Raw genomic sequence first — 144,179 nt, 5'->3', positions numbered from 1 at the left:
GGTGGCTTGCCATTGAAGTGTTGTTTAAAATCAGCTTCCCATTGAATGATTTCAGTGTCATCAATGGAGGGATAATTGATGTGAGGCAAATCAAATTCTAAATAATTTCCTTGTCTTAGGCTTTCTAAATGCAATGTAATGATTTTGAATAGCTGCCATATGCCCAAGGGGTGATTAAGATTCCTTTGCCTAGCCCGTAAATACAAGGAGAAGTCCCTAGCCTCATAAGGTCCAAAAAGTTTCATCCAAGTAAGACTTTGGTCTATGTAGTCTACAGATGTTTGGGCTTCAAAGGTTAAGTCCTCTAGTAGACCCACTTCCATAAGTTTCCCTTCCTTAGAAAAATCTTGAGAATTGATTACTATAGGATGCAATGGGGCATATAAAAGATCACTAGGGCTTTGTAGACTAATGTCTCCATGAAGAATGGCCATTACAAATGTAGGGGCATTTTGTCGGGACATCTTTTGAAAAACCCACTACACTACCTCACTTGTCAAAGGAACCTCAAAATCTATGTCTTTTACACTCATAGACAGTAAAAGGGTAGAGGTGAAAAATTGTTGGGTTTTTGCTGGAGTTCGGGGGAAACAACTAATGTAGCTAGAATAGAGGCATGGTTAGAGATAGTGGCAAGCAATGTACCTGCCCCTTTTTCTAGTGGAGAAAGCTCCTCCTCTTTGTGTTGATTCTACTGTTGGAGAGTAGAATCTAGTTCCCTGGCTTTGTCCATAGCTTCAGCATGATACTTTGAGCAATCTTCCCATGCCTTTTGCAGCTGTGCTGGAATAAGCTGTCCTTTTCTACCTTATGCTTGAGGTTGAGCCAAACTTCTTCTTCACTCTATTTTTGAAGCTGTTGTACCAAGATTTCCTTGGCTTCTTGTAGGTATGCTCCATGTCACTACATTGTTATGTTAGTTCTTTTACCTTGGCCATCTTCGCAACAACCATCTTACTCTGAGCTTGATTCTTGTCTGCTATGACTAAGGCAAATTCTTTGCTTGAAGTTTCCAGCTCTTTTAGAAGATTTTGCTTTTGTTTGTGTACCTTGTCTCATAATGTTTCCTTTGTTTACTAGTGTCTACAGCTCTTTTTAAAGACAACAATTTTTCCTCTTCTAGATTGGCCACCACCAACTCACTGATTTTATCTACCTGGTTGGATTTGGGTTTTGAGTTGTGTTATTTGAGTATGCTATTGGTCAATGACTTGTTGCTTATTAAGTGCATGTTGTTTGTAAAATCCTTCAACCTTCTAGTTGAGTACCTTTGTCAACTCTAAAGATGTAGCCTAGATTCCTCCTTTTCTTATTCTGTGTCTAGGCCAAACATCGTGACTACTTGTTGTTGTACTTGTTGCACTTTAGGGTTTAGGACTTCCTTTGCAATTCTTTGCTTCTTTGGCTGAAGGTCAGATTGTATTGACACTGCCTCAGGCATTATAAATGCATCAGAAATGTACTCAACTTCATTATAAATGCATCAGAAATGATCTTGAGTGGCTGGGGGAGCAGTGCCACAACAGTGTGAATTTTGAGCCTGCACCGCTGCTGCATAGCCTAAATTCGCACTGTTCTGGCATAGCTTCCCCAGTCCTCCAGGAGCAATTCTGATGCATTGGATGACAAACAATGTAATTTTACACATGATTAAAGCTATTTTATCTTATAAACTATTGTTTCTCACAATTAGTGTACTCAACTTTATTATAAATGCATCAGAAATGATCCTGAGTGGTTGGGGGAGCAGTGCCAAAACAGTGCGAATTTTGAGCCTGCACTGCCACGCTGCAGAGCCTAAATTCGCATTGTTATGGCATAGCTTCCCCAGTCCTCCAGGAGCAATTCTGATGCATTGGATGACAATTCTGATGCATTGGATGACAAACAATGTAATTTTACACATGATTAAAGCTATTTTTATCTTATAAACTATTGTTTCACACAATCAGTATACTTAACTTCATTATAAATGCATCAGAAATGATCCTGAGTGGCCGGGGAAGCAGTGCCAGAATAGTACGAATTTTGTGCCTGCACCCGCTGTTGTAGAGCCTAAATTCGCATTGTTCTGGCATAGCTTCCCCAGTCCTCCTCCAGGAGCAAATCTAATGCATTGGGATGATAAACACTATATTTTTACACATCATTAAAGGTGTATTTATCTTATAAACTACTATTTCTCACAATTAGTGTGCTCAACTTCATTATAAATGCATCAGAAATGATCCTGAGTGGTTGGGGGAGCAGTGCCAGAACAGTGCGAATTTCGAGCCTGTACCGTCGTTACAGAGGCTAAATTCACACTGTTCTGGCATAGCTTCCCCAGTCCTCCAGGAGCAATTCTGATGCATTGGATGATAAACACTATATTTTTACACATGATTAAAGGTGTTTTTATCTTATAAACTACTATTTCTCATAATTAGTGTGCTCAACTTCATTATAAATGCATCAGAAATAATCCTGAGTTGCTGGGGGAGCAGTGCCAGAACAGTGCGAATTTTGAGCGTGTACCGCCGCTGCAAAGGCTAAATTCACACTATTTTGGCATAGCTTCCCCAGTCCTCTAGGAGCAATTTTGATGTATTGGATGATAAACACTATATTTTTACACATGATTAAAGGTGTTTTTATCTTATAAACTACTATTTCTCACAATTAGTGTGCTCAACTTCATTATAAATGCATCAGAAATGATCCTGAGTGGCTGGGGAAGCAGTGCCAGAACACTGCAAATTTTGAGCCTGCACCGCCACTGCTGTAGAGTCTAAATTTGCATTGTTCTGGCATAGATTCCCCAGTCCTCCAAGAGCAATTCTGATGCATTGGATAATAAACACTATATTTTTACACATCGTTAAAGATGTTTTTATCTTATAAACTACTATTCTCACAATTAGTGTGCTCACCTTCATTATAAATGCATCAGAAATGATCCTGCGTGGCTAGGACAGAAGTGCCAGAATAGTGCGAATTTTGAGCCTACATCGCCGTTTGCAGAGGCCAAATTCGCACTGTTCTGGCACAGCTTCCTCAGTCCTCCAGGAGCATTTTTGATGCCTTGGGTGACAAACTGGCACATGATAGACACTTCATGTTAAACAAACATAATGACACCAAGACATTGTAAGAGACTTAAAATTTTAATCATCTCATAAGTGTAAGAAATTACGAAACAACAGAAGCCAAGATCTTTGTAGACAAGAGAAAACAAAAATATGGATCAAAAATTTACAATAGATAGCTACCGCTTCCCAGCCATGTGCTTCGGTGGTGGTGAAGAAGCTTTGATAGTAGCTGACTGGAAGAAGTGAGAGCGAAGGCTGTATGCAAAAAGCGTGGGTGAAGAGTGATTTTTAGTGAAAAGACCCTCTCGCTAAATAGAGCTTTGTGTGCATGATTTTTCATCATGCAATCATAAATGACCACCGAATCTATATTCCGCTTGGCCCGCAAGGTCCGCATGGAGTTTAGCATAAACGGCCCTTCGAGCCGGGGGACCCCTTGCAGAGAGGGGCTCACGCCCCCCTCCGCACCTTCCCCCAAGTAGGCTGGTGTGAAATTGCGTGCCGCAACAGACCCAAAATTTACAGCCCATATGCAGTAGGTGTATAATAACCCACCGCATATGCATGTAGCCTGGTTGGCAGTGTGCCAACCTTCTCCAGAATCGTCTCATGCTATTTGGCCACAATCGGCCACCATCCGGTGTTTAAACCGGGACCTACCAGGCAACCCGTGCTACTCATAAATGACTTCTACTCATATAGGGGGGCTCACAAAGTAGAGTTAGTCGTGCTTGCGTAGTTACCTAAGGGTGGAGCAGTGATATCCAATAAGAAGGTTACAAATGAAAAGCCAGATAGGCTTGTTACAAAGGGGGGTTTAAAACAAAAGAGTTGCTTCAAAAAAAAGGTTAACATCTAAGATCTCTAGATTGTGTCTCGCTCGCCTCGAATGCGTTGAGCTAGTTGCATGTCCTTCGTAGATATGGTAATCCTCTTTGCATGTATTGCAAGGAGGTTGGTGTCTTCACACAGCTTGCAAAGGCTCCATAGCTAAGTAGAGGAAGAAGCTCAAGCAGAGAGATCCTCATAGGGGGAGAGAGAGAGAGAGAGAGAGAGAGAGAGAGAGAGAGAGAGATTGTTAAAACTTTGCTGTTGCTGCAGGTTTAACACAAATCCGTTTTTCTAAGTAAAAAATCATATTTTTGATATACAAATATATTAACATGGAGTTCATCAATAAATTATATTTATGAGAAAAATTAAAAAATAATAATTTTTGGGGCCCCCACAATTTCGGGATCTCATGGATGTAGTGGTTCCTGACAGTTAGTTATGTTTATGGGGTTGTGGGGACCTGACAATTAGTTATGGATGTACTGGCTCCTGACAGGCTTCTAACGTGACCCTTGAATTACAAGCTTTTTGGAGAAAAAAAAATATTTTCATCATACATATTGGTTGGGTGGTGTTTTTTCCACCTCAAAAAAATAAAAAATAATTTTTTTAACTTTTTGGGGTCCACCTAAATACGAGAATGTTTTGCTGATATGGAAGGGAGATATGGTGGGAGTTAATGAGAAAGGAGATTTCAAACTGACAAGAAAGATTTAATTTGTAGAGAGTGAAGATAAAAATTTCAAAAAGTAAGAGAGAAAGTATGAGAAAAGTCAAAAAGTAAGAGAGAGAGAGTATGAGAATATTCCCTTTAAAAAGTGAAACTAGGGGGGTATGGCTGATGTGGCAAGGCAAAAATAGGGGTCATCATAGCCTTTGTCTCCCTTAAACCTAGTTTTTTAAGCTCTAATCCCTTAAAATTAGGAATCCTTAGGAGATCCTTTTTGGGTCCAAAAATTTCCTAATGATACCCATGCGGTCTCTAAGTTAAGAGTTAGTAACAAAATACAAGATTTTGTATATTGTGGAAAATTTTGGCAGTCTCATTTGTATTTTGGATAAATTTTCAATTTTGACTTGTCAAAGAAGCATCAATATGTAATAGATGACAGATAGGAAGAAAAAATTTACCCATTTGAAAAATAAAAAGACCACATACATACCAGAGGGTGAAGTTATATGATGAGTGGAAGCTCAGATTTTATCGATCGCTCAATTTTACCTGATTTAAAACCAATAATTTTTACCAGTCTCTGAAGCCTCGTGGACGCAAGTAGACCATCAGTAATCGAAACGAAGTTGACGAGTCTATAGTCATAGAGTTATCTACTGATACACCCTTGTCTTGGCCAAACTATAACTGTGACTGTTGAGCCTTAGTCTGTTTGATTGAGAATGCTTTGGTATGCATTGGCATCAAACTTTGAATATAAGTCAATAGGAGGTTGAGTACTATTGTCTATACCACCCGAAAGAGGCATGGACCTGGAGGGTAGGTTGCGGATCAGATCATTAATTATTTTTAGGTCATTAACTGATAACCCTTGATCCACTACTAGTTTACCCTTATCTTTCTGATTTTTTGGGCACATATTTTCCTCTTTATTCCATGTATTTGCACAGAGGGTACCTGTTGGCTCCCATCGTTGAATAGTGGTTTACTATTGATGGCTTTGGAACTTACTTCTATAGACTAGACCCATCCTTGACCTTGTGTGCTTCCACTATTTGCAAATCCGTAGCCGATGCTTTCCAAGTATAGGGCACAGGTTCCCTGTTTGGATCCACTTTGTAGACTTAGTAGCTCTAGATCAGCCACTAAAGTCTTTTAGCTGGACAGGGGTGGATTTTCTCTTCCTTCGAGATGGAGTTGGTTTGATAGCATGTGGACTCCACTCATCATTTGTAGAGAGCTTATGGATTTTAGACTTGGGTACCCAAAAGGAGTTCTTGGTGTGTGCCGAGAGGCTGGGCATTTCGGGTCTTTTTTGGCAACCCATTTGTATTTTTGAATAGCAGGTGAGGACACCAAGGTTGGAACTGAGGAATATTTGCTATGGTTAGGCCATTAATTGTTGCTTAAAATTTGCCTTGCCTCGGGCAATAAGACATCCTAGTCGGGTTCAAGGGTTGCTTCCTCATCTGAAGAGTAGTTGTCTGAAAACCTTGCCCATTCAATGGGTTCACACGTATGGTACATTTTGGCATTTTCCACCTCATTCACACGACAAATAGATAGTCCGATTGCTTGAGGGTAGGCAAGCCACAAATGTATGAGATATTCATTAAATATCCAAGACATATTTGGCCATCCAATTTCTGAATAGTATGACTTCCTCTTTCATTTCCCTGCATCCATGACATGAAAAATACCTTCCACAAGATCATTGTTGATATAATAAGACACATTTAACACGCCGAGGTACTTGGAAACATAACCATTGAACGAACTCAATGTTAGGCCTGAATCTTGAAGTGTTGGTTTACCCATTCTAGCCTGGGTTTCATAAAACATGAGGCTTAAATCAAGCTCCCATGTTCATGGCATGGAATCTTAGGTGTACGCATCCTAGTGTGATATAATCATCATTTTCCCAGTTGTGGCTAGCCACATTGCAGTTTTGAATAGATAGCATGTTAGATTATTGTTTTCTTTTCTCGGCGCACGAGCCCTAGCTTCCAGTCGAGCGAGCTCTTGTTTCTCTTTCTCCTCATGTTTCCTTAGTTTAGCTTCATGGATGGCTTTAAGCATGGTTTTCGTAAGTGGTTCATAAAGCCTACACAACTTGCTCCCATTTACATAGGAGTAAAAAGGTATGCCATGTAAGGTTTCTAATCTGGCCGAGCTAGAATTAGTGAGTTCATAAATTCTAAATGGACCCATGCCCAGCATCTTCGTTTGTTTCGTTTGACCACGTACATTAGTACTAAGTCACCTTCCCTGAAGTCTTTTTTTACTCAAGTGATTGTCAAACCATTTCTTTCTTCGAAGCTTTTCAACATATAATCCATAGGCTGGACGAAGTCTAGTCTCGTCAAGGCATTCTAATTGGAACAACCTCTCAGATATCTCATTTCCCTTAAGTTTTTCTGAAATTTCCACTCTTAAAGAGGGCACAATTTATTTCATAGACATAACTGCCTCTAACCCATTTACCATATGAAAGGGAGTCATTCCAGTAGTAGCCTTATAGGCCGTTCTATAGGCCCAAAGAGCAGCAGGAAGCTTTTGTTCCTAGTCATTTCTTTGTTCATTTACTATTTTGGCCAATATGGTGCATAAAGTCTTGTTAATACTTTCTGCTTGCCCATTGGCTTGAGGATACTATGGCAAAGATTTTCTATGAACCACCATAAGCTCAACTAGGAGAAAAGTGATCACCTCATTGATGAAATGAGTTCCTCTATACTTACAAGTTCTAGTGGACAGCCATATCGAGTTATGATATTTTCGTACAAGAATTTGGCAGTACTTCAAGCATCAACTTTCATAGTGGCACGTGCCTCTGCCCATTTGGAAAAATAGCATATTGCCACTATAATGTACCTTACCTGAGATGATTTTGCAGTAGGACTAATAGGTCCAACAAAGTCCATCCCCCACTTCTGGAAGACTTGTAGAGAGCAGCAGACTACTGTCAAGGGCATACGATCCTTGTTATGAGTTATAGCAAATCTATGGCATTCTTCATACCTCTTGAAAAATTTTTAGGCATTATGAAAGAGTGTTGGGGCCACATAGGCCTGATTGAAGAACTTTTTGTGCAATGGTTTCCGCGAAAAAATGTCCACTACCTAGTCTGTTATGAGCTTCTTCAAGGACAGCTACATAGTCCGACTCAAGCACGCATCTCCAAAGAACTTCGTCCTTACCTAACCGATATAATTGCCCCATAATTAGCTGATATACGGTACTGCCAACTTAATTAATTGTCGTGCATGTTCTTTAGACAATTTAGGGTACATAGGTAGTCCATTCGTTAAAAAGTGCACAATGTCAAAGCTCCATTCAGGAACTATGTCTATTTGAAATAGACGAGCATCAGGCAAGTCATCGTCAATGCCTACCGGAGGTTCACCATTGATTACTCTGGATAGATGATCTAGAAGCACATGTGATGATCCTTTCCTCATAATGATAAAGAAGTTAAATTCCATGAGGATCAATAGCCACCTAGTGATCCTTCCTGTATTACAAGGTTTGTTAACCAAATAGAGAAGGGCTTGATGGTCTATAAAGAACACAAATTTGTTTGCCAACAAATAGTGTCTAAACTTCTTGACAGCATAAACCATGCCTAAGCCTTCCCTTTCTATGGTTGTATAGTTCTATTCAACCTATTTTAATTGTCTACTTGCAAAGCTTATAGGGAAATCCATTTTGTGTTCACCTGGTTGGGCAAGTATACATCCTATTTCCCAACAAGGAGTGCAAAGAATTGGGGCTAATGCTAGCACCTTTTTCAATTTCTTGTAGGATTCTTGGTATTCTTCGGTCCAGACAAAAAATAGCAATAGTTTGTACAATGGTTGGGCTATATCAACTTACATGTATATAAATCGTCGGTAATAGCCAACAGGACCCATAAACCTTTGTACTCCCTTAGAATTTGTAGGAGGAGGTAATTCTACAATTACTTTGACCTTGCTGAGGTCAGTGGAGATCCCTCTCTTGGACACAATATGTCCTAGGATTACGCCATGTTTGACCATAAACTGACACTTTTCACGGTTGAGAGAGATTCTATAAAGTCTACACCTAAGGAAAACTTTACGTAAACAATTCAAATGTTCCTTCCAAGATGAGTGCACCCCATGGTCATCCATGAAGATTTTGAGAAATTCCTCTCCTTAAAAGCTATACACGTAAGTCTTTGGAAGTTGCCGGAGCATTGGTCAAACCAAAAGGCACAACTTTATAGGCATAAGTTCCCCATTGGGTGATAAATGATGTCTTATGATGTTGATCGGTAGGATCTATTTGCACACCTGATTATAGCCTAAGAAAGCATCCAAGAAGCTATAGAATTATTTTCTCGCCACTCGTTTTAAGACTTGTTCAGTAAATGGTAAAGGATAATGGTTCTTAACCGTTGCAGCATTGACCTTTTTCATGTCAACACACACTCGGAGTTTTCCATTATTTTTAGCTACAACCACAATAGGAAAAGCCCACTGAGTGTGTTCTATCTCATAAATAAAACCCGCATTGATCAATTTATCAATCTCCTATCTAACCAATTTGGCATAATTAGGATTCATAGGACGAGATCTTTGTCACATCGGCTTTGCAAATACATAATTTCTTTGTCGGAACTTATCCCCAGCAGGGTAGAAAGTAGTAGGGTCGCCACTTTACAAAGAAGCATTCAACATGTAAGGAGATATCTCCTCATTATTGGCATTCATGAATTTTGTTCCTATCAAGTTTGGAACTACGTCTATCGTAGCAAACAATTGCATCCAGTTCTCACAGTAAGTGGAGTCCTAGAATAGACACAATCTCTTTCTGTTATTCAGAAACTTTCGCTTCAACTTTTCTTAGACTAATATCTCATCAAGGAGCTTTTTCTTCTCAAATGAAGACCCTGCTTTCTAAGGTTGCAGCCTTATGCTTGCACACCATGCTTTCTAAGGTTGCAGCCTTATGCTTGCACACCATACAGACGATTCTTTCAGTAGACTTTTATGTATGAGATGTGGTATCTGAATCGAGCTCCCAATGAGTTCAACTCACTGGATGGGCTTTATGACTCACCAAATCTACCCTAATGAGATTTCTTCCAACACAGGGAGGTAAATATGGTTCATACCCCAGTCATGTATAATTTGTAATTGCCTCATAAATGGCCTTCCCAATATTATGTTGTGATTAGTAGGATGCTGGAAATCCATGATTACAAATGTATGAAAAAGTGCATACCATAGGTATCCATAGTCACGTGACTAATCTTACCAAGGGGCTTATCAATAGAGCCATCAGCCCTCTTGATTGATACACTTGTAGGTTCTAAAGGAGGTTCACCCCATCGCATACAACAGGCTTTAGTCGTGATACTAACACCAGCTCCACCATCAAGGATGGCAAATACTCGAATTTCTTTATAGGAAATAGGAATGGTTGCATTAGTATCCTCCCCTTCATAGTACTGATGCTGCCCGAGTTTGTTGATGGGGGTACCACATGAATACTCTGGTTGTTAGAATTATCATCCCTATCGATACCAAATTCTCCCTGAAACTCCATGTCCAAGGACTCAATTGGGAGTTTGGTTTTTAACCATTGTGTTATAGATTCCCACAAGGTAGGATTGTCCTGTAAAAATTTCCCAATAAGAGGGATTGCAACATATTTGATGTCCTAGGCTGCTTTGTGCTTCTCACTTTTCTAGCAAGCCTTGGGAACCTCATAGATCTCGCTGTTTTTACAGGAGGGAATCCTCTTTCTTTTCCACACTCATCCTCAAAGTTTAAATCACTCTCCAGGTAATTAGGAAGCGTGGGAATGGATCCTTTTATTGTCCCTTCGAGAGGTTCAGTGGCATTGATGATAGAGGAAACCCTAGATCTTGGAAGAGATCTATTTCTAAGATTCAACCAAAAATCATGAGACTTTAACTGATCTTGATGATCTTGAATAGGTTTTATAGGTTTTATCAAGTTTTCAACTTGTCCTCATGTCTTTCCCAATGGCATTTCCTCAACCTTGTCTTCATCGAGCAATTTAAAGAGGTTTAACTCCTCAGATTCAGGAACTATCAACGTTGCATAGTGCCCTCCTCCTTGTGTAAGACTTTACTTCCTGACTTAGGAATGACCAATAGTGGAGGTGGTGAAATCAGTTTTGGAGCCTTAATCGGTCCATAAACGCTTTCTAGCTCTTGTTGAGTCTTTTGAACCAAATCAATGGCTTCGGCAATTTGTTCCTTCTCCTTTAACAGGATTTGGGTATTGCCTAATATTCTTAGAAAGCTTTTGAGGGTGAGCCTCAAAGCTATTCTCTACTAATTTTTTCACAAATCGTAGGTCCTCATCCTCCAAAATCAGAGGACGAGACTTACTAGATGATGAACCTGCTCCATCCGTAATTTTTACTTTGTCCTTTCCATTGCCGACCGTCGTAGATTTCTTTTTCTTTGCCATTCTTCTCTTGGTACTCTTGGAGGTTGAAGCTTCCATATCCCCGTTTTAGCCTTTTGGGCTTGAGCCCTCGTAGTCATGGCATGGACATGAATTAGAAGGAAAAAATTGTTCAACGTCTCGATTTTGGAGCACGCACATCATATTCAATCCCTTGGTGTTCCCCCCACAGGATTACTAGTACCAGCAAATTGTTGTGTTTTGTAGGGGGGCAATCTTTTAGTAGGTGATCTACTCTGCACCTTAGACACCACCTCTCCAAAGGAGTAGGAGTAACAACCATAGGATCATCCTTATATCCTCTATTAGGGTATTCGGCTTTTAAATGTGGACCTTTACAAGTGTAGCAAGAGACTGGGGGGCTCTTCGAGTCAAGGAGTTTATGTCCTTGCTTTTATTGGCCGCAATCATATTTAACAAGGTGGTATACTCCTCAGAGTTAACCATGGTGTAGCCTGGAGGCGTGACTGGATATTTCTGATGCATTGGGGTCACCCTAGGAGGGACTAGTTGTGGTTGCAAGACTGGAGAATTGTAGTTGAGATCCATGGTAATGTTCTCCATGTCACTTTCAGGATCTGCCACCATTTGATGCATTGGGGTCACCCTAGGAGGGACTAGTTGTGGTTGCAAGACTGGAGAGGTGGTAAAAGGTTTGTACCTGCCCGTGCCTGTGGTGGACTCTGGGAGTGCACTTGTGGTGCAGGTAATGCCAATGGTCTTTGTGGAGCTGATAATAAAGAAGGAGCTCCAACTGCTTGATTCATCCTTAAAGTGGGATTGAGTCGGTAACACCTGTTGCTGTCATGGTTACCCATGCGCGCACATTATCCACACCACAAGTTAGGTCTTGGTTTGAGATGAGGGCATTCCGTAGTTGTATGATTTTCTTTATAGTATACACACCAAACCATATCCCTACGTAGATAGAGATGGGGATTGCTTGTTTCTTTCACAACTACTTTAAACTCATCCTTCAACTGCTTCATTAGTTGTTCCACCAACTATGTATCCTCCTTCTTTTCATTAGTTTTTTGAGATCCACTTTTAGAAGGAGTTTTGAATGATGTTTTAGAACCATTAATCTCCTTTGTAGGTCCCATTAGATTATCATCATAATTAATGGCATCTAAGGCACATTCATTGAACGTCCTATGTCTTCAAGCGAAGCTTCTCGCTCTCTGTAAACCTTCTAAGAATAGAGAGATCAACTATGTCTAGTTGGGACTTTCCTTAGGCTCACAATGATTATACAAGTATTTTGCTTGGTTGATGTATTCTCTTACAGATTCACTATCTTGCTTGGTTGATGTATTCTCTTACAGATTCACTATCTTTTTGTTTCAGAGTGTTTAATTGATTAATATGGAACTCCATTTGGCTCCAGTTTTTGCATAGGCTATAAGGAAAGATTGTTTCAAGTCCTCATATGTTGCCTTGCTTTCTGGTTCCAAGGTACGAAACCATTTAGCTACACCTATAAAAATTTAGCTATAGACATAATTGTATTGTCTCTTAGAGCCTTAGCTTCCACCCATTTAGTACAGAAATCAATGGCCACCAATATATATTTATTGTCAGTTCTCTAAGCTAGTGGTTGGAATGGACCCACAAAATCCAATCCCCACAAATGGTTCCAAAGGTAAGATTGGGTTGTGTGGCATTCTATCCACCCAGTGCAGCATCCTATCCACGCATCTTTCAACACTGTCGGCCACCATAATTCGACTTGGAATTTTTTTTCGGCCTGTGATTTCTTAGAGAAGTTCCCTCCACTGATGCCTCGATGGGCTTCTATGATTACTGTAATCTTCTCATGATCTAAAATGCACCGCCTCAAGATTTGATCCACACCCATCTTGGATAGTTGTCCTACCACAACTATAAATGTTCTGCTTCAAAGCGCCATCTTCTTTCAATGATCTCTACTCATACCTTCTAGAAATGGTCCATTTATCAAGAACAACAACATCTCATTGTACCATGTATTTGGTGGAATATCCAGAATAAACATGTTTGCATCCAAAAATTGATGTGGAACGCCATCCGTCTGTTCTCCGGATAGAAAATAAGCATGACTACATGCTCATTTCCAAGTCTATGTTCAATGGTGAACTTGAACTCCTGTAGGCATCCATCTTGCCAATTTGCTTGTTGCAAGGTTAGGCTTGCTCACCATATAAATTAGTGTGTGGTGAGATCAACATGAAAAACAAATCGATTATCCAAAAGATAATGCCTAAAATTGTTGACAGAATAAACCATGCCTAGAGCTTCTCTCTTTGTCATGGAGTAATTCTTCTTAGCCTATAGACAGCAATCTGATTGTTGACAGAATAAACCATGCCTAGAGCTTCTCTCTTTGTCATGGAGTAATTCTTCTTAGCTTGTAGACAACAATTTGATTGTTGACAGAATAAACCATGCCTAGAGCTTCTCTCTTTGTCATGGAGTAATTCTTCTTAGCCTGCAGACAGCAATCTGATTGGCATAGTAAATTAGAACGAAACCATCCGGCGCTGGTTTGTTACGTTAAGACACTACCAATGGAAACATCTAATGCATCCACAAAGACATGAAACAACATCTCCCAATCCGGAGGTTACATGATCAATGCTGCGCGGATAACATCATCTTTAAGTGCTGGAATGCTTGTTTACACTTCTCATTCCAGGTATACTGAGCATTTTTCTTTGTAAGCAGGTACAGTGGGCACGCCATGTGCCAGATATCTCAGAAAACTTGTATGCCATTTAATCTATCCCAAGAATCTTCTCAACCTTTACTATTGTGCGGAGCTTGAAATCGAACGATAGCCATCACCTTTTAGGGATCCACTGTTGACCCGTCTTGTGAAAAAATGTGGCCAAATAAAACTCCACTTCTGCACATTTTTCTAGATTGAGACTCAGTCTAGTTTCATGGCACCTTTGCAGACACAAAGTCAAGTGTTGGAGATATTGACACCTCCCAAAGACACTGAAATCATCCACAAAGACCCTCATGAATGTTGTGAGGTACTCATAAAAGATTTCTTGGACCATCCTTTGGAATGTGGCCGGTGCATTCTTGAACCCAAAATTCATTACATTGAAGGCAAACACCCCCTCTCCATGACAAAGTCTGCCTTTTCTTTATCCTTTGTATATGCTAAAAGAATGGATACATCTCATGGCCACCAATTGCATCTAGCAGTGAGTCTGTTAATGGTATCGGAAAAGGATATATGGCTATATTCAACTTTTAGGAACAATGACAATTGGAGACACCCAATTAGCTCTATTTAAGCAATTCGTCAATTTCTTCTTTCACTTGTCGGGTATAATTCAGATGCATCCAGTACCTCTGCTACCGAATGGGAACCGCATCTTCCTTGAGATTAATTTTATGCTAATAAAAGCTAAGATCAATGCCCTTCATATTTATATAAATCTATGCAAACACATCTTTGTATCCTGAAAGAAGTTCTTACAATTGTTGTCTCCATTTCTTTGTAAGTTTGGCACTTACCCATACCATTCGAGGATTTTGATCGTCGCCTAAGTTCATTTCGGACAATTCATCTTCTTGCACCCGATTACTCTTTTGCATGCTCCCGATTACTCTTCTTGTACCCGATTACTCTTTTGCATGTTCCCTCATGGGCTTCTTCGACACATATGAATACCTTGATTTCTTCAAGAACCTTATCCTTTTCTGCTCATGGACAGACTTCTTAGATTTTCTGCTCTAATTGGCCATGATCCCTTCCTCCATGGTTGTCCCTAGATTCATTGTAGTGCCATAACTTTCGGCTAATATTGTGACACTATCCGATCACAACATCCACCTCAAATATGGAAACTAAGTTTGGATTATCCTTTAAATCTTTCTCTTCCTCATCATCTTCCACTCCTTCTAGCCAGTTGGGTTCTTCTGGATAGAGTGGTCGGTCCAACGTGTCGACTTTTCCTTTAGAGAAAACGAACACCCGGATCTTCCACTCTCCTTCTAGCCAGTTGAGTCCTTTTGGATAGAGTGGTCGGTCCGACATGTCAACTTTTTGAGAATACGAACACCTGGATCTTTTTCTTTCCTTTTTGGCGGCGGATGGTCAACCAATCTGTCTCCCAATTGTGTCAGATCTTTCCATGATAGAGCCATGGTTAGCCAAGCAATATCGGGTATATTGTAGAGTTCTCCTTCATCCAAAGTATCACAAAGGATGCCTGAAATTTACAGTCAATGCCCGCAGGCATTACTCTCTGTTGTTCTTGCTGATGTTGTTCTACCATTTTGACAACAAAGCATGCCGGTTGGATTTCTGATACCTAAGCTATGGGGCATTTCTTCTAATAACACATTAACCTTGAATCCTCCATCAATGAGAACACCAGGTATTGTATGTCCTTTAAATGTCACTATAACTTTGAGAATTGCTTCATCATAGTCCAAAACTCGTTCTATACTGAGCCACATTGAATTATATTCATCTAAATGTTGTTGGATTGAATTTATACCAACGATTCCACAAGAATGATCTTTTTCAAAAGCTATTGCCTATAATTAGGCACTAAGCACAACAATTAATCCAATGTGATATTAAACTTCATCTTTTCAAATCCTCCCATAAATCATATTTTGCTAATCCATCAACTATTTGCACTTCAACATTTCTACCCCTTTCTCATGCACAAACCACTCCTAATTTTTCTACATCATTGAGTGGTTTTTCTCTTTCCTCTTTGATTCCCACAATGCTACATCCCTCTGGATTCCACCACTTGTGGTCTGTTACTACCATTTTACCAATTCCATGACTTGGTAATGATACTTCCATCTCTTTTTGAACTTGTTCTACACCTTTCTTAAATAGTTCTAGTGCCTCTAGCACTTTCTGGCTCTTCTATGCACCTTTTTCGTGTAATTTTGGTGCTTTCAGCGCTTTATGGCTCTTCTATGTACCTTTTCCTCTTGATTCTGGTGTTTTCGATACTTTCTAGCTCTTTTCTACACCATTACCGTTTGATTCTGGTGCTTCTGAAACTTTTTGGCTTTTCTCTATACCTTGTCTTCTTTGAATGGCCTTTGGACAATCTACTACCACCATGATTAGTTGTGGAGGTGGGTGCATGTTCCGGACCTCGCCTTGTTCTTTTTGTACTAACTTGGTGACTTGGTTTCAGACATGCTGCTGCTCCTCCCAATTTTGGGGTTTATCCTTTGTCCTTGGTCGATTTTGATGGTCCATATTAGCTATTGAGCATTGCGCCCTTGTGACTACCATTACAACTTATGGAGGTTTCACTTCCTCCAGAATTGATAAAATTTACCCAAAATTGATTGAGGCTGAGCTGAAGTGACCCCTCCGCTTGTGTTTTTTGGAGTTCTAGTAGCTGATGTCGTTGCTAGATTGGACACTTTGTCCTTTGATGACCTACGGGGCCCATATCACACATTGATAAGTGCATTCCAAGATAATGCATCCCAAGTCATTCATGTGAAGCAAGAGTTCTCACCATCCAGACCTGGAAGAAGCAAAGAGAAAATGTTGTGGGAGGAAGGAAGTAAGAAGAGGAAGAGGAGAAGAAGGATTGGGTTGGTAGATTTTACTCTTGGCTACGGGGTAGAACCATATAATTTGAAAGAGGATATAAGGAAGCAAGGACCGAATAGCAATTGGCCTCGGCTTTTTGCTATGTGTCCACAAGCAAGGAGAGAAATCGACAGAAGTATGAGCATCAAAATTACCAAAAGAAGGGGTGAGCAACCTACTCCCGTTGTTCTTATAGCACCATATATAAATGGCTAAGTATTTAGTATGTATATATATATCCCAATATTGTAGCATTCTCGCTATGTGCAAGAATGGTCACCCCAAGTTGCAGTCAAATGATGTGTGTTTGTATGAAAACCGCATGACTATGAGGGTGTGGACAAATTGAATCCCAAAGGTTATTGTGGCTTTTTTTTTGGAGGATTTTGATGGGTGTAGCAAGGTTAATATCCGCTAGTTTGATTAACTAGGGGGTGTTTTCCATGACTTTCCCCATTGTTTCCACCATTCTTCCATGATTAAGCTAACTCCAGTTCCACTGCATCGGATGTCAATCATTTGTTAAACTCAACGAGGAGTTAAACATTAGTGTCATCACACCTGAGAACCTTTTTTAACAGTGAAAAGATACACCTGGTGCACCTTCACGACCTCATCCATAAGGGTGAGCCTCTATTATGTCTATAGTGGACTAATTTACTGGTGCTATCTATTGAACTGAGACGGTAGACTGAATTTTCTCCGTCTACGTTGTTGTTTACGGACAATTGACTCTGTGCAAGCCTCCATGGTCTAGCATATAGCACAATAGGAAATAAGTGAACATTATTCCTTGGTATGACCTTGCTTGGAACACTTCGTACACCAGACATCGGATCACAACCCACATCCAACTCCTCCTGCACCTCCACCGTGAAGCTTAGCCCATGCTACCATAAGTCATTCCTCGATTTTCTCTAGCTTTTGGCTTTTCTTCTTCTAGTTCTTGTGCTTGGATTTTGAATCCAACTCCACATCCAAGTCATCATCCAAAGTGTCTTCTATTGCTCATCCTATAAAGAATCCACTTGAGGCTTGGTTGCCCCTTCTTTGAAGTGAAACTCTCCCCTAAACTGCACTTTGATCTTTGAGCAGCTTCCACCAACCCATCAAACCTATTGATTATAAGATCCACGGATGCCACATTAGGTTTTAACTTCTTTCGTAGACCCTAGACAAACCATTCTCCCATATGAGGGCCTCAGTTGGCCGACTGGTGGGATCCACCTGACTCACATAGTATGAAGTTTGATTCCATAATCTTGCATTGCCAAGTTCTTTTGTTCCAGATGGCGCAATTTCTCCAAGACCTATGAAGATTTCGGAACCAATGCAGAAAGGCATCACACAAGAGGACCACATAAGTTGGAAATGCATTAGGGCTGTAATGCACATGCCAATGTGTTGCTCGCCCATCGAATGTGCTACTACATGTGTTTCGCTTTTGAACAACATTGATTATTTATGAGTGGCATGCTATGGCTAACCAAGTATTTTCAAAATTTTCCACCTGTGTATGTGGATCCTCCTTTTTCTTACCATGGAACTTCACATAGTTAAGAGACATGTTGGAGCCATGATGGGATGCGGCGGAGGAAAAGTTGTACTGGCAAGACCAAATGGACGTGAAAAGATCCCCGTACCTGCTAGAGCCAAAGCTAGAGCTAGAGCCATAGGAGGACGTGTCGAGGGCGACTCCACACCTAATCCGGCAAGTAGAAATCTTGAAATCAGTAAATTCTAAGCTGTACAAGAGGTTACCCCCACTGGCAGTAAATTGAAGTCTTTTACGTGCTGGCTATCCTCCAAGTGAACATTGTTAATGTCTTATGAGCCTAATATTGTTGCCGTCATCTTCCTCCACAAATGGAGACATCATCGTTGTCAGCTTCCTCCCCTTGATGATCGAGTGTAGCTCGTTTATCGATGCCCCACACGAGCATCATAACACCATTCACAGTTCGTATCGGTGGATGATCCAATAGTTGGCAAGTGGCTAATAAAAGTCATTTCCCATACTCAGCTTCCAACAGAAGAAGATTTTCCACATCCAATTGAGCATGGACTGGGAATACTATCAGATAACCACTGAGGAGTGCTAAAATAGGCTTAAAGTTGAAAAATGGAAGATGTTCTAAAAGACTTAAGGATGAAGAGCCACGAAATGTGGTCACTTCCATGTGATCAACCATGCCATAAATAGGTTTAAAAAATACTTGTGTGGGGACTACGTGAAACCTCTACATCGACATGAAAAATTGAACAATGAACTCCATCCTGATCTAAATGAAAACAAAGACAGACAGAGGGAGGACATAACAAACAGCGAACAATGTGCCACTTAATCGGTGAGGGGAGAGAATCCACCCATGCCAACTCTATGCAGTAATGGCGTAATGCTTCGATCATAAAAACTAGAGCATGGGTAGGGAATCAATCGTAGTAGCAGGATCACCAAAAATGTTGGCAGATAAACTAACACGGTAAAGAAAGATTTAACATTAAACATGATGACATAATTAAGCAACTATTTTACAAGGATCATGCATACAAGTGGCACCTTTATGTATGCATTTAATGAACATGTTTCGATGCAACATAGTGGGCACAATTTTGATTGTGATGGCTTTGAGTGTGCCATGTGTTTCTTGCTTATAGATAGGACATTATCAATGATACTTACAAAAGGACATTGTAATTGTGTAATCATAACTACCCTATAATCCAAAAAGAAAAGACTTTATTAAGAACACAAACAATTTATTTTTCAGATGGTTAGATAGTATAGATATATATATATATAGATATATATATATATATATATATATATATATATATATATATATATATTACACACACACACACACACACACACATACATACATACATACATACATGTATATACGTAAAAATAAATGTAAATAAAAAAGCACACACATATATATATATTTTTTAATTTTAATTATATTTTATTAAAAATTACTTATATTCTCTCTCTCTCTCTCTCTCTCTCTCTCTCCCCAAGCTTGCCCCTATCTCACTCTCTCTCTTTCTCACAAACACACGCACACACATGAACATGTACCCTCTCTCTCTCTCTCTCTCTCTCTCTCTCTCTCTCTCTCTCTCTCTCTCTCACACACACACACACACACACTCTCTCTCTCTCTCTCTCTCTCTCTCTCTCTCTCTCTCACACACACACACACACACACACACACACACACACACACACTTGCACATGCACTAATGCAAACACACACTCTTCCCCCCCCCACACACACTCACACATAGAAATTATCTCTCTCTCTCTCTCTCTCTCTCTCACACACACACACACACATTCCCTCTCTCTTCTCACTCTCTCTCTCTCTCAGCTTGGCAGACTACTACTAGAGCTTCATAGTTTTCGAGAGAGACTCCTCTAGACACCCGCTCCCACTAGGGGTGGGAGACAGTCCCAGCTCACAGATTTCTTCCAGAGAGCTATGCCAGTGCCAGCTGATGTACCACACGTGGGGTGACCGCACAGAGAGCAGAGGAATTGAGAGCCAGGAGAGGAGACCTAGACAGACTAGACATAGAGCACCCCAACTCCGTCACCGAGAGATAGCAGCTATCCGAATGAGACACCAGATGATGGAGACACAGGAGAGGCTAGCTCGCTTTCATTTAGACTCATGGTACATGTTCACGCCATTCACAGCCTCATCATCGGCGATGTATGATATCTTATATCCCTCTTATGGCACTGAATGGAGTTAGACATAGATCTGCATAGCATGCTTGAACTACCCCTTCAGCATATAGAGATTCATCTTGCCTTCAGCATATAGAGATTCATCTTGCCTTAGCACTCCATCCACATCCCCACCCCCCTTATATTGTTTGTATATGGGATCCACCGATCCATGATGATTCACAGTTGTATCCAGACACATGCACACTTTTTCTTTTCTTTTTTTTCTTCCGAGATGACCGGAAGAACACAGTTGTATTATTTTTTGTCTCATAGTCCGACTTTGGCCTCTCGTAGACGTTAATATATCTTTCTTTCTTTCTCTCTCTCTCTCTCTCTCTCTCTCTCTCTCTCTCTCTCTCTCTCTCACACACACACACACACACACACACACACACACACACACACACACACACACACACACACACACATTCTCTCTCTCTTCTCACACATTCTCACGCTTTTTGTATTGTTCAATCTTCACCTCTCTTTAAGTAGCACAAGTAGTAGGAGTGGCTGCGGCATAAAGTTTTTGCTTGTATGCATATGTGATACATATGTATATGTGTACGCAAGTATGCACGTGTACGCATCTATGCATGTGTATGTGTGTGCAAGCATGTGTGAGTGTGTGTGCACCCCCCCCCCCTCTCTCTCCCTCCTTTGCCCCAACATGTGGTTCCTCCTCTCCACCATCACACCCTCTTCTCTCTTTTCCCTACCCCAACACTTGGCCCTCTTTGAAACATCACGTGTCTCCTTCCATCCCAAAAACTTGTGCATAATAGATAGTATAGATATAGATAGATATATATATATGTATGTATACACACATACACACACACACACACACACACATGTATGTATTTATTTATAAATGTAAATAAACACACACACATGTATATACACACATACATATATATTTTTTCATTTTTATTTACAACCACTTTTATTCTCTCTCTCTCTCTCTCTCTCTCTCTCTCTCTCTCTCTCTCTCTCTCTCTCTCTCTCTCTCTCTTACACACACACACACTCTCTCTCTCACTCTCACTCTCTCTCTCTCTCTCTCTCTCACACACACACATATATACACATGTATACACTCGTACACACACTAATGTAAACGCACACTCTTTCCCCCACACATTCTCTCACACATATAAATTCTATCTCTCTCTCTCTCTCTTTCTCACTTACACATACACACACACTCCCCCTCTTTGTGCTTTCCAACTATTTGTTGTGGTGTGAAGGCTTTCATCACTATTGATTTAGCTTAGAAAGAGAAAAATTACAAAATGTTGTGCTCAAGCTTTCTCTTAACTATCTACATAGATGGAGTTTCTCTAGGGATAATAGACATACAAGGAGTAGTGAGTAAAGATCCTTGAGTAGGTTCAATATAGCGACCCTAGCTCGAGTAATAGCATATACAAACACACACTATACATAAAAATATACATGCAAACACACTCACTCACACATGCTTACATACACATACACATACACATACACATGCATAAATGCATACACATATACATGCAAACACACTCACTCACACATGCTTACATACACATACACATACACATGCATAAATGCATACACATATACATATGTTTACACATGCATACAAGCAAAAACTTTATGCCGCAACACGTGAGTTCCCCCACTCCCTTTCTCTCTCCCCCTCCCTCTAAGGTTTATCTCTTTCTTCAGTTCTCTTACATGGTCATGGATGTTTTGCCCTGGTAGCCCTTCTACATGTCTTCCCTAGTCGCGAGATTAGTGTTGTTGCCGCTACCTACTTTCATGGGTGTGCTACTGTCATGTTCATGGGCCTCCTCTGTCCTTTATTGGATGGTTGATATCGAGGAGAGGGGGTGATCATGTAGGTTTAAATGATCCCCATATTTTCAGACATACGTTTAGTGGCCAATGAAGTGTAGAATTGTGAGAGGAGGAGGAGAATCTCAGATTGCAACTCTGCGATGGTTAATGTTAATTGTTCTCCACTTGAACTTTTGTCTCAAATTTTTTTTAAAAATGGAAGCAATACTTTTGAGAACTGCAGTCATTTCAGAGCTATGAATTTTTTGAGATGTTAGAGGGTTAGTGAGGCTATGAAAATGTTTTTTTCATTTCCATTAAATATATTCTGTGAGATTTTCAAGAATAAGAGTGTTTTTCTAAGGTTTCATTTTAGTATGTAATGATTAATGCTTGAAAAGGCCAATGAAATGATGACCACCGCATATCCTCTCTATTTATGGTAATAAAATGATGACCCCCCCATATTATTTCTATTTGCATACATTCACCCATATGCTTTCTATTTACATGCATTCACCCATATCCTTTCTATTTAAGGTCCACAATTCTCTATAAAAAGCCTCAAAGGGCTCACTCTCAGCGAATGCCCTCCATTCACCGTTTCTCAGCCTTGGTCGGATCGATTTACACGTGGGCGAGAAGCAAGCAGAGAATAACGGCCAGATAAAATCTACTGAAACTTGAAACATCATAGACGCCAACTTTTTGAACAAACTAACCTAGCCCTCCATTCACCGTTTCTCAACCTTGGTCGGATCGATTTGAATTTACTTAGAAGTCAGTTTCATTAATTAATTGATGTTATTTTTTAACTCATTGGAGGCCACTATTGGTGCCATATTTTGTACTACTTAAAGAAGGAATCGGGATGGAAGTCCTCAGGACTAAGTGCCACAGGGTCTTAAAGACCCTTGTTAGATGATATCAATGGATGGCATTGATCAAAATCGTGATGCCTTTTTTGGATCGTCGGATAAAGTAAACTAGGGTCAGTAAACTAGGGATGAAAAACATAGAATATAATGGCTTGAAACCATATGGTTTTGTTGCTTGAAGGTATAGTGTATAAGATGTTTCTAATGGTGTCTTGAGTTCAAATCCTCTTTTGTACATAACATTTTGCTCCAAATTTTTTGAAGTCCCAAACCCAAATTCACTCTCATTCCATGATGTAAGCTAGGAAGTAAACTATGCCCGCGCTTAGTAAACTAGAAAGTAAACTAGGAAGTAAACTAGAATAGCTTAGTAAACTAGAAAGTAAACTAGGAAGTAAACTATGCATGTTTAGTAAGCTAGGAAGTAAACTAGGATCACTTAGTAACCTAGTTTACTGGCCCTAGTTTACTAACCCTAGTTTACTTTATCCGACGACCCAAAAAAGCGTCGTGATTTTTGATCAATGCCATCTATTGATATCATCTGACAAGGGTCTTTAAGACCCCGTCGCACTTACTCCTGAGGGATGGAAGTGAACGGTCACAGTGTTTTAAATAAGGGGGGGAACGTCACACTCCTCGTGTGTGGGAGGAAGTGGGATGGAAGTGAACGGTCACACATGTTTTAAATAAGGGGGAAACGTCACACTCCTCATGTGTAGGAGGAAGAGGGTGATTTTGCCATGCAAGTGTGGATCTGTGGGGCTATGGCTTCGAGGCAGAAAGGGTGATTTTGCCATGCGAAAGGGCTATGCAGGGGATGTGGGGCAATTTGGGGAAGAAGGAATGAAGAGAGCTTTTGAGGAAGCTGAGGAGGGCCTAAAGGGGAAGAAGCCATGCTCCTGCCTACTAGTGTGGTATCAACGGGTAAAGTCCCATCCAGACACGAGCTCTCTTCCTGGCTCGAGAAGGAAATCCTACAAGCAAAAGTCATTCAGCAAATATTTTACATGGGTAAGGGCTTCTTCTAAATACTCTGCCTTGTTCATTGATTCTCCATGGGGTGCCTTGTTCACTGATTCTTCATGGGTGCCTAAGATACTGGCCCAATGTGATTGACATCAACAAAAGGTTTGATGAATGCCTGCCCAGTTTGGGTAGGGCTGGTTAACCTGCCTACTTGGTTATGGCATATGCCATTGGGGATCATGGGCTTTATGGAAATCAATCTGGTGTTTGGCTTATTTGATCCTGCTTTCAAAGTGGGAATTTTGGCCATTATGCAAGATCTTATGAGGTGGCTAAACAGGCTGTTAGGAAAGATGAGATAGAAAATTATAAGGTGATGGTGGAAGAGGTGCTTCTAAAGAGGCAAAGGATAAGGTCTTGGCAAGGGGAGAGGGTCATGCAAAGGAAGGGGGCCTGACAACTCTTGTCAATGGGAGTTGTAGGAACAATGGAGGGAGTGCTGAAGCAAAAGAAAGTGGGGACTTAGGACAAAGGATCTGAAGGGAGAAGTGGTATGGTTTCTGAGGTCCAGGACAAGTGGCAATAGATCTTTGGCAAGAAGGTAGCTAAACCCCCCCTTATCCCCTCCTATGTTTTCTAATAACTCTATCAGAGTTATTAGAAAATGTATAATGTGGCTTCCTCCCCCTTGTTCCCTCATGTGCTTTCTAATAACTCTATTAGAGTTTTGGGGGAGGAGAACAGTGACCCTTCTTCTATGCAAGTGTTTAATCAGCAAGTGGAAATTGTTGAGAGGGTGAGGTTTAAAGAGCTGGCTAAGAGCTCTAGAGTAGGGAGTAAGATGGATGATATGGTCCCAGAGACTCAGAAAGGGGAGGACAGGGGAGAGGGTCAATAGGTTCATCTCAATGAAAGGGTGTTCATGGAATGTAAAGGGACTCAAATCTAGGGATCAGTGGGATGCGTTTTTGAGATCTGTTAGCTTGAAGAAGTAGGATGTTTTGGGGTACAAGAACATATAGTGGGGTAATGACCATGATAAGCAAGAACCTGGATCTAGTGGTCGTGTGGCTAATCATCCCTCTGGCAGGATGCTAGTGCTGGAAGTGACTCTGGATGAGGAAAGAGTGTGGCTATTGAATGTCTATGCTCCTCATGGCTTCTCAACTCATGGCACCAAAACAGAGGACCAAACTATGGAAATGGGCCTCTCAACTTAGCAACCAGAAACCTTGGGTGCTATTTGGTGACTAAACATAAGGACAGAGTGGGGGTACTGAGAATGTAGTTGTAAGGGCTTAAAAGAAGGTTTGGGAGGAGCTGATGCTACTTTATAACTGCTTGACAGATAGTTGGGAGCTTGGGAGTTGGGTTATTGATCCTGGTCCAACATAATAGGGTGTACTTGGTAATAACTCATGTTGGTTACCTCATACTTTGAAGATTCAGGTTATTAGATCCACAATCCTTTCTGATCATTCAGAGTTAATAGGGTGTACTTTAGCAATTATTCATGTTGGTAACTTGGTTACCTCATACTTTGAAGATTCAGGTTGGTAGCTCCACAATCTTTTCTGATCATGTTCGGCTTTTGTGGAGCTGGGGATCTGGGTGTTGGGAGAACTCAGGAAAGTCCTTGGATTTCCCAAAGAAGAAGCTTAGGGTTCACAAATCCTTGGGTCAAAGGGGCAATTGCCAGACTCTCCAAAGGAGAGCCAGTAAAGATCCAAGGGTTTGGGACAAATTCGCTCAAGAAATGTAGAATGTGATAAGAAAGGTTGGTTAAGCTAAGGCTTTGGAGGAAAGAAGACAAACCAGACTCAACTTGGTGGGAAAGGATTAGACAATCGAACAAGGAATGATAAGGAACTTGAAAGGTACACTTGGTAAAGCAATGGGAATTGCTTGGGTTATAGAAGGCTGAAAATGTAACTTCCGGGGTGCCCTGGGGTTTCACAAAACACTTGACCATTAATGCAATTAAACACTGAAATCATTCATAGCCTTAACACATATCCATTATCACTTTGCATAAAACATAAAAGTTGGACAAAACATCCACAAATGCTAAAAGTGGAGCTTGCACATGTGACACTGCATAGAGGCTGGAATGGGCGACCCCCCCCCTCGGAGAGTATTTTCTTACCCAAAGAGAATAATATCATGTACAAGCTTTGAGGGCCTTACTCTCAGCAAGCCCACAAGTCTTGGCTGTCCCCACACCGAGCCACGAGACCCTTGTCTTCAGTATTTCTTTACGAGATGGAAGTCTCCAAAACAGTCCCCAACAGCCGATATTCTTCATGGGCAGCCTTCAAGAGAGAGAAAGAGGTAGCCATCATTAGGGCAGCGTGGAACGGTGGAAGGGACAAGTGTGCAACAAGAGAGCCTCCTTTAATGAAGAGAGAGGGCTCCAATTTATAGATTTGTTGCTCCCATGAGTTAAAATGGCAAGAGAAGGCTATAATGACAAGTGTGAGGCCACGTGTCTCACTTTGATCCACTTTCTTGCCACATGTCCCAATCTAAGAGATGGGTTCTCACATAATCTTTATCTCTAAAAAGATGTCAATTGGTGTTAAATGCCCGCAGGATCATCTCTAGAACGCTCCACGCAGCACAAGACTCGAAATCTGTAAAACAAACCAAGCAAACGTAAAGGGGGTGCATGCCTGACTCACCTCCCAATCTTGACAGCCGTGGGCAAGCCCACAAGTCTTGGCTGCCTCCATCGAGCCACGAGCTGTTGGGCTAACTAGCTTGATGATCCGACCAATCTCTACCTCGTGACGTCCCATACCGCCCACCACGAAGCTATTCTCACGGGCCTCGAGACTGCTGTTAGCCTTGGCTGCAGAAAGCAGGTCCACGCCTGCACTAGATCCAAGCTCCAGACCATAGAGATCTCACAAAGACACGCGAGACTCTATGAACTAATGACTAACCTTGGCCACCCTTTTATAGGCTCTTGGCCAGTCATCGGGCGTCCACACTTGGATGCCTGCCCGTCCATACTTGGGTGCACGCCCGTTAGCCCAACTGGTCAACCTGCCTGCCTAGCTCCAAGCTTCCCCAAGCCTCGAAGCTAGTCTTGTGTGCGTGTAGCACACGATAGATACACACTATGCACATGACATACTCCCCTTCCTCTAAGAGCTCACTCCTGAGCTGTGCAGGGCAGGGTTCCACACTCGGGGCCTTGCCCACGGATATTCAGATAGGTGACTAATTCCTCGATTCTTCCAAAAAGCCAGGGTAATCCCTCTGAAGGGTAGTCAATGTCTTCCATGTAGCGTCCTCCTCAACACGATCCTTCCACTTGATTTTGTATTCTGTGATAAGTGTATTACGCAATCTTCTTTCACGAAATCCAAGAATCTTTTTAGGTTCGTGTGGAACAAATGTCATATCCTCGACATCTATGATTTCTTGCGGAGTAACTAACTGGTCTGTTCCACCTAGTACTTCCTTAAGTCTACTGACATGAAATAAGGGATGAACTTTCACATGAGAAGGCAAATCCAGTTCATATGCAACTGAACCAATTCGTCGTAATACAAAATGGTCCACAGTATCCAGGATATAATTTCGGAGATCGACCTGTCCGTAAAGTCTCGAAATCTTTCGGAACTCGCAAATATACCATCGTTCCTTCAAAGAACTCTCTAGGTGAACGATGTCTATTAGAATAAAATCTCTCTGTGTCTTGAGCACTTATAATAGATTCCTTCGCGACTTGTAACATTTCTTGCATATCTTGCAAAAAATTACATGTTGCATCATGCTGAAGTCCTGAGAATCCCACTGTAACAGGTGATCTAGGTTGAAAACCATACATAAGCATGAAAGGATTGAAACCTGTACTCGTATGCTTAGTACTGTTATATGCAAATCTAACATAGGAAGATAATCCTCCCATGAACTCTGTCTTTTGGAGACATATGCTCGAAGCATATCCTCCAAAATCTGATTCACTCTTTTAGTCTGGCCATCACATTGAGGATGATCTGAGGAACTCAAATTCAAAGTTGTTTCCAACTTCTTAAAAACAAGTCTCCAAAAACCACTTGTAAACTTAGAGTCCCTATCACTGACTATGTCATGCGGTAACCCATACAGTCTAAACAATTGCTCAATGAACTGTCTTGGAAATTTCATAGCTGTAATGGTTTTTAGAGTCGGTAAAAATCTAGCCACAACCCAAATGTCCGGGATTTGTGGTACACAAATTTTGTCATTATGGAATAGTAAACCATTCTGAATCATCCACTGACCTCTTGCAGCCTGAATGGTAGGCTGCTCAGTCATCACTGAGTCTTGGTCAACCAATGAGCTTCCGTCCTGGATCTTTTGCCAATATGGACCAAAATAACTATCAGTCTTGCAAAGCACTCTCAATGACCGAAATAAGTCAGTAGAAATCTCGGTGAACGACAAAGTATTCATCTCTCTAATTCGACTAAGCGCATCTACGACACTATTCATGGACCCTTTTCGATAACGAATCTCAAAATCAAAATCTCGCATTGACTCAGCCCATCGAGCTTTCCTTCCTCTCAAATCATCTGCATCACACACATACTTGATTAACTTGTAACATGCGAAAGCTATGGGGGTCTTCTTTCAACCCTAAACACTACTGAGAACATGCTGATGCAAAAACGCAGACAGACGGGAGAGTAGAAAGAGAGATATGCTGGAAATTCAGTATATTTCATATAGTACGAAAAGGTACTTTTATACAGCCCTAGGTTGCCTTCATACAAAAGGTGATAAACACCAAACTCTAGTCCTACAATAAGGACCCTATCGACCCATTCCATAAAGGAATGAATCAATCTTGCATGCCCTTTTATAGGTGTGCTGGACAAATGAAACGCTGGCCGACCAACAGTCGACCAGCCGACTGGACAACCTCCTCAAGTACTAATGCGCCTACAGCCGATAGTTGGCAAATACTCCATAAACGCTGGTCGCTTGTTGTAGCAGCCGCCAAATCTGGTACAGCTGACTCCCTGATCATGTCTCCAAGTCCTCCAAGTCCAACCTACTGCACCTTGTGCTCTAACTTCTGGTTCTTATACTCTTTTTCTGGCTGCTCTTTTGGACTAGCATCTGTCCATGGCATTTTATGCACATGACATGACTGATGATCAGTCAATATGATAAACTTGGAGCCATATAAATAATGTCTCCAAACCTTGAGAGCGTGAATCACAGCATAAAGTTTCTTCTCAAGGGTTGGCCAATGAGATTGAGTGTCGTCTAGCTTTCTACTCTCGAAAGCAACATGTCTACCATCTTGGAATAGAGCAGCCCCGATAGCATAGTCACTGGCATCAGTTTTAAGAACATACGGCCTACTAGGATCGGGTAGTGCTAAGATAGGTGCTTCCTTGACTTTATCTTTAGGCCCCAATATTACTTCGGAGCAGTTTGGGGGCGAGCAAAAGCAGCGTACCAAAGAGATAGTGGACACTAGTCCATTTTTAGTTTCATCCATATGATGATGGCAAAAAGATATAGTTAGCAGCAGGTTTTCTCTCAGGCAAAGCTTTGCTTTGGTGGAAAGAACTCAAACCTAAACCAACGACTTGCGGACAGTTTGAAGAAGTCTTCAAGAAGAAATTCCTGAAGAAAGAGGATGATTATGATATTGTCGCCCAATTTGCTAGTTTGACCATGAATTCGCAGAACCTCACGTATGAGGTTTACCTCTAGAAATTCAGGGACTTGCAGATGAAAGCTACAAAGATGGATCCTACCACTCTTTTGGGTTTCGTCGTAGCTGGTTTACACGACTCGTACTGTTTGCAGATCAAAAACAACAAATGCAAAACTTTGGACGAGGCCATTCATTCTGCTTGTATCTATGATGATACAATGGTCTCTTCCAAGTCTAAACCCGTGACCGAACAAGGGAATAAGCACAAAAGGAAATTCTCCGCACCGATTGCTAGCACAACAGAAGGAAAGTCTTCGAACCAACCTTCGAAGAATTCTACTTCGACCCTAGCAAAGAAAGAACGTCTCCTTAGGGCTTTGAAGCTCAAGAAGGAGGGACGTTGTTTCATCTGCGAAGAAAAAGGACATATGCGTAATGAGTGCTCGAAGCAGAAGGGTACCAAGACCAATGCAAGACCCAAGCCAAAGACAGCCAACTAGTTGTCTTTGACAGGTACTTCAATTTACTGTACTTTATCACCCTAGTTCATGTTCTGATTGTTTGTTCAACTCTTAAGTTTTTGGCTTGCATGATCTTCTCCGAGTTTATGGAGAAGTGAATGGCCATAGAATCCACATTCTTTTGGACCCTGGTAGCTCGCACAACTTTGTTAATTACAAACTTGTGCAGAAATTGGATCTTGACACAACACCTAGCGATCATATCTATGAGGTACGCCTACCTGCTGGTCGGCAAGTGTGGGATCGAAAGGTGGAAAAGCTACTGATCCAGATTTAGGACTACAAAGATCTTCTGGAGTGCTATGTTATGCATCTAGAGAATGTAGACTTGTTATTATTCAAGACCCTTTAGGTCCAGATAGATTGGTCTAGTCATATTTTTTCCTTTGAACATAGGAACATCCAATATTGTATCTTAGGTGATTGTATACATCCCTCTCAGGGACCTCTTGTAAATACTGTTGATTTTAGAAATACAATGGATTCTTCTTTATATACTGCTTTCCATTGTGTCTTGATTCCACTTTCTTCATTTCTCATACCTTCTATGGATGCTAATGAATTAAGTGTGTTTGAAAGTAAAGAATTAAAGAAGATACTTGATTCGTTTCAAGATGTATTTCCTAAGGAACTGCCATCGAGCTTACCACCCGAAAGGGCTGTAGATCACCGTATTGACCTGGTCTCTGGTGCCCAACCTGTTAGTATTCCACCTTACAGAATGAACCAAGCTGAGGAAGATGAGTTGGCCAAACAACTCGAAGATTATTTGAGGATGGGCTAGATCCATCCAAGTAAATCACCTTGGGGTGCACCTGTGTGCTTAGGAGAAAGAAGGACAACACCTAGAGAATGTGTGTAGATTACAAGAGATTGAACAAGCTGACAATTAAGAACCGTTATCCTCTCCCTAGATCAGATGACCTAATTGACCGGTTAGCGCGAGCAAAGTATTTCACAAAGATGATTTGCGTACTGGCTCTATCACCAGATATGTATTCATGAAAGGCATGTCGAAAGAACCGCCTTTCGGACTAGGTATGGCCATTACAAGTTTCTCGTATTACATTTTGGGTTAACCAATGCTCTAGCCACTTTCCAGCAAATGATAAACGCTCTTTTTCGTGAACATTTGGGTAAATTTGTGGTGGTGTTCCTAGATGATATTTTGGTATATAGTTGTACTCTTGAGGATCACGTTAGACACCTCACGATTGTCTTAACTATTTTAAGACAGAATCAACTATATGCTAAATTAAGTAAATGTGAGTTTTTTATGATGATAGAAATCATGTACTTGGGACACAAGATCACTAGAGATGGGTTGAGCATTGACTATGACCGAGTTCAGAAGGTCTTGACTTGGCCTATATCGCAGACGGTGAGACAACTTCGTTTCTTTTCTCGGTTTTGTGGTTTTTTCTTCGAAAATATGTGCGGGCGTACTCTCAGCTCACACTATCGATGACCGACTTGTTGAAAGGTCGTGGACGTAAGTCGAATCAGCCTCACTTGGAATAACGTTTTGGATATGGCCTTCAGAAGCCAAAGTATCTATACCCGAAAGAGTAGATAGGGTAGTGGTCAACAAAGAGATGGAGTTCTGTAAAGCCTGCATCTGAGTGGCGACTTGTGCTTGACGTTCCGCAAAAGAAGCTTCAAGAGCAACTTTAAACTCTTGGAAATCTGATTTTGAAACAAAATTGTCGAAAGATCACCTTCGGTGGCTTTCGTAGCTGGCAGGTCTTCACGTTCGGGAAGAGGCTCCATCTTAGATTCTGGGGTTGACATCTTGAAGAGGGCAAGGTGAGAGAAAAGTTTTATCTTGGACAAATAAGAGTGCTAGAGAGCTTGAGAGCTTGAGAGATGTGTGGCAAGAAGCCCGCTTAAGGGGAATTTATAGGCTTCCCCAAAAGCTTACTTAGCTTTTGCTTTTGTGTGTAAAAAATATAATAAAAAATACATACATACATACATACATACATACATACATATATATATATATATATATATATATTTTGCTTTTGTTAAAAAAAACACTTATAAGCAAAGCATGGGTTTTTAAAACCCCTCTTTCTAAAGTGTGGGTTTAATAAAACCCTTAGGCGTAAAGGTGATCTTTTTAATACCGAAAGCAAAGGTGATCTTTAAAAAACAAAAAACAAAAGCAAAAAAGAACACCTGACTTTGCTTTCGCTATTTTTTGCACATCTTCACGCCACATGTCCGCTTGCCGATGCTGCCGCCTGCACGCAAAACTGACCGCCTGCACACGTACTTGCGTGCTTGCGCCTGTTTACACCCGGCGCACGTGCGCTGGCTTGCACGAACACGTGGCCGATTGTTTCTGCGCTTGCGCGTGTACCAGCCCATGTGTAAGACTCGCGTGCCCACGTGCGCCAACCTGTGCGTAGCAGCCCACATATGCAAGATGATTTGCCTGGCTACGTGTACAAGCTTCTTCGCACATAAGGGCTGCGCTACAACCACCCAGGCGCGACTGGCTTCTACTTTTTCTCTCTTAACTGTTCATATAGTTGAAACACCTACAACCCTTGTTCTTGCAAAGCAAACAACCCATACAAGACCACAACCCCATCATGGGTTCTTACAATGCAAAAGCAACATGCTGAATATGAAAGAACAGCACTATACACAGAAAAATAGCAATCTTCTCGAACTCGTACCTTTTCTTAGACCTCTTCTTCTTTACCTATACGACTTGCTCATTCTCGAGGCTTGCTCTGATACCACTGTCAAATCACCTCGTAGAACGCTCCAGGCACAAGACTCGAAATCTGCAAAACAAACCAAGCAAACATAAAGGGGGTGCAGGCCTGACTCACCTCCCAACCTTGACAGTCGTGGGCAACAAGCCCACAAGTCTTGGCTGTCCCCATCGAGCCACAAGCTGGGCTAACTAGCTTGACGATCCGACCAATCTCTACCTCGTGAGACGTCTCATACCACCACGAAGCTACCCTCGTGGGCCTTGAGACTGTTGCGGCCTTGGCTATAGAAAGAAGGTGCACGTCTACACTAGATCCAGGCTCCATACCATAGAGCTCTCACAAAGACACACGAGACTCTATGAACTAATGATTAACCTTGGCCACCCTTTTATAGGCTCTTGGGCCGGTCATCGAGTGTCCACACTTGGGCGCCCGCTCGTCTATACTTGGATGCCCGCCCGTTAGTCTATCCCTAGCCCACCAACTCGTCAATCAGCCTGCCTACCTCCAAGCTTCCCCAAGCCTCGAAGCTAGTCTTGTGTGCGTGTAGCACATGGTAGATACACACTGTGCACATGACAATTGGTAGCCCATTTGTCATAGGTACTTCAGCAACTCTTGGTATCTGCTCAATTCCATACGTAATGACGCGAATAGAATTTCCATTGAAGTCAAGCCAAAAATAGCAACTCTCCTAAATTTTAAGAGTGTGATCTTTTGTATTCCAAGATAATCCCCCATTCCCAAAGCTTGTACTTTCCAAATATATTGACGTCCTAGAGCCACTAGACTCCTTTCAGACTGGGAAATGTCCAGACTGGTGATAGAAATTGGTAGGGTTTTATCTAAGAAACACTTCTTCAAGAAATCCCAACCCCCTTCCAAGTAAATTTTCAAAGCCTTGAAGAAGATACTATTTAAAGGTGACTGATGTGAATGAAGTGAGCATCACTGACCCCCAAGAGATGGAAGTGGGTTAGCTTCTCAACTTGAAGGAAGATGATTCCTCTCAAAGGCAGTGGATTGGTTACTTGACCTGTTGCCTAGGAGTGTTTGTTGTGAACAAGCCAACTGGGTTTAGAGGGATATTCTGGAAAATGAATTTTTGGTGGACATGACAAAACTCCTGGTTGGGATGGCCTCACTAGAGTTTTTCTTGATGACATGGAACCATGTGTTGTAGGACTTCGTAGAAAAGCCTTCAAAAACATAAGGGGCTAGAGAGAAAGGTAAAGGAAGGGTTGATTAAGCTCATCCCTAAACAAATTGCTGGTGATCAAATGCCCCTTTGGAGAACCATTACGAAGCTCACTATACTATATAAGATTTTAGCTATATTGACTCGTGACTTACACTTTATTCATGTATAGAGACTTGAGCGTAACTTGTCTTTTGAGAGCCCTGACTATTCAATCCCTAAGTTATAAACATTATATACTCTTTTGTTGTATTTCAGCATTTGAAATACTATCATCTATTTTTTGGATTGTTAGAAAGTTATTATTTTGAAAGTTTAGAGTCTAAAGTATCAATCAGTATCTTTTAATTTGTTTCTTAGTCATCTCTATGTGAATTCATATTTAGTATTTTTATAACATTATTGATACTTTATTTTTTTTAACTAAAGAGCAAATCGTTTCCAGGAAAAACCTTGAAATCTCAAAAGAAACAAATGTTTCTCAACTATGGCTTATAATTTATTTAAAGTGTTTCCAAGCCAAAAACTCTTTTGCAAGAAGTGTCTAAATGGCAACCATGAAAACACATCATTTAAAAAAAAAATTAGTACTTGATATTTTTTGCAACTACTTGATTATTTCACTAGGGGAAACTTCGTTGAAACCTATGGTGAAGACAAGCTGGAGAAGCTTTGAAACAATACCCTTAGAGCAAAAGTCATAAAGAAAAAACAATCAAGTTTGTTAACCACTAGACACCCCCTCTTGGTCTCACAAGCTCCTCCTGTATGCTTTATTTTTTAAAAGTTACTACAAGTAGGCCCATTGACTACCTTTGAGCGAAGGACATACTACTATTTTTTTTTTGAAATTTCTTTCTTTTAAAGGGTAATTTTTTTCCCACCCTAGTTGAAATACTACAACCTTCAAATTCTAGCACTTCATGATGTTTTAACTCCTAAGTTGGTCAATGGTCAACCAAGACAAGCTTGACTGTCATCAAGGTGACACCCACGGGAGTGTAGTCCATGTAGCAAAATGAGTCCAATTTGTGAACCTACACCAAAATGAGTCTAATTTGTGGACTTGAATGAGCCTCTTGATCTCACAAGCTCCTCCTCTATCCTTACTACAAGTAGACCCATTGACTACCTTTGAGCACTTGTTACATTAACCAATTTCAACAATGGAACATCATATGATGTCAACCCTCAAATTTGAAGGGCAATCCCAAAGTTTCATTTGAAGGGCTCATGTTAAAACTCCATTTCAATGTGAAGAGACTAGAAGGGCATACTACAATCTTTCTAAAGGGCATACTACTAGACACCTTGTCTTGATTTCACAAGCTCACTCCTCTATGCTTTGTTTTTAAAAATTAAAACAAGTAGGCCCATTGAATATCGTTGAGCACTTGTTACATGAGCCGCTTTCAATAGTGGAACATCAAATGATGGCAACCCTCAAATTTGAAGGGCTCATGTTAAAACTCCATATTAATGTGAAGAGATTGGAAGGACATACTACTGTTTTTTTTCAAAACTTAAGTCTTTTCTTTTAAAGGGCAAATTTTTTTCCTACCCTACCTTAAAATTCTAGCATTGCATGAAGTTTTAACTCCTAAGTTGGTCAATGGTCAACCAAGACAAGCTTGACCATCCTCAAGATGACCCCCCTGGGGAGTCTAACTCATGCGTGGTCATGTACTAGAATGAATCTAATTTGTGGATAGAATGACTCTAATTTGTGGACCTAAATGAGCCTGTTGATCTCGCAAGTTCCTCCTCTATGGTTAAGTTACTACAAGTAGGCCCATTGACTACCTTTGAGCACTTGTTACACGCATGGATTTCAATGGTGGAAGATGTCATCCCTCAAATTTGAAGGGCAACCCCAAAATTTCATTTTAAGGGCTCATGTTAAAACTCCATTTCAATGTGAAGAGATTGGAAGGGCATACTACTTATTTTTGAGAAACTTAAGTCTTTCTTTTAAAGGGCAAATTTTTTTCCTACCCTTGTTGAGAATAAACCCCAATTGATTACCGCAACCTTCAAATTCTAACACTGCATGATGTTTTAACTCCTAATTCGGTCAATGGTCAACCAAGACAAGCTTGACATCATCAAGACGATTTGCCTAGGTACGTCTAACTTATGTATGATCCATGTATAGGAATGAGTTTAATTTCTGGGCCTATACGAGAATAAGTCTAATTTATGGACCCTTGCAACACATTAGATCTAACGAATGAGAACCTCTAAACCTTGAAGCTTTAGAATGAAGACCAAGTGCGCAAGTATAGTCATGCCTTTCAAGCTTTGCATGAGGACAAGAGGTGGGTTGAAGGGGGTTTGGTGGAGCCCTTGGTGTGATGGTAGTGTCAAACGGGTAAGCCTTGTACCAATGGAGGATTCAACAACACTACAAGGCATTCTCTCTCTTAGTTGTGCAACAATGTGGGTCAATCACACCCAGCGGTCATAATCTTTTGTCAAAATCCAATTTTATCAAACTGTTTGCATTTTCTATCCAAGTGTTTTGAAATTGTTGATGGAAATTATAGCTTGGCGATGGCAATGGCCATCGTAATGGTGACATGCTTGCTCTAATTTTATACTATGGTGAGTAACATGTGCTGTGGGGATCAGCACATCAACATTAAAGTGGCAAGGTGGCAACTATGTGTCGTGCATCTAAAATTGATATTACACTTACAGCTCACTCATCATAATTTCTTTTTGTGATGCATCACATCACAAAAACATCAACATTAAAAGAGCAAAAAAAGTAACATGATCCTCTAAAATAGTCACATTTGGATGCACCGTAAGTTTGCAACTTACTTGCTAAGTGGAAGATGGAAGCTTACATGTGTACTTCTAGCAAGTCAAAGCATTTAGAAGATATATAAGAGAAAAAAAACTTAAGCATTCACAGAGGATATAGAAGAGCAAAAGAACTTCAAGATTCTACTTTTTAGAATCTTAATACATTTGTTAATCCCTATGAATTGTTGGGACCATCGATCATGCTCACCTTCTGGTAGGTGGTTACTTTTGATATCAAATGCCAAGTGCAACCACACCGTAGTGAGGAGAAGAGGGAGAGGCGATAATGAACAAGAGAATCGGCACAAGATTATGGAGATTTGTGGGAGTACAAGATGTAGTGGAAAGCATGAATTCATTATACAAGTAGGTCCTTTTTACAGGAGGGACCTCATTACATATTCTAAGCATATGCTAGATGTGATGCCACCACATATGCTAAATAAGATTCCACCACATTCTAAGCATTATGCCAAATATGATGCCACCACATATGCCTTTTAAGAGTCTTCTCCTACACAAAAGACTTATACAAACTAGCGGTTGTTCACACATTGGAATTGCTTTTGGTTGGTGGTTACTTTTGATAACAAATGCCTAGTGCAACCACACCGTAGTGAGGAGAAGAGAGAGAGATGATAATGAACAAGAGAATCAACACAAGATTGTGGGGATTTGTGGGAGTACAGAATTCATTATACAAGTAGGTCCTTTTTATAGGAGAGACCTCATTACAAATTCTAAGCATATGCTAGAAGTGATGCCACCACATATGCTAAATAAGATTCCACCACATATTCTAAGCATGGGGCCACCATATGCCTTTTAAGAAGCTGCTCTTACACAAGAGAGTTATACAAACTAGCGGTTGTTCACACACATTGGAACCGCTTTATTTAAGGCTTACATTCAATGCTAGTTTATTCAACCACCTAGCACTTGTTTATTCCCACATTAATAACTATTAATATTTAACAACTTTGTATCAAGCTTTTTTACTCCAAAGTTGTGTGAATCGATCTCGACTTCATCATTATAAAGATTAGTCACAATTTTTCTTCAAACCTTATGCCTAGATGAGTACCACTGTCAACAAATTTATAAGTATCTTGAAACTGTTACAATTTATGTTTATTGTTGTGATTAATCACGCACATAAATTAAAACTATGTAACACTGTCCACATCATAGCTAGTTCGACACCCCTTCACAATGGTTACTTTAAATTTAAAAAGTTTGATAGACCTTCAAATTAGCAACTTGAGAACTTGACCTTCTGCATTAGTTAAGGCCCAACCAACCAATTTTTTTACCTATGAATGTTGATGGAACTAAGATAAAAGATTTCTAGCCACAAGAATTCGTCTTGAACATGAAAAGGATACTAAAAGAAATTAATGTGAGCATGAAATTTATTGGAACTGTTGAGTTGAGGGCTGGTCAGTGATCACTTAGGAATACGTAAGTTCACCCTAAAATGTTGTATACTATCTCATAGGTAAGCTAGGATTGACTACACCTAGTTATCCACACCTGGGCAAGTGGATTTATGAAGACCACTTGAACCTACTTGTTGGACACTAGGTTTTTTATTTGCTTGTATCTGTAGCAGCTACAATTGATATGTGGTCTCAGATTGGGCAGCTTGGCATTCTGTTTCTGGTCTACGACACACCTTTTTTAACGGTACAATACCCTGAGTAACAAGACAATGGTTGTAACAAAATAAATATTTGTCAGTAATCTTGAATCATATTGTCATAATTGTATGCATGTGCAGAAACATATTGTAAAAACACACAGAAATGTGCATGCATGGGTGTGGGTGTGGGTGTGGGTCTGCATAGATGTGAGACTAAGATAAAATTCCAAGATTAGACAACCAAGAATGATCAATGCAGTCTCCCAAACTGTGGCGATAAGCGCCAGATTAATGAGCACTCCTACAGTCTTGCTGTTGGAAATTTCCCAAAAAAGTCAAGACATTGAGTTATACGCTCAGAGGACATTCACCATTGCCTGTCATCTTGGGTAATGAATTTTTTACAGAGATCTAATCCTTCAATCAACTGGCAATATCACACAGTAACTTTGTATATGGAGGTTCCAAAGGAGATCATGAATAGGTGTGATCCAGGGATTGCCAGTGTGAATATAATGTCAGCTATTCATCTTAGATGGTGGCAGGCAAGGTTCCCAGAAGGGATCACTCTGGACCCAGCCAAGAGAACATGATGGAATTGCATGTTCCCATAGGAGCCCTGGCAGTTTATTGAACCGGATCAGGTATATCCATGCCATATGGATAAGTTTTCCGATCATGGAAAGACCTCCTGAAAGGTGTACAGTCTAGACATCATAGAATTCAGGTCACTGGGAAGGCCTTGGAGGCTTTTTCCATAAATTGAAGCAGTCCACTTCTTCAGCACCAGTTTTGACCATGTGCATAGGATCACCTTTTTGAGGTAATACGTAATGCCAGAAATTGCGTTATTGAAGTAATGTTGTACCATAACAGGTATTCAGTTTCCCATCAAAGACAAAAATCAAAGGGCCAGAATTAAACTATTCCACTTTGACAAAGAGCTTTTGGTGGTGATCTACACCCCAAAACTTGAGAACGTCCCCAAGGCATTAGCCCAGTGGTTATAGCTCATGATTCCGAAACGGAAGGTTGTGTTTAAAACCTCTTGGGGGATACCCTCTTGCAAGAAAGGAGTTCTGGGTGCAAGTGGACCCGAGTCACCCTTTGGAATGATGACAGGTGTTTTGGGCATTGATAGGCTTGTAGCCAGATGCAAGGCACCTAGGAAGCATGTAGAATTGCATAGAGTGTAGGGGCAAGGGTTTACCCATGCTGCCCCACACTTGGGCTACCTAGGGCAGCCCATGGGCCATGACATTGGCCCACAAGAGCCCTTAGCATTGTTGGCCAGCCCTTATAGGGGATAGGCCTAGTCGGCCAGCCTCTAGGAGGCAAGGGCCCAGTCAGCCAGCCCATGAAGGGCCAGCACAGCAGGCGGCCAGCACCTAAGCAGCCAGCGCTTGGGTGACCAGCATGTGAAAAGGCACCCCATTTAATGCTACATAAAACAGGTTGTGGGGATAAATAAACAGGTCGACAGCTTCTTGTAACCCACCGACCAGTATATAGGGAAGTATATAAGCATGGGCTAACCAAGGGCTTTCACCATCTCATATTCACGAAGTGCTGAAGTGTTTCAAGGGCCAGGACAGCCAAAAGAAGCCCAAGCAAACGGTGAACTTGAAGGTCAAGAGTCAAGTACTACAGGCTGCAGATTTACAGCCAAGGTGGACCTAAAGAAATCAGTCTTTTTCTCATCATTCAATAAAGCAAATACATCAGTCCTTGGTGGGGGCCCTTCATAGGGTATTTGAGACCCAATCGGTGTTAGAATATTGTGCATCTCTATGTGAGGGAACTGGACCTTTTTTATTGGGCGCACATGTTTGTACTTTGTTGCTATGGATATGGCTCCCCCCTATACGAACAAGGAGGACAAGTTGGATGGAACCAACTATGCTCATTGGAAGCTGAATAGGCAGATCTGGTTCATTCATAAGGGTTTGTGGGAGACTGTTCCGGGCAATGAGAAGAAGCCCGAGCGTCCTCAAAACTTGAGGCGTTGGACCCAGGTTTAGGAGGATGAATTCCTTGTGGAATTACAAGACTAGGAGGATCGTGATTCAAAGGTTCACTCAGTGCTTGTGCGGACCATTACGAAGGAGGTCTCACCGGCCGTGCAAACTCTTGCCAGTGCACATCAAGTTTGGTCCAAGTTGGAGGATCTCGATGCACAAGATTCCTCGATGAGGGAAATTACTCTGCAAGGGCAACTCTACAGTCTGGAAATTCATGTTGGTAGTTCGATGTAGTCATTTTTAATGAAGGCCAAAGCTACCCATGACCAATTACTAGCAATGGGTGTTGCCTTGTGTCCTCTGTTCAATTGGCTGCACTTATCCTCACAAAGCTTCCATGTGGTTTCTCAGGCTTTGAGGTGCAAGGTCACAAGAAGTCAACTTGATTTTGATGGCCTCAGCTCCCTTCTCTTGGAAGAAGAGTCCATCCTCGTTTCCCAGGGAAAGGCCAAGCATGGTCAGGATCGCACACTTTCTATAGTCCAGAAGAAAGATTGGAGTCATTGCTACTCGTGTGGGAAGAAAGGACATTTGTCTAAGGACTGCTTTTCCAAGGACAAGGAAAAGTGTTCATACTAGAAGAAGGGCAAAGACACAACACAGGCCAGTAATACAGATACTTCTACTAACTCATCTAGGGCTCCCACGGCAATCCAAGAGGACCGGGATGGTGTTCTTCTCTAGTTATACAAATTGTTTCCCCCCATGTGCTTCCAGCTAGAGGATGTTAGCCTTTGGCCTCCAAGAAGTCTTGGTGTGAACAATCTTACACACGCTAGGGCTCCCAGGGCAATCCAAGAGGACCGGGATGGTGTTCTTCTCTAGTTATACAAATTGTTTCCCCCCATGTGCTTCCGGCTAGAGGATGTTAGCCTTTGGCCTCCGGGAAGTCTTGGTGTGAATAGTCTTACACACGGGCACTTTTTACCTTGTGCTGACAGGGGCTTTTTCCTCGTGTGAATACACTCTAGTGTGTTCACTGTTGGGACACTTTAGCCCTAGGAGTATTAGTTCTTTGTAATCTACATGTTATCATTATTATTGAGTACTTCCAACTATCACATCATGTCTCTCTCTCTCTAAGTTTGATACGATTGTGTGTGTGCAAAGCATCTACTTCCTCATCCAACATTGGTATCAGAGCCATCAGCTAGTCGCCCTGTTGCCCTACGCAACCCTACAATCGCCCATAGCTACCTTCCGTTTGCCCGCCTGCCCACAATCGCCTTTCAGTTGCTCTCCATTTAGATCTGCAACAGTAGCCGCCTCTCAGCTACCAGCCGTACAGATCTGCAAGAGCAACCAATAGCCACCTGTAGAGCCGCCACGAAAAACAATTGTCGTCTGCTCCGCCACATGCTCCTCAACGCTGCCTGCTACAAAGGCTTCACCTAGCAAGCAATTTGAAAACCCCCAAATCAATTTTTGATTTGGAGATTTTTGCCAGCGTCACCATAGTAGCACTCATCCGCTAGCTAAGCTGCTTGCTCTGCCAGCTGCCCACCAACGCCACCATTGCAAAGCCAGTTTTTTAGACCAATTTTTTTTTCCACAGGAATGTTCCTCCTCATTTTCCAAGTCTCCCAAGCCCAAGAACTTTAAAAGCGGAGCTTGTTTAGGCCATCAAAACCCCTTTGCAAATTTTCAGCTTCTCCAAAAACAGCTTAATCGAGCCCTGGGTTAAATCCGGGATTCCTCGTGATCTCTCAGTGCACTCGGCATCGAACTACAACATTCTGACACCTATCTTTGGGGTTTGTTTTGTTCATCAAGTCTCTATTTAGATAACTTTCCTATCCCTACACTCCGTCATCTCAATACATTTGTAGGTCCTTGTCATCACTGGGCATCACAAAAGCCTACCTTTTAGTGGACATTGACGATTTGCAGTGCATTGTGCAACGAGCTTGGGACAATTTGTAAGTTCCCTTTGAGCCATGGCTATTAATGATGTATATGATGAAGCATGTACTCGTTGCAAAGAATTGTATGTGGTGCTGAGTTAAGGCCTGCTAGTCCCGCATTTATAGCTAGCACATCAGAGGGACCCACTGTTGGAACAAGTGATTTTGGTTCCAGTGGAAGTGCACCGCCTGCACCTGTTCCTTCTACACAAGAATAACTCAAATGGGATGGTAAAAATGTGCAAGCTTGTGCCTTGATTGCTCTCTCGTGTAAACGGTAAGTCATACCTCATATCCATTCATGTACTTCTTCTAAAAGTGCATGTCACGTGCATCTCGCACTTGGATGCCACATAGACATATCTGTACAGAAGGTGCGGGACCTGGGATGGTAAACTGGTCCCATGCGAGCCCAATCCGGGACAAGTCAGCCAAGGATCCATCCCAGTCGTCCAGGTCAGGTGTGCATTGTCCTGCACATGAGTCCAAGGTCAGGTGTGCACTGGCTTGCACATGAAACAGTGCCAGTCCGCGCTGTGAGTCTCCCTCTAGAATGATGTCAGTGATTCTGTGTATTTGGTATGGTACTGGATGCCAGATCATTGTGTAGATAGTTAGGGTTTGCTTATAGGAAAGGGGCCAGCCCATAGGGCTACCCTAAGTACTTGTGTGGGCATGGGGACACTGTAAAACCATCCCCATGAGGGCTAGGAAGGCCCTGGCTGTACCCACCAGCCATGAATAGGCCATGAAGGGCTGTAGGAACAGCCCTAGGGGCAGGCCAAGGAGAGCATACAGGTTGTACAACCTTTTTATGGCTGTAAGGGCAAGTATGGGGCAGCCCATACAGGCTGCCCAAGCTCCAAACAGCATGCATACAATGTCCAAACCTGTTAGAAAACAGGCGCCTAGTGCCCAACCATCAAGGGAGTGATGCGCAGCTTTTATTTGATTTATTTCAGCATTTATTGCTGTTTATTCCAGTCGTGGGCAGAATTAAAGACAGCCAACAAGACAGCCAACTGGATAATAAGCTGGTCGACTGGCTTTTATTGGTAGTATAAATAGTGGAGGCCCCAACCCAATGTGTTATCTCATAATTCACCAAGAGCCAAGGCAATCAAGGGCCAGGACAGCCAAGGTGTTTGCTAATTCAAAGGGGTGAAGGACTGCAGGTCAAGGGCAGAGATTTCTCATCCAAGAAAGGTCAAGTTTCCTGTATTTTCTTTTCAGATTTACATCATTCTAATAAAGCAAAAACACCATTCGTGGTGGGGGCCCTACAGAGGGTATTCCGGACCCAATACTGTGTCCTCTCCTCTCTCCCTCTCTCTCTCTATTTTCTGCACATCTTCATTCAGTTTGTGCATTAATTCTGTCGCGAAAAGTGTGCTGATTTCCGAGCATTGAAGTTACCGATCTCCCCCAAAGCTTCCGTATGTTACAGTGCATGGGACATACTTGCCTCTTTATATCACAACCGCAATGAAGCTCGTTCATGCACTTCTTCTAAAAGTACATGGGACATACTTGCCTCTTTACATTAGAACCGCAATGAAGCTCATGTAGCCTATCTACGGAAAAAGCTTGACTTGGAGCACATGACTGAGGGTGATTCTATAGATGGATTTCTCACCCGTGTTAAGGATTTGCAAGAGCAGTTAATCAATATTGATGAGGTGATACCTGACAGTTCACTTGTCTCTACGGTTCTCAATGGGTTGCCTAAATCCTATCAAGGATTTGCTACCACTCTTTGCCTCTTGACGAAGAGAAATCCAGATTTCTACACGTTTGATGATTTGGTATCTCTCTTGTTGAAGGAAGAGCAATCTCGAAACAACATGATTGTTGCATATCAGACTTTTGCTGCCTCCTATCATGGCAGACGAAAATCTGAGGTTGTTTCTAGTGCTAAACCTAAGGGCAAAGCACAAGCCCATTGAAATCCTCTCAAGTCCAAAGAGGAGAAGATTGAGAAGAAGAAGAGATGCAACTATTGTCGGAAACCTGGTCATGTAATTGAGGAATACAGGAAGCATAAAGAGAGAGAGAAAAAGAAGCAACGGCAAGGTCTTGTTGCAACTATAGGTGACAATGCCGAGGATGCAAATTTTGCTATGCCTTAACAGCCACATGCAATGATTTGCTTGCCTCTTGTTTGTCATTATCGGATGCTAAGTGGTATTTTGATTCACGTGCTACAAAGCACATCACTTCTTCGTGCAAGAAGTTGTTTGCTATCTTGAAAGATGCACCATCAGGTGGTACAGTTTTGTGTACTAATAATGCATCATATGCCATTAAAGGCATTTGGAGTTAACGTCCTGTAGTGGGGACACGTTTACTCTTACAGATACTTTGTATGTACCTAGAATTCGCAGGGATCTTATTTCTGTCTCAGCACTTGCAAAAGCTGGTCTCAAAATCTAGTTTTCTGATCATTGTTGCTCCATTTATTGTAGAACAAATTCTGATGCACTTATGCTCTCTGGTACATTGTGCAATGGCCTTTATAGGCTTGACATTTATGATAGGAGTAGTGATTCTCATGATAATGTTATGGTTGCTTCCACATCACAGGTTATGTGTGACACTAAGCTATGGCATGCTCAGTTTGGTCACCTTAATTTCCCTCTCTTATGTGTTTACAACGACAATCTATGAACTACCACCTATGCAGCTCCCACACAAGCATGTATGCGAGGGATGTATATTGGGAAAGATGCATCATCAGTCCTTTCCAAAGAATGGCATTGTGCGACCTACTCGGCCATTGCAACTCATACATGGTGATTTATGTGGCCCTATGAGGGCATCATGTTTTGTAGGACATCTGTACTTTATGACTTTCATTGACAATTACACTCGTTTTTGTTACGTGTGTGGTTTGAAAGCTAAATCAGATGCATTTTCAGCTTTCCATCAGTTTCTCCCTATGGCTGAAAATGCAGCTAATCAAACACACCTATGTGTGCCTCAACGAAGGTCAGTAAAACAACGATTTTACTCAAGTACAAATCTGTGAACCCTCGGATGTCTCTGCTATAGGAATGTAATGGGTACCCTTTCCAAAATATCACCCAACAGGAGGAGCTGAACTGAGTGTGCTTGCGCTGCTGCTTCCGCCCCCTCTGTTTTCGTTGCCCCTTGTTCTCCCGCCTCTGCCCTTTGTGCTCCCGCTGCCCCCCCCCTTCTGCTCCCGCTGCCCCCCTTTTTTGCTCCCGCCCTTGCTTCTGCTCCCGCTGCCCCCCCTTCTTCTCCTGCTTCAGCCCCTTCTGCTCCCCCTGCCTCCCTTTTTTGCTCCCGCCCTTGCTTCTGCTCCCACTGCCCCCCCTTCTTCTCCCGCCTCTTCCCCTTCTGCTCCCACTGCCCCCCATTCTGCTCTCTCTTTTGCCTTTCCCGTCTGTACCCCTCCTGCTCCCGCTGCCCCCCTTTCTGGTCCCGCCCTTGCTGCCCCTCGCCTGCATTCGCCCTGCTGCACCTGCTTGTCCCCTACCTCCATCCCCACCTCCTCTCACTGCTTCCGCCCCCCCGCTGCTTCCTCTTCCTTGTTCTCACCCGCCTCTTCCTCCCCCGGCCGCCTCTTTCCTTCAGCAGCAATCTTCTATTTGGATTCGAGTTGGCCACTCATTGTCGATTGGCTCTATGGCTTCTGCCACATCCAATCTTTCGTCACCCCCATAGGCCGGGAGAATCATTAATTTTTCACAAGACCAGATCACCTCTCTTCAGCACAATATTGACATTGAGGTCCATACCACCCTTGTTGCGAGGGTTTATGGCTCCCACCCCTCTCGATCGCAAGCCTGTGATGGCTTCTAGCAACTCTCCCTTCGGAGGTAACTCTGCACTTTTAAGATACTCGTTTGCTTGGTCGAGGCTTCTTCCAAGAGCTTGAGGCTTCCATAGGGGCGTCCTTTGGCCAGGTTCTAGAAGCACTAGCGCTTCCAAGCTCTCCCACCTCAACTTCCACGGCTGTTACCACCACTTCTAATGGTGTACTTGTGCTTGTTCTTGATCCATCCATTACTGACGACCATATTATGCTTCAGAGACCTGACGGCTCTCATTTCCGCTAGAGGATGGAGATTGTAGGCAAACGAGACCAATGTCGGATTTGTTGTCGACAAGGCCACATTGCTAGAGATTGTCCCGTATCGAGGGGCCATGCTAGGAGGCAACATGGTCCTACCCATCAAATGCCTTTTGCAGTTGCCTAAACTCCAATTGCCCCTATGCCACAGCAGACCACACAATGTTGGGTTGTGGTTAGAGATGGCAAGCGCCCTCAAACCCCTGTACCTACCCCTTCAGCCGCACCCCTAGTGAAGCACCCCAACCCTTATGGTTGCTCTTGCTTCACAGGATGTTGATCCTTCTTTGGAGGATGAGGCTCTACAGGCACAGGATTTGGATCCCTCACAGGAGGATGTTGCATTACAACTACACGATGATTGCACCCTTGAGGATGATGTTGCGCAGTCGCATTGTCATGGTACCTCTCCAGTTTTGAGGACCAGCCTTGGCTTTTCCCCGAAGTGGGAACGAGAGGTAAGGTTTACATCGTCAGATTTTTCCTCCCTTACCTATGCAAGACGTACTTCTGTCTCTAAAGGGGGTCCTTCGTCAACCACGAGATCTTGTCGTTCCTACTCCGAGTCCTTATGAGAATTGTCTCATGGAACATTCAGGGTCTTGGGGGCTTTTTTCCACGTCGGCAAAAACAAATTGTAAAAACTCAGCTTCATTGTGCAGTTACAGGTGGACCTATGGATGTATTGCTCTTGCAAGAGCATAAATTGGATGCTAGCCAATGTGGGAGGCTTTTCTCGGGACACACCTTTTGGTCACCAACTATTGGTACCAAAGGTGGTGTATGGATCTCTACTTCAGCTTTGATCTTGCCTTGCATCATTGGACATGGTGTCATTTTGCCTGCAAGAACGAAGTGGATCCTTCTCATGCAAGGTACTACACGCATTGGTACTCTCAACCTCTATGCTCTTAACCATAGAGGTGAGAGGATTGTCTTTTGGAAATCTCTCACTATGTTGATGCCTCTTGCCGACCATAGGATTATTGGTGGGGATTTTAACATGATTGAGATGCCATGAGGGCTTGAAGCATCCTATTGAAAGAGCGTCTTGGGAGAGGTTTATACTCTCCATTCATGGCAGAGATTGTTGGCATAAGGATGACATTTCGAGGAGACCATCTACTCTAGGGATGCGGGATGTATTTATGCACGGTTAGACAGATTTTATATGGATGATCGGGTGCTCGAGAGAGAGGGGCATACTTTTATTGCTGCAGGCACCTCGGATCATTGCCCAATGGTTTTATGCATTAGAGATCCGAGTTGCCATGGATCAGCACCCCATGTACGCATCCCTGATCATTTGTTTTCAGATGCAGAGCTATCATGTCGTATGCTTGATATTTGGAGATCTCATGATTTCTCGCAGACCTCTTAAAGCTTGGCCTCTGCTCTCTGTGATATTAGTGACCTTTCTAAGAGGCAAGAGACCTTGGATTTAGGAAGGGCTATTAGACGTAGACTGAATGGCTTATAGAAAGAGCACGAGAAACATCCTCATGCTCAAAGGGTTGCAGATTCTTTATGTGATGTTAGGGCAAAACTTTGTCAGTCTCTTGAGCAGCGTGCGGAGTACCGTTACCATGCCTAGGAATCCTTTTGGACCCAGATGGGTGGTAGATGCAACAAACATTTCTTTGCTACTCACGGCCCATCTCATGCCAGAGATAATGTCACGCAATTGCAGGATTCTAATAGCACTCTTCACTCAGATCCTCTTATGGCTACTAATTTCTATCGCCAGCTTCTTAGTGCTGAGCCGCACTTTGATTTGAAACACAAGGCACAGAGGAAGGTTTGGAATGCATTGCCACATTTGATCACTAAGGAGATGCATGCCATTCTGGATGCCCCTTTTTCTATGCAGGAGTTCAGTCATGCTCTTCATGCCTTACCTCATGGTAAGTGTCCAAGGGAGGATGGCCTCTCCCCTGTTTTTTTCATTACTTTTTGGGATGAGATAGGGGCTGAGATCACATCGGCTCTCCAGGAGATGTGGGACTCAGGTTCTATGCCTTCTTCTCTCACCGAGGGGCTTATCTATCTTATCCCTAAGAGTGAGGATAAGACATTGATTAGCCAGTGGAGACCTATCACCTTACTTGGGACTGCATATAAGATTCTTGCTAAGGCAGTGAGCATCAGACTATAGCCAATTTTACAGGATGTCATTCATGATACTCAGAATGGATTCTTACACAGAAGGAGCATCTTTGATAACATTTTCTCATTTTGGGAGGCCGTGGAATCGGCCAAAGCGAGCAATCAGTCCTTAGCCATTCTACTCTTGGATTTTGAGAAGCCCTATGATAGAGTGGATTGGGACTTCCTTGAGGGTACTCTTAGCCATATGGGTTTCTCTTAGAGATGGATCAAGGGAGTTTCATGCATGTATCATGATGCCCACAGTAGTGTGCTCGCTTGCAGTGATAGAGGAGAGCGGTTTCGGATTTCTCACTCAGTACGGCACGGTTGTCCTTTAGCCCCATTATTATAAATCATAGTTACAGAGGCCATGAGCATCTGCCTCCGCTCCACTACTGGTATTTCTGAATTGAGGTTGCCTCTTCGTAGTCAAGAGAAGTTGGTTGACTCTAAGTTGGCTCATGACACAGCCATGTTCTTGGAGGCCTCACACATGCTTATGTTCCTTCCGGGTAGCACTGGAAGAGTTTTGTTTGGTAGCAGGGGCATTAAATGTCACAAATCTGTTGGTTTTTGGATACGTGACTCACCAAGAGTTGCTTGGGATGCAGAGCTTGGTTTTACTTGGATCAGTAGAGGATGCACTGCTAGATATTTGGGATGCCAGGTTGGGGTTGATATTTCTCCTACATAGAAGTTTGCTCCAGTACTTATGAGTATCCGCAAGAAGCTTCTTCATTGGAGCTCCAGGAGATTAGATTTAGCCTCCAGAGCTTTGGTGGCTAATCAGGTATTGCTTGCCTCGGCTTGGTTTATTGCCTCTTGCTGGTGCTTCTCTCGTGCATGCATTGGTCAATTGCGGGGATTGATCTGCAATTTTATTTGGTCGGGTTTGGATGGCACCACAGACACCCGTGCCAGGGTAGCTTGGTTCACAGTTATTCAGCCCAGACGAGAAGGGGGGATGAATATTATTGATCCGGATGTTCAGTGTAGGGCATTGCTCTACAAACTTGTGGTCAGATGTTTCCTACCGGGCACTGAGCCTCGGAAGGATTTTTTCTTGTCTCAGATTTCCGGATGTAAGTACACCCCATGTTGGGAGAGATTGGCTGCCCATCACATGGTTCTTGTTCACAGAGGTTGATATCAGGGCACCATCTTCCCCCCCCCCCCCCCCCCCCCCCCCCCCCTCTTATTGCAGCCATTGTAAGAGCATGGAGAAGCATGAGACCATTTTTGCGACAAAGGCTTTCTAGGTCTTTGGATGAGGCTGACCGACAACCTATTATGTGGAACAAGTTCATCAGGGATGAGACCGGTCGGCCACTTGGTGCATCTCGTTATATGGAGTGGTCAAGTTGGGAGAGATGTGCATACATAGTTCTTGCTTCGAAGACCTTTAAGAGTCTTCTGGAGGATCGAAGAGCTGCATCCATTTAGCATCTTAGGGACTCTCGCATACGTATTGATCAAATTGATGGAGCTATTCCGCATGAGTGGCTGGCTCTCTTGGACCTTTCATGGAGACTTATCATCCGAGTTGGTTGAGAGTCTTTTCAAGGATAGGCATACCTCTACAGGTCATTGCTCTCCTAGGCCAAGAGCTATAGATTGCATCGTTTATTCTATCATGCCTGGAGGGAGATTGAGGAGATGTAGCATGGAGGGGATCATCCCAGATACTAGGCTTAGTCCAATGAGGATTGTTAGTCATTCGGGAAGCACTGGTTCACTGACCCTTCTCCTCAGATAGTGACTCATGGCTCTTGGTGTTTGTGGCTATATGGTGGCAGTCCTATCAGATATCTTCAGTCGGATCCAGAAGAGTGGGGATGGATTGATGCCTTCGATCCATTGAAAAGCCTTCCCTTTTTCAATTTCACGGTCCGGAATGCCATGCTTCTCTTCACTTGACAGATGCATAGGATCCCTACTCTTAGGCCTCATTGGGAGAGTTATGATATCTCTCCAGCGATGCAGCGCAGACATTGGCATAGGCTTTGGCATTCATACAGAAGGAGTCAAATCTCTCATTTCTTTTGGTTATTTTTACATGATGGTCTTCCCACCAATCAGTGGAGATTGTCTTCCCACCAATCAGTGGAGATTGGTTTTCGATGTAGCACCTACTTGCCCGAGATGTGCGGTAGATTCTGAGACTGTACAATATTGTTTATGGGGGTGCAACACTGCACAAAAGATTTGGGATTCTATAGCCCAACTTATGGGCAAATTGAGTGGTTGTGCTATGCATGTGACTTGGGGGGCAGTTGCTTGGCTCTCCCAATCTGGTCCGCAGCTTTTTTACTAGGGCAGTGGTACAGAATCTGCTATTTTCATTCGTAGAGGTATTGCCCAGCATGGTTTCTTGCAGGATGTCCCTCACTCTGATTAGACACCCCCCAAACAAAGGATTGACACCAGTTGGGAGATTATTGCCAGTATTACAGCATGGCAGATATGGAGAGCTAGATGCACGGAGGCTATTGAGGGTGTCTAGATCTTTGGGTTTCAGTGCATTAGAACTATATGGGGTGATATCATCCATACTCTCATGGCTACTTGGGCTCGTATTGAGAGGTCCTCTCATTCCGCTTAGGCAAAGCGCGTTATATTTATGCAGGAGTGGGACCATGGCATTTTCTTTTCCTCTAGTCCCACAGGTCTCTCATGGCATCATGATGCTCGTCAGTGGGAAATCACCTTACATATTGGGGTGATTCTATTCTATTCCGGCTTATAGCCGTGATTGTTGTATGCCTTTTTCATACTTAATAGAAGTCTCTCTTTCTTGGGAAAAAATATATATATGTCCTTAAATGTGTAGGCAAGTAAGTGACTGAAGGTCAAAGTGCAGGATGCACAGATCCCGGAGAGACCTTTTGAGAAGACAAGCACGGATTTAGTCACCAACTGCCATAAAAAGAAACATTGAGCACCTACCCATTGTAGACTGCCTTAGCAAGTTTGTAATATGGATTCCTTGGAAAGTCATAGCGAAAGTGTGGCTAGTTCGTATATCACATCTTGGTATCCTACAGCAAGCACTCTAAGGACCACACACAGCTCATCAGACCAGAAGGTTGCCATCATATGCTCTGTTTTACCTAGCCATGATTTATTTTGTGGACAGAAACACTAGTTAATTTTGTGAAGAGAAGCAGCAGGTTGTGAAGACCTTGAAAAGCCACTTGAAGTGGCCAGTGCAGCAGTAGATTTTCCACATCCACCGTTTTTTCCAACATCAAGAATGTCTCCTCCCAACTGTTCCAACATAGGGAATATCACAATCAATGTCCTCTATACAGGACACCATCCATGACTATGGGGATGAGATCTGCAACATATTGGTCTTTGTGAGACCTATTTATATAGAGGGGAAAAGTCCTAGAGCAATCATCACCTTTAGGCATACATACACATTGACTAGTCACACCCCTATGAAAGTCCCCAAGGCATTGGACAACAAGAATGACAAGCTGGGAACAGGAGCGGTGTGCGGACAGCAAAGACATGGCAGATTTCAGCATGGAAAAATTGTGCAAGCACTGAGCAGGATTTTGTGCGGTATTTCAGCCCCTTGGCAGCCCAAGTCAGCTCCAACCTGGCCCTCAAGGTCTGGACGGGGGTTGGCATGTGAAAAATTCAAGGGCAAAGGGGGGATTTCCTCCAATTTGAGGGTCCCTAAGGGTGTTACAGCAATAAAAAGAAAGCATCACTATATCTTCAATCATTGACAAAGCAGGCAAAGAACAACGGGCTAAAAACAAGGCATACCATGGAGCCGTCATGCTCATATTGAACAAAAAATCTGCATCTACAGCCTCTAATATCATGTCTCCGCCTCTCTACATCCATCACATATGCATCATAATAAAGTGCCTGCTTGTTTCCTTCCTGAGTTGGATTAAGACAAACCTCAATTAGTTTCCTCTTTTTCCGAGAGCCCCGAGTTGACATAAGTAGGGTAGTAAAGCACAAAGCCCCCTGCTATCCATGTTTCAACTTTAAACGAGAGCAGAAAGGAGAACAATTTTACTACAAATGTTTTTGAATCTCGTGTGTGTGTGTGTGTGTGTGTGTGAGAGAGAGAGAGAGAGAACCTGGAAGCAAAGAACATCATCTCCTGGAAGTACAGACACGCAATCACATGCTTCACATGCCAAGGAACGTTGACGGACAGCTCTTCTTACATTCACCCATTCATCTTCTTCAGCACCATAGCCAGCAAACCGTACTCTTACTTCCTGCAGCACACCATAGACAAATCGTTATTGTCAAACATCCGATTGGTTTAAGCTTTTAATCTCCTGCTGTACATTTTCAGAGACCTTCAAACCTTTCAACATCCAAAAATGATAAGAAAACAAGCCAAGCGAACAAACAAAAACTTGCATGGACATCCTTGAGCTACAATCTGGATTAGATGTATACTGTACAAGTTGCAATACATAAGACCAGCTGCACAAGTCTATTTCTGCTGTCATATGAGCATAGAAGGAAACTCTCCAGGTGTTCTTGTAATGCTAGGATAATGTACTACCCCGAGCGCGCAGGTGCAAGAGCTCTGGAATCACAATACAACCATATAATATTACCAATACTTCTTCCCCAAGCTTGAAATGGGTTCGATTTTGAGCACGCATACATACACACCCACTCCAAACCAATCAGGCATCTGCCTGTAAAAGCATCAAGGACAGATGATGGGGAGACTTTAGAACTCCCTTAGATGAAGGGTGGGTTGAGAATCGTGTACATGACACAATGATGTTTGTGGGACAGCTGATTCAACATGTCACATATTTGTGCCCCAGAAGTTTCTAGTCACGTATAACATCAAATAAGGCCATCCAAGAACAGACTATGATAGTGCTCTAGCAATCCAACTAATCACCATTGACTCTAAAACGACTTACCAGGTCCCCAGACTCAAGCATCCTGTGTTCCAAGAACACATGCACATCATACCTGCAGCAGGAAAAAGCACCCAGATGCACTTTAGAATAAGTTGAAGGTTGAAAGCACATGAAGTTGGAAATTTGCATCAGTGTGTCAGTATGTAGCCCCAGAATGATAAAAATAGCAGAGTTTAGAGTGCTCCATGACTATGGAACTCCATATGACCCTATCTAAGGTGTGAAAAAACTCCCTCTTGGAGGGCTGTGAGCTAACTCTTTCTCAAGGTAATGGGGTTACAAAGACTCTTTACAATCTCATCTTTCAAGGGGCTCTCTGATTCCCCTTTGGATTCCTTTCTGTCTGCTCAAAGGTATATGGTCCAAGAGATCCGTGCTTAGGTCCAGGGGTTAATGTATCCCAAACTGACCAAAAGAAAAAGAAACGCATCTTCTTAAGTGATGCGATTTAGGGCTGCTTCACGAAGAGCACACCCACCCAAGCCATAGCCTGCAGCCTCCTGGTGTCCACCCTAACCGCCGTCGAGTGGTGGCCCAGGTATGGCACCACAGGTTCACACAGTGGCCCGCCCAAATGGGCAGCTGTGGTGATGGCAAGGCCAGCAGGGGTGCAAAAAGCCCAGGTAGTCTACTGTTGTTCCATACCAATCCCGTGGGAACCGAGGGGATTACTGAGCATTCTTATAGCAGGCAGTGTCCAGGGTGAGGATGTCTGTCACATTCATGGCGTGACTAGAATAACCACATCGAGAGGCAGGCATCCCATCTGGCTTTTTTGTGATAAAGTGGGTGCCCAATCATGTACTGCCCCATCAGCTTCTTCACTTGAACAGGCACCCTTTGCAAAGCAATTCTTTGCAATGAAAATCTGGAGGTTGAGATGCAACATAGTTAAGAATTATTAAACAGCCATCAGATGCACATGATAATTTCACCAAAAGGCATCCTTGGCAGAACACAGCATACCATGCACCATCCTTTGATGACTTTGCTTCAAACTCCATCTTGCTGATGTCTATCTCGTCTGCAAATTTACAAAAACAGCTCTGTTTACTTACTAAACAAGTATATGAAGACAAAGTGTAAAGGTTGGTTGGATAAGAAAAAGAGAAAACCTGAGGGAGGGGTGGTAAGAGTAGCTTGTGCCCTCTTTGACAAAGTTCCTTTGTCAGGTGATCTTCCAATCTGCTTTGCTGCCTGTTTTTTCCCTGTATACCATCGTCTGTTTTGAAACCAATGCAGCACCTAAAAGCATAGAAGTTGAATTATTACTTACTCGTGCTGTTCAAGACTGTATCAGAGAAAAAATGTTTTGTTGGAGCACCATCACTTCTCTTATGCACCTTTAAAGGGGCAACTGATACCACTTATGTATACTGTCAGCATAGACCCAAAATACAGGTTCCACAGCTCTTTCTTGCCTCGTCCAATTAGCATATGTAATTTATACAGATTTACAGGGTCCAGTTTACATAAACACTAAATTATTTACAAAGCACAACAGACCTGCTTGCATTGCACAGAAATCTTTCCATCTCGCTCTCGAGCTTTACTGCAAGCATAGCAGCAATGTTAGCCAACCAAATTTGAACAAGGCCTGTTCAAGACAGAAGAATGATCATACAACTATCTGTTTATTGCTAATAAATCGAGCACTAGGTACCCCAATTTCTGGGGTATTTAAAGTTGATCAGTGTTGTGATACGTATTTGAAGATATTAATTGATCTCAAAACAAAGCAATGAAATACCTAAACTTTTCAGCCAAGTCCTGCAATATCTTCTGTGATGGAGTAGCACCCTTGCTTTCCTCCCATATCTTCTCCATTTTTGCTACCTGACTTAACAATAGAAACTAGATTTCAAATAGATTTCTAACACAAATGCAATAAAGAGATCTCAATAATTAATACAACATAAAGGCACATACATATTGAAGCCCAACAGCTCTAGAGAACAAAATAAATGAAAACTAGACCCTAATCCACCACTTTCAGTTGATGCAAGCATAATTGTTTCTTATGGACTGAAAATTAATCTTTGATTATTGGATAATAATGAAAGGAACAGGCAGCTGCATGCAGATTGTAGGCAGAATCCTATCTAACCTGATGTAAGTTTCTTGACTATCAATATGAAACACAGCCTAAAATTATTGATAAAACAACTAAGCCCGAGTCATTTGATATTTTAATGTGGAAAGTGTTGGAGTATGCATAAACAGAAGCATAAACGGAAGCATAGACAAGGAGAGAGAGAGAGAGAGAGAGCCATAGGAGCTGGCCGACAGCCTCACGACCTACTAAAAGGAGAAAAAGATATAAAACCCATAAAATATGCATGGCCCCAATACACAAAGATGCACAATATTCTAACACCCCCTCTGTAGCTCATAGTGTGCAAGAGTCTGAAGAAGATAAGTTGATGAAGATCATAGATGCAACCTTGGGACTCTCTAGTACTACAGATACCGGGATCACCTCGGAGAGAGCAACCACCAACCTGTTTCCTCGAAACACAATGCCACCACAAACAGCAAAGAACTGTGCTTGGCTCCAAATTCCCACACCAGTGTGTAGTGAACCGCAAGATTAGAATGATGAGCTGCCAGACACACTGTGCCCATTATCCCCCAACTATGGACTGTGAACACATCACGTCCCAAAACCTCGAACAATGAACTCGGAATAGATCCTGTCCATAGTCTCTGCGACACCAAAGCTGACCTTGTCCTGACAGATTTTTAATGCTTGGAACTCCAACTCACGGTTTCCATGCACCAGAAAATGGAGCTGCTACCAACCCCCTCTCCTGTCCACAAGCCTCCTTTGACTGGAAGCACATGGGGGAAACTGCATGTATAGCATGTATACTAGAGAAGAACACCATCTTGGTCCTCCCAAGCCGGAAGTGCCCTGAGAGTCCTAGATGAGTTACTAGAAATATCTGAACTAGAAGTATCTGAATCATTGTCCTCTGTCGTGTCTTTGCCCTTCTTTTGAGATGAAGACTTGCCCTTCGTCTTGTCCTTCTTCTTGGACAAAAAATCCTTAGACAGATGTCCCCTCTTCCCACATGAGAAGCAATGGCTCCAACCTTTCATCTGACTGAAGTAAGTGCCTGATTAGAATTGTTAAGAGACACCATCCCGAGAAACGAGGACGGAATCTTCTTCCAAGAGGAGGAGCTAAGGTCATCAAAATCCAATTGAATGGTTGTGACTTGGCACCTATGGCCAATAACTGCTGACCAGGCCCAATCCCTCCCCCCTCCCAAAAAAAACAGTGAGGATGAGGCCCCCACCAACGTAGGGGCTTCCCTAGGGCAGAAACCACCCACTATCCCAATGGAAATCCTACCAGCTCATCCCACTCCCCCTCCTCCAGTCTCTACCCAACTTGCTAAGCACCTCCCTCGATTCCTTTTACCATCCCCACCCCCCTCTCTTTGTCATGTGCACAGAGTGTATCTACCATGTGCAACACGCACACAAGACTAGCTTCGAGGCTTGGGGAAGCTTGGAGCTAAGGCTGATTGGCGATCTAGGCTAGGGATGGACTGACGGGCAGGCGCCCAAGTGTGGATGCCCGGTGACCAACCAAGAGCCTATAAAAGGGTGGCCAAGGTCAGTCAGTTGGTCATAGAGTTTTGCGAGTCTTTGCAAGAGTTCTATATTTAGGAGCCTGGATCTAGTGCAGAAGTGCACCTGCTTCATGCAGCCGAGGCCGGCAGCAATCTCGAGGCCCGTGAGAGTAGCTCCGTGGCAGTATGGGACGTCATGGAGTAGAGATTGGTTGGTGCATCTTGCTAGTTAGCTCAACTCGTGGCTCGGTGGGGACAACCATGACTTGTGGGTTTTACCCACAGCTGTCATGGTTAGGTGGTGAGTCAAGCTTGCACCCCCTTCACGTTGTTTGGCTTTGTTTTGTAGGTTTCGAGTCGTGTTTCATGAGCGCTCTATGAGGAGATATGTGGGGATTTGATAGTGGTATCAAAGCATGCTTCAAAGAGCGTGCAAGTTGGTAGGTAGAGAAGAAAGACGTATGAGTTCGAGATGACTACTGTTTTTCATGTATATTGCTGTTTTTTTTCAGAAATCATCATATGGTTTTAAGTTTGCATCGTTGGATCCCGAGTGGGTTGTGGTCATGGAAAGGGTCGTTTTGAATAGCATGTGAAGAAAGTTTTTTTTTTTGGCAAGGAGAGAAGTAAGAGACTGTTGTGATTCAGCAAGCAAAAGAGAAAAGCAAGAGAGATAGTCAGCTATGCGTGAGAAAACGGCAGCCAGAACTCGAACACGGCAGTGCGTGAGAGCAGGTCAACTGTTTGTTTTCTTTGTGTCAGGTCAGCTGTATGTGAGAATCAGGAAACAGCCTGTCGGCGGTTGGCGAGCAATCGGGTGATTTTTTTTTCTCTCCAAGTTGTTATTCGCGGCTGCCAAGTGGTGACCCGATGGATAGCGGCAACCAGAATCAGCGTTTTTTTTGCCTATGTTTTTTTTAAGCCTTTGATGCTTTTCGTTTTTTTTTTTAACGAAGACCTTACGTTTTCTTTTAAAAAATCATAGCATAGTAATAAAAACCAAAAACTACGTTTTGTTTTTAAAAGCAAACGAAGGCAATGGGGTTTTCAAAAAACGAAATGCAAACGAAGACTTTTTTTTTTACATGCCTAGCGTGGTTTTTTTATTTTTTATTTTTAAAAAGCGTGGCTTTTATGTGTGGCTTTTATAAAAGCCATCTAGCATGTTTTTTAAACACAAAAGCAACACAAAAACAAACGCTTTTGGGGGGGCTTATAAAATACGCCTAGAGTGGGCTTCTAGCCACACCTCTCCTCGAGTTTTCTTGCACCATCTCTTGCTTGCAACCAAGATTTTCTCTCACTTTTCCTCTTCGAGATGTTGACCCAAGCATCTGACATGGAACCCGCACCCACACACGAAGACCTGTCGACTACCAAGGCCGCTGATGGCGATCTTTTCGAAGATTTTGTAACTAAATCTGATTTTCAAGAGTTTAAAGTTACTTTCGAGGCTTCGCTGCGCAGATGCAGGCTTTGTAGAATTCGATCTCTTTATTGACCACTACCCTATCTACTCTCTCGGGTATGGATACCTTGGCATTTGCTTTAGACCCCAACATTAATCTGAAACAGTTTGGGGGCGAGCAAAAGCAACATACCAAGGAGATTGTGGACAAGTGGCTACATAAGTGGCAGGTCCACTTCCAGTTTCATCCATATGGCGATAACAAAAAGATTCAATTGGCAGTGAGTTTCCTCTAGGGCAAGGCTTTTCTCTCGTGGAAAGAACTCAAACCTAGGCGCAATTTGAAGAAGTCACAACTATCGCTATTCGAGGTGCGGTTAAGTTCACAAAATTCCTTGGGATAGATCCCTCCACCTAAGGAATTTGGACTGATATACAAAAACTCTTGAAAGGAAGGAATGTCGGGAACAAAGAGGTCATCTACAAAACGTCTCACATTACAAAGTTTGTGAAGAAAGACAAGACAAGTATTAGCAGAAATAAGGCGTTCCATAAAATCAAACTCATAAGTAAAAAGATAAAAATTAGCAAGAAAGACGGCACAATTAGTACCCATGGGAATGCCAATTGCTTACTTAAATAAAGAGTCGCCTAAGGATATATAAAGGTTATCTAGGAGAAAATCTAACCAAGTACAAATGTCATCTTTGTCTACAATTTTGGTGAATCATTTCTTTCTCTTATCTACATCTTGAGTTTTACTTTTTAACCAAGAAAAATCAAAATGCAAAGCTGACTTTTCTACTAATAAAGCCTTGCATCTATCCTTTTCTAATCTATGGGCAAAAACTTTCGTCATAAATCCTGACATGTAAGTCTTCTAAGTCTAGTTTAGTCCTTTTATGATTATGTACGGATTTCAACCTAGATCACCTATTACCGTGGGATTTTCAAGACTTCAGCATGATGCAATGCGTACTTTTTTACAAGACATGCAAGAAATGTTACAAGTTGCGAAGGAATCTATTAGAAGTGCTCAAGACACACAGATTTTATTCTAATAGACACCGTTCACCAAGAGAGTTCTCTGAAGGAACGATGATGTATTTGCGAGTTCCGAAAGATTCCGAGACTTTACGGACGGATCAATCTCCAAAATTATCCCCTAGATACTATGGACCATTTCGGGTTATACGCCGGATTGGTTCAGTTGCATATGAATTGGATTTGCCTTCTCATGTGAAAATTCATCTCGTATTTCACGTCAGTAGACTCAAGGAAGTACTGGGTGGAACAGATCAGTTAGTTACTCCTCAAGAAATCATAGATGTCGAGGATATGACATTTGTGCTACACAAACCGAAAAAGATTCTTGGATTTCGTAAAAGACAATTGCGGCATACGCTACTCACAGAATACAAGATCAAGTGGAAGGATCGTGTTGAGAAGGACACTACATGGGAGACATTGACTACCCTTCAGAGGGACTACCCTAGGTTTTTAGGGAGCTTAGGAGTGAGCTCTTAGAGGAAGGGGAGTATGTCATGTGCCCAGAGTGTATCTACCGTGTGCAACACGCACACAAGACTAGCTTCAAGGCTTGAGGAAGCTTGAAGCTAGGCAAGCTGATTCGCGAGCTGTGGACTGACGGGCGGGCACCCAAGTGTGGACGCTCGGTGACCGGCCAAGAGCCTATAAAAGGGTGGCCAAGGTCAGTCAATTGATCATAGAGTTTCACGAGTCTTTACAAGAGCTCTACGATCAAAAGCCTGAATTTAGTGCAGACGTGCACCTGGTTCATGCAGCCGAGACCGGCAATAGTCTCGAGGCTTGCGAGAGTAGCTCCGTGGCGGTATGGGACGTCATGGAGTAGATATTGATCGGTGCGTCTTGCTAGTTAGCTCAGCTCGTGGCGACAGCCAAGACTTGTGGGTTTTACCCACGGCTATCATGGTTGGTGGGTGGTGAGTCAAGCTTGCACCCCCTTCACGTTGTTTGGCTTTGTTTTGCAAGTTTCGAGTCGTGTTTCAGAAGCGCTCTACAAGGAGATCCATGGAGATTCGACATTCTTCTACTCCCTTTCCCCCCAAGGATGCTCCTTCAGTTACCTCTGTCTCCTTGACACCCCACCCCTGGTTACATCATTTACGCCCCCCCCCCCCCCCCCCTCTTGTACCCCTCATAGGAGCCAGTGTCATCTGTTGGTGGTCAATCTAGCAATTTTTTGCCAGTGGAGACGATCGTAGCTTCTTCAGCAACCCCACACCCCCCCCCCAAACAAACGATTACACTACTTCATGTGCCTACCACTTTCCTTCCCCGCTATGGTAGCTCCCTTCGCATCTGCATGGGTCTCAAGCATTCCCAACCCACCCATTACAATGTGGATGCCACCATCTTCTCCTCATGATTTTGAGTAGAAAGTGGGACAGTGACTATCATGTGCATGAAAGATGCCATGGACATTCTCAAATGCTGGTCCAGAAGAGGCAGCCAAATAAAGAGTATGAACCAAATGGAACCAGGATTATGGAGCACAGAGTGCAGCAGAGGCCAGTGTGGACTTAGAGCAAGGCATGGGGGACATGAAGAGGACGCTGTCAGCTGCAAGTGGGGACTGTCGGCTGCATCAGAAGATGACGTCGACTGGACCAGAGGACAAGGCGGCTGAAGGCGCAGCATTATAAGGGATTATGTCCAGACGACGCAGCTTTTATGATGAATATAACCAGTCGGCTAGCCGACTGCTGGTCGGCTAGCACTCCAGGGAGTCCAAAGGGCTATAAAAGGAGGCACATGCTCATCATTGTAATCATTCAACTCATTAGGAGTTGGGTCCATGTTAGGACTAGATTTTGGTGTCTTATCACCTTTTGTATGAGACAGCCTAGAGCTATAGAAGAGTACCTTTTTGTTCTTTTTTTTTAATACTGAATTTCCAGCATATCTCTCTCTCTCTCTCTCTCTCTCTACTCTCTCTTCATGTCTGCGTTTTGCATCAGCATGTTCTCAGTAGTGTTTAGGGCTAAAAGAAGACCCCCAGAGCTTTCGCGCGTTACATTGGTATCAGAGCATCAGGCTCAGCAAAGCTAAACACTGGTGCAGTCCCATATGATGGTGTACAGGTCCAAGGTACAGGAAAGTACAAAGGTACAGGAAAGTACACGGGTACGAAGCCCAAGGCAAGGAACACAGAACCGGGAAGAGCTCCCATGAGGTTTGTTGGTGGTGTTCCACAGAGCCAAAGGGATGGCAGTCTTGTGAGCCAGATAGGTTCTCGGACAACGGTCCCAAGGGAGGATTATCCTCCAAGGGGTGATATGAGAGTGCCAGACTCATTTCTCAGGACCATGACAGTGTCATGACCCTGTGTTTTTCTCTGGACAAAGATGCGGATGTGCACGGGGACATGGTGGACAGTGTGAATGGCATCAGGTGGGAGTGAAGATGGAAGCCCATGTGTGGATAACCCCATGTGTGAAAGGGGGCAAAGAGATTTTAGCTTTGAAGGTTTAAAAACCTTTAAAATCATTTATAAAGCCTTTTATGAAGAAACGTGGCCCATAAGCTATTTTGGAGCCACGTGTGCTTTTTGGGCAGAAAAAGGAGAGGCGCCTAACTCTTGATGGGGGTGTGCTTTTGGAAGAAGTGGGCTGCAAGGAAAGCATGGGGATGAACAGCACGTGGGCTTTCTCTCTATCTGGCTAAGAGTCGACTGCAGCATACCCACGTATGAGCTTTTTGGAAAGAGAAGACGCTGGCTGCGCATGGAAGGGCTGGACTACAGGTACAGTCCACGTGGCAGTGTACGGCTGCTGTGCAGGTACAGTCCACGTGGCAGGTCAGGCGGCTGTCTGCAGGTACTGTCCATGTTGCAGATTTGGTTGTGCAGATTCTGGCGCCTACTGTGCAGGTCTTGGGCTGGCGGCTGGAACAGTAGCTGCAGGCCTGTACGGACAGCAGGTTCAGGCCAGTACGGAGGCTGTACGACAGCTGAATTCAGATGGCAACTGCACACTTTTTCGTACAGATGGCTGCAGGTTGAGTAATGTTGCAGGCGGCGCATCACCAGGATACAGGCGGCGCATAGAAAGCCAGGCCATGTGTGTGCTTTTTGGAGGACGCCGTGTTTCTACAGAAAGCAAGGGCTGTTTTTCCATGAACATAGACATCATGTCGATGGCGTTCATCAGATGGAACTTTCAGCCTTTCTATGCTTTGATTCGGGACTGTTTTGGGACAGTTTATGGGCTGTTTTTTGTTTGGTCGCAAATTCAGCTATGTGCTTGGGTTTTTGACTGCAAGTACAGGTCTTGTGGTTATGTTTCTTGGCATGGGAGTGAAGCAAGCTCGCATGGCTGCGTGCTCATGGAGCAGATGGCTTTCTTCATGCTAGAAAGGAACAGAGGGACCTACAGTTATGAGTATCTCTATGTTGCCAGATGTTTCATGAGGGAACAGGTAACTAGATGTATGGGAAACAGAACAGAAGTTTCAAAGGGGAACAGGCCTAAGGGTTTCATGTGGAAACAGGTCGTAGGTTTTCTCGAAGAGACATGTTTTTGGGTTTCTCTAGGAGATAGGTCACATGCAGGCAGAAGGTACAGGAGTGGACACATGTTTGGTACAGCCTTGCTACTCATAGGACAAGGGACAGGGAATCCATGACAGAGATGGATAGTACCCTTGGATGGTAGAGAGGGTTTGTACAGGTGTGTCAACTGTATGGTATGCTGTGCTGTGATACTCTTTTGAGAGACAGTTTGGGAGTCTGTGTTGTGATGCAGAAGCACTGGATGTGTCAAGGTGTGATGCTGTTTATAGTGTGAGAGGCTATGGATGGATGTGGCAGCCTTGATCATGGGAGAAAGCTTCTGTATGCAGACTCTATGTGAAGAGTCTTTCGATATGAACAATGGCTGGACTTGTTTGTGGATGCCGTGTGGAAAAGAAGCCAGATGCAGGTTCTTTGCAGGCTTCAGGAGTTCTACTGGGACGGCTGAATTACCAGCCTTATATTGTAATCAAAGCTCTTAAATTCAATTAAAGAAATACCGCAAGGGGCGCCACTGCGATTTGGGGCCAATTGGTGTCCGTGTACTATTTGCAGGAGCACTCTAGCTCCCCCTGTTTGTTTTCCTTTTCTAGGTCCTCAATGGTGTTGAAGTGTTTTATGTGCAAATGTTTGTTCCACCGCCCTTTGGTTTCTGAAGGCCGGTTTACAAGGTTCCGTCACCGGGACACATCGTCGACTTTCTCAAGGAGGCGAGTCCGTGGTTGCTTTGGTCGCGACAATCGCCAACTTTCCTAAGGGGGCGAGCTCGTGGTTGTCTCATGAGAGTCACATCAAAAGCTTCAACATGAGGAAAGTGAAAAGGAAGTGCAGGACACAGTACAGGATTGTGTGTCTTTGCCTATATGAGGTGAAGAGCAAGAGCTGAAGATGAAGTTCAGGAGAAAAGACACCAAGGACAAGAAGTAGTCGGCCAGGAACAAGAAGCAGTTGAAGTGTTATGGTGCAGGAGATGCGTTGAAGGCTATGGCTTTCGACAGTTTGTCACCGGTGGTATCTTCATAGAGGCTTCATGGGTTCGGAAGACAGTTTCTTTCTATGTTAGTGGTGATCTACTATGCGTCATCGAGGACTTGTGCTTACCACTTGGGTGGAGTGCAAGCAGGTTTTGGGTGCCTGAGGATGTATCAGATGGGGCTCAGATGGAAGTGGAGGAACTTGACGAGGTTCTTAATCCCGAGCAGATACTGGCACATAACGAAAGAAAGGTACAGGGTAAAGTTTCCCGTCGCTATCCTGTGAAGTTCAAGAGCTGTTCACTGATGGATATGAAGTGGATGGAGGAGGTTCACTGATGGATGCGAAGTGGATGGAGGAGGGTGACTTAGCAAATTCACCTCAGGAGTTGCAGCTTTATCTTGATGCCTTTGAGTTGGAGTCGACTCTTATTGCGACTCATTCAGGTTCAGCAGAGCATGGGTCTGGAGCATGGCCTGATGCTCAAGAGGGGGGTAGCACCTCCGCTCCCTTGTTGTTACAGACAGGCTCAGTTGTTATCTAGGAGTCGCTTGGTGACATCTTTGTATTCACCCGAAGGTACTGAGGCTGACAGTACATCTGCTTATGGGACTTCTATGATATTGTGTACTAGTCACAGATGATGGAAAAGTTGGGTATGGTTCACAGTCGCGCGCACCTTGAACTCTAACTGCAACTATGGATAACTCTATGGAGGGCATAAGTCTTGCGAGCAGTCCTAGAGTTGGTTTGGTTCATGGGAATATGGATCGAACTCTGTTTGTGCATGTATGCATACACTTTTTGAGGTAGAGGTATTTTTGTATTCTGGTGCCATTGGATCCTGGTATCATTGAGAATACATTGGGAAATACTCTGCATTGTGTCATGTGCTGCATGTATGTTGGTATGCTACATCAAGTGCTTTATTATGTCATGGATGCACCATTGGGAGAAGACGCTGGCTGCGCATGGAAGGGCTGGACTGCAGGTACAGTCCACGTGGCAGTGTACGGCTGCTGTGCAGGTACAGTCCACGTGGCAGGTCAGGCGGCTATCTGCAGGTACTGTCCATGTTGCAGATTTGGTTGTGCAGATTCTGGCGCCTACTGTGCAGGTCTTGGGCTGGCGGCTGGAACAGTAGCTGCAGGCCTGTACGGACAGTAGGTTCAGGCCAGTACGGAGGCTGTACGACAGCTGAATTCAGATGGCAACTGCACACTTTTTCGTACAGATGGCTGCAGGTTGAGTAATGTTGCAGGCGGCGCATCACCAGGATACAGGCGGCGCATAGAAAGCTAGGCCATGTGTGTGCTTTTTGGAGGACGCCGTGTTTCTACAGAAAGCAAGGGCTGTTTTTCCATGAACATAGACATCATGTCGATGGCGTTCATCAGATGGAACTTTCAGCCTTTCTATGCTTTGATTCGGGACTGTTTTGGGACAGTTTATGGGCTGTTTTTTGTTTGGTCGCAAATTCAGCTATGTGCTTGGGTTTTTGACTGCAAGTACAGGTCTTGTGGTTTTGTTTCTTGGCATGGGAGTGAAGCAAGCTCGCATGGCTGCGTGCTCATGGAGCAGATGGCTTTCTTCATGCTAGAAAGGAACAGAGGGACCTACAGTTATGAGTATCTCTATGTTGCCAGATGTTTCATGAGGGAACAGGTAACTAGATGTATGGGAAACAGAACAGAAGTTTCAAAGGGGAACAGGCCTAAGGGTTTCATGTGGAAACAGGTCGTAGGTTTTCTCGAAGAGACATGTTTTTGGGTTTCTCTAGGAGATAGGTCACATGCAGGCAGAAGGTACAGGAGTGGACACATGTTTGGTACAGCCTTGCTACTGATAGGACAAGGGACAGGGAATCCATGACAGAGATGGATAGTACCCTTGGATGGTAGAGAGGGTTTGTACAGGTGTGTCAACTGTATGGTATGTTGTGCTGTGATACTCTTTTGAGAGACAGTTTGGGAGTCTGTGTTGTGATGCAGAAGCACTGGATGTGTCAGGGTGTGTCATGGCCCTGTGAAAATGGAGCAGGACAAGTGTGGGCATGGTGGTTGCAGAGTCAGAATATTTTATGATTCACATGGGGGGTGCCCGGACAGTGTTTAAGATGTGTGGACATCCCTAGGTGTGAAGGGGGAAACTAAAAACATTAAGTTTTAATGTTTATTGAAGTTTGCCCCTAGGCCTTAGTGGCCCTAGGAACTTATTTAAGTTGGGGCCCTAGGGATTAAATTGGGGAGGAGTTTTCTCTCTCTTCTCTCTCTCTCTTCCCTTTTTGGGAATCGTGTAGTAAAAGGGGAGTTTCCCTCATGCGCTTGAGAACTAGCGTGGAAAAGCAAGAGGAGCTGCAGGCGGCTGCTGTATCTGTGCTGTAGCTGCTGTTTTCTGCAAGCTGTGTGCTGTAAACAGGCCGTACAGCAGCCGTACAGTGCTGTACGACTGCTGGGTTTGCTGTGGACTGAGGAGCGCAGAGCTGTGGGGCTTCTTCTCTGCTGGTTGGGCTGCGCAGAAGATCTGTACAGGCTGTACAGTCTGTTTTCCAGCCCGTACCCTACTGTACGACTGCCGTACAGTGTACGGACAGTCAAGTACAGCAAGTACAGTTGCTGGAGGATTATAACAAGAAGTTTTGGGAAGCTCTACTCCCAGTGACTTCTTATCGTGCCGTGCCATTATCTGAGCAGGTTGAGAAGTATTGTTGTGGGCTGCCCAAGGAGGTACGAGATTATTGTATAAAGACAAGAGTAACGAACATGTCACAGATGATTGAGAATGCTATGACAGCTAATGCGTTACTCACAGGTGGTTCATCTGGGTTTAAAGGCAGTAAGAAATTGGGCAAGAAAGCTGAAAAATTTGGGCATGCTTCTCGTGATGCTAAAGGGTCTACAGAGACAAAGTATAAGAAGTTGCCAATGCCCAAAAGGACTTCTGAGGAAAGACAGGCTTTGAGAGATGCTCAAAAGTGTTTTTACTGTACTGAAGAGGGGCATATGTCATTCAATTGTCCCAAGAGAACGTCCAAGAAGGACCCTGACAATAAAGGAGAGCCCAAGCCAAAGAAACAAAAGCCTTCTGCAGGCTTAGTTCCTGATCTTGTGGGGGAGCAGCTAAGTGGTGAAGCTACAGAGTTGTGCAGAGCATGGGGCAAAGTGAGAGATCAGAATGCTTTGATCTTCTTTGACACAGGTGCTAGAGCCAACTTCATTTCACCAGATTTGGCTGGCCGATTGGGGATTCGCGCAGAGGAGATGGGGCCGTTACATGAGGCAAATATGGCTTGTCCAGGGTATGCAGAACCCGTTACTCCTATTATTGGGAAGCTTCGGCTTCATTTGCAGGGTTATGTGGACAGCGAGGAGTTCTTCATCATGCCTTTGGATGGCTGTGATGTTTTGTTGGGGATGCCATGGTGCCACAGGGTACATGCGGTGGTGGATACTTACAATAGGAAAATTACTCTGACTCATAGAGGGAAAGAGCATGTATTGGATGTAAAACTCAAAGGGGAATCTGTTCCTATTGTATCCGCTTCGGCGATTTCATCAGTAATGAAAAAGCATCTTTCCGCGTACTTGATTTATGTAAAGGATGCACAGGATGATGAGTCTAAGTCTAATTTGTCAATGTTAGATAAGGACAAGGCTGATTTCTTAAGTGAGTTTCAAGACTGTTTTTCCGAGTCATTGCCAAGAGAATTACCTCCTGAGAGGCCAGAAGATCATGCCATAGATCTGATTCCTGGTAGTACTCCACCGAATAGACCGCCGTATCGTGTTAGTGCAGCCCAACAGGAAGAGATTATGAGTCAGGTGCAGGAGCTATTGAATAAGGGGTTGATTCAGCCTAGCTCATCACCCTTTTGCTCACCTGTGCTCTTAGTGCAGAAGAAGGATGGTTCTTGGCGCATGTGTATTGATTACAGGGCGCTGAACAAGAATACCATCAAGAATCGATTCCCCATACCGAGGATCGATGATATCTTGGACCGCTTACAGGGCTCCACAGTTTTTAGTCGTATTGATTTGAAAAGCGGGTATCATCAGATACGCATTAGACTCGAGGATGTGCATAAGACAGCATTCCGAACCACGTTTGGGTTGTATGAGTTCTTGGTTATGCCCTTTGGTTTAACAAATGCGCCTGCCACATTTAACAGAATGATGGACAGGATTTTCAGGCCTCATAGAGAGTTTGTGGGCACATTCTTTGATGATATGATTGTGCATTCACGAACTGAGGAAGAGCATAGAAGGCATTTGGCCATTGTGTTTGCAGAACTCAGAAACCATAGATTGGTGGTTAATGGCAAGAAGAGTGAGTTCTTTTTGCAGGAGATACATTTCTTGGGGCATATTGTGTCTGGTCATGGAGTCCGTATGGATCCAGCAAAGGTGGAAGCAATACTTAATTGGCCAGCTTTGAGGACCGTGCATGATGTACGCAGCTTTTTAGGATTGTGTTCCTATTACAGGCGTTACATACGGCACTTTGCTGAAATTGCTTCACCTCTTCATGCTTTGACCAAGAAAGCAACTCCGTTTAGATGGGCTGATCGGGAAATTACAGCATTCAAAAAGCTCAAAGAAAAGCTTACTTCGGACCCAGTATTGGTGTTACCGGATCTCCGAAAGGCTTTTGTTGTCCAGTGTGATGCATGTGGAAGTAGCATTGGTGCAGTTCTCATGCAAGAGGGACATGTGATAGCCTATGAGAGTAGAGTTTTGCAAGATGCCGAGAAGCATTTACAGGTGTATGAGAAAGAGATGTTGGCTGTAATTCACGCTCTTTCTACATGGAAACACTACTTGCTTGGGGCTGATTTTACTGTACAGACAGATCATCAGACCTTGCGATATTTCCTCACGCAGACTAAGCTTTCAGAGAAGCATATGCGTTGGGCAAACTTTTTGTCAATGTTTCACTTCCAGATTGTGCATGTGGAAGGCAAAAAGAATGTAGTGGCAGATGCTTTGTCACGCAAGCCACAGGTCTCTGCAGTTTCACTTGCTTATCATCATGAGCTTGATGAAATGAAAGAGCAGTATGTCCATGATGAGGATTTTGAAAAATTGTATGATCAGATGTCTGAGGGTCAGCGGCATGAGCATTACACTCTCAGAGATGGGTTTTTATTGATGCATGGCAGACTGTGTGTTACCAGGCCATTGCGACTCAAGGTTATGATTGAAAGTCATGCTCCACCGTATGCAGGTCATAGAGGTATTGACGCCACGGTCAAAGCAGTGGAGACTTTCTTTTATTGGCCAACCTTGAGAAGAGATGTTGATGCCTTTGTGAGGCAATGCATCGTATGTCAGAAGGTAAAGTTTGACCGTCAGAAGACACCAGGGTTATTACAGCCTTTACCTATTCCGGATAGACCTTGGGAGAGCATTGCCATGGATTTTGTATTTGATCTTCCACGGACACAAACGGGAAATGATGGCATCTGGACTATCATATGCAGGTTCAGTAAGCAGGCTCATTTCATTCCCGTGAGGAAGACAATTAAAGTGGATCATATGGTGAAGTTGTTCATGGCGAACATCTTCAAGTATCATGGCTTGCCTACGTCTATCATTAGTGACCGTGATCCACGGATGACGAGTTTGTTTTGGAGAGGGTTGTTTGACAACATGGGTACAACTCTCAAGTTTTCATCGTCATTTCATCCACAGACAGATGGTCAGTCAGAAGAGGCTAACTCTACAGTGTTGGATCTTCTCAAGTGTTATGTGTCAGAGCACAAGCAACAATGGGAAAAGTATCTTCCTTTGGTGGAGTTTGCATATAACAACACTGTACATAGCTCGACAGGCAAGGCGCCTTTTGAGATTGTAGAAGGAGGGAAGAAGGTACCGCCCATTTTGCATACAAAGGATAAGATTTTTGAGGCTGATCAGTATGTGGAGAGCTTGGATGAAGCTTATCGGAGAGTTAAGTTGGCCCTCCAGAAAACTCAGCAAAAGCAAAAGAAAGCCGCAGACCGTCACAGACGTGATTTACAGTTTGCATTGGGTGATTGGGTTCTTTTGCGCTTTGAAAAGGCTAGACTCAAGAAGATGAAGGGTAAAGAGCGCTTATTCCCTAAGTTGAGTATGCGATATTATGGGCCTTTTCAGGTTTTGGAAAAGATTGGTGAGGTAACCTATCGTTTGAAGTTACCAGATCACTGGAGGATTCACAATGCTTTTCACGTGAGTCTTCTTAGACCTTTCCGTGGGGATGTGCCTGAGGATGTATCAGATGAGGCTCAGCCGGAAGTTGAGGAACTTGATGAGGTTTTGATTCCAGAGCAGATACTGGCACATAAAGAAAGGAAGGTACGAGGTAAAGTTTCCCGTCGCTATCTTGTGAAGTTCAAGAACTATTCACCGATGGATGCGAAGTGGATGGAGGAAGGTGACTTAACAGATTCACCTCAGCTTTTGCAGCTTTATCTCGATGCCTTTGAGTTAGAGCCGACTCTTATTGTGGCTCATTCAGGTTCAGCAGAGCATGGGTCTGGAGCATTACCTGATGCTCAAGAGGGGGGTAGCACCTCCACTCCCTTGATACAGACAGGCTCAGATGACATCTAGAGGTCGCTTGGTGCAGATTTTATCTCATCCGAAGGTACTGAGGCTGACAGTACATCTGTTTATGGGACTTCTATGATATATGTGTACTAGTCACATGGAGATTTTTGTGGATATGTATGGTTCACAGTGGTATACAACTTGGACTATTACTATGCCATTGGTTTGCAGTGAATGTTGATACATGTGTATGGCTCAGAGAGATTGGGACGCTGATCTTGCCATATTGTATATTTCACTTTGGATATTTTGATGCATCACCAGAATGCAATCGAGGACGCTTGCCATCTTTCAAGAGGGGGGTATGTCATGGCCCTGTGAAAATGGAGCAGGACAAGTGTGGGCATGGTGGTTGCAGAGTCAGAATATTTTATGATTCACATGGGGGGTGCCCGGACAGTGTAAGATGTGTGGACATCCCTAGGTGTGAAGGGGGAAACTAAAAACATTAAGTTTTAATGTTTATTGAAGTTTGCCCCTAGGCCTTAGTGGCCCTAGGAACTTATTTAAGTTGGGGCCCTAGGGATTAAATTGGGGAGGAGTTTTCTCTCTCTTCTCTCTGTCTCTTCCCTTTTTGGGAATCGTGTAGTAAAAGGGGAGTTTCCCTCATGCGCTTGAGAACTAGCGTGGAAAAGCAAGAGGAGCTGCATGCGGCTGCTGTATCTGTGCTGTAGCTGCTGTTTTCTGCAAGCTGTGTGCTGTAAACAGGCCGTACAGCAGCCGTACAGTGCTGTACGACTGCTGGGTTTGCTGTGGACTGAGGAGCGCAGAGCTGTGGGGCTTCTTCTCTGCTGGTTGGGCTGCGCAGAAGATCTGTACAGGCTGTACAGTCTGTTTTCCAGCCCGTACCCTACTGTACGACTGCCGTACAGTGTACGGACAGTCAAGTACAGCAAGTACAGTTGCTGCAGGCTGCTGCAGGTGGTGCAAACAGGTGCTGGACAGACTGTTTACTCAGATTGAGTCAGGTACAGAAGTGGACAGCAGGCTGTTTATGCTAGTACAACGCCTGGCACGTATCCCGAGGCGGTACAGACGGGTACTGTGCTGGTTTTCAGATCTGTACTTTTCAAGGACAGCATAAGAGTGAGCATCAGGAGGAGGATACAGGCAAGTGCAGGCACAGATTGGTGCTGTTGCTTCCTCCAGTGTTGTTTCACGAGCTGAACTTGGTAAGCTCTGTTTCTGTTCATCCATCTCTCTTTCTATTGCTTGATGTCTGCTGCAGGTATGTGTTATCTGGCTCCTTGTGAGAGGAGGGGTATGGCAGATTGACAAGGGATTAAGACAGAGATTGAACAGCATATGTATGTTTGAGCTGAGAAGATGAATCATGCTCTTGAGTTATGCCAGATGTATGCCCATGGCTGGCCTGCTTTGTGAACTTGGCTGATCAGAGGGAGGCACAGTGTGTTGCTTGAGGACACAGATCTGTGTGCAAGTCAGATTGGACTTACAGGTGTAAACTCTTGGCTGGTTTTTGTGTTGTACTCAGCCATACATGTTATTATAATTGAATAAAGAAATACCGCAAGGGGCGCCAAGCTTTGGGGCCAACAGGTGTCGCTGTGTTTTCAGATTTGGGCACTCTAGCCCCAATCTGTGTTTTGTTTTCTCATCTAGACTACAAGTGGACGGGTGATTGCTCCTACCGCACTCTGGTTTCTATCGGAGGCCGGTTTCAGGGTGTGATGCTGTTTATAGTGTGAGAGGCTATGGATGGTTGTGGCAGCCTTGATCATGGGAGAAAGCTTCTGTATGCAGACTCTATGTGAAGAGTCTTTCGATATGAACAATGGCTGGACTTGTTTGTGGATGCCGTGTGGAAAAGAAGCCAGATGCAGGTTCTTTGCAGGCTTCAGGAGTTCTACTGGGACGGCTGAATTACCAGCCTTATATTGTAATCAAAGCTCTTAAATTCAATTAAAGAAATACCGCAAGGGGCGCCACTGCGATTTGGGGCCAATCGGTGTCCGTGTACTATTTGCAGGAGCACTCTAGCTCCCCCTGTTTGTTTTCCTTTTCTAGGTCCTCAATGGTGTTGAAGTGTTTTATGTGCAAATGTTTGTTCCACCGCCCTTTGGTTTCTGAAGGCCGGTTTACAGACAGTGTTCAGGGCACGAATGGATTGTGGACTAGATGGAACACATGCATAGATCTTATTCTGAGACAGTGGTTTTGGAGACCGGGCCGGGCTTTCAGAGAAAAGGGTTGCCAGGGATGGATGGATGACGGAGGGACTTCGGGAAAAGATTGGGATGTTGACAGTCATCCAAGAACAGGTTGGAATCCCATCATCAAGTTTAGCAGAGGGGGATGTCATGTGCATGAAAGATGCCATCGACATTCTCAGATGCTGGTCTAGAGGAGGCAGCCAGATAAAGAGTATGAACCAGATGGATGTCACGTGCATCCCGCACTTGGATGCCACGTAGACATTCTGTACAGAAGGTGCAGGACCTGGGATGGTGAACTGGTCCCATGTGAGCCCAGTCCGGGACGAGTCAGCCAGGGATCCATCTCAGTCGTCCGAGGTCAGGTGTGCATTGTCCTGCACATGAGTCCAAGGTCAGGTGTGCATTGTCCTGCACATGAAGCAGTGCCAGTCCACGCTGTGAGTCTCCCTCTGGAATGATGTCAAATGTGCTGTGTATCTGGTTTGCAACTGGATGCCAGGCCTCTGTAGGCATGTAGTTTGCATGTAGAGATGGGGCCAGCCCATAGGGCTACCCCAAGTTGGAGGATCTAGCTTGCATTTGTAGTATGGGCATGGGGGAGGTGTCCAACCACCCCCAAGGGGCCAGGAGAGCCCAAGGCTATGCCCACCAGCCAAGGCATGGGCTGGAGGGGCTGTCAGCCAGCCCTAGGGCTGCAAGAGAGGCAGCCGACAGGGTTAGAGGCCTTCTCAACCAGTCGGCCAGGTGTGGGGGGCAGCCTACACCTCTACGCATGGTGCCCAGCAGCCAGGGTGCTGTCCCAGAAGGCTGGACAGCAGTGTGAACTCATGCGCAGGCTGGACAGAAGGAATAGAGTGTGAAAACACTATATTATATTTAACTCAGTCGTGGGTCTTCAGTAAACCAGCCGACTGGATGTTTTGGGAAGTATAAAAGCCCAGCCCATAGTTTCATTAGAAGCATCTCACAATTCACCAAGAGCCTCAAGCATTCAAGGGCTAGGACAGCCAAGGGTTTGCTAAAGCTAAGGGGTGAAGGACTGAAGGTCAAGGGCAGGTTTTCCAGCCAAGAAAAGGTCAAGTACTTTGTATTTGTTTCAGATTTACATCATTCTAATAAAGCAAATACACCATCCGTGGTGGGGGCCCTACAGAGGGTAATTGGGACCCAATACTGTGTCCTTCTCCATCTCCCCCTTCTCTCTCTATTTTCTGCACATCGTCTTTCAGTTTTGTGCGTTAATTCCGTCGCGAAAAGAGTGCTGTTTTCTGAGTTTTGAAGTACCGATCCTTCTCCGAAGCTTCCGCATATTACAGTGGTATCAGAGCCTACTTCAAGGACGAAGATTCAGCAAAGAAAACCAGAAAATTTTTCGCTCGTGTGGTTGGTTTTTAGACGCCGGTGGACTACCCTTTTCGGAGTGACTCCTGTCCCTCGAAGGACGGTTGGTTTTTAGCCTCCGGAAGCCTCCGGAAGTCTCCCACACAGATAGTGGATGGTCAGATTGCGTTCCGGAAAGGAACTGCATATTCCCGCTATGGCGAGCTTTGGCGACGAGAGAGAACCAGAACCATGGGACCAGAGTGCACCAGGCAGCCCAGCTCGGGCACCCGGCTTGAGTGTACAAGACATGTTCCAGCAGATGATGCGAGCAATCGCAGACCAGACAACCAAGTTGGACGAGCAGAAGGCGCGGATTTTGGCTCTGGAGGAGCGTTCTCGCTCTCCAGCGTCGCGTTTTCCATCTCCTCCTCCCTCTCCTTCCATACCCCAGATACCAGATCCTCGTCACAGGGACCCTCTCGAGGGGTCACAGCCGCAGTCAAGCTCCTTGCTTGAGAGGCAGATACGGGCATTGGAGATTCGACAACGAGAAGACGAAGCCATGCGACGAGTGGAACACGAGCGTTACCTCCGAGCTTTGGACGCCAGATTGACACCGGCGGCGCCCTCGAATCATTTTCCCGAGAAAATGAACTTCAGTAAGTATAATGGTAAACTCGATCCCACTACTCTGTATTCATGGTTACATCAATTTGAAGCTTACTTTGCCGCAGTTAGGAAATCAGATATTGACAAAGTGATCTTAGCCAGTTGGTATTTGGAAGGTGAGGCCATTCCTTGGTGGACTCAGTGGGCTCATGCCCACACCAGATCAGGTATGGCAGCTTATGGGTGGGACGAGTTCGTCCGTGACCTTAAGCAGCGGTTTTTACCGCCCCACTACCTTGAGCGACTCGAAGACGAGTTCAGGGGTGCGCGTCAGAATGCGCAACCAGTCCTTCAGTTTGCCAATAGAATTTCGACCTTGTGTCTACAATTAGGCTTATCTGATGCGGACAAGAAAGGGCAGTTTTTGTATGGCCTGGACACGCAAATCCAATGGGAGGTGCGTATGTTTAGGCCAGCCACCTTTGAGGACGCACTCTCGCTTGCGCAGAGTGCAGAAATGAAACACAATGGTGGCAAGCCCAAGACTTCCCAGCCGGCTTCTCCCAAGGCTAACACCTCGGGGGGCAAAAGCTAGAACCAGACGGGGTCTTCCCCAGGACAGAGCCCGGGAGCCTCTGGCTCCAAGAACTCGAACAATGCGTCTAAGCTTACTCCAGACCAGAAAGCGGAGGCAGGCAAGACAGGTGGCAAGTTGAGTGCTGAGGAGCTTGCTCAGTACAGGAAGGAGGGTAGATGTTACTTTTGTCACACAAAAGGACATACTTCTCGGGATTGTCCGAAGAAGCCTCCAAAGCCCGCCGCCGCCTCCACAGCTTCCGTGGTGAGCACAGCTCCCACACAGACCCCAGCGGCGACCCCTAGTTCTTCAAACCCCGGTGCTTCAGTTGGAGCAATTATTAGCCGGGAGCTCGAAGATAAGCAGAAGGGCGCCCATGACCAGGAGTATGAGCGCAACGAATTGCTCAAGTCCTTTGGCTACATAGGTGGCCAGAGAGTCGTTGTCTTGTTTGACAGCGGCAGCACGGAGGATGTGATCACGGAAGAGGCCGCTAGGCGTGCCCGTTTCGAGCTCACTCCGGTGGACAAACAAGTTGAGGGATTTAGCACAGGTATGACTACAAGCGTCAAGTATGAAGCTCTAGGTGCTAAATTAGTCATTCAGGGCATAGAGTTTGTGCGTGACTTTATGGTTGCCCCTCTTGTAGGAGCAGACATAATTTTGGGTATCCAGTGGTTTCACAAGTTCCTTCCTGATGTCAAGTGGGACAAGCACACGTTCCAGATTGATCGGAATGTGTCAAACACCCCTGTGACCATTAAGTGTGAGCCAGGTATTCCAAACTTTCCGCTCATAAGCCACTTGCAGGCTAAGCGAGCAGTCAGGAAAGGCGCACAGTGTGCGATGATTTACGTCCAGACAGCCCAGACGGTGGCCAGTGCTTCCGAGAAGTACTCGGTTCTCCATGAAAAGTTCCAGAAGATTTTTCTTCGGGACAGTCTCCCTCCCCAGCTTCCCCCGTCCAGACCGGAGGATCACAAGATTGACCTCCTCCCAGGCTCGGAACTCCCGAGCAAGTTTCCGTATCGCCTTTCTAAGGCAATGGAATCGGAGTTGGACCGCCAACTCCAAGAATTGTTGCAAGCTGGCTTCATCCGCCCCAGCGTGTCGCCGTTTGCAGCACCGATCTTATTTGTCAAGAAGAAAGATGGGTCTTCTCGGTTGTGTGTCGATTATCGTGCACTCAACAAGCTGACTATCAAGAGCAGATTCCCGATGCCTCGAATTGACTATATTCTCGAGAGGCTGAATGGAGCTAAGGTGTTCTCTAAATTGGATTTAAAGAGTGGGTACCACCAGGTTCGGATTGTTGAGGGGGACATCCCCAAGACAGCTTTCCGTACAGAACGGGCCCACTACGAATTTGTGGTCATGCCATTTGGTTTGACGAACGCCCCAGCTACATTTAACCGCATGATGATGCGTATTTTCCGGGAGTTGATTGGAGTGTGTGTGTTCATATTTCTGGACGACATACTCATATTTTCAGCTACAGTTGAGCAGCATGACATTGATGTGGAGAAAGTCCTTAGGTTGCTGGAAAGCAACGAGCTCTATATCAATGAAAAGAAGTCAGAATTTTATCTGTTCCAGGTACATTACTTGGGATATATAATCAGTGCCGAAGGCATTCGACTTGATCCGGCTAAAGTGGCCGAGATTGTTAACTGGGAAGTACCTCAGACTGCTTATGACATTAGATCATTTGTGGGTATATGCCAGGCATATTCCACCCACATTGACAAGTTTTCTGATCTCTCGGCAGACCTCACCGATCTGCTAAAGGGAGTGAAAACAAGGAGGCAAAAGATTCGAATGACTCCACGAGCGTTGGAGGCATTCCAGAACCTCAAGGTGGCTTTGTCTGAAGCGCCTTGTTTAGCCCTTGCCTCGTGGGACGAACCATTTCAGGTGATCACCGATGCGAGTAACATCGCAATTGGAGGTGTATTGCAACAGAATGGTCATCCAGTAGCTTACATGTCTCGTAAGTTACTGCCCGCCGAAAAGAACTACTCAGTCTACGATCGTGAACTCCTAGCAGTCATTCAGGCCTTGAAACATTGGAAACATTTTCTGTATGGCCGTGACTTCGAGGTTCGCACTGACCATCAGGCATTGCGCTGGATTCAGACGATGCCCAGTGCACAGTGGAGCGATCGACAGCACCGCTGGAGTCAGATATTCCAGCAGTTTGGTGGCATGATTGAGTACCTTCCAGGAAAGGCCAATCCAGTGGCCGATGCTTTGAGCAGGAAGGGACAAGTATCTGCGATTCAGACCACTAGACTAGACCTTGTTGGTACAGGACTAGAAGACATGAAGCACACGTACGCGGATTCCGAGGAATTCGGTACACAGTGGGAACAGGCATTGGATGCCACAGGACCATGCCATTTTCTGATACGCGATGGTTGGCTTTACTACAAAGGCCGACTGTGTGTCATGAAATCATTCCGGGCAGCTCTTCTCCATGATGCCCATGACGCCATTACAGGTGGTCATAGGGGCATGAATTCGACTCTGGAGAAGTTAGAACGGCAATACTATTGGCCAAAGATGAGGCGTGATGTGTTTACATATGTACAACGCTGTGACATTTGTCAAAAGGTGAAAGCTCCTCGTGGAAAGAAGATAGGGTTGTTACAGCCTTTGCCAATTCCTGAGGGTCCTTTCCAAGACATTTCGATGGACTTTGTCACAAATCTGCCTCCCAGTCCGAGTAAGCGTAATACACAGTGTTTGACTATTGTTGACAGGTTCAGCAAATTTGTGATGCTTATTCCTTGCAGGGCCAATGTGACCGCCGAGGATGTTGCCCAGCTATTCATTCGGCATTGGTACCCGATTGGTGGGATTCCTAGGACCATAGTGTCAGACCGAGATGCCAAGTTTACCAGTCATTTTTGGAGGGCATTGTTTGATAATTTTGGTACTAAGTTGAATTTTTCCAGTGCATTCCACCCACAGACAGATGGCCAGACAGAGATATACAACCAGTTGGCCTTTGATGTGCTGAAGTGTTATGTCCACGATCAGCAAGGTAAGTGGGAATCGTTTTTGCCTTTAGTTCAAGCTGTTCTGAATGACTCTTTTTCTTCAGCTATTGGCAGGACTCCATATGAGGCAGCGTTTGGAAGGCCTTTCCAGTCGTTGTTAACCAGGACCTCGTCTTCAGTACCGGAGGCGAACAGAGTGACGGAGTCTTACCAGGAGATACTAGAGTCCGTCAAAGACAGATTGGCTAAAGCGCAAGAGGCCTACACTCGACAGGCCAATAAAGACCGAAGGGACATGAAGTTTTCGGAAGGAGATTGGGTATATCTTCGGATTATGAAGCAAAGATTAAAGCAGGTGGGCAAGCGATGCCCAAAGTTGTCTTTCAGGAGCTTCGGACCCTTCCCCATCCGGAAAAAGATTAATGAGGTGTCTATGCAGTTAAAGCTACCTCCGAGTTGGACTATGCACGATGTATTTCATGTCAGTTGGTTAAAGCCATATGCAGGTCCACCCCCTTCAGAGGTCAAAGACGAAGCGGAACCAGACATTATAGATGAAGCAGAGGTAATGGTTCCAGAACAGATCCTTCTGCACCGTTTCAAGCATGGCTCAGGCCGAAGACTACGACAGTTCCTCACGAAGTTTCAGGACCGAGGAACTCATGAAGCGGTATGGCTCGACAAAGAATTCTTCGAGGACTATCCGGCTTTATTGACGGATTATTTGGAGGCTATGCAGCTTCCGTCAAGTTAAGCAGAAGGGGATGTCACGTGCATCCCGCACTTGGATGCCACGTAGACATTCTGTACAGAAGGTGCAGGACCTGGGATGGTGAACTGGTCCCATGTGAGCCCAGTCCGGGACGAGTCAGCCAGGGATCCATCTCAGTCGTCCGAGGTCAGGTGTGCATTGTCCTGCACATGAGTCCAAGGTCAGGTGTGCATTGTCCTGCACATGAAGCAGTGCCAGTCCGCGCTGTGAGTCTCCCTCTGGAATGATGTCAGATGTGCTGTGTATCTGGTTTGCAACTGGATGCCAGGCCTCTGTAGGCATGTAGTTTGCATGTAGAGATGGGGCCAGCCCATAGGGCTACCCCAAGTTGGAGGATCTAGCTTGCATTTGTAGTATGGGCATGGGGGAGGTGTCCAACCACCCCCAAGGGGCCAGGAGAGCCCAAGGCTATGCCCACCAGCCAAGGCATGGGCTGGAGGGGCTGTCAGCCAGCCCTAGGGCTGCAAGAGAGGCAGCCGACAGGGTTAGAGGCCTTCTCAACCAGTCGGCCAGGTGTGGGGGGCAGCCCTACACCTCTACGCATGGTGCCCAGCAGCCAGGGTGCTGTCCCAGAAGGCTGGACAGCAGTGTGAACTCATGCGCAGGCTGGACAGAAGGAATAGAGTGTGAAAACACTATATTATATTTAACTCAGTCGTGGGTCTTCAGTAAACCAGCCGACTGGATGTTTTGGGAAGTATAAAAGCCCAGCCCATAGTTTCATTAGAAGCATCTCACAATTCACCAAGAGCCTCAAGCATTCAAGGGCCAGGACAGCCAAGGGTTTGCTAAAGCTAAGGGGTGAAGGACTGAAGGTCAAGGGCAGGTTTTCCAGCCAAGAAAAGGTCAAGTACTTTGTATTTGTTTCAGATTTACATCATTCTAATAAAGCAAATACACCATCCGTGGTGGGGGCCCTACAGAGGGTAATTGGGACCCAATACTGTGTCCTTCTCCATCTCCCCCTTCTCTCTCTATTTTCTGCACATCGTCTTTCAGTTTTGTGCGTTAATTCCGTCGCGAAAAGAGTGCTGTTTTCTGAGTTTTGAAGTACCGATCCTTCTCCGAAGCTTCCGCATATTACAATGGAACCAGGATTATGGAGCATAGAGTGCAGCAGAGGCCAGTGTGGACTTGGAGCAAGGCATGGAGGACATGAAGAGGAAGCTGTCAGCTGCAAGTGGCTGCATCAGAAGATGACGTCGGCTGGACCAGAGGACAAGGCGGCTGAAGGCGCAGCATTATAAGGGATTATGTCCAGATGGCGCAGCTTTTATGATGAATATAACCAATCGGCTGGCCGACTGTTGGTCGGCCAGCACTCCAGGGAGTCCAAAGGGCTATAAAAGGACGCACATGCTCATCATTGTAATCATTCAACTCATTAGGAGTTGGGTCCATGTTAGGACTAGATTTTGGTGTCTTACCACCTTTTGTATGAGACAGCCTAGGGCTGTAGAAGAGTACCTTTTTGTACTATATGATATATACTGAATTTCCAGCATCTCTCTCTCTCTCTCTCTCTCTCTCTCTCTACTCTCTCTTCATGTCTGCGGCATGTTCTCAGTAGTGTTTAGGGCTGAAAGAAGACCCCCAGAGCTTCTGCGTGTTACAGTGGCGCAATCAAGGCCACGACCCACAACCAGTCTCTGTTTCTCCCAATTTGTTGGGAACCTCCGCATCACAAGTATCATCTACCAGGCTTGGCTGATAGCAGGATGGAGGTGGATTGCTTCCCCTTTGGAGAAGACAGAGGTCCATTTGTTTCTCTTCTTCCACGTCGGAATCACCACCACGAGGAGGGTCTACGTATATCTACACCACAAGGATGACTACCCCATGGATGCTTGGCACCCAATGGACTTACCTGTCTTGGTGCATTGTTGTGGGAAGATCCTTCCACGACTTGGTCCCAAAGACAAACCACCCCCCCCAAAAAAAAAGGGAATCAAGGAGGTGTCTACAATGCTACATCTCCATGAATGCAACTATTTCTTCATCACTCAAGCAACCAGCCCACTTGTGAGGGCCAAAGGACGAAAGGGGTTGTTACCTCTATTTTCCTTGGCTTTAATGCCACACTCATCATCAACATGTCCAGGCATTTGGCAATGAGTACCGAATCAATTCTTTTTGGGAATATTCTGCCAGTAGGGCGTGGGTGTTGAGGCAGGGTTTTTGGGATCAGTATTGTTGCCTTGAGGTTTGCCTTGATTACCTGAGTTGGTGTTCCCCTTCCCTTGTTGCCCTTTTTGAGTAGAGGTGGTATTGGACACAAGGGCCCCCTCTTGAGCAGAGGAGGAAGATTTCTTGGGATGGAACAGGACATGCAACCGAGCAAAGCGCAAGAGTTGGCACTCACACTCATATAGGTTAGGCATAGGTTCTAGACTAATGGTTTGTGTGACAAAAGTAAAGAAACTAGGAGGCAACTTGTTCAGTACAGTGATAACTTGGTCTTCTTGAGACTTGGCGGAGCCAATGGTGGAGTACTCCGCATTAAGGCGTCGGTATTCAGAAACCTTAACGGTCAAGTCATCACTCTCTTTTATAGAGAAAATTTGGATTTGATGCTCGAGATCAATGCGACGCGTTTGATCACGAGCAGCATCTCTCTGCAAGGTGTGTCCATCTGTCAAAGATAGAGAAACTGCTGGAGTTGTGAATGAAACTGCTGGAGTTGTGAATGAAACTCCAGGAGAAGGCTTTGCATGAGCTCCACTATGGCAATGGCATTCCTAGCCTCCCAATAGTGGATAACTTCAGGAGGTGCTAGTGAGGGGTAGGGTTTTGGTTCAAGTCCCTTCACCAAGTTCCAGGAACCTGCCGAAGTGAAAACTTGTTCCATAAGATTAGCCCAAGTGGTGAAATTAGACCCATTGAAACGAGTCTTTTCTGTGAAAGCTTTTTTGGACATAGAGACGTGAAAGAAAGGAGGTGGGGGGATCCAGGATGGCTGGTACCTATATCTGGAGTGTAAAGAGTGAGGACAAACTTCAGAAAATCCACTAATACCAGGCATAGGTGTAGGACCTGGCGAGGGAACTCCATAAGCTGGAATATAAGGTTGGGCACTCAGCATAGAATGGAATACCTCGCTGAGGCACAAATCCTTGAGTGGGCACATAAGCAGGAAAAGGAGTAGTGCCAGAGACGGATTGCAACCTGACATCTCGGAATGCTGGGAGCCTGGGTGGCAACACAATGCCAGGAGGCATAGTGTTGATAGATCCGCCGAAGTGAAAACTTGTTCCATAAGATTAGCCCAGGTGGTGAAATTAGACCCATTGAAATGAGTCTTTTGTGTGAAAGCATTTTTGGAGATAGAGACGTGAAAGGAAGGAGGTCGGGGGATCCAGGCTGGCTGGTACCCATATCCGGAGTGTAAAGAGTGAGGAGAAACTCCAAAAAATCCACTAATACCAGGCACAAGTGTAGGACCTCGCTGAGGCACAAATCTATGAGTGGGCACATAAGCAAGAAAATGAGTAGTGCTAGATATGGATTTGCAGCCGGTAATGGCTGCACGCCAACACTTGCAGGAAGAGACATGGGTTAGGTGGGAGGGTTTTGTGCTTGAGGTTGTGTAGTATTCCAAAACACATTAGGAGCAAGAACAAAAGGTGAACCAGAAGAGAAAACAGTGTTAAGTGTTACCTCCTTGAACACCAGTAATCTGGGAGCGAATTATGCTCCTAGACCCTCATCTATTTGGGTTCACATAATTAAGAGTAGTTGATGGTACCATATGTTGAACTTGTGCTACAAACGAAGACACCTAGGTAGAATTAGGACATAAGTACTCAAAGGCACATACAACCTAACGCGGTCACAAGCAGGGTTGATGACAATGGCTCCCCGATGACCGAGAAGGTACATGTCCTTCCTGAGAAAAAGTCCCATACAATCAAGGCTGTCAGCTAGACTGAGCAGCGAGGCTCTCCAGATGAGGTTGGATACCTGGGTCCAGTACTGGCACACTGGTTGTAGGCATGTATCCTCCTCTGGTCAAGGTGGTTCCAAATGTAGTGAACGATACGTTTAGTACGTTTGGAAAACGTGCTGAAAAAATTCCAAACATAGTGAACGCTGCCCCCGATATATATATATATATATATACAAAATTTATAGTTTACCTGTAAAATTTTGAAATATGAAGTTTGAAGATTCATCAATGAACATTAAAGCACTTACTAATACTAAACAACCTTTAGTTTCAATTTTGAGGGAGGGAGAGAGAGAGAGAGAGAGAGAGACTTGAGCGCCGCATAGAGACGCCCGTAGCAGAAGACTTGAGCGCCGCACAGAGACGTCGCATAGAGGCTGCCACACACACACAAGGAAAAGCCCCAAAAAAAAACAACGTTGACTTGATTCCGTTTTTTAACCTATAAAATCAAAAGTGCACGTTCACTGCGTTTCCAAATGTTAGAGAACATTTCAAACGTTTGGATTACATCCAAACGTAGTTTGGATGCAACTATGTCTCTGGTAGTGAAGTCTGATAAGCTCGGAGAAGAAAGACGAGATGCCAAGGGTTTAGATGTAAATGCGCTAGTCGTCTCCCACTGAAAGACCTCGTACGGGGCTCTCCAGTGAATAAGAAGTCCCATCCTCCGTGTGATCTATATCTGAATAAGGAGAATCAACATCTAGTAAGAAAGACTGGTCCTCCGGAATCATGGGTAGACGATCCATGATGTGTGCTCTCAAGGTCTTCAATCCCTTTGCTCACGATAGCTCTGGTACCATGTGAGGGCAAAAGGACAAAAGGACCAAATGTATGAGAGATCAGAGCAAATCAACACGGCATAAAATGAGTGAGTATATATGACGAAATCCAGTACAAGAGCTCGGTGTGAGAGTCTGAAGGAGCAAAGAGGGCTGCTATCCCATGCATGAGGGTGGAGAAGGCCACAACCCAAGGTAGATGGTAGGCTGCTGTCCCCAAGAAATGAGCAGAGAGGGCTGCCATCCCAATGTCGAGATGAAGGAGAAGAGAGGGCTGCTGTCCCGGTGATGGTGGATGAGGGCGGAGAGAGCCGCGATCCCGAGGTAGTAGGAGCTGAGGTAAAAACGCTGGAAAGCTCTACTGTAGCATTGAGGGCTGCTGTCCCACTGATGTGATGTAGATATAAACACTGATGTACTGTAGACGAAGGCTACTGCAGAGGTGAAGTACCGCTCCTAAGAACAAGCGCTGCTGATCCAGAGAGGGAGGCCAACACTAGCTGTAGGTATGGAGTAAAACACAGCCTGTAGAGGATGGAGCACCGGCAGCAGCAGAAGGTATGAGGTGATGCGCAGCCTGTAGATGAAACACCAGCAGCACCAAATATGTAATGATGCGCTGCCTGTAGATGAAGAAGCTGTTAGCATTATTCATTTCCTGGTAGTGTGCCCAAGTTGTGTATTAGGGGTGCCCAGATTTATCCCGGGCAGCACCATATTTTTTCCTCTGTTCAAGGCCCTTGGTTGTAGGGTTGGCCACCCATTTTCCACATGTTTATTTTGTCCAGTCGTGGGTCTTTTTCTAGAGCCAGTCGGCCAGCTCCAATAGGGGCTATATAAGGCCAGGCTCTTACTCACTTGTAGATACCTTGACAGGGGTTTCCAGGCCCGGGTCCTCCCTCAAGGGAGTTGCTCATCATGCCCGCACTTACCGGGACCACCCCTTGCACAGGGCTGATTGTATCATTGCTTCTTCTTCATTATGCAAATTCGTTTTCTTTCTCTCTATGCCTATGTCTCACGTTTTTCGCTGTGCACTTTTGACATGGTATCAAAGCACCGGGTTGACGCTCTTCTACAGAAGGTGTTCTAGCGTTTTTTCTGAGAGAGAAGGATTTCTGCGTTTTTCTCCGTTTTTCTCCAGAGGTGGCTGCGTTTTCTTCCAAAGGAGGAGGTGCTGGGCAGCATGGCTGCGTTTTTCTCTGGGAGAAGGTGCTGTCGGCAGCCCCTAAAGCTAAGTATTGGGACCTTGTGAAGAGGTGGAGGGCAGTCCCCCTATGGCTGCGTTTTTCTGCAGATATAAGGCAGCGAGTATGGGAGATATACGTGCTGTGTTTTTCTGCAGATATGGGGCAGCGAGTAGGGGAGATACACGTGCTGCGTTTTCTGCAGATCTGCGGCAGCCAGAGGAGGTGCTGAAGGTGCTGTGTTTTCCTCTTCCCTCTCTTCTTTTAGTACACATGCTGCCGGCTGGTTACAGCAGCATTTTTTTGCATTATCTCATCTGCGTTTCTGGAGGTAGTGGAGGCAGGTGTTCTTCTTAGGAATGGTGCCTTCCCACAGGGCCTTGAGCCCTTGCTCGGCCAATCTTTGCTTTGTCAGAGTTTTCAAACTCATGGGTGCACACTTGGATTCACATCCTCAAGGTGTGTATGGAAGACAGTTAGTTCTTTCTCAATAGCAGAGGGGGTCTATGAGCTTGTGCCAATTCAGCATAGTGTACATGTGTTTCCTTTAGGTTCTCAGGGTGTTCACCTTGAGAGGGGGATGTGGTTACTTGGCAAGGTGAGCCACTCCTATTCCCCAGGCAGATGGCCTTCTGGATTACAGGGTACAGGCACAGGAGTCTTCATCCCTAGGATGAGCATCGATTTGGGAGCTTGGTGTGCAGGTTGATATCGGCATTCATGCAGAGGCAGGCTAGGTCACTTGGTGAGACGAGAGCTGTTGTGGGGGTTAATAGGTACTTGCTCAGTTGCAGGATGGGAACAGGATGCATGGCAGGTGTACAGGAGGTTCATTGGGTACAGGTAGGTACCAGTGGAGCAGCAGTTTGGAGCAAATGATTGACATCAGATTGTGCTTTGGGATGATGAGTTGTGGATGGTTGGTTCCACATGGACACGTGACTAGTTGGTTGGGAGGTTGCCAGCTAGGGGTGCCAAGTTTTGGCAGGAGAGCTTTCTTAACCTCAGTGCCATAGTTAACGCCAAAAAAGAGCTCAGGGGGTGTAGCCATGTGATTGGGTGACTCACAGGGGTGTGTGAGTAGTAGTCCCATCACGCGACAACGAGTTATGGAGACAAGTTTTAAAGGTCAGGTGCCAGCAGAATTGTTAGCTACAGTGCTGGAGGTATGTTTCTTACACTTAGAGTGTTAGCACGACAGAGAGGCATTCTTGGAACGAGGGATACATGGAGATCCGGAAACCTTGTATCTGGAGATTGGTGCTCAACAAGCTCAGAGTTGAAGGCTCGAGTACCAAGGCTGATGTAGACATTGTAAGCCTCCAGGGTGTCTAGAGGGGGTGCCAACAAGGAGACAGTTTGGTTGTGTTCTCTAAGGAGCTGATTTTTTCTTGGAGGTAGAGTTAGATGACATCCTTTCTTGGGCTGAAGAGGGAGCACATTGTGTGGACTGGTGTGATACAGATTGGGTTGGAGATATGTACATCTGGTGGTTCATTTTTTGGATTTTGCTGGACTTCTAGATCGGGAGCAATTTCTTGGAGTAAGTGGCAAAGGCGGGAGCAGATCGACTTCTCGACTTGCTTTGGAGGTTTCCTTTTCCAGCTCCTTGGACCGGTTTCTCTCCCAGGATTTGAGAGGGGGTGTTAGCATTATTCATCTCCTTGTAGTGTGCCCAAGTTGTGTATCAGGGGTGCCCAGATTTGGGCGCGCGTACGTGTGTGTGTGTGAGGGAAGGAAACGTGTTTCATATGTAAGACTCGTTGCATACTGTTTCGTAACCCCCAAGAAGTGCATTTCTATGCACTTGCAACACTGCATCTCAAAATCTAAAGTTTCTCTAGTAGCTGAAAATTTGGCATTCTGTACAATGCTAGCCAAGCATTGTCTGCAAACACTTCAAGCCTTAGTGATTCGCCTTGACCACAAACTTTACACCCTACACAAATGCTTCAACAATTTCAAGGCGAGGTTGATCGCTAGCAGCTCCTTATCAGAAGTGCAATAATTTCTTGTAACCAATGTCTGCATTCGATGAATGCATGTCTTATCTCTATTCCTTGTTTAGTTGGTCACATGTCAACCCAAACAGCACGTTCCTTACTCCATTGCCATCTCCCCCCCTTTTCTAAAAAATAACATCATGAATTATCAGCAAATCTCAGTGCAGCCATCTAAAGCTGCATCATGGGGTGTCGGGTCTGTCTGCCTATTGTATAAAAAACTAAACAGTAGGCCAATTTTAATACCGCATGTCATTCAATAGGAATCTTAACATGATTGTTTGGGTAAAAAGATCCTTGTTGTTGCAAGTTAGTTGGATAGACTTCATTAATTTTTTCCTTGATGATGCCCCAGCTTTGCTTAGTTCCTGGATGTTGTCTCGAAGTAGATCGTGGAGAAATGTCTCAGCAGACAATGGTGACATCTTACAAGGGTCTACAAACTACCTCAATGTCCAGCATAGCATGTCATGGGTTTACTTTAGCCGTCAGTACCATTGCGACAACACAATCAAAACTTATAATACATGCTCCCAGAATGAGGTATCTGCAGGTATATTTGCGAAAGAAGGGTCTCTTGGAGGAGAGAGTAACGCATTTATTTGGTTGAGGTAGAGTCGGACTCAACATAGGGTCGCCTACAAGGTCAACATAGGGTCGCAGACATAGGTCGCCTTGGGTGCCGTGTGGAGCACCGAAAACCTCCGCATGTCTGGGCAAGAGGCAACTGGAGTTCCCTGTCTAGTTGGTGCAGTGTTCTCATCAAGCAGTGTTTCCAACAAGTAAAACAGCTTTCTCTCCCACGCACACACGCTCTCTCTCTCTCTCCCTCACCACACACGCACACACACACACACGCACACACAGAGTTCAGAAATGACCTCATTGGACAGAAAGCGGAAGGCTTGCGATCCTCCTCCTGATGGGGGTCGTCGCCCCATCTTTCTATTATTTTTTTACCCGTGCCAAATCGATGTGGGTATCTGTTGTGGTTATATGAGAAACCTGACGATGAGGATCCTTTCCGGTCAAAACGAAAAATTTTATTCTTAATATACAAGTTTCGTATTGTTTTGTGTGTGCATTTAGGTGGCATTAATAAATGCAATACCTTAGGTTATCTAAGGTATACACGACCTTTGCATTAAATACGGCTTGCGTAATGTCTCATGCCACCTTTCTCCTTGGAGCGCCTTATTGAGCAGCACCTCCCGTGTTCGTCTACTCGTATGAACGACAGAGAGGCACAACATCCGTTAGCATAACCTAAATCACAAAACATCAATCTGCAATACTGTGGACGTATGCACGAGAGAGAGAGAGATAGAGAGACATGGTGTTGTTGGTCTGCAAAGAAGGGGCATGCATCGCAAGGCTAATCGATGATTCATTAGCCTGGCAAGGCCAACAACAAGCCACTGCAAGAAGCTGCAGAAGGATGGCCACCTCTACCTCCTTACAGAGGACCCTGAGGTCTAAAAGCTTGAGGGCCATGCACCGCACCACATCAGGGATAACCTTACCAACCTCCAATCACTCCTTCACCATAGGAACTCCATACCCAATCACTCCTTCAGCACGGGAACTCCAGACCCCGAAAGGAGTCGGCAACTCAACTACAGCTTGTAAAAAGCGTACTGCCTCATATGATTCCTAAATATAGAAACTTTCGAAGGAGCTGGCAACTCAGCTACAGCTTGCAGAAAGCGTATTGCCTCATACGATTTTCTTGAATATAGAAACTTTCAACAGTTTTAGCCCACATGGCAACCATGCATTCAAAGAAACTTTCGAAGGCTGTAGTAGTGCGCACCTCTCTCTTGCTTAATGCACCTTAGAAGAAGAAAAAATCCTCCTATGGTTCACAAGCCCAAACTAATTAATTAATGAGAAAAAAAACATTTTGGGTGCATATTTGATTGTCCCTCTCAAGGATAATAAATAATGGATCGTAAATTCCTAGCTGCTACTTAAGGGAAGATTTGATTTCAATCAAACCAATGTGTAGGAAGAGAAAAAAAATCCCCATTGCTGCTATAATTGTTTTTTTATGCTTGTCATGGGCATTTTCACCTATTTTGTTAGTACTTCACGATTGATTGTGTGAGATGGCCATCACTTATGAAGCCTTGTGTAGTAATCATGTGAAATCGAAGTGCATTCTTTGAAAATTGCCAATGCAGTGGAAAAGTTGGAAGTTGCGAGTCCCGAGTTAAGGGTTCAATTCCTCCCTGTGTAAGTAGTGGCACACATCGGTGTGTAGGTGTTGATGTTCTTTCAAATTTCTAACTAATTGTAAAGCCATGATTTCCTTGATGATTGCATAATTTTGAAGCCAACAAGGCCTTTGATTTTGTTGCATTGAATCAAGAAATAGCTTAGCATTTGTGAATAGGGGCCTACAATGAGTGAAAAAATAAATTCATTGATTAGGTGATGGCTTTTTTTTTTAGAACCTTTGATATTAAGGTTTTAGTTAGCCTTAATCATCGAAAATTTAATTCTCTTTTGAAACGTCATAACCTTGGTAGTTTTTTTTTTTTTTAAAGATGGCTCGCTCTCTCTCCCATGCGCCAACGCGCTTCTCTTCTCTCTCTTGCCCTGGCAGAGCTTGGGCGTGGTGGACGAGAACTGTACGCCTGCCCAAGACCTTTACAAAGGAATGTGTTGAGCCAGTGGAGACGAGAGACGGATCCAAGGACGTCGTTGAGTAGGCCGTGGAAATCGAAGCCCGGGTCTACGATTGTGAATCCGACTCTAGCAAGCTTGTTGCCTCACGATACCTTCTAGAGTAGCACCAGCAGGGAGGGTCAAAGAGGAATGGCAGAGTTGACAAAAGCATGCAAGAGTTTGCGGAGGCGAGAGTGAGAGGAACATGATGGTGACAAAGCCGGATACAGCTTTATATGAAGGGAATGGCGTGCAAGATTTGAAGGACGTGAGGGACCTGATAGGCTGCACACACCAGGGGGTGCTGCTGCACGGGGAGTTTTGGTGCATAGAAAGCACAATTTATTCTGTGTGCTTACTCTGGGCGGTGAGAATCTGCTTCCATATGATTTTTTGGTGCATCTAGAAAAAAATATCTATGGAGGCGATGGTTTAGGGTTTAGGAGTGGAATCTACTCTAAATACATAATCTTTGAGCTCCATTTGGTGTGGATTGGATTGAGAAAGTTGATTATTTTTATGCATTTCATAACTTTTCATGCATTGCTATAATTAATAGCTATGAAGCATGAACAAAACACATAATCACATGAATAAACATGATTAATCAAGATTAAGAACCCTAATCACCCTCGTCAAGTCCAACAAATCTCAAAAAAAACTTAAAAAACCAAGGCTAACTACCTCTTCAATAGGATACATGTGTTCATAGTCACACGCAAAAAGATATATATGAGTGTAAGCTATAACAAAATTGAACATGAGCTATGATAAATGTGAGACGTGAGAGACAACCAAGATGTGAGCGTGAGAGACAACCAAGATGTGAGCGTGAGTTTAAGGGTAGTTGAACCTAATATTATACCAACCAATTAACTTGCCTTAAAGACTTGTAAGGACACACCTACCCATGTCCTATTAAGATTTTTGTGTGATACAATTTGTATTCCAAGATAAATTCCTATCCTTATAATTATTGGAGCATTAAGATATGAGCCTGAGTCTAAGGGTAATTGAACCTAATATTGCACCAACCAATTAACTTGCCTTGAAGACTTGTAAGGACACACCTACCCATGTCCTATTAAGACTTTTGTGTGATACAATCTATAGCACCAATTTCCAAGATAAGTTATTGTCCTTTATAATTATTGGAGCATTAAGTATAATTATTGCCTCAATAATTACTCCACCAACCTTGGCTTAAGCATGTGGCCCCACACACCATTAAAAATATGTGCCCATGTATGTGTACTTCATAAAAGAAAAGTTATGGTGGACCTATTTCATAAAAAAATTCGCAAGCCCAACCAAATATGAGACGTAAACCCTGGGATATAAGTCCACATGGTGTGAGTCTATAAGAAGTGAGCCATGAACTGTGAGACATCATAAGTCCAAATCGTACGAGTCCATAAGATGTGAGTCGTGAAACCACGAGACATCATGAGTCCACATGATATGAGTCCATAAGATGTGAGTTGTGAAACATGAGACATGAGCTGTGGGAGACGTGAGCCATGAGTCTAGCTCACCAAACCCATGTGAGCCATTTCAAAAAAATCTATAAGCCAGTTAGCCACAAGACGTGAGCCCAACTAGCCATGGGTCGTGATCCATGAGCCTAGCTCGTGTGAGATGTGAGATGTGAGCCATTTCATACAAAAATCCATGACATGAGCCAGCTAACTATGCGACATAAAACATGGGTCATTTTATACAAAAATCTATGACATGAGATGTGAATCGTTTCATATAAAAATCCATGACATGAGCCAACTAGCTATGAGAGATGTGAGCTCACCACTTTGCATGAGAGATGTGAGACATGTGTTAACCCACCCACAAAAAGCCACAAAACTCAAACTAGCCATAAAAACTTATTTTATTGCAACTTGGGTAGAACACACGTGTCTGAAATCAACACACTAGAGATCGACTCCCCAAAGAGAAACCCTTGATATGAACTTGATCCAAGCTAATTCTTGGAAATGACACAATCCAATCAACTATAATGCATGAAATTAAACTTCTTTAAACCCACCTAGCCTTCAGTCCCATCAAATAACCAACACTCAAGAGAGTGCTCCCTTGTTAAGCAGGCAAGACTCCTTTAGATCTACCTAAGTGGGGAGATTTGGGATAAAATGAGCCAATAAAATATACGCATAAGTGAAGAAACATCGAAACCCCTAGAAACGGAGCCGCCATGGTCTTTGATGTTAGATATTCTACTCTATGGTTGATTTGGGATAGCCTAAGGTATCGTTATGCCATGTTGATAGTTGGTATTATGGATGATACCACAATATTGATGGGCTAGTGTTATTGGTATATACATTTTAGCCATGCTAGTGTTATTAGTATTATGGGTGATGTTAAATATTGAGCTAGTGTATCATTGGTGTTATGTGTTTGTGCCTATGAATATATTCATGTTGGGATTAATTGTTGAGTAGTATATTTAATTATTATAACCAATGTGATTTGACGCTTGTGAGTAATAGATGTTGGGATTAATTGTTGAGGATTCCATTTAATAGATGTTAAATGATTTGATTGTTCTAACCAATGTGATTTCATGCTTGTGAGTGAGTAATAGATTTTGGGATTAATTGTTGAGGGGTCCATTTAATAGATGTTGAGTGGTTCGATTTATCGAATCATACAAAGATTGCATAACACTCATCCAATTTTCAGATTCCTTTACTTCATCAAAGGAGACAGCTTCCTCTTCATTACATAAACTGGCAATAAGAGCATGACCTACGTCAACATGAGATGCGTGATGAGAACTTGCATATGTTATGCTAGGCAAAGGAGTGGTGTCATGAAGTGTTTGCACCAACCATTTTGGCTTACTTTTTGACTCCTCAATTTTCCTTTTTTCCTCATCAATTTCATCATCTACATTTGCCTCATCAATAGGCTGATCTATGGGCTAAAAAACATGCTAATTTATAACCAGTCTCTGGACTAATTTTCAGTATTCCTTTGAGTACCAATGCTATACATCAATGTATCCTGCATCGAACAATGGAAGAAGAGTATTGAATTTGTCCTGTGAACATACATTTTGTTCTTTTTTACACGAAAGCCTAGGGTTGAATTGTATCTTCCACAAATACAACATCTCTACTCACAAGAATTTGCTTGGTAGCACGATGATAGAGATAGTGACTTGTGAACATACATTTTGTTCTTTTTTACACGAAAGCCTAGGGTTGAATTGTATCTTCCACAAATACAACATCTCTACTCACAAGAATTTGCTTGGTAGCACGATGATAGAGATAGTGACCTTTACTTCCTGAGCCGTAACCCATAAAAATACATTTAACAGCCTTATCGTCAAGCATGCTGTGAATTTGCTCAGGTACAAGTACATACGAATGATAACAAAAAATGCATAAGTGAGCCACAGAGGGTTTTCTACCATTCCAAGCTTCAAAAGACTTAATTGTATGCAAAATATTTGTAAGACACCTGTTCAAAACATATGTTCCACACATGACTGCTTCTAGCCAAAACCATGAGGTAACTCTTAACTTTTGACCATACAATGTGCCATCTCCATGAGTGACCTATTTTTACATTCTACTACATCGCTTTGCCACGGTAGGGCACAATACATTGGTGTTTTATCCCATGATCAGCCATGTATGAATGAAACTCCTTAGATATATACTCCCCCCCTCGATTAATATGTAAGGTACCAATCTTACATGTAGAAACATTTTCAACCATAGCAATAAAGTACTTAAAGTACATAAGAATCTTTGAATTCTGTTTCAATGGATATGCCCAGGTATGTTTGGAATAATCATTAATGAATGTGACAAAATAGAGGCAGGCCCCAATAGAGGTAGGCCCCAATAGATAGTATCCTCATAGGACCACATACATCACTATATATAAGCTACAATTTTTGGACAGCTCTAGTTGAGCCATCTTTGGGAAATGATGCCTGCTGCATTTTTTCAAGAATACAACCCTTATAAATATGTTTGATAGGGGCTTCAAGATGTGGCAGCTCAGACACCATGTCATGCTTATGCAAATGCAGCAAACTGCCAAAGTTCAAGTGACCAAAGTGTGCATGCCACAGCTTAGCATCACCCATTGCCTTTTATAGGACCTTTATTTAGTACATGGAGGTTCGAATATTCCACAAATTGAATAATAAAGAAAATAAACCATAGACACCATAGCATAACGTAAGAGCATAAAATCAGAGAACACAAGATTGGGTGGAATCCTCTCTCTCTCTCTCCCCCCCTGATGTGTGTGGCTCCACTCCCACACACGGTATTTAAATTATATTTCATAAATTCAACCCTTAGAGCCATAAATAGCATAGCTTTTCCAAAATTGGGCTTTTACAAAATTGAACCATAGTCCAATGCTTTTAAATTATCTCATAAAAAATAAGCCTTGCCCAACATATGTACAATGGGCCAAACCATACAAAATTAATTATTTTGCATACATGTGCATGGCTAGATAATTCCGTCTAATGTCCACCTTTGTTGTCCCGAACTTATGATCTATACTCAAAGACAGTCCACAGTGTTAGATCACAATTACTTTGGAATCACTCACAAAAATAATACTGACAAGTGGAAATCATTATCTACCATGCTTCACACATAAATCATGCATCACACATAATTAATTGGATTCACTCACAATGTCTTCACATAATTAATTGGATTCACTCACAATGCCTTTGCACGCGTCGCACGTATTCATAGAGTTGATTGGATTCACTCACAATCAAGCTCATACCACATGTCTCACATGTGTTACCGTTGATCGGATTCACTCACAATCAAATAAGCTTCGACACATCTCACACGTGTTACCGTTGATCGGATTCCATCACAATCAACTTAAACCAAGATATTCTTTTCACTTGTTGGGTCACCCAACAATTAATAAATTAATTACCGTATCATTGCCTTTGTGGTAGAAACTATACATATGGCTTGCTTTTGTCTTTCATATGCATCTAGCCTGTAAAGGCCATGAGAAAGTGCCAGAAGCAACAATTGTATTGCCATCACTACTACAATCATGAACAATACATCTATCATCCACAAACAGAACAACTACTAAGCCAGCCTTAGTAATGGTAGACACAAACAACAAGTTCTTCTTAATCCTTGGTACATATAATACATCTGGGATCACGATTGTTCCACCATTTGTAGCAGTGAGAACAATTATACCAACTCCTTTAACATGATATGGGGAGTTTCTTGCACATGTAATAGTATTTCCCTATGGAGCAGATTCAAGTGATGAGAACAAAATGCGATGAGAAGTAATGTGCTTATTAGCACCACCGTCAAAATACCAGACATGTACATCTGTAAACAGCCATACATACATCCTTATGCAAAGAGTCAAAACTGCATTGTAGATTCTTTGTTTTCTACATTAGATGCTGACGCATCAACTACTACAGCCATACCTGATTATTTCTTTTTCTCGTTCTGTAGTTGTTTCCTGCACTCATAGAAGAGAAGATGCTATTTATAGTGCCTGGACAAGTGAAGTGGTTTAGACAAGAAGGAAGATCCAGGTGGACATGGACTCAAAATTCAAAACCTTTGATGAATTTGATGCAGTGTTATTGTTCAATGTTCAATTCCAACATGGGACCACACCCAAGAACATTGAAAATGAGATGGGCTAGGTCATATAAAATCTTCAAGAAGCTATGCATATGAACATTTAAATTAGAAAGTCTGGATGGTAAAAGACTACCAAAGCTAATGAATGGGTATAGGCTAAAGCCACACCATGGAATTATTTTGGGAAAACCACTCAGGAAACCGGATCTAGAAAGAGAAGATGTAAACCAAAGAGGCAGTCTAGATCCTGAATGACATGGTCATGATGATCGATGCAATAATGGGAGAAGAAAAGTTAGTTGTGGGGCTGGCAATGCAAATAATACCATAGGAAATGGCCATAAATAGTGAGCATAGGGAAAAGGGTAGGGAGGTCACATCAATAAATGCTCACCCCTACGCCCTCATGATTTCAATTATTTTATGTCCTTTTTTCACTCAAAAAGTGAGAGATTGTGATCAATCATCATGAGGATCTCATGATACACAATTGATTTTCATCAAAAAGGGCACCCGAAGCCAAAATGATCATTAGTGACAGTAGCCTCTTCTTGAGTTGGGTGAACCGCATGGCACCCTTCATTGTCACTTTGAGACTTTTGAGACTTTTGAGAATTGCTACCCTATGAAATTATGCTATCAATGTCCCTTGCTCTATATCATCAATAAACCCAATTGATTGTCCCAACAAGATGGTGGAATTCAAATTTGTGTGACTATGATATATATCCTCAAAAAATCTGAAAGCCATGCAAAATGGCTATAGAGATTTGGCCTCAAAGAATTCATAAAAATACCATGGGAGGAGCTTCATATTAACTTGCATGTAGAAAGGTAGCTAGCCAAGTTGCACAAATTAAACATGATAAAATTTCCATCTAGAAAGAAAGTGAAGTTCTCACTAGCATATGTAGGATAAGTGTTCAAGATTCCCATGGAGGGTGAGATTGAAATCAAGGCAACAAATGAGGAAGATCTCATCTAGCAGTTTGAGCCATTAGAAAGGACCAAGAAGTACAAAATCACAAGTAACTCAAATGAGGATACACAAAAGCAAATGAGGTTCATGGTGGAGATGATAAACTTGATCCACAACCATACTGCATGTCCAAGAAAAACTATGGATTAGCGAAGGTAGCAAGGGGGATCCAAAGTAGCCTAGGTATAAATTTTGTATAATAACCTAAAGGATGAGACAGAGAAGTTGATAAAACAGAACAACAAAGCTAAGATTGGAGGATATCTCAAGGCTCTATTCCAAGAAGGAGGGGTTCCAAAAATAGGGAGAAGGAGAGGAACAAGAGTTAGTAAAGCATATTATAGAAGAAGATAAAAGAGCAGATGAATAAGAGTTGGCCAAGCATATTGTAGAAGAAAATATAAGAGGAGGTGAAGGGTTGTCCAAGCATATTATAGAAGAAGAAATGGGAGAACTAGAATGTCTTAAGAAACAAGATGTACAATAGCAGTAGGATTGTTGAGATATCGAGCTCGTCTAGTGAGGCGGTGGACACTGATGATGACCCGCGTGGGGGATAGGCCCCACACTTACACCACTGGCATGGTTGGTGAGATCATGGGTGATATGCGGCCAGTGGGATGACAGGCTGTGTGACAGCCATTCTAGAGATTGGCATAGTTATAGCGCCAGCTCATTTAGTTGGGTTCACACTATAGAGAACCCGTGTATGTATTGGTTGAGTACCTTTCATATTATGTATACTCATCTTGTATATGGTGTGTTGAGTGTTGAGTGAAGAACAAGAAGATTTTCAGCCTCTCACCTTGTGTGTTCTCTACTAGGGTTTTGTGAGTGTGTGTGTGCTTGTTGCAAGAGCTCAAGCTCTCTTCCCCCTTGCATCTTTTCAAGGATAAGGAGGAGCAAAGCACATCAAAGCTAAATCCCAATGAGCCTATAGGGATAAAACCTATGCCACCCAATTCAACTACAAGCTTTGACAATAGTTGCACCACCCTAGAAAAGGAAGCTTAATTTTGGAGACAAAAAATCTAGTAGTCGACCCGACAAAAAGCTACAAATGGAGCAAACTCATAGAATGGAACATTGCAAGACTTCCTTGTGCTACAAGGATAAAAGTGGAGACTATAAATGATCCCCTCAAAACCATCAAGAAATTAGGAGTGTCTCTTCCCTTGTCACATAACAAAGAACAACTGAAGCTATGTTGACTCCCAACAGAGTAGTAAAGTTTATAGAAAGAGTGGATACACACAAGGTTTAGGGGGCATTGGATTATCTACATATGTGTGTAGTAGAAGTCCCTAAGAAGATCTAAAGGCTTAGGGGGCACACTAAGACCACAAGGAGCTACTACTCCTAAAAGATGAGCTATAGCAATAGTAGAATACCGAAGCACAAAAGTTGGGTTTGTAAGAAATCAATAAGAGCTTAGAAAAATACATATAGCCCTTAAAGGTGATAGTGGCTAGGCAGGAGCAGATGATAAGGCAAATTAGAGAAAGACTAGAGGAAGCCACTACCAATGCAATAACATCCCAACAAAATGCAGAAGCCATGTAGCCATGTAGCCATGTTGAAAGTGCACTTGGAGGTAGTCAAAGACATCCAAATAAGGGCCGATAAAGAAAAAATTGAGCTCATCAAGGCAAATGCCAGGCTAGTAGTGTATAAGACCCAGACTCTTGTTGAAGTGTACAAGTTAGATGTAACCAAAATGAAAGAGTGGGAATACCATACAACTCATGAACTGAAAAGTGTGTGGGTAGAATATCTGCACAAATTGAAGGACATTATGGAAGCACCCACACCCACCTGTAGCTAGTTAGTCCCCCGTGGAATCAAAGTCTAGAATCTAGATGGGGGCATTGGATAGTAAGAAAAGATTGCTAAAGAGAGAATGGGAAGACCATGCAGCTGATGAACGAGGTATAGGTAGAATATTTGCAGAAGTTGAAGGACATTATGAAAGCACCCACACCCGCCTACAACTAGTTAGTCCCTCATGGAATCAAAGTCTAGAACCTAGAGGGGAATTGGACAATAAAAAAGGATTGCTGAAGTAGGCGAGGGAAAGATCGGATCAAATCACTAAGAAGAAATAATAAAAAGGTAGTTGGGTAGCATATCAAGGAAACCTAGGAGTTGGTGGAGATACATAATAAAAACTTATGTAGGAGTGGAAGTATGAAAGAACAAGTTTAAGAACCTGAAGGCTGAATGCAGAAAAGCTATTGTATAGTAGGAAAAGGGGGGTAAAGGTAAAGAGCTAGTGCTGTGGACTAGGCACTACAATGGACATAATCCCTAAGAGAGCACGTGTTGGCCACCACCAAGTGTATAGAGGATAAAACAACCAAAGAAACTACACTCAAGGCCTACATTAAAGAGCTAGAAGGCATGATACATGAATTCAAAGAGCAGTATAAGATGGATAAGGAGACCATAAAAGACCTTGAGAAGTAAGCGAGCACTAATATTTGCCTATGAGAATCTACCAAAAGGAGCCAAGGAACAAAACTCTCTAGATGAGCTTAATGAAGCCCTCACCTCCTCGAAGTGTGAGTTGGTACGGATGCAAGAATAGATCCAAGAAAGGGATAGAAGGCATAAGGACTTGTCACTTTGAGACATATATGTACTACGTGGAATGCAATGCAATGTTCTATTATGATGTATGTTGTGATGTGTTTATGAAATGTTGTTAGGTTCACTTAGCTAAGTTTGTATGCATGTTTTGCTAGTACTATTTCCAAAGGGTAGTAGTCTACACTCTGGCTATTTGGATTAACTTCCAACAAAAAGTCCCCTAGAATGCAATCAATGTTGGTTATGTTTTTCCCTCTTATCCTATTAGATACAATTAAATAGCCTAGCTAGGAGACGCTGGCTATGTAGTCCAGAACCATTAAAGTGTTTAGAAATAGTAGATTAGGCAGCTTATTCACCATTAGCTTCTTGATTAGACACTTAGCCACCTAGTCATCATTTCATTTGGGCTTTCCATCTAGGAGGTCACTTCATTTATTGTTTGCTTTTGAAATAGATGTGCCAAAAGAAGATTCTCATGGTGTACCTTTTGGTTGTTTGCATGCATGAGTTCCCATGAAGTTATCATTAAAGTCAATGGCTCTCTGGCAACAGTAGATCAAAGGATTTATACACTCGACAATATAGTGTGTTGTTTACCATTATTTCCTTAAGACCTTCTAGGAATCTTCTTGTTAGTGTCTTTTTCAAGAACTTATCTTGTGTGTCACGATGGGAGTGAAGATACTCTACATAGTTGATGTAATGTTTAATTGTCTCTCCATATAACTATTAGACAATCTGAAGCTAGTCCATTGGACTCCAAGGGGTTCCTTGTTGAGAGTATAGAGTAGAAAATGCCTTTTTCAAGGAATTAACATGTGCCTTGTATTTTATTAGACAATTTATGTAATCTTTGATTGTCTCTCCATCGAATTATTAGACATTTTGAAGCTGGTCCATTGGACTGCAAGGGGTTCCTTATGGAGATTATCTAGTAGGCGAATGCCTTTTTCATTGCATTAACACGTGCCTTATATTTTATTTATTTGAATGATTAACCATTGTTGTCTTGCTTTACCATTAAGAATGAGGCCAAAGGAACACATTGACTTGGTTTTCTACGTGCCTAAATGCTTCACAAATCTAGTTGAACATTTTTAGATGCAAGGTTTTCCAAATCTATTGTATTTAGTCAATGAGCTTTCAAATATAGACTTCTTTAGTTCTCTTTGAAGCTAGTGTTTGGCATAGGTGGGGTGATGTCCAAGGCTACCCCCTCCCTATTTCCATCACTAATATAAGCATTTCTAGAGTAAGCTTTTGCTTCTGTGTCGTGGTGCATGGGGAGGGTACAATGTAGGATATGGAGGTGTAGCATAAGGATGTGGATACACATAGAATCTCATCAGTTGGATATGGTGGATAGGTACCGTATGCTATTGGCTGAGATGGATAAATCTAGGATGACGTTCTCCCATGAGAGCTACTCCATTATTACCCCTTGGCCTAAATAGTCAAATGGCCTTCCCTCTATTTGTGGAGGTGGGAGGGTCTTAGTTTGAGTAAGAGGAAGCTCTTCCAATCTAGACGGCTCTCCCATAGCACTTCCTATGCTATATGATTGGCCTAGTCTACCCAAACATGAACCTAGTATGGGCTCTAAGGTTGGGTATGCAAGTGGCAATCTAGCCATCGTAGGTGAATAAAGGGGTTAAGGTAGTCTGCTCTTGAAGTGTCCCAAGGACAATCATCATGTAAATATTCTTTATTTTTATCTTAGACCCTAAGCTTTAGTGAGATGATGTTAGTGATGTAGGAACGCGCATGTAAATGGGTCCTTCTACATGCAATGCTTGGTCTACTTGGATATAGAGTCATGGATTGCTTGCCTTATGCTTTTGTTGCTTATTCCATTAAAAACAAGCGTGGGATAACTCCAACAAGTTTCATTAAAAGTAAGAGTGGGATAACTTCAACAAGTTTCCACCATGGAAGGTGATGGAAAAAGATAATATTTTGTTTTAGGTGCTTGGGATCTTGAATTGTTTCATGCACTCAACAAAAAATGGGTTATTCCTAACTAGCCTATATGAGCAGAATTTGTTAGCATGATAACTCCAACAAGTTTCCACCATGGAAAAAGGTGCCATAAAAACTTAATCTTTTGTTTAAGGTGCTTAGGATCTTGTATTATTTCGTGTAGTCTTATCAAAAAGTGGGTTATTCCTAACTAGCCTACATGAGAATAGGTGCATAGAGAATTTATTAGTATGATGAAAATTAGATCTTGGACCAACTAACTAGCTTTGGAAAATTAGGATTTACCCAATTCTATAAATTAGGTGCAAAAAGTGGGTTATTCCTAACTAGCCTACATGAGTATAGGTGTATAAAGAATTTATTAGCATGATGAAAATTAGATCTTGGACCAACTAACTAGCTTTAAAAAATTAGGATTTACCCAATTCTATAAATTTGTGACAAGGAACGTGCATTCCTAAAGTCTAGGAATGTGTGTAGAACATGTGTTACAGTAAACTTAATTAAACACGTTAGTCTTATCTTGGATTAACAAAGATGCTCCTCCATTTGAGGACATTAATAAGTGTTGTGTAAAGGCACTATAAAGGTTGTACATTATGAAATACTGGCCAGCCAAGGCTTTAGTTATAGTAAGTTTTGGGCGTCCAAGTATGAATAAGGGCGAGTTATAGTAAGTTTTGGGCGTCCAAGTATGAATAAGGGTGAGTTATATAAAAGGCATTTTTTCATAATGGAAACACACAATCCCCCTTTGCGTGCTATGAGAGCTCTTGCTTTGTCGAGAGAGAGAGAGAGAGAGAGAGAGAGAGAGAGAGAGAGAGAGAGAGAGAGAGAGAGAGAGAGAGAGAGAGAGAGAGAGAGAGAGAGAGAGAGAGTGTGTGTGTGTACTCTGGTGCATGTTCCTCTTCTATGCATGTGTGTGGGAGAGTGAGAGGAAGATTGCCTTGCATTGTGGTGTGAGCGACTCTGTGGTGACAATGTGGAGGTGGAGCTTTCAAAAGTGAGCTTGGAGATCCTCAAGGGACATGAGCTTGAAGCATTGGTAAGTACCCAATGATAGTTTTTGTCTATTTCTTCTTCCAATTGTGGATGTGTGGAGTTTCCTCTTGGGAGATGCGGTAGCCCATAACATTTTTTGGCACCACTGCTGCCAGGGAAACAACCATTATTTCTTCCATCCTCTTAGAGCTCTAGCTGCCATTATACAATATTCACTATTGCCTTTGCATTCTGAAGGTGCATTGTGAAAAACTGTGTCAATAAGGTTTGTATGGAAGAAAAGAAATTAGAGTAGTTGAGGAAAATTGTGTGTTTGGAAGTACTTGGAATTGTGTGTTTGGAAGTACTTGGAATTGCCAAGAGGAAAGCTACACTAGGATTTCCTTTCAATTTGGTTGTTTTCGTCACCAATTTTTTTACCGTGATCTAGCAGTGATGACACACTTTATTATAAAAAAAAGGAGCTATTGGTTGTGTTGGTGACTTGCATTGCATTCCAATTGCTAGGCACAATCTTTTTGGATATTTTGGGCAGGGAAATCACACTCTAATTCAATCAAAACATCATTATGTTGATTCAATGGTTAAACACGTGAAAGTGCAAGAATGCGGTTTATGGCGTGAAACACAGTTCATGATGTGGAACACTATCCGCCCATCAACGTTAGAAATTTCGGGATTACCTTACTAAAGTTAAGACGCCTTATCTTGACACATCTGACACAAAGAAATGGAAAATCTTATCTCGTGAAAGAGTAGGGAAATAGTTCACGGTGTGAACCATATTCTAGTTCACGACATGAAACGTAGACTGTTACTTCATGATGTGAATTGTAGTCTACTATTTCATGGAGACCTGCTAGTTCACGGATAAGGGATTGTCAGACTAGAGTTAAGAGCGGACCATATTTGCACTATAGGAGTCTCCACCCACGACTCAGATTAATGCAATTCTAAATTAAAAATTTGAAGTGCAAAACAAAAATAGTTCTCGACGAGAAACAGAGTTCACGACGTGAAACACAGACTGCTACTTCACGACATGAAATGTAGTCTGCTAATTCACAACAAGAAGAGTCAGTTTGATGGAAAACCAAGCGTAACGGTTGGAGTAGTGACTTAGCCTGTTGAAACACATTCTCATGCACTTGAGGTTAGGGAAACTCATTGGAGACGACCTTGCCCCTGAGACAACAGTGCATCAAATCACCTAGGTACTTCCTACCAAAGAAGTGTTAGTTTAGGCCGCTCGACAAGCATTCAATTGAATGTTGGAGCTTGGAGAAATTTGACCACCATAAAAATCAGTAGTGAAGAATCCATGAAAGAAGGGCTAAGATTCTCTGGCTTTGGAGAAGAAAAACCAGATTCTTCTATGAAGTCCAACAGAGTTTTTGATATGGCTAGGGGATTTTTTGGTCCCCAACATGGCACAGAAGAAGACGAAGCATAATCTGTGGGTACGGGCCCGTCAACAAGCGTAGGACACGGTCTAAGACTGGACTTACCAACCCAAACAGCCCTAACTTCTGGCCCCAGGAATCCTAACATAGTAAGGATTAATGGAATGACTCTTAGGGTTAGGAGGGACAAGGAAAATGTTATCTAAATAGGCCAAATCTTCTTTCCCACATTAAAGGAAGTGGACATTGACACGTGAAACTGAGCGGCAATTGTGACTACTAGGCTTAAAAAGGCAAGAGCTCGATACACGAAGAACGATGGCGGAACAAAGGAAAATTGATCATTTGAATATGTTTGAACCACGTGGGAAAGAACCAAAAACAAGAAACGCCACTGATAACATGTGGATGGGAATGATAGAGGGAGGAATACCAGCCTTAGAACCCATAAACGAGGAACCCAAGGCTGAGTAAGTCCTCAAAACACAAGAAGAAGTGGACAATATACCTAGGGCATCTGTAGGAGGAGAGGATCGGCCCTATACGAGGGATCATATACATGAAATGATCAATGATCCCACATTCTTACAGAGCATGGAACTTCTAATTCAACAAAGGCGAGCTGAAGCTGCTAATGATGATGAGCCAGCAGATGATGAGGATGGGCTTGGACCTAGCCATAGAATAGAAGAACCTATGCAGGAAGAGAACGAGGTCTAGGTAGGGGGTAGCTTCTCGGAGGCCCATTGTGGATCCCAACGCAGATCTAAATGCGATCACAAGGGCGGATCTATTGAATATGGTTGTAGAAACGGGCAGAGGCATGGTTAGGAAACTACTTACTTCCCTTGAATCCAGATCATCTGAGATGAAGCCACACATCATTTTGAAGCTTGTGCAAAAGTTCTCAACAAATGGGGACCCGATCGAGCACATACAGATTTTTTAGTCCACTTGTGAAACATGCGGGTCGGTAAGCGATGTAACCATGATACATGCTTTTTGTCTGACCCTAGAAGGGAAGGCCCACCAATGGTATCGAACTCTAAATCTTGAGGATAAAGTCAATGTCACTTGGGTTAAGAATGTATTCATACCGATCTTTGCTCAAAGTGGTGATAGATGGAGTCTTGTGGCATAGCTCCACGACATCAAGCAAAAAGAAAATGAGTCCATGAGAGATTATGTTTTTTAGCTCAAACACTTGAACTCAAGATGCAAATTGAAAGATGCAAATTGAGGGAATTGCTAATTGATGTTATTGCCCTTCTTTCAGAGAGGAGTCCAAGATTATAAGATGCATGATTATATGGTGTTAGCCCCCCGACCAACTACTCTAGATTTGTGCTATAAGTTGGCGATTGAATACGAGGATAACATGCTTGAGTTGCCACAACTAGAAGATGCCAAGGAAGCTTCGGTGTGGTAGCAGCATCACAAGTCTCTAGTCATCAAGATGCGAGATCCAAGAATAAGCAAGTTGGCAACATGATAATTGAGGAACTCAGTACTGCTATTTTGGAAAAGTTGAAAGTTAGGGATGGGAGGGAAGTATTAAGAAATCCCATCTCTACCCCCGGGGAGAGAAATGATTTGGTGCTTAATCTATAGAAAAAATCATACGAGCATCGAATGCCCTCACCTAAGGCCAAGGTAGGTACTTTATTGTGCTCACTATAAGAGACTAGGAAACCATGACATTGCCATGTGGAGATATATGAGAATCTAGCCTTTAGCACAATTGCCAGCACCACCCAGAGTGCCTCTACTAGCCTTACCACCACACCGGTGCAAACTAATATTAGTTTGCACCACCCAGAGTGCCTCTACTAGCCTTACCACCACACCGGTGCAAACTAATATTAGTTTGCACCACACCGGTGCAAACTAATATGGTTGTAGGGCAGCCAAATATGTCCTACTTACTAAGAGGAATGTTCAAAATGCAAGACATGTTGCCATTGTCGTCGCCTATTTTACCACCACAGCCACCATATGGCAAGGTCAACTAGGTGTTGATTGAGGAACCCTTGGAATAGGGAGAAGTTATGTGCAAAGTAGAAGTTAATAACAACTACTACGAGGAATCAACGAAGATCACACTGGAGTATTATGTCTTACAAAACAACACGCCAGTACTAGTGTTTCAAACCACAGTATAGTGGAAGGGAAAAGACATAAACTCAACTATGAGAAGGGGACCCATACAATGTTTTCATTGTAATGGACCTCATCGAGTAGCGAAGTGTCCTTTAAAAAATGTGACTAATGCTAGCCAAACTCAGTCGATAGTAGTGTAAAAAATGTGACTAATGCTAGCCAAACTCAACCGATAGTAGTGTAAACTAACGCCATGCCAACTCTTTCATTTGTGAAGTGTGGTGTTGATCATCTAATCAAGAACTGTCGCCAATAGCGATGTTTCTACTTCTAACCATGTCCCCTTCAGGACTATAAGTGTGCAGCCTAGAAATATCGTGTTAGTGAATGTCCTGACACGCGCACAAGTGAAACAAGTAGACAAAGGAAAGAACCCTGGAGGTAGTACAACCTCTAAGAGTGGGAGGAGGAGAAGAGTGAAAAAGGTGGGCTGGTCATAATTAAGGATGGATCCAAGGAAGATACCATTGACACCAAGTCCACCCAATCAAAGGAAGGAGATGACCAAGCACCAAAAATGAGCACGCAAAAGAGAGACCAGCAATGTTGGAGAATATTCAAACGTTGAAGAGAAAATAAGGAAGCTTGAGGAAGCTAAGGCCCTTGTTGAGGAGTGTTAACACAACCATGAAGCCAAATTGAGGACTAACAAGGCCAGGGATACAATGTACCCACAAAATGGGCTGTTAAAAGAAAGGAAGCTGGATGTGCCTACTCCAATTCCAGAGGGGTCCGAAGAAGGAACTCATAGTGACCTGATGGCAAGAATTTTTGAGGAGGCAGATCAAGAATTATCGATCCATTCATTTCCTAGGATTGAATTTGAGACAAACACGTGGAAGGAGCCCTCACTTGCTAGAGAACCTAGAGACATAGACAGTCTCTCAACAATACTGTCTACAACCGTCAAAATGCCACTGGGACCATTACTATGCAACACATCGGCATTGTGGGCAGATGTCAAGGACTGGGTAGAAGGAAGAATGAACCCAATGACCACTACATAGGAGAACTAGTCACCTCTAGCACAGAAAAACCTAGTGCTTAAGGAAGGGAGAATCTCCAGATTCATCAAAATACTTGTCAACCAATTGGGGAGGTATTATGCGAGTGATGATACAAACGCTACAATTCCAATCCACCACAATGGGTACTAAGCAATTGTTATCCTGGATGGAGGGGCAGGTGTGAGCATTATCACCAAGCGATGCTGGGAGAATTGGGGAAAACCATAGTTAGGAAGAGCAGACCTAATCGTCAAGATGGCAGATGGAACATCCTCAAGACCAATGGGGTTATTGAAAAATGTTAGGCTTAAGGTCTTTTCATTCCGTTACCACCATACATTTGTTGTAATGGACTTTCTGCACTAGCCAGATTCATATGACATTAACTTGGGCAGATTCTTCATGAGGAAAGCCAAGGTGGTGCATAATTGGGCGTTAGACCAAGTGTATATTCAAAAAGATTTGCAAAGTTTGAAAATCAATCTCCATACATGGAAGGCACATCCCATAGAAGGGCACTTGTTTGGGAATGATTTGGTCACCATTGAACGAACCATATCCTTACAAGTCTGCCAACCATTTAATGAACACTCATGGGAAGAGGAAGAGAACGAGATGTACGCATCACTTCCATCTCTAGACTTTATTGAAAACTGGATGCATGCACTTGCCACCATAGATGTGTTGTCGTCGAGAGGAACAGTATGTTGAATCGGGAATGATTCCCACAACCTCAGTGCACATGGTAGATGTGCTACCAAAAGAAAGGGAAATAGAGGTTAAAGCCTCGAGCATAGAAGTGCCTAGACCACATGATTGCAATAACACCCAACGCCTCAAGAAATGGTGGAAACAAAAGAGGTATATAGCTCGACGCAATGCCCTGTTACAAAGTAAACCCATGGATGCCCAGTGGCTAAGATATCTTAAGTTCACTAAGGCGCATGATGAGTTTTCTAAGAGCTGGGGTGAGGAGTTGAGTAAGATAAAACCTTGGAAGGAAAACATGAGGAGAAAACTATGATTCAAGAGCCTGATACGCGTAAACTCATGAAGGTAGGACAAAATAAACGAAACAAGGCTCTGGCTGAAGCCAAGCGAGAGGAAATAAAGGCGATGGCTGAAGCCAAGCGAGAGGAAATAAAGGCAATGGCTCGGACAAAGGATGCTGAGAATGAGAAACCATACCTGCTTTTAGTGTCGGACCATTTTAGAACCTACACCATTGATGAACGAAAGGTGGTCCAATTGACGGCCACAAGAGTAAAGGAAAATGGCTAATCCACATCTTATGATGGGCCAATAGAAGTTAAGGAGGTAGAAATTGTAGAGCCAGGGGAGGATCCCAAACCTGTCTACATTGCTAAACGACTGTTGAAGAAGAAGAACTCATTGCTCTTCTAAAAGAGTTCAAGGATTTTTTTTGCTTGGAAATATACAGAAATGAAGGGTGTACCACCCGAGGTGGTTCAACACACTATCTCGATCATGGAAGGATCGAGACCATCCAGGCAAAAACCATACCAGATGAATCCTAAATATGTAGCTTTAGTAAAGGAGGAAATTGATAAGCTCATCATTGTGGCTTTCATTTATGATATTGAGCACACACATTGGCTTTCGCCAATGTGTGTGATCACCATTGGCTTTTGCCAATCGTGATCATGCTAAAAAAGAATGAAAAGCTAAGAGTCTGTGTTGATCTCAAAAAGGTTAATGCAACTACCAAGAAGGACCACTACCCTTTACCATATATAGAGCATGTATTAGAATGGGTACCAGGGGTGGAATCCTGCAGCTTCTTAGATGGGTTTTTAGGCTACAATTAGGTGTCCATTGCACCAGAAGACCAACATAAGACATCCTTCAACATAATGTGGGGGACCTATGCTTATAAGGTTATGCCTTTTGGCCTCACTAATTCCCCAACAACTTTCCAACGATTGATGTGCACGGCCTTCAAGGACTGCTTGCAAAAGTGGCTTGAGGTATTTTGATGGACTGAACACATGGCTTGCTTAAGGAAGGTGTTTGAGAGATGCCGATTATATCGCATATCCTTAAACCCTTGAAAGTGCCAATTTTGGATCAAACACGGTGTAATCTTAGGTCACATTGTGTCTAAGAATGGTATTTCCCCTGATGAGAGAAAAATGAAGCTAATCTTAGAATGACCCCCACCAACAAACTACAAGGGTGTGTAACGATTTATGGGACACGTTGGGTATTTAGCAACGATTCATCATATTCTATGCTGAAATTTCCAAGCCATTGTATAGACTACTCATCGTCTTTGAGTGGACTGAAGAATGCCAATAAGCCTATGATAAGTTGAAGAAAGCACTGGCTAGTGCACCGATGTTGCTACCACCCAATTGGTACCTCATATTCCATGTACACATTGATGCATTGAATTTTGCTATAGGATGCATATTGGCACAACCTGAGGAATTCAAGTTGGATTACCTAGTTTGCTTTGCTAGTTGACAACTCAATGATGCAAAAATAAACTACACCACAACCTAGCATGAAGGATTGGCCATGGTTTATGTTATTAAGAAATACAGACATTACTTGTTGGCTAATAAGTTTGTATTCTTTGTTGATCACCAGGCCTTATTATATCTAGTGATGAATAAGCCATGCACCACGCAGAGAATCATACGATAGTTGTTCCTACTCGTGGAATTCGACTTTACGGTCATAGTGAGAAAAGGAACACAACATGTTTTGGTTGACCATATGTCTAGAATCCCAAATTGAGAAATTGCAACAACTGGCATTGATGATGACCTCCTAGATGCATGTTTGTTCAAAATTGATATGGTGCCTGAGTGGGGCAAGGAAATATCAGAGTACCTAGCTCATAGTTTTCTACAAGATCGGCCCTCGAACAAAGATAAGATACGTCGGCTTATTAAGCTACCACACCATATTAATTGATTGTGGGAGAACTATATAAGCTAGGCAAAGACAATATCCTCAAGAGATGTGTGCGAGAAGGTGAATTCATCACAGTATTAGAAGAAGCACACTCAATCAGGAATAGCTGGAGGACTCTTTTTTGGAGAAGTTACCGTTCGCAAAGTACCCCACGCAAGGCTATGGTGGCCTGCTTTATTTGGGGACACCATGGAATTTGTGAAAAGATGCGAGGAATGTCAATGATTTATTATTCCGCAAAACAGAAGGATAGAATGTCACTTACCCCTATAATTATGAGACAACCCTTTGAGAAATGGGTTATTGATTTTGTTGGACCCATTAGTTCAGCATCACATCCATCCCAAGATCGTTATGTGATCGTGGCCAACCACGGATCATTTCACCAAGTGGGCAAAGGCGAGAGCCTCTAAAAAAGCTGATGCTTGTACTATAGCCAAGTTCTTGTATGAATAGATCATTTTCAGATTTTGGCTACCCACTAGAATTAGTAAATGATCGGGGTTCACATTTTATCAATGAAGTGATTGTGAACATTTACTCATGGGATTTCTTGTAAATCCATCAAAAAGCATCACCTTACTATGCACACCCAAATGGCCAGCTGAGAGCACTAACAAGATTTTATGTGCTATCTTGACCAAGACCTTAGAAGCCAGTCTTACGAATTGGGAACACAAGCTCACTCTGCAACACTATGGGCCCATTGTACAATGAGATACACTCCCTTTTGTTTAGATTATGACATTGATGTGGTAATGCCTAATTCTTAGTTCCGAGCCTGCGTATTGTAGTACAAGAAAGACTTATGGAAAATGCGTTAGCCAAGAGGCTGATTGACTTAGAAAAACTTGATGAAACCCGGCTAATTACATCTCATGGGCTTATAGTCGAGAAATTGCAGAGAAAACATTGGTTTGACTATAACCTAAAACACAAAGAACTAGAAACGGGGGACCTTGTTCTCATATATGGCATTGGAAGCACCAAGAAAAAGAAATTGAAATACAAAGGGTTCGGACATTTTAGAGTGTCTGAAATTACCCCTCAAGGGTTAGTTCAAATTGAAACCATCGATGGGGTAGAAATGGAGGGATACATCATTGGAAGTAAACTTAAAAAATATTATAGACCCTTGACCCAGGAAATGCTTGAATAAGAGAATATTCTAAACATAAGAAAGAGCTAGCCAAGGAAAAAATCAGACAAGCTCAAGAGGAAGCCAAGGCAAAGGAAGCCAAAGCAAAATAGAGACTCCAAGGGAGAAAGAGCTAGCCAAGGAAAAACATAGCTTCACTCACCTTGCTGATGAAGAGGATGATTTGGATATCGAGCCAACACACCTCATTGTCAATGTCACTACAAAGGGTAGTCACACAAAGAGCATTGCATGATTGATATGAGATCAAGTCATAACTTGATTTCCTCTATGAAACACGGGTAGCTCTAAACAAACCCCACCTAGAAGCAAATAGTGCACAGGTTCGCAGTGTGCATTTATCAGTTACACAAATAATGGGATTTTTGAATGCCAACATCTCCATTAAAGATAATCCCTTGGTTGGAAAGGTATTTGTTATGCCTGCATAAACCATGGAAGAGGAGACGATCCTAGATTTGCACCAATAATTGTTACATCCGCCGATGGGAAAAACGGGCAATACAACTCAACGATGGCAATGACACCATCACTATGATCCTCTTCTATGCATGTGTGTGGGAGAGCAAGAGGAATATTGCCTTGCATTGTGGTGTAAGTGACTCTGTGGTGACAATGTGGAGGTGGAGATTGGAAGAGTGGAGCTTTCAAAAGCAATCTTGGAGAGCTTCAAGGGACATGAGCTCGAACCATCCCAATGATACTTGTTGTCTATTGCTTCTTCCAACTATAGATGTGTGGAGTTCCCTCTAGGACGTGCGGTAGTCCATAACAACACGTACGTGGCATGTGTAGGAACATGCGTGGATACATGTTTGGCCTACTAGGATTGTGCATGGCTTGTCCACAAGTGTGCTATGCAAAACGTGCATGCCCACAAGGCAGAACACATGCACATAATTGTATCTATAAACACTCTTCAAACATACCTCTAAACATATATTTGCAAAGGCTTTCCTAGACATGAACATGCATAATGTGTGGACACATGGGTACAAGTCACTTAGGAATGTGCGTTCCTAGATAGCTTTATGTGGGTACGTGCATGGTGGACATACCCTTTGAGGAGGATGCACGTATGTAGTGGTCTGGGAATGCACATAGCTTGTAAAAAGTCATTTGTGAAGTTGTCTTTGATAGACTCCATAGGTTTTGGTTGTTGGGTCAGGGATTGACTAGATTTGGTACATGCAAGTGTTTTAATGGGAATTAAATTTAACTAAGAAAATCAAGTATGGATATTTGATTGGATTCCCTCTTTGTGTTGGAACATGCTTAATTTTGTGTGGGAATGTATGTTCTCAATCATAGTGTAGTGAGCCCACGTTTGTATACAACCAAAGAGTTGTATTTGCTAAATTTTTCACTAATCTTAGTTCCTTACCTCTAATTACTCTTAATTACTTATTATTTTTTTATTTTTGATTAATAAAACTTAAGGAGCTAATGTAACCTAGCTAATGATCTAAATAATGCATGGCTATGATGTTTAATCTAAGATTAATGATTCATTTAAGCCCTATATAGGCCTAAAACATGAGAACATAGATATCAACTATGCAATCTTGAATGGTTAATAATGCATGGTTATGGTGTTTAATCTAGGATTATTAATTCATTTAAGTCCCATATAGGCCTAAAACATGAGAATAGAGATATTAACTATGCAAGCTTGAACCAAATAGTGAGTGGATGGGAACTTGCTTGTTTATGTGTCTCCAAAAGCTCCTCTTAATGTTCCTCCCCACTTCTTTGTCATTCTAGTGCTCCAAGATAGAAGAAAAAATAAAATCAATAAGCAAAATTAACAATTAACAAGTAAAATTACATTCAAAACCAATGGATTCATATCGGGTAACTCAAGACTCGACTAAGCAAAGTGAGAATAGAAGGGGCCCTAAGCTAGGACACTATCCCCCTGAACTAAAGATGTTCACCAAAGAATAACCTAGAACCTTGCATGAAGTAAGGAAGGGAAGAATGCAAGGTTTAATACTAGGCTTTGCTTCTAGTCGCCAAAATGTGACAACCCCCTCTCTTATGAGGAAGCTAGGATTTCTCACTTGCATCACCAAAGGTGTCACTCTAATAGTGCCCTACAAGGATGGTAGGAGGTAAAGAGGAAAAGAGCTAACCTCAACTGAGGCCAAGTAGATGTGAGAAGATTTCAAACAATGGAGGAAAAAAATGGAAAGATGCGGCCTGCTTCTCTATGAGATTTTAGGGTCTTGGAAGCTTTTTGGAGCCTTCTACTAAGCATTAGAGGCCATTGGAGGGTCTAGTAGGCAATGGAAGGGGGGTTATCTCAACATTCTCTTCATGGAGGGGAGCAAAAATGGCAAAAAGAGTGCTTCTTTCCACTGCAGACTTGCAACTATTGATGGCTGCCTCAAATCTCTCCCAATTTTGCTTTTCTCATCACACATTGGTTCTTTCTTGTCTCTTTCATGCCCTATTGCTCATACAAGTGGTGAATAATTCATTTTCTTTAACTTGTATGTAATTTTAATTCATGGGAACAAGATGTGTTGAGATTAGGGTTAATGTCATTAATCTCATGCTAATCTTTATTAATGTCTTCCAATATTACATCAACAAGGATCTACACATAAAGATACCTTCTCTCTTGTTTTTTTCCTTCAATCTCATGCTATTGGGAGCCATAGAAGCTTTCTTGATCATGAATATAAGATTTTCTTCATAAATGCATGATTAAATAAAGCTCTTTCAATAAAATAATGCTAATCACATGCTACTTACATCATTAATCTTTATTATTCATGTTAATAAATGATTTAGAAGCTTCATTATGCATACATCGATCTATGTAATGAGTCTTTTCACCAAGATTGGAATTTTCTTGATCTTTTGCATGATATCTTGAAGCATTTCATGTGCAAATCCATCAAGAATTGCATGACTCCCTTTCCTTGCCTCATCCAAGTGACATACATTCCATACATATGTATACTTTACATCCAATCATAGATTTGGCTTAGGTTTGGGAGCTTGATCCATGCATGCATATTTGTTTACATCCTTGCATGATGAAATGTGGAATGCCCATGAATTATTGATCTTACATTTGAGGGATTCATTATTGAGGGCCACAAATATTGGATGATCAATAAAGAGGTGCAAAAGATTTTTCAAGGCTAAACCACATGTACATGATGGAGAGCCATTGGACTCTGGAGGACCATTAATCCAAGCTAACTTCATCATCAACATTAACTTTTGTATTGGAATGCAATGTGTTGGCATGCAAATATAAGTGCAAGGATTGTATTGGAATGTAATTTATTAGCATACAATTATAAGTGTGCATTCTTGAGCATAAAGGTTCCTAAATCCAAATATAATGCCCTCAAAATGACTTTCAAACCATAGTACAAAATAGTACTAGGTTTCCAAGAAATTGTATATGCAAAATTTACTCTTCTAAAGCCTTATAATAGTGAATAATAGAAATTTCATGCAAGTGTGTTTAATGTTATTCCACTCACATGTAGCCCCATCCAAAAGAGTTTCTAAAGCCTTATAATAGTGAATAATAGAAATTTCATGCAAGTGTGTTTAATGTTATTCCACTCACATGTAGCCCCATCCAAAAGAGTTTCAAAGCCTTCCAACATGGAAGAGGGTTACTCTTCTAAAGCCTTATAATAGTGAATAATAGAAATTTCATGCAAGTGTGTTTAATGTTATTCCACTCACATGTAGCCCCATCCAAAAGAGTTTCAAAGCCTTCCAACATGGAAGAGGGTTGCCAAGTTGTTTCATCTTGAGGTAATCCTTTCCATTTGATAAGATATTCTTGCAAATTTTGTTTGTTACAAAGCACTTTCTCTCTCATACGCAACACTTTTTCTGGCACATAACCATTCCATCCTCGTTCATGGGAGGTAACTCATCTAAGAATTTTACTTCCAGGCCAACATAAGCTTTCAAGTGAGATACATGAAAGACATTATGTATCCTTGTGGTAGTAGGTAGTAGCAATTCATATGCCGCCTCTCCAACTCTTCTCAAAATCTAATAAGGGCCATAATAATGGTTAGCAAGCTCAGTGTTGGTGTTTCCCTTGAGAGAACCATAACTCGTCTTGGGTATTCTCAAGAACACATAATCACCCTCTTTAAACTCTAATGGTATTCTATGTGCATATTCATAATGCTTCATCTTTTCTTGAGACTTCTTGATATTATCTTTCTATGTTTGCAAAAGGATTTGCATTATTTCCACTTTATCCTTAGGGTTCACATTCTCTTGCTTAAAAGCCACAATAGGTACATGCACCTTATAGCCATACATAGCCTCAAAAGGCAACATCCCAATAGATACATGCACCTTATAGCCAAATATAGTCTTAAAAGTTGACATCCCAATGCTCACATGATAGGTGCTATTGTAGGAAAACTCTACCAAATGTATCCACTCATCCCATGCATGTTGCGTCTTATAACAATAATGCCTCAAGTAAGTTTTAAGCCATTTGTGACCTTTGACCATTGGTTTTTGGATGTTAGGCCTTGCAAGGAGTAAATCGAGTACCCATGCTCTAAAATAGCATATGCTAAAAATTTCCCATGAATTTCCCATCTTGATCACTATTTGTTGTGGCATACCATGCAACTTGAATATAAATTCCATGAATTGCAACCATAGATTTAAGCCATTTGTGACCTTTGACCATTGGTTTTTGGATGTTAGGCCTTGCAAGGAGTAAATCGAGTACCCATGCTCTAAAATAGCATATGCTAAAAATTTCCCATGAATTTCCCATCTTGATCACTATTTGTTGTGGCATACCATGCAACTTGAATATAAATTCCATGAATTGCAACCATAGATTTTGAATATTTCATCTTTATAGGCATAAAATGGGCAACTGTCATTAAGTGATCAACCACCATATACATGCTGCCCCATCCCCTCTTGCTAAGAGAAAGTTTGGTTATGAAATCCATTGCAATATGCATCTACTTACTCTCCGAAATAGGTAGAGGTTGAAGTAAACCACCAGGTTTATGTGTGGGGTCCTTGTTGAATTAATAAGGCATACACTTAGAGACAAACTCACATACATCTTTCCATAGGCCTTTCCAATTATGAAAACTCTCTCTTATTGCATCATCGGTCTTAAAGATACCCGATGTCCCACCATTGAATGCAAATGAGGTACAAGCTACACTCTCTTCTTAAAGTATAATAGCCCATTATGCAATAAAAAATGAGGAAAATCATCACGCATACCATGTTGTAATTTATGTACCATATGTGATGCCTCTTTATCTAGCATATATTCTTCCTAATCTAAACCTTAGAACTTTTGTCATGGTTGACATGCCCACATCCTTGAAAGTGAATGACTACCATGTTGTGATTTCCTTTGCGTAAGTGATCTCAAAATCATAATTTTAAAGGATTTCAAACCACATTCTTTGCTTGGGAGAGAGATTGAGAGACATTGGGTTGAGACAATAAATACTTCAGAGAGATTGGGTTAATACAAGAAATACTTACGGTCACTTCTCACAAAGACCTTTCTTCCATAGAAATAGTGATGCCAATTGCATGCAAGATAGCAATCATCTCTTAGTCATATCCATGCATCTCCATCTCTCTGTCATCAAGTTTGTGGCTTTCAAATACAATCACCCCATGATCTTGATATAACATAGAACCAATGCCTCTTTCACATGCATTTGTCCTTATAGTAAAAAGGCTTGGAAAAATCAAGGCACACCAAAATGAGAGCGGAAGTAAGCATACTTTTCAGCTCTTTGAAACTCTTATGGGTTGTAGGATCCCAAAACAAAGCTTCATGCTTAAGCTTATCCATCCATTGAGCTATAATATGAGCTTCTTAATAAACATTCTATAGAAGGATGATAGACCCAAGAATCACCTTAATTGTGTGATATTTGTAGGAGTTGGCTAATTCTTCACATTCCACCTTCTTTGGATCCACCCTTATACCATCTTTGCCCACAATCTGAATGTAAACTTGCTCTCCTTTGCATATAATTGGTCGACTCTCAATGCACCAAAAACTATGCATACATGACCCAAGTGCTCCTCTTCACTCTTTCTATACACCAATATGTTGAAGAAGATAAAAATAAACTTGAAGAGGAGGAAAAGTTAAAGCACCTTGTTCATCAAGGCTTGAAAAGTGGTGGGTGTATTTTATAACCCTAATAGCTTAACCATAAGTGATGGGAGACCCCTCCTGATCCTAAATGTTATTTTATACTCATCACCACTCTTCATCTTCATTTGATGTAGCCATACCTCAAGTCAATCTTGGTGAAGAATTTCGCCCCTTTCAACTCATCCAAGAGATCTTCTACCCTTGTTGGGATTGGATAACAATTCTTTATGGAGATCTTATTCAATTCCCTATAATCAATGCATATTCAAAAGGTACCATCCTTCTTTTTCACTAAAAGCAAAGGAGATGCAAAAAGAGATTGACTGGGCTCCACCCAACACATGTCCCACCATTAATTCTTTTTTTGCCACCTCATCTTTCTCCACCTTTAACAATCTATGTGGTGGCTTGTTGAGCATTAGGCACTTGGGAGGGGCTCAAGATTTTCCTCACATATAGCCTTGCCTAGATGGAGGAAAATAGAAATGTGGTGGTTCTCTCTTATAAAAGGCAGAAGAAGAAGAAGAAGAAGAAGCTAATGTAAGAGGAAAACCTAGAAGTAAACATTTCTAGCACTCATCCATCAAGATTTAATGGCGTACATACAAGGAAGAATAGAGAAGAAGGGGAACTTACAAGTATTCTATTACAAGGGAATGATTGTGTATTGTTTTACTGTAAAAAATGACTTATATCCAAGTGACTAGTTTTCACACTAGGCTGACCAAACTTCAAAATGGTGCGGCCTCTATTAGTAGTCTTAAACAAGTATATACACAAACTCCTTAGACTTTCCCTATTTGACATTAAGCTGAAGGTATGGTTGTTTTGACATTAAGCTGAAGGTATGGCTGTTTTATATGTTCTAGTGCCATCTTACAAAAGATAAGTGCCCATTCGAGTGGGTACCTTATGGTAGGTCGGGTGGGTGAAACCATATTAAACTATGATAGCTTCTTCCAACCATCCATATCGAGATATAGAAGCTTTATTTTCAATTGTTTGATTGTATCTTACACTTTTGACCTTTGATGGCCCATTGTGACCCTCATTTGCTTGAGCATTCATCTTTAGAAGGCATTGGGAACACTCTATGAAGTTGCTCAAGCATATAGTTCTTTTCGGTTGGTGGTAGGTCATACCACTTGATGAGGATGAAGTCACCAAACTCTACTTCGAGGAATTGTTGTATTCAATCCACTAGCCTCGAGTTAGTCTTGTCTTTCTATGATGAAACCATATGTGTGGCATGTATACGAGAAGCATGGTCGAGAAGCATGGTGGGGTGATGGAGAGCAAGGAGTGACTACAATGACTAAAGTAATGCAAGTGCGAGGTAATGGAGATTTTCCATGAGGACTGAGGTACGTGTGAGTATGGTATGACCGATCAAGTTCATGTTGGATGCCACTGATGTATATATGAGAGGTTAAATTATCTATGCCATATGAGAGGTTAAACTATCTATCTATCTATGAGAGGTTAAACTATCTATCTATGAGAGGTTAAACTATCTATGGTTTTGTGCTTTTGAGAGTTGCATCTTCTTGTTCATTACAATTCATGGTGACGGTGTGCTTTTATTTTTCTAAAGCAACGTTTATGTTATAGACTCATCTAGGAATGAAAAAACATATAGGTGTATTTAATGCAAAAGTGATCATTTAATCTTCCACAACCAAGTTAACTTTTCTAGAAAAATACGAAGCATGGGCATCGAAGGAGTTTTTTTGTTTGGGTATAGTTTCGAACGCGAGCTCTCCACTTGTTGAGAGCCAATGGGTTCGCCCCAACTCTCACACACATGCAAGTTAACTTGGCCATGGGAAAGGGCTGTTCCTTAAAATTTTGCTTAGCTCAAAAAATAGCTAAAAAAATGCTATAGCATATTTAGTATCTCCAAATCTCATTACCCCATCTCCCAGTGGAGTGTTTTCTTAAAGACCTGGAAAAATGCCCAAATGCTTATCCCAAGAAGAATTCTAGGCCAGAATGTTAAGAGAAATTGTTAAAGACTCCTCTGTATATCAAAGAGGGGTGTGGATGGGACTTAGCTGGAGAAACAAGTTGTTTTCCTCTGCTCCTCTCAAGATTACAAACTCCTCACTTCTGTAGGTTCCTATGTGGAAAATGGAAGGAGATGTTATAACTTCTACAATGGGATGGGTGTGCAAGAGTAACAGGCAATTCCTTCTTCAATCTTGGAATTTGGTGGTCCCATTACTTTAACCCACCTTTAGCCTTGGTAGACATTAATGTGGCAAAGAATTTGAACAGCAAAGGGCTAAGAATCTTGGCAGATTGCTGGGATTGGACCCTAGCTAGCTTGAAAGAGCTTGATTAGTTAGTCATTGAATTTGGATTAAAACCTAGAGAAAGAACTCTGGTCAATTAGATCTTGGGGGAGCTTCAGAAAGGTTGGGTATCCATTGCTTTGGATGACTCTAGTTGGCTCAAAGACTGGGGTTGGTTCAATGGGGTTAAGTTGCATAAAGGTTCAGCCAAAGTGTTATACATAGAACTGAGAAAATCAGATTTGAATGTGGTATACTGCAACAAAGCTTGGAAGGTAAAATGGAAAGCTGGAACCTGGAGAAAGAGATGGAAGCTCATCTGGGAGTCCACCAACCTGCCCCCCTTGAAGTTTCAGGCTTTTTTGTGGAGAGTATGTCTAGTGGCTTTACCAGTTGGTTCCAAGCTTCTACAAAAGAACTTTACCTCAGGGGCTATTGTCTAAGGTGCAGGACAGCCTTGGAAGATGAGAGACATCTTTTTTGGGGGTGCCTTGGTACATACTAGGAAGCCCTAACCAAAAACTTGTATGCAAGAATTCATTATCAAGGAGGTGAAGACGAGGCTGCCCAAGTTTAGACCCAAGACCAAGAGGTGGTACCTTAAAGAGAAGCACCCTGTATATACTTTTGTGGCATTTATAGGAAATCCATTGGGTACTAGACCTATGGTGAAGGTGTGGGATGGCAATTGTGTTTTGGAAAAGCTTCCACCCAAAGGATTTACTACTAAACCTATGATGGTAGCTTGTATGCAACTTGGTTACTATGTATCGTGAAGTCAGTCCTCCTTTGTCTGGGAAGATGAAAGATGGAACCTCCTTTGCAAACTACTGAACTCCACTCAGAGAGAGACTTGGAACAAGTAGGTGGTAAAAGGGTGGTGGATATCTTCGAATAAGGAGTTGGACTGCCTAAAGTTGTAAAGAGAAAGCTGGATGTAATTATTGGCAGCGACTAATATATATTAAATATTCTTAAAAATAAAAAGACCTGAAATGCAAGGCGTTGGACTGCCTAAAGTTGTAAAGAAAAAGCTGGATGTAATTATTGGCAGCGACTAATATATATTAAATATTCTTAAAAATAAAAAGACCTGAAATGCAAGGCCTAGCCATTGCTCCCTCGTTAACACGGTATAAGCTCTATGCAGAAGATTAGCAGAGCTCTCCCGCGAAACCCTAACTCTCGTTCAGGCAGCCATGTTCTCATCGCCATGTCATTCGCTCGAGCAAAGGGAAGAGAGACAACAGATGCCTTTTTCTTCAACACTTTTGCAGGGAGAAAAAGCAGAAAAGAAGCAGCAGCGAAAGAAGAAGAAGGAGATACATCGAAAAACAATGTCCTTTTTTCCATGGCAGCGCTTGCGAATGCAAAAGCATCAGAGAACGTTGTTAAGGAGGCAGCGCCGAAAGCACGAAAATCGAAATCAAACGAGGTCGCGTCTGTTGAGCAGGCTTTTAGAGTGAAAGCAAAGCCAAAGGAATCAGCAGCAAAAGCAGAGGTGGAGCAGTGGAACGAGTCAGTTGCTGCAGTTTCCGAAGTTGAGCGTAGGGCACCACCGTCAGAAAAAGCAAAGGAGGTTTTTGAGCATTGGGGTGTGAAAACAGCAGCTGCTGCTGTAAAGGCAAAACCAGAAGGAGCATTGGAGAATGCAGTAGCTGCTTCTAAAGGAAAAGCAAAGGAGGTTGTTCCCGGGGAAGAGACAGCAGTAGCAGCTGTTTTAAAAGAAAGAGCAAAACTGAATAGATATGTTCGTCAATGGGACGAGGCAGCCTGCAAGCTGCTTATGTATGGGATCCCATCTGCATCTGTGGTCAGAATGCTGCAGAAGTGCAGAAATTTAGGATGCGTTGGAGCCAGGGTAGAGTCAGTGCTGCAAGGTTTCAAATCCCTTGACATGACGGAGCAAGAAATAGGGCGGGTAATTTCACGATGGCCTACCATCCTCAGCACTTCAGAATCCATGTTTATCCGCAAGGTAGAGTTCTTTGAGAGCATTGGGGTTGATAGAATAGCTTTAGGTAGAATTGTTTCTGTTACATCTTCCGCCGTTACATACTCCCTGCACCTTCTCAACCAGCATGCCAGTTTCTGGAAGGATTACCTGAAAGACATGCCGAATGTCTCTTTTGGTGTTCTGATCACCAAAAATCCACGGCTCTTGACCTACAGCTTGGAGAATGCAATCAAGCCCAAGATAGCATATTTGGAGGAAGTAGGTTTTGACAAGAGAATGCTGTCCAAGCATTCTACCATACTGGGGATGTCGGTGGAGGCGATCAAATCAAAAGTCAACTTGGTAGAGGGTTTTGGAATGTCGAATCCAAGGAAACTTGCATGGGGTCTTTCGGTCCTTCATGGCATTAGCACCCCTACGATAGAAGCACGATTCAATAATTTATTGCGTTTAGGGTTCTCTCATGTTCAAGTAGAGAGGATCGTGTTGATGTGCCCAAGAATGCTTTCTCTTAGAGAGGAACGTGTCAACCAGAGGGTGGACTATGCTGTTAGTGTCATGAATTTACAGCTAGATGCGCTTGTCAGATGCAACACATTTTGGAGCAACAGCTTTGAGAACAGAATCAAGCATCGGAATGAAGTATTGGCAGAGTTAAAAGCGATGGGAGTTCTTCGGAGGGAATTGAGTCTGTCTTACTTGATCAAGATGACTGATGCAGAGTTCATTAGAAAGTTTGAAGGAAAACTTCTTGCTTGTCCTTTTTGAACTTGGGAACAGTTTTTGTGGAAACATTGGAAACTGTAAGTGTTCTGTCTTTCCTCTTCCCCCCCATTTCTTTTTTAAGTGGTTATGCTTTGTAATGTCCCTCATTTTTTTTGTAGAAGCTAACTGAAACATGCAAGCTGTGTTTTCCTGAGCGGCCAGCCTTCAGTACTGTGCAGTGTTGGCTAAAAAGAAGAGGTCATGCCAAGTGTTAAGGGAAAGCAGGCCAACTACCTGCAACCAAGATGAGCAAAAGGTGGGATGAGAGGAAATGGTGGAGAGACTGCGGAGATCTGGCTGGTTTCTGCAAAAGAGCAGTGTCAACTGGGCCAAAAGACTGCACAGAGCTGGCTTCTGGGAGGTACTCTCCTCTTGCAGGAAAGCAGGCTGTAAATGTGGCTGGATTTCTATGGTTGGCCTCTATGATTTATCATAATTGCAAATGAAGTATTCTTCTCTCGCTTGCAAGAATCATCTTTTGCAAGACTTGTGTTTCTTGTTGCATTGTGAGTGCAATACTTGGTCATACATGGTGTAGCGTAGTTTGCTTTTGATTTCAATAAATTCACTCCATAGCTAGGGTTTCTTGCCATATATGAGTGTTGTGTATGAGACTGGCTACAAAAGATACTGTCTACCATCATGAGCATGAAGGTTTTGGTCATGTGCCGTTCGGGTTTATGAACTGCTGAAAACCTCTACTGGCAGGACGTTTTGCATTGGTCAGCTTTATCTGGGCATCATAGTAGTCATCTAATTCCAAGCCAATTGTAAGGAAGGCAACAGTTTTTTGTGGTTAAGGTCACCTTCTTCAGGGATTTTCTTAGTCTAGATGGATCTTATAAAGATGGAGGCCATTTTTGGGTCACCGTTCATAAGTTTCAGGGTTTCCTGGGCTTGACATTGCTAATGGCTGTTTATGGTGCATTATTATCAATCTGCTCAACACATAGTGCATTTAGTACTTGTACTTTTACCTCTGTACCTTACAGCACGTACTGTACTGTGCGTTCCGTTCCATGCAGTACCTAACAAAGCTCGGACTTGGAGATCATTTTTCATCTTTATTAAGTAATGTGCATATAAGGCGTTATGTGTATCTGCGTGCTTAAGATATTTATTTATCGAGGTTATCTGTACATTGCACACTTGAAACCCTCCACCACTGTCTGGATGCAGTCTACATGCCAGAATATGGGTTAGGCTGTGATGATGTCAAGGAGTAATTAACATCGAGAGTGAGTGTAGCAAGGCCTTTGGTAGATGGAGGATGAATTGTCAAGAATGAAAGCCTGCCAACTGCAGGCAATCAGAATTGACCACTAAGAGCGCGAGGCCAGGAGACACAAGAGCATGGACAGGAAGGAGCAGGTTGCACTCCCAAGCAGGGCCATTTCCAGCACCTTGCATGTAGAGAAGACAATAAAAAAGGCTACCCAAATGTTAGCAGGCCCTGGGCAGTCAGGGTGTCTGGGTGCTCTTGGATGCCCAACCATCTGCATCAGGGCAGCCGATGGTTGGATGCTGGTCGCCCAACAATCAGACCAACAAAGAGGGGTCACATAGTCAGCTCGGGATGGTTTCGGAATGCAGTACATCGTCCCCATAACAGCCCATGAAGTGTAGCTAAAGTGGGCAGTATGAAGTCAGATTTTACACTTCTGATAAAATCGTCTCTGGTTCAGGAAATTGCAGATCTTGGCACTTAAACATCATCACTTCCATGAGTAATACGGGGCTTCTTCCATTGACTGGGTACATTCCATCATCACTATCAGTAAAAAGGTATCTTTTATTGATTGACGCATGATATCATCTGTTACTGTAAGGGGCTTCACATCAACTCTATGACACAAAGGGGATTTCTCCATCAATTGGGCACATTAACCAGTGGGTTGGTGTCCACATAGACAAAACAGATAGCCTATTACAAGGGTCTAGTAGTTTGCACTACACCTGCGTCAGAGGAGAGTGTACTCGTCATGGCTGGAACGAGGTAGCCTAGATGGAGTACGAAGTGCAAGATTGAGCTTCCAAATCATCATCTAGCCCATCAATCCACACTTTCTTTTTTGCCTAAGCTCAGGCTAAGTCCACCTTTGCTTTCATGGCCAAGAAGACGAACAATTTTGGGAAGAACTGTAGTAGGTTTTGGCGGGAATTGTAGCTGATTTCGAAAAGAAAGAGCTTGATCTAGAAACAAAATTGGATGTGGTAGTCGCATATATGGACCCTCCAGTTGTTGCACTTGGGCAGAGTGTTGCATATACATATCTGGATAAAAAACAGTGCTTTGAGGTATATTTATCTCCACTCATGTGTGGAGATGAGTAAGAGGTGATGTTACATGTGTCCCCCTCTCTGGATGTATGTGGACATGTATGGTCTATGGGCTAGACTACGATGAGATCAACATGACCAACTTGGAGCCCTAATATGGGTGAGGGAAAATGGACAGTGAGAGAGAGGGAAAGGTGTAGTGGTGGGGACATGTAATCACTAACAGTGTTGATTCTTGCAAGGGGGAGGATGAAAGGTTACTTCAGCGAGACACACACACACACACACACACACACACACACACACACTCTCTCTCTCTCTCTCTCTCTCTCTCTCTCTCTCTCTCTCTCTTTCTCATGGTATGTCGGCAAGTATTTCAGAATAATGATGCCCTCTCAAGCATGCACAGATCAACACAAGTGGGTGATGGGTCATACAAGGAGATGATAGAGTTATCTTTGAGGGAAAATAATAAAAAGGAGTGTGCAGCCTGCCAGACCCAAGGTTCTCCGTATCAGTATGGAATTGTATCAACACATTGGTCTGCATGGGAAACTTTATATGGACATTTGAGGGACAGGATATTACCTTTTGCACGTAGAGGGGATTATCTCATGTTCCAGAATGTTTGGTAGTTAATTTACATGTATGCCAGGAGGGGTCAAGTGGTAACAAGTCACATCTGAGCAAGATGCTATCAATCACAGGGGAGATGCACATGCTGCTAACATATGCATAGGTAGACCTCTTTCACAAGAAGGGGTGGAGTTTGCAGGCACGTACAATCAACCATTAGGACTGGAGATTGCAGGCACGTATAATCAACCATTAGGCTCAGCCACAAGATGTATTTTTCATTTCCTCATCATTGCCAACGAATGTCGGAATTTCCTTTGAGATTTTCAATCCCACAACTTTCTCCCATAGAAAACATACTAGAGAGATCTTGCCAAGATAAATAATACTACTAGCAGACTTCGTTGCAAGGACATCAAAAAACCAGTAAGATTGTGGCCTAGGATGTACAGCACCAGGAGGTTTTATTGCCAAATTGTGATATCCAAAAGAATGTAAAGTACATGTAGCACAAGCAGGCAACCGGCTCACCAATAAGGTGCAAGGCCTACATCATAAAACCATAGCTACATGATATCGTAACAAGCCTTTTGAAGCAATGCCCAATGGTTAGGCTCTAGTATAATTGACTTCATCATAGGATCAGTTTCTAATATTATGACATAGAGTCTCTAATATTATTGACCATGTCATAGGATCCCTAGGTTTTACCCATAATATTCTAGATCTCAGTATGCACCACATTGGCTCAAAGTTAAGGTAAAGTGGGAGCAAGGCTCCAATTTGACGTGGTAGTGACGTCGCTTCAGCTTGAGGTGCAATGAATGATGTGGTAGGTTGGCACCTAAGTGATTTTGATTTGGTAAGGACAGAGACTCAAACTTGAAGTGGCAAAGCTTGAAGCTAATGATGACATGGCATGCAAGGGGGTGGTGCTCAAAATGGGCAGTTAGGGTGCACTTAAGGCTACAGTGACAACTTTTCGACAGACATTGGGAGTGGATCATAATCATAACTTTCACCCTTCTATCAGTAGTGCTCAAAAAAGTGTTTTTAAACCCTTAAAATCAAAGGCAATGCTTAGAAATCATACAAATGCCAGGATTTATAACTAAAATATACAAATTTAATCCCTTAAAATTAAAGAAATGCCGAATTCGGGATTAAAATTAAAGAAATGCCGAATTCCAACCAAGAGTTCTGAATTTCAGCTGGGAAAATTACATTACAAACTGGGTTATGTGAGCACTGCAAGTTCTATGTGTAATCCCAAAATAGCATGATGTGCACGAGGCTTCCTCTCTCAATAACTCTACTATAACCACCAATACATTGGGAGTGGATCATAATCGTAACTTTCACCCTTCTATGTGTAGCCCCAAAATAGCATGATGTGCACGAGGCTTCCTCTCTCAATAACTCTACTATAACCACCAATACATTGGGAGTGGATCATAATCGTAACTTTCACCCTTCTATGTGTAGCCCCAAAATAGCCCATTATTCCTCTCTCACACACTCTACTATGACCACCAATACGAAGGGGTGCATAGTTTTATCCGTAACTACATTAGAGGATAGAATTTCGTATTCAAGACAATCCATTCAACAAGTACTCATGCGATTTTTTTGCTGTAAAATTAAGACTAAAGGAAATCTTTTGCACATCTATTACGATCCCAACAATCGGAGCGTTGTCACTCAATGTACTAAGCATGAATGAGTGTCCATACGAAGGAGGTTTTTTAGTGATGAATTTATGCCTAGGGACTCAATGATCTCTAGCATGGGGATCATACATAGGGGAAGTGTGAGTATGGCATGACTTGGTTAAGTTCATGTTGGATTCCATTGATATATGTATGAGAGGTTAAACTATCTATGGGTTTGGGCTTTTGAGAGCTGCATCTTCTTGTTCATTACAATTCATGGTGACGGTGTGCTTTTCTTTTCCTAAAGCAACTTTCTACTTTTCCTTTAGTGGCATCTTCATCTTCTTCCTCACCACAATCATATTCATTTTGTATGGGTCCCAACACAATTTATTTTAAGGTCCTAGGTTACGACTTGAGAGTTCCACTCATAGATGGGCTAGTACATATTCTATACACCATTGTAGGTCCCCACACAATGGCCCAAGTGAGAACATTTGCATTCCACAAGACATTGTTGCTGGTCTTTCCACCCTACTGTCTTCCCAAGTGGATATACCTATCGGCTCTTTGCTTCAAGACAACCCCAATTTATGGAAGGACTTGAAAGATTGGATGGACAAGAGTTTTTTTTAGTAAGAATCAAGGAATAACCTTTGATAGACTCTTGAGATGAGTCCCAAGTTGAAAAAACTACTTGGGTAGAAAAGAGATCCAAAATGATCCCCAAAATGCTTTGTGAATACTTCAAGATTGATGACATGAACACGACATTGCCAATTGTTTACAATGGACTTTGAGTCACGGGAGTCTTAGACGGAGGTATTGGTGTTAGCATCATTACTATAAGAAGTGGGGAGAAATGGGGACAGATGATGCAAGGATTGAACGAGGTTGAGCAAAACCACACCACCACTAAATAGGAAGGCTAAGCCATGGTTTACATTATGAAGAAGGATTACCATTATCTTTTAGCAATTAAGCTTCTATTTTTTAAAGAACATAAGGCTCTTTTTCACCTTGTGAGTAAGCCATGTGCTATGGGTACAATCACCCCAATGGCTTTTGATTCTAATGGATTTTGACTCCCCCATCACTGTGTAGAAAGCTTTACACCATGTGCATGCCTATCACACATGCCCAATAGAGGAATGCTAGTGGGAGTTGATGATGACTTGTGAGATGCTCTATTATTCCAAGTTTGTCTAGTGGGGATAGAAATTACTTATTTTTTAGCAAACGGCCTAGCCTTGGAGAAGATAATCAGAGGTATCCAAGTACAATGCATCAACCCGCTATCAATAAATAGCTAGGTAATTGTACAAGTAATGCCAAGACAAGATCATGTGACATTGCATCAAGGAATGCGAATTGGTCTTAATTCTAGAATAAGCCCACTTCAATGTGGTTGGAGGACACTTTGCCATGGACACCACTAACAAGAAGAAGATCCTACTAGAGCAGGCTTATTGTGGCTGGTTTTGTTTGGTGATGTGGTCAAAAGATGCAATGCATTCTAACCATTATCCATTGCCAATGATAAAGATAGGATGCCCTTACACCATGTCATTTCTCTATAACCCTTTGAGAAGCGGAGCATCGATTTTGTCAGACTTATTAGTTCAGTCACACATAACATGTAAGCACATGCTACACCATTTTAACCATATATTATTACACGAAATGGGTTAGAAAGATGATACAAGGTCAATTGCAAAGTCCTTGTACAAAAACATCATCACAAGATTCAAGATTTGAATGTCTACTAAAACTAGTGAGCAATAGAGGAACACACTTTATTTATGAGTATGTAAAAGAGTTTTTGGTAACACATCAAAAGTATTCACCCTATTACTAGTGGGTTGATAGCTAAAAACAAGAGCACAAACAAGATCATATGTGCTATCTTGACCAAGATTCTACAACCACTTTGTTAAGATTCTTAAGTGGATGTGATAGAACATATGTACATATACATTTGAAAATTTCCCTAACACACATTGATGTATGTTTGTGTGTCTCAACATCTATGTGGGCATGTGTATGTGCGCAGATGAAGGCCTAGCTAGAACTAGGTTGAGGGAACTATAACTCAAGACAAGTGGGTTGTTCCACCGCTTGTCTTGAAGGATGTAGATGAAGGCCTAGCTAGAACTAGGTGGTCTTTTTCAGGGAACTATAGCTCAAGATAAGCGGGTTGTTCCACTACCCCACTAGTTTTGTTTTAAATGCATTGGGCATCAAAACAGTGAGGATATAATTTTGGCATCGTTTAATTGTATAAACCTTATCCCAAGCTTATGTGAAAAAGTGTCGATGGTCACCAAAACATGAATCCAATCCTTGAAGTTGATCAAGCTCTAGGATAGGCTCATATTCTTCATCCTTATCTTCACCATCTAACATCTTTCTGTAAGCACTATAGATATCAATTGATATGGTGTGATCTTCTATGTTGCATGCTCTGTAGATATCGACCAAAGGTAGTCCAAACGGTTATGTCAGACTTATTGGCAAGAATACCTTGACCCATGGGATGAATCTTCCCTATTTTCAAGGACTGGTTACCTTTGCATATGTAAATATAACTAGTGTCCCAATCGTGAACCAGCTTTTCTCTCTCATAATGTAAAGCTTTTCCATGGATCATGGTGTATGACCCTCTAAAAATCCATCACCATGAATGTGTGGTGAAAGTTTAGCTCAAATGTCTTAATCTTCACATCTTGAGAAGGATACCCAAAGGTTCATCACTATGAATGTGTGGTGAAAGTTTAGCTTGAATATCTTAATCTTCACATCCTCCATGAATGTGTGGTGAAAGTTTAGCTCGATAATATCTTAATCTTCACATCTTGAGAAGTACACCCAAAGGTTTATCTATGTTCTTGTCGGTAAGCTTGACCATGACGCTTGTGCTTTTACGAGTGGTGGGTAGCCTCCCAGCAATCCTTGTTAATTATGTTGGCACTAGCACCACCATCCAACTTTTGCGAAAACCGTCATTCCTTTGTAAACGATAGGTAACATGGCGTTCATTTCATTGCTTTCAAAGTAGTGTCCTAGTTTTTCTATGGGCATTTTTGGTTGTCTCTTTGTTTTGGGTATGGAGGGGAGGTGCACGGCTTATCCTTCTCCTCTTCACGTTCATGTGTGTGGGCTCTTGGGTATGGAGGTGCACGGCTTATCCTTCTCCTCTTCACGTTCATGTGTGTGGGCTCTTGGGTATGGAGGGAGGGTTCTCAATATGGCATCATATCATCATCCTCCTCTTTAGGTTTAGGTGTGTGGGCTCTTAGATTTTGAGTCATCTAGTTGGGCACACATATCTCCAAAGTTGAGAATTTCCTTGTGAAAGAGAAGAGAACTTATCGAGACTCACACTTCCAAGGACAAGAAAGTTGTGAGGGTTACTATGTCCCTTGGGTGACATTTGCACTCATTTGGCTCGTACTCACTCGGAGGTGGGGTTAGACCTACCAATGTGTAAGGGATGTCCATTGATCCTTCCATAGGAGGTGGTTCCTATAATGGGGTCAAATTGAAGTCGTCCTCACCAATTTGAGAAAATATTATGGTGACTGCGAACTTTCACCTCCCACTGATGAGTCCTCCTTCACACACAGCAATGTGGGATACGATTTGATTTGTTCTAGAGGTGGTTCTATAGACACAGGCTCTGGAATTGGCTCTTTTTGTGGCCTCTTAAGAATGGTTCTATAGATAGAGGCTCCTTTTGGAGCTCTTATACAAACCACTTTTATTAATCACGACATCGTTGTCCATAATAATTCATTGTGCATTACGTTTTTGCATGCTCTATGTTTTCTTCTATTGGACCTCTAGTTACAAACAAGCCTTTCAAGGGCTAGTGCAACTTTGGGGCTTGTGCCTTAGGCTCTTTAGCAACCTTGGATTTTGAGGCTAAATCTTGTATGTTTTTCTTCTTGGCAGTAACCTTGGATGTTTCCTTGGGTACCACCCTCGTCTTGGCTTCCTCGTCTTGGCTTGGAGATTTGTGATGGCATTAAGGACTATATAAATAAGTCCTCCTTATACACTTAACAATTTAAGGCTTATCAAGAAGAGGCTGATGCTTTTTCCACTAGGGTGATTGTCACTATGTTGGGACAATCCTTGAAAGCATGGTCTAATCCACACTTGTAACATGTGCCTCTGTATGTAATGATATTAGGGATGGCACTAGATTTGGCGATAGAGTTAGAGTACTTGGTATGAAAGCTCTATGAGGACAATCAATAACATGGTATGGGTCCTTGCAATTGAAACATTGAAGAGGTGGCATGCATGACATTTTATTGAATTCTCTCGCCCTTTTTTTCACCATGGCTTTAAACAAGGAGGTCGAGGGTTGTTCTGGATATCCATATGAATCATACTGCTCATATGACTCATAGCTTTCTTGTTCCGAGCTCTCAGAGTCTGTTGGCAATGTCATCAAGTATTATTATATTAGAGTAGCTCTAGGAGGAATTGATTGGGGTGATAATACCAGGGTGGTGGGTATGACATTGGTGGTGGACTATATTTACCTCTTGGTAAGAGGTTTGGATAGATAGGCATTGTAATATGTGCATTGGAATTGATACCTTCTTTTGAGACCAAATGTCATACCCCTTGGCCATGGCTCCTTTCCCTTTTGTGGAATTTTGTTGAGAGACGGTTGGGAGGTGTAGGGCTCTTCTAAAAAAACAAGATCCTCAATGAGAGTGATCTGATAATGCAACCCATTTGGCATCTCAACCTCCCTTGAATTGTCCATATTATTGTAGGACTCAATGAAGTATACAGGGTGAGAGGGAGATTTGCGCCCCATGATGATTGGTTTTAAAAGGCCATGATGCCAACCTTATTGAGGTAGGGGGCTAATTTGAGTTTTACCACCCAATGGACATGCGATCATAAAGTGATTCAAGGGTGTTCATCACTTTTGCAATGAATGAGGGTTCCTCAGACTTTATTGAGCATGTTGGGTTTGAGGGGGGAGAATGAATAGTCCCTAATGGTGACTGTCATTTCAAAAAAACACACTGGGAATCGGTGGATGTGGCTCCAGCATCTCAATGGTTCTTTCTTGGATGTTCTTTGCACAAGGATAAAGTTATTAATTTTAGTATGTGCACAATCATTTTGTGTGAAGTGCAATGTAGGGAAGAGGGCTGGATGTAGGAAAAACATGACTTAATGAATGGGCAAGTGGCTATGACAGAAGGACTATAATGCCATTAGTGGGGTATAAGGTTAGTGAAAGCCACTTGAATTGATGGCGAGATAGGCAAATCTGCCATAGTGCTTGTGCAAATGATGTAGATAAATAAAATTTTACTTTATTTGATGTAAATAAATAAAGCAAAAATGAGTACTTATCTTGTTTTTCTCCCGCAATTTGATCTTGGTTGAAGCTGAACAAAGACGTTGTTCAATGGCTGAATTGAATTCTCGTCGCCTCAAACAAATCCCGAACGATTCCGCGTGATTCAAGAGTCTTGGGCTAGTCGAATTGTTGATGAAATAATTTTTCTGCACTTTGAAACCTGCTGAAACAGTCCTGTAAACCTTGCCCAATCTCTGTAACATTTTCTGAAATTTTTTTCAGAATTTTTCAGAAGCGATTTCGGAATTTTCTGGCCTTTTCTAGGCAATTTTCAAGCTTTTTAAAACCTGTAAATCACTTTTCTGCACCCAGAAATTTTTAGAATTGAAAACCTTTGAATTTCTCTTCAAATTTGAAAATAGGAAAAAGTAGAGGTTCAAAAAGGAGTGATGTGACTTGCATGGGGATTGGGAAAAGTACGATTAGGATTAACAAGGATTAAGCTTGATTAGCTTATGGAGACTAAGCTCTTTGGGAATTTTTTTTAATTCTCCTCCCCACGCAGTTTTGCGCCGGCAGGTTGTCTTTTTTTGGTGTGGTTGGCACAACCGCAGCATAGGCAGAGGAAAAGTGAAGAGAGTGGTGAGTCGAGGGTTAGGAGCGAAGGTTGCCGCCTAGAGGAATGGAGACTCTCGTGTGAGCGAGGAGAGACCACCTACAGAGGGAGCCGCCAGAAGGAGTCACCGGTGACACGATATTAACCTAGCCGGCATGACGCAAGAGTAATCTAGGCGTCCTCCCTCTTGCTTGAGTTTGCAATTGTCCTCAATTGCGGATTTGCTGGGTTTGAAAAGAATGAAGAATTTAAGGGTAAACTCGGAAAAATTTCTCAGGCATCCATTTAGCATCTTCTTGTGGATGATTCTTAAAAGTCAAAAGATACTTGAAGTATTGATTACCTGTTCTTGTTGTTGTTATCTCTTGGTCAATGATAGCATCAGGAACTAGTACTTCTTCCTCTCCTTCAATAAGAGGTGGTTCCTCATATGTTGGGTGAGTAGGAAGTGTTCCTCGAAAAGGTTTCAAGAGATGGATATGAAAAGAATTGTTGGCAGGGTGATTCCTGGGGTGCTTACGCCTGGTAGTCATGAGTTGGTGATGATTTGTGCCTGTTTAATATTTGTGGGATTAATTTAATAATTAATTGGGCTTATATTTTCAGGTGATAAAGACTATGGGAATTGAAGAGTTTACTTTGGAAGAAATGTCTTGGTTCATCACATTTTATTTTTGGCAAGCATAGTAGCTTGTAACCTTATCAAATGATTTTTCCATTTTGAACTTTAGGAAAGATACATTTATTTATGTGGAATTTATTAAAGCCTATGGCTTTACCCTAGTCCCAATTTGACACTCTATTTTTCTTAAAGAAGAGTGCCGTGCTCTCTAAAAAGCACATCTTGTATATTTTGGGGGCTATGGCCTAATTTTGGTGAGAAAGAAAGCTAATAAAGAAATACTCTTGTGTGGGGAGAGGCCACGCACAAGAGGGGGGAAGATTGCACCCAATATGGTCTATGAGCTAAGTATTTTTAATTTTGTTTAAGTGTTTAAATTTCAATTGATTTGATTTAGTTGAAGCTTACAAGCAATGGTTTTTATGATTGAATTAATTCTCTACTCTTCCACAATCAATTCCTAGAATAAGATTCAGGTTGCAGTGGTATCAGAGCTTGGGCTAGGAGATTTGTGGAGAAGGTAGGAAAGGGCTTCAACTTCTCAAAAATCAAGAAAGTGCAGGAATTTATGCAGTGGACAGAAGGGTGTTTTGTAGGTCTTTACCCAAAGGTCAAAGATTCAAAACTAGATCTACTCTCAAACCCACTCACCACCCTGCAAAACCATCCCTCTCTATCAAAAAGTGGTTTTTCCAAATACTCAGTGAAATCAAAATCTGACCGTATGGATGAAATCCTCATAGCCAAAAACCTCACGGGTATCTCTCAGAAATCAAAAAGCTTCAAGCATGAGCAAACCTATAATAGACGGAGCAGATTAAGCATGTAAAATCCATCAACAAAAATTCTCAAAAAGAAAAACCAAGAGGCGGCGCATGGCGGCAGCCTGCCGGCGCAAAACTGCGTGGGGAGGAGAATAAAAAAAAAAATCCCAAAGAGCTTAGTCTCCATAAGCTAATCAAGCTTAATCCTTGTTAATCCTAATCTTACTTTTCCCAATCCCCATGCAAGTCACATCACTCCTTTTTGAACCTCTACTTTTCCCTATTTTCAAATTTGAAGAGAAATTCAAAGGTTTTCAATTCTGAAAATTTTTGGGTGCAGAAAAGTGATTTACAGGTTTTAAAAAGCTTGAAAATTGCCTAGAAAAGGCCAGAAAATTCCGAAATCGCTTCTGAAAAATTCTGAAAAAAATTTCAAAAAATGTTACAGAGATTGGGCAAGGTTTACAGGACTGTTTCAGCAGGTTTCAAAGTGCAGAAAAATTATTTCATCAACAATTCGACTAGCCCAAGACTCTTGAATCACGCGGAATCGTTCGGGATTTGTTTGAGGCGACGAGAATTCAATTCAGCCATTGAACAACGTCTTTGTTCAGCTTCAACCAAGATCAAATTGCGGGAGAAAAACAAGATAAGTACTCATTTTTGCTTTATTTATTTACATCAAATAAAGTAAAATTTTATTTATCTACATCATTTGCACAAGCACTATGGCAGATTTGCCTATCTCGCCATCAATTCAAGAGCAACTCCTTTCTTTACAACATCAAATTGTAGAAGAAAGAGAGAAGTGTATTGAATTGGAAAGACAGCTCTCGAGTCGTAGACGCAAGCGTGACTCTTCGCTATCTTTTGATGACGAAGATGACACTATTCAAAGGGCTGTAAATGCTACATTCCAAGCACAAAGGTCACAAAAAGAATCCAAGATTAGTCGGAAAGCTTTCACATTTCAAAATTATGATGGAAAGAAGGATGCTAGGGTCATTTTAGCTTGGCTTAGTCAACTAGATGACTATTTCTCTGGAGAAAAATTTTCAGAGAGTGATAAGATTAAATGTGCAGTCAATCATTTGGTAGACAGTGCAGCTTTATGGTGGACTGTAGTAAAGCAAGGTCGTGACAAGCCAGACTCTTGGAAAAGATTTCAACGGCAGCTGGTTAAAAAGCACTTTTTACCCTCACAATTCAAGTCCAAAGTTAGGCACCAATGGGACACTTTGCATCAATTGGAAAAGGAAACTATGTCACAGTATGTAGAAAAGTTCTGGAATACTTTATTACAGGTGCAGGTTGTGGATAGAGTCAGCGAGAAGGATCAAAAAAGGAAGTTCATATCGGGCCTTAGATCTACCATTAGGGCCGATGTGAATATGTTTCGACCTCATTCACTATCTTCTGCAATATCTTTGGCAACTAATTCAGAACGTAAAAATGGTTTTCCTAAAGAGATTAAAGCACATGAGGGTACTTCTTCTAAACCATTTACTAAATCTTTTTATGCTTCAAAGAAGATGTATAAACCAGGTTATGACAAAGGCAAGGACGAGGCTAAAGGCAACATGAGTACCAATAAGAAAGTCAACGGTGGCAAACCGAAGACATCTCCTATCAAATGTTTCAAGTGCCACAAAGAAGGTCACATAGCACCGAATTGTCCGGAGAGTACCAAGAATTCAACACCAGCAGCAGCAACAGCAGCTCGAGTCAATATGATTGAAGAAGATGATAATGAAGAAGAATCATTCGAGCAAGAGGGTAATTCCGATCCAGATTACTCAGAACAAGAAGGTAAACCTCATGTTCATTCTTTGCTTAAAATAAAAGGAACGATAAATGGACATGAAGTTCTTATTTTGCATGATGATGGTAGTACACATGATTTCATTTCTGAAAAGGTACTTAAAGCATTAAATCTTCATTCTTCACCTACGCATTATAAAGTCAAAGCAGCATTTACTGGAACAAAGTATAATTGCATGCAAGAGGTGAAAGATTTGGATTTATGCATCAAACCTTTAACAGAAAAGAGGGATTTCTTAGTTGCACCTTTACAAGGGGTAGATATAATTTTGGGTATGCCTTGGAGACACAAATACAATCCTATTATAGACTATGACACTCATAGCATTTCTCTAAGGAAGGATAATGAAAATATTATCCTCCAGTGTCAAGTCAAAGGCGAAATGAGTCCTGTGTTGAGTCACACTCAAGCAAAGAGAGCTCTAAGAAAAAGAGACAAGACTTATATGGTATGGGTTAACCAGCTTGATGCTGAGTTGGACACATCCAAAAGACCAAAGTTTGATCTTTTTATCTCCAAATTTAGTGACTGTTTCATGGAAGATCTGCCTCCAGGATTACCTAAGTCTAGGCCTGAGGATCATAGTACTGACTTATTGCCTGGAAATTCTCCGCCTTCTAAAGCTCCCTATAGAGTCAACAATTTAGAGCAAAAAGAAATCCAAAGCCAAATAGAAGACTTGCTAGAGAGAGGCCTTATTCGACCTAGTAGTTCACCTTTTGGAGCTCCAGTACTTCTTGTTAAGAAGAAGAACGGAACTTACCGAGAATGTGTGTAGACTACCGTGCATTGAATAAGATTACTGTCAAGAACAGATATCCTATTCCTAGGGTAGATGATCTTCTTGATAAGCTTAGAGGATCAAAGGTCTTTAGCAAGATTGACCTAAAGTCTGGGTATCATCAAGTTCGTATGACTCAATCTGACATTTTCAAGACAGCTTTTAGAACCCAAACTGGTCATTATGAGTTTCTGGTTATGCCATTTGGTTTGACCAATGCTCCAGCTACTTTCAGCCGTATGATGAATCGCATATTCCTTAAGTTTCAAAGTTTTGTTATAGTGTTCTTTGATGACATTCTTGTTTTCAGCAAGGATCGACAAGAGCATGAACAACACTTGGAACAAGTGTTCAACATTTTGAGAGAAAATGAATTGTATGTCAATCTTGAAAAGAGTTCTTTCTTTCAAGAGGAGATTGAATACTTAGGTCATATAGTGTCGGCCGAAGGGATTCGTGTAGATCCTAAGAAAATTGAGTGTATTGCTTCTTGGCCTACCCCTAGAAACATACATGATCTTAGATCTTTTCTTGGCCTATGTAGTTATTATAGGAAGTTCGTCAAGAATTTTGCTTGTATTGCTCATCCTTTGACTGAACTCCTTAAGAAAGCTACAAATTTCAATTGGACTGAAAAGCAAGATAAATCTTTTGCAACACTCAAGAATGCTTTAACACAAGCACCAGTTCTAACACTACCTGATTTTCAAAGACCATTCTTTATAGTAGTGACTGATGCTAGTGGCAAAGGATTTGGGGCTGTTCTCATGCAAGACAACCATCCTATTGCTTATCAAAGTAGAAAGCTTAAGCTTGCAGAGCAAAATTATAGCACTTATGATAAAGCAGTAGTGCATGCTTTGAAAATCTGGAAGCATTACCTAATGGGCTCTGAATTTCTTATCAAGACAGATCAACAAAGCATTAGGCATTTGCTTACGCAACCTCTTATTTCAGATAGGCATATCAAATGGACAGCTTTCATTCAAAGTTTCCAACCTATGATTCAATATCAACCTGGAAAAAAAAATGTTGTTGCCGATGCTTTGAGTCGAAGACCAAATATCAACAACATTTCCATAATTGAAAGTGAACCATTTGTACTCATGAAAGAAACTTACGAAGTTGATCCAGATTTTTCTCAAATATGGATCAAATTGCGTGAAAACAATTGGACACCTCAAGGAAGTTATTCTCATAATGATGGCTATCTTTTCTTTGAGAAAAGATTGTGTGTTACTCAACCTTATAGACAGCTTGTCTTGGAAGAGATGCACCAACCACCATTTGTGGGACATAGAGGAGTTTCCGCAACACTTCAAGTAGTTTCTCGAGAATTCTATTGGCCTCATTTGAAGAATGATGTAGCTAAATTTGTAGCTGAATGTAACATTTGCCAAACAATTAAAAGCTACAAAGGCAAAGCTTTAGGATTGCTTATGCCTCTACCTATTCCTGATAGACCATGGGAACAAGTGTCTATGGACTTCATTACTGGCTTCCCTACTACTTCCAGTCACCATGACATGATTTGGACAATAGTGGACAGATTTAGTAAGCAAGCCTATTTCATCCCATGTAAAAAGACACTAACTTCTCAGCAAGCCGCGAACATATTTGTTAAGCAAGTTTTTGTTCATCATGGTCTACCCAAAGTGATAGTTTCTGATAGAGATTCTAAATTTTGTAGTTACTTTTGGGTTGCTCTTTTCTCAAACTTAGGCACTAAGTTAGATTTTTCCACGGCTTTCCATCCGGAATCGAATGGACAAACCGAAGTCAGAAATAGCACTATCTTAGATATGCTTAGAGCCTATGTTTCCCAGCAACCTAGTGCATGGGATAAGTACATACACCTACTCCAATTTGCTTATAATAATACTCCTCATACTGCTACTGGTCGAGCACCATTTGAGATTATCTATGGAAGAGCATTGCCTATTCCGGCTACTAGACTCTCTCATACGATTGAAGCTGCCGACCAATATGTTAGAGACTTTGATCGCATTCTATCTGAAGTGCGTGATTGTATTGCAAGAGCTCAAGAGAAGTATACATCTCAAGCAAATAGGAAGCGCAAAGATTTTTCATTTCAAGAAGGTGATTATGTACTTTTGAGAATTGAAAAACGTCGATTAAAGAGTGTGGAAAAATTCCCTGCAGTGAAGCTAGCGCCTAGATATTATGGGCCATTTAAAATCCTTCAAAAGATTAATGATGTGGCCTATAGACTAGAGCTTCCATCTAATTGGAATATCCACAATTCTTTTCATATCTATCTCTTGAAACCTTTTCGAGGAACACTTCCTACTCACCCAACATATGAGGAACCACCTCTTATTGAAGGAGAGGAAGAAGTACTAGTTCCTGATGCTATCATTGACCAAGAGATAACAACAACAAGAACAGGTAATCAATACTTCAAGTATCTTTTGACTTTTAAGAATCATCCACAAGAAGATGCTAAATGGATGCCTGAGAAATTTTTTCGAGTTTACCCTGAAATTCTTCATTCTTTTCAAACCCAGCAAATCCGCAATTGAGGACAATTGCAAACTTAAGCAAGAGGGATGTCATGAGAATATATTTTAAGTCCTCTAGAAAAATATTATTCATCCCCTCTTGAGTAATTTGGGGACGCCTAGATTACTCTTGCGTCATGCCGGCTAGGTTAATATCGTGGGTGATACCACTATAAATATTAATACGTGCGGTATATGACGTATGTTTGAGGCCACCTATGATTATTTCAGTTAGGTTTGTATGGCAGGGTGATTCCTGGGGTACTTACGCCTGGTAGTCATGAGTTGGTGATGATTTGTGCCTTTTTAATATTTGTGAGATTAATTTAATAATTAATTGGGCTTATATTTTCAGGTGATGAAGACTATGGGAATTGAAGAGTTTACTTTGGAAGAAATGTCTTGGTTCATCACATTTTATTTTTGGCAAGCATAGTAGCTTGTAACCTTATCAAATGATTTTTCCATTTTGAACTTTAGGAAAGATACATTTATTTATGTGGAATTTATTAAAGCCTATGGCTTTACCCTAGTCCCAATTTGACACTCTATTTTTGTTAAAGAAGAGTGCCGTGCTCTCTAAAAAGCACATCTTGTATATTTTGGGAGCTATGGCCTAATTTTGGTGAGAAAGAAAGCTAATAAAGAAATACTCTTGTGTGGGGAGAGGCCACGCACAAGAGGGGGGGAAGATTGCACCCAATATGGTCTATGAGCTAAGTATTTTTAATTTTGTTTAAGTGTTTAAATTTCAATTGATTTGATTTAGTTGAAGCTTACAAGCAATGGTTTTTATGATTGAATTAATTCTCTACTCTTCCACAATCAATTCCTAGAATAAGATTCAGGTTGCAGAAATCTTATTAGGGTAGCAGTTAAAGTACTCTATATAGAAGTGTGAAATGTCATACATGCTGAATTCTTGTGGGCTATTTGGATTAATCGAAATAATTGCTTATTTAATCATGTAAATGCCAACATGCTCCCTAGTCTGAGATGTGATTTGAATGTGCAGATGAAACTCTTTCATAAAGTCTGTTACAAGGTGTGTGAAAAGCAGAGTACATGAAAAATGATCTCAAAGAAATGCTGAAAATGCGAAAGGCTAAGGATGAGTACCAGGAGAAAATCAGTCGAATTCAGTAAGAAAGGCTAGAAAAGGATGGTCAGGTGGCTAGTGAGAAAGTGGAGATCATGAGGCAGGACATTGAGTTGACTGAGTATTTTCAGAATTTGACCTCTTGGAAAAATGAATTGGCTTAGGAGCTTGGATATTGAAGTTATGCTCCTTGATTAAAAAGCAAGTAAATGCTTCTCTTTATATTCTAATATAATTTCGCACTTTTTAAAAAAAAAGAGAGAGACAACTGGCCTATTTTTTTGGAAGTTTGAAGCTTTACATAGGGTTAAGCTTTTAGAATTTGAGTTTCCTTTTGCCCAAAGGTTAAAATACCTTCTTCCCTTTTTCAAGAAAAAGGTCACAAGTAGACCTTTGCTTTTACCCAAAAGTTTTAGGATTTTTAATTGTACAAAGCATGGTTTATTTTGTAGACCTTGCAGGCTCATGAATATTTACGTGCTCTGATGGATTTCAATTCAACAAACTATATGAAAAGAAAAACTCATCTTGACCTTGTAAAAAACTCTAATTATTTTTGAATTTATTTTTCCAAGGCATGTCGAAATGCTCTTGTACTTGGCCGGATCTTAATTCCAAGTATAACGTAAAACTATCAAAGCTCACAATAATATATATACAAATCACTTAACTATAGCTTAGACAAAAAAATTCAAGAAGATAAAGACACTCATTGGGTGCAAATCTCCCCCCCCCAACATGTGTCACTCCACTCCCCACATGCGGTATTTAAATCATATTTATAAAATTAGCCCTTGAAGCCATAAATCATATTCATAAAATTAGTCCTTTAAGCCATAAATCATATTTATAAAATTAGCCCTTGAAGCCATAAATCATATTCATAAAATTAGTCCTTTAAGCCATAAATAGCATCTTTTCCAAGTTTGGGCTTTTTTTAACAATAAAAGTCACCTTTGTCCAATGTTCTAATGTATCAATAAAAATAATAACCTTTACCTAACAACTATATACATGTGGACCTAGCCATAATAAATTAACTTGTGCACACACACATTACACTAATACTGGGCTATATAAATAGCATATTAATTAAATACTTAAATGTTGTCACACGATCACGAAATATTATATTTAATATTTAGATCTCAATCTTCACACCACCGCTCAATCTACCACCCATATGACACCTCAATCAGTGCCCTCTCATTATGCAATTCCTCTATCACACATCTCATAACTTAAAACTCACAAATGTAATTCACATTAGTTAAACAATTAATTGAAGTCACATTAATCAATCCCAACAAGATCATGAGAAATAGGGCACAAACATCACAATAAAAATACAATATCAAATAACCAAAATGTCAGGATCATGAGAAATAGGATAGCACATATATCTATATATAATAGGGCTAACACCCAATGGACACGTGGCAAACTTTTTAGCTGCATGGACTCTAGAGGGTCCCTATCACCTACAACCGGGTTCACCTGCACCGCCGCCCTCTGCGCACCTCCAAAGTCCATCTCCATGCATTGCAGTCGCCGCCCAGGTAAGCGCCAGGTATTTAGTCTCCACGACTCCTGCACGTAAATTTGTTTTACAGTTGCTGCCCTCTGTAGTCGCTCGCTGCCTTCGCATGAAAATTATATGTAACCTGCTAGACTCCAGAGCTTCATCCTCCTCACATACTCGCATTTGTTGGGAACCTCCGTTGGTAAACCTCCTCTGCTCCGCGTTTGTTGGGAAGTGCTACACCGGCTCTGGTAAACCCTCCATGCTCACACGTTGCGCACTGTCTAGGATCACTGTCTCGCTCTCTTTCTAACCTTGTGTTTTGTTGTTGTGCAGGCGAGTAGTGACGCCTCTCTCATGTCTCAATCCTTCCCGCACTCATCAAGTAAGCTCCATGACTTTAGCCTTTTTTTTTGGTTCTCGCCTCTCTCACCTGCGCATGCAATAGTAGACATCGTGCATGCGTGCGTGAGAGGCGCATGCAATAGCCGTAGATTTCAAACATTTTTTTTTCTTCGTACAGTTCGTGTGTGTGTGTGTGTATGAGAGAGAAAGTATTGTGTGTGTGTGTGTGTGTGTGTGTGTGTGAGAGAGAGAGAGAGAGAGAGAGAGAGAGAGAGAGAGAGAGAGAGAGAGAGAGAGAGAGAGAGAGAGAGAGAGAGTATTGTGTGTGTGTGTGAGAGAGAGAGAAAGAGAGTGCTTAAGGAAAGAGAGAGAGAGAGAGAGAGAGAGAGAGAGAGAGAGAGAGAGAGAGAGAGAGAGAGAGAGAGAGTATTATGTGTGTGTTTGTGTGTGAGAGAGAGAAAGAAAGAAAGATATATTAAGCGTTTACTAAAGACCCAATGGGCCTATGAGACCAAAGTGGTACAATAATGTCCATGGCATATCTCATCATGGAATGGAAAACAAAACAGAATGAAAACATAAATATAGCTATCTCACTGGGGTGATACAAAACTATCCATGGAAACTCGTCATGGAATACTAAGAACATAAAAACATGGGAGCAACATCAGCTCCGAGTAGATGTTATACCACTCTCCAAAATGTCAAGCATGGGGTTGACGAGTATGGCTGAGAGGTCTCCCTCAGCTATGTCACCTGGAAAGGTAGCTCGATGGTGGCGGTGGAGCATGTCCTAGATCTGGAGCTAATGAGGTGATCATGGGGGCCGACGGGGGGTCGAGGGTGTCGGGCATGCTAGAGTGCAGAGGCTCATTTCGAGGTAACTCCTCTTGGGCGAGGCAACTCCTCTTGGGCGAGGTAGGTCCAGAGCAGCTCGTGGAGGCTCCATAAGATCCACTATGTCAGTGTCCTCCACCTCTTGGGTCTAGAAGAAACTGGTGATGGTTGGCTGTCGAGGGAGGGGGCGGGGTGGCTGGGGCCTGTGTCTCAAGAAGGTGTCCCTGTGTCTGCGGAGCTCAAGCAGGTGTCCCTATGTCTGCGGAGCTCAAGCAGGAAGAGGCCCAGGCAATGCTGGTCTTGGAAGTCAATGACCTTGGAGAGTGGACCGAATCCCTCACGAAATAGATAGTGAAACCTCCCGCGGATCTCATAGTATACTGGGCAGCGGCATATGTAATGCTCCTCCGACTCAACCTCTATGTGGCATAGTCGGCAGATCCTCTCCTCTCTGGGTGTCCGTACGAGCTTCTCGTCTTTGAAGATGCACTCAGCTCTACCTGTCTCCATTTTGAGGTAGTGAGAAGAAACCCGTATCTAGCCAATCGCAATCCGTATCTAGCCAATCGCAATCCGCATGGCATGGGACATGTGAACACTCAAGTAGCCCGGCTGCTGGATGAATCCATCCTTAGTGAGTGTGAGGAAGTGGTCTCTGTAAAAGTGCATCTTCGGGGGGTGTGATCCATGTGCAATGTGTGTAGAGGCTATGAAGATCTGACTTGATAACTCGGTTGGTATCCTCGTGAGACAGCCGAAAAAAAGGGGAGTCCAAACTGTATTGAAGGGGGGGTAGGCGGTAGCTGTTTGGAGGATTCCAAAGCAAGGCTTGGGTACCTGTGGAGATCCATGTGATTGATGCGATGAAGGTACGTGACTGTCTGGAAGAGTGCCTCCACTACCACCAAGGCTGCAGCAAACTCTGCCTGGATAATCTGGTGTGGTACTGATGGTTTGCTGCGGATCATACGGGAGAACATCATGACTTGGGGCCTCTCAACTCGCTGCCAATCCTCATTGGATAAATCTGGCTCTCAGAAAGCTGCTCCAAACTAGTGTGACGAGGGTGTCAAAAAGCTAGCCCTTCGTCTTGGGTTCCTGGAAATGTGCCTAGAAGCACTGCCGCCGCTCAAGTAAGCTCAAGGCTACATATCCCCTGTCACTCTGGCATGTGCCGCGGGAAGCATGGGCCATTGAAAGTGACACCAAGGTAGACATAGGATGAGACAATCTCCACAGGGATCCCCTCTATATGTGAAGCTCAATCTGGATGTAATGGGGCGAGAGGTATTGAAGACCATTACCTTGGTTTTACCAAGGATAACAGAGAGGTCCCACTGGGTGCAAAAGTCATGTAAGGCATCCAACTCTCTGAAGCCCTTCAGCTAAGTCTGAGAGGAGGACGATGTCATCTGCATAAAGTAGTATGTGGATCAATTTGCCTGCTAGTGTGGGACCAGCCCCGCCTAATCCATCAATGAAGCTCGAGATCTCATCAATGTAGAGGCCGAAAAGA

General features: G+C 42.5%; 3 protein-coding genes across 8 annotated transcripts; 2 read left to right on the top strand and 1 right to left on the bottom strand.

The window, feature by feature from the left end:
* Positions 1-38,248: 38,248 nt before the first annotated feature.
* LOC147603853 (protein SAWADEE HOMEODOMAIN HOMOLOG 2-like) lies at positions 38,249-88,205 on the bottom strand. 2 transcript variants are annotated; one of them, XM_086795791.1, is made up of 9 exons: positions 88,065-88,205; positions 55,444-55,529; positions 55,200-55,245; positions 54,809-54,938; positions 54,660-54,717; positions 53,694-53,745; positions 52,878-53,021; positions 52,552-52,671; positions 38,249-38,656 (listed from the first exon to the last, which is right to left on the bottom strand). In XM_086795791.1, exons 1-9 carry the CDS (start codon positions 88,122-88,124, stop codon positions 38,573-38,575), a joined length of 780 nt encoding a protein of 259 aa, XP_086651917.1. In that variant the 5' UTR covers positions 88,125-88,205; the 3' UTR covers positions 38,249-38,572. The 2 variants fall into 2 exon arrangements, with proteins under 2 accessions (XP_086651917.1, XP_086651918.1); XM_086795792.1 differs by having other exon boundaries at positions 55,444-55,533; positions 88,065-88,198.
* On the top strand, positions 78,733-80,343 carry LOC147603854 (uncharacterized). Its single transcript, XM_086796230.1, has 2 exons — positions 78,733-79,393; positions 79,428-80,343. Exon 1 carries the CDS (start codon positions 78,786-78,788, stop codon positions 79,242-79,244), a length of 459 nt encoding a protein of 152 aa, XP_086652356.1. The 5' UTR covers positions 78,733-78,785; the 3' UTR covers positions 79,245-79,393; positions 79,428-80,343.
* A 32,071-nt stretch (positions 88,206-120,276) lies between the features above and the next one.
* On the top strand, positions 120,277-122,361 carry LOC147603852 (transcription termination factor MTERF8, chloroplastic-like). Of its 5 annotated transcripts, none has more exons than XM_086796041.1 (2): positions 120,277-121,928; positions 122,070-122,361. In XM_086796041.1, exon 1 carries the CDS (start codon positions 120,313-120,315, stop codon positions 121,891-121,893), a length of 1,581 nt encoding a protein of 526 aa, XP_086652167.1. In that variant the 5' UTR covers positions 120,277-120,312; the 3' UTR covers positions 121,894-121,928; positions 122,070-122,361. The 5 variants fall into 5 exon arrangements, with proteins under 5 accessions (XP_086652167.1, XP_086652166.1, XP_086652163.1 ...); XM_086796040.1 differs by having other exon boundaries at positions 122,060-122,361; XM_086796037.1 differs by having other exon boundaries at positions 122,053-122,361.
* Positions 122,362-144,179: the final 21,818 nt, after the last annotated feature.

This window comes from Cibotium barometz, chromosome 63 (genome assembly GCF_041138505.1).
Source record: "Cibotium barometz isolate CiBa-2024 chromosome 63, ASM4113850v1, whole genome shotgun sequence".
In the NCBI taxonomy this organism is placed as follows: Eukaryota; Viridiplantae; Streptophyta; class Polypodiopsida; order Cyatheales; family Cibotiaceae; genus Cibotium; species Cibotium barometz.
This window is presented reverse-complemented; position numbering and strand designations above follow the sequence as displayed.

Coding starts and splice junctions, on each gene's coding strand:
- LOC147603852 (XM_086796041.1), top strand. CDS start 120,313: ATGCAGAAGATTAGCAGAGCTCTCCCGCGAAACCCTAACTCTCGTTCA.
- LOC147603854 (XM_086796230.1), top strand. CDS start 78,786: ATGAAGTTTTCGGAAGGAGATTGGGTATATCTTCGGATTATGAAGCAA.
- LOC147603853 (XM_086795791.1), bottom strand. CDS start 88,124: ATGGGGCGACGACCCCCATCAGGAGGAGGATCGCAAGCCTTCCGCTTT. Junction 54,939..55,199: donor TTTCTGTGCAATGCAAGCAG/GTCTGTTGTGCT, acceptor CTATGCTTTTAG/GTGCTGCATTGGTTTCAAAA. Junction 53,746..54,659: donor TCATCAAAGGATGGTGCATG/GTATGCTGTGTT, acceptor TTCCTGCTGCAG/GTATGATGTGCATGTGTTCT.